Below are 121,896 nucleotides of genomic sequence, written 5' to 3'. Positions count from 1 at the left end.
TTTGTTTGAGAAAGCGCTTGTGTACACTATGGTTACCACTGCTGCTAAGCCTGACTCCTTTGGAGAGTTTTAATTTGCCTCTGAAAACATATTTCACTCGAAGCCTAGGAAAGAGAAGTATTGGGGGGAAAAAAGCTTTTCTTAAATGTGGAATCTGAGAACTTGCAAAAAGTCTATTGTTTCGGGAGATTCTGTGGTTTCTGAAAACACATTGGGGTTTAGATAACTGAATCACTGCAGAATAATGAAGCAGCAACCTTTGAGAGGCAGACTGGGGCAATGGACTCATTTTCAGCACAGCTGCCATGGCACAGCCCTTTGCAAGTAGGTGGGAGTGGGAAGCTGGACCCTCAGATCCACTGACCAGGTGGAATAACTCTGAAAGGATCTTTGATTTCGCTCAAACTGACCTTAGTGCTGCTGACATGAATTATTTCCTTTAGTTTTACGTAAAGTTTTTTTTCACAGACAGCAGCTCGGGAGGAAAAAAAAAGCACAGAAGAGACAAAGAAAAGGTGATTGTGAAGCCACAAAAGATAGCTGAAGAGAACCTATGCCAGACAAATTAGATTTTCCTTGAGAGACTGTGTTTCAGACCCACAATATTCTTTCAAGTGATGGGAAGAGCTTTTTTTCCACAGATGTTCAGTTTGATATTTGCACATTGACTGTAGCCATGGTCTAATTAATTTCAGATATTTGAAAACAATGGTTTCTCATAAAGAACCATTTAGGGCCAGTGTTTCACATTTAAAATGATAATCACTGTTGAGTCAGTAACATAAAACCTGTGCTTAAGAAGTGTGTAATGAAAATAGTATTTTTCTTCATCTCTGGACTACGATATAGCTGGGAGGATTATTTTTTTTTTCTCGAGTGATATTGCTTTAGGATGGAGACAAAGCCTAAACATTTTCCCTTTTGTTGGGTTTTCTCACACAAATCCGAACATCTGAAAACAATGATTTGTCATGGGAGACTTTGGCAGCCTGAGCAAAGGTTTACTGTTTCTACTTTGCCTAAAATATTTACAAAGAAAAGTATCTGACATTCGCAGTAAATCAGACAACATTTCAGGCCCCTGACATAACCCATGGAGGCAGTTTGCGTGGTCTCCGGGAGGAGGAAAGGAGATCCCCTTTCTGGACAGTTTTTTGGTTCAGTGCAGAGAGCTTGGCTCCCAGGGAAGGTGGGGAGGGTTAAATAAAATGAGATGAAAACACCGAGGGGCTGCTGCGGTCTGTTTTTCCAGCTTGATCCGCTCTTCACTTTCCCCAGTCATCCCGAAAAGCCCCGAGGGTCTCCGGTGTAACACACCCTCCTTCCTCCGGGGTTTTCTCTCCCTGGCGGGCTGGGGATGCCCAGGAGGAGTTCCTCATCCCTCCCTTCCCATCCCCACAGGAGCCCTGCGACCACCTCCGCCCGTGCCTTTGTCTGGCCAGCCCCAAAGCTTCCCCCGTGCCCAGAAGCCTTCATCCCACCGCGGGAAGGGCAGGGGGGAGCGCGGAGGCCCCCGCCCGCCTCCCTCTCCCTGTGGCCCCGCCGCCGGGAGGGTGAGGAAGGGGAGGCTCCGCTCCTCCAGCCCCGGGGCCCCGAGGCTCCGCGGGGGCTGCGGGAGCTCCGCGCCGGGCGGAGAGGAGGAAGAGGAGGAGGAGGAGGAGGAGCAGGAGCAGGAGGAAGGCGGGGAGGGGGCTGGGTAGGACGGGGAAGAGGGTGGGTTTTTCATCCTCCGCTTTCTTCCCAGCTCCGAGACTGAGCGGCTTTAGCCGGCCGGTTCCCATCAGAGCTCCGGCAGCCGGGGGGTGGGAAGGGAAAGGGGAGGGGGGAAAGGGTCTTTTCTCTTTAAAGAAATAATCTATTTTCTTTCCCATGGTGAAAGAGAAAAAAAGAGGTGCTGCTGAGCGAGCCGACCCGAGGCTGGTTAGCCCCGGGCTATTACTACTGGTTGCTTCTTGCTGGTGCTTGTAGGGCAGAGAGCTGCGCTACCCCCCGGCCCTACTCCCTGTTCAGAATTCTGGTCAGACTCAGGATGTCCCCATCCCCTGGAGGGGTGGCCAGTGCTTCAGCTGGACACCAGCACAGCACAGTGGGAGCAGAAACCTGCAGCTTCCCCTCGTGGAGCTGTGCTGCTGCAGCCACAGCTGCGAGAGGATGCTCCACACCAGAGTAGGGGCAGCAGAGTCACCCTCTTCTCTTCCCACCCTTTGCCCAGAGCAGTTGTTCAGTCTCCAGTGGACAAGGGTCACGGGGTGATGAAGAAGCAAGCTCAGGGCTGCAGAAGTGGCTGCTGCTCTGCTAAATGTCACCTCTCCTGCCTGAAGCCAAGGCAGGGAGCAGAGTAGGAACAGGTGAAGCTGGGGCCACTGAAGGCTACAGGGGCAGCTTGACTGCGGTGCCTGGTCATTTAGAAGTTCCTTGTTTGTCCTAGAGGATGGTCTGGACAAAGGGAGATACCCAGTGCCATGGGAGATGTCCTGCTCTCCTTTCCAGAGGCTGGGCCGGCAGCAGGATGGTCTCCCACCTCTTCACCTGGAAAAAGGAATGGGCCAGAGAGATTCCTGCCTTACACATATGTCTTCAGAGGGTTTGTCTGCAGCCTGGGAAGGCTGAGACTGTGTGGGGAGAGGGAACAGTGCCCTCACCGTGTGTCTCACCCAACCCCCTTACGTCTGGGGGGGCAGAAGAGGCTTGTTTGAACCAGAGTGGGAGAGATTCAACGTCAGTGTCCTCCTTTCATCACAACACTGTGCAGAGGAAGTGTGCACTGCCTCAGCAGTGACACTGGCGAGGCAGGCAAGGCTACCAAAAACAGGAACTGCAAAGCCTCTGTGTGAACTTGCATCAAACACCCCCAAAAAACGTGCCCACAACTGTTTATGGTGCCTGCTTGAAAACAGAGTGTTGTCAGCTCTTCTGACGCACGATTTCAAGGATTCAGAAAGTTTCAAGGACTGAGAAACCTCGTCCCAGCAGAGGCGGTGGGGCAGGTCCGATGTGTTTAGGTGCGGCGGTGCCCAGGAGGCATGTGCGCCACGCAGGGGCTAAACCAGGCACGAGGAACTGGGGGGACTGGTGCTGCTGGGAGGTGGCAGTGATGGCAGAGAAGCCTCTCTTCAACATCCCAACTAAGCAATTGTGTATTTACTCCGTGTAAGGAGGGAAAACAAACAAGCCCTGCAAGCTGAGATAAGGTTTTCAGCCAGCGCTCCAGCTCACCCAGGCCACAGCTCACACAAAGCTGATCTGGCTTAAGCCTCCAGGTCTCCATTTCTCCCTGCTTGGCTGTCATCTCTTCCACCTCCCGCCCCTCCAACTTGGCACCAGTTCTGTCTTTGGAAACAAGGGCTTTGGGCTTGTCTGAAATCCTCTGTCAGTGTAACTCTGGGGACACAGCAGCTGGAACTGTAACAGCGAGAGGAGCTGAGGGAAAACTTCTGCCTCTTCCTAGTGTTCGTACCTGGGGCTGCCAAAAACGTGCCCAGAGCAGTGCAATCAGACACACCTATTTCTCCAGGCTTTTCTTTTCTGGCTCCAGCTTTACACCTTCCTGGAGGAGGGGGACTTCTGGCATCTCCTTCTCTGAGAGGGAGCACGCCAGAGGAGCTGCTCTTGCCAGCATTTTGTGCTTGGTGAGGGTGCCTTAAATGTCTCCCTCATTCTGAGGTAGGTATTTTGGGATGGGGGCTGCCTGGAGAGCACACCCTTTATTAACTGGTGAACATCCCTTGTAAAAGGGTGGTTTAGAGTTGCACTTATGACTTCATCTCTGAGAGGTTTGGACAGCAAATGCAGAGTCTAATCTTAAAAAAAAAAAAAAAAAGAAAAAAAAAAGAAAAAGAAAGTGGCTGGAGATGCATGGGTGGAGAAGCTTGGCTCGGGCGGCTGCCGATGTGAGGCTGCCTGTGAATTGGCATCGGCAGGGGAAGTTTGGAACCAGCACCAATTTATTCTTTCATTGCAACCTCCGCTGAGACTGGGGAGGCAAAGGGGAAAAAGGCATTTCGGTCCCAGTCACTTTCCCCATTTCAACCGGCTTCGGGAGCCAGGGTAGAGGAGGTCTCTCCATTCTCTTCCCGGTTAATTGTCTAATTGGGGAACAATGCGCTTCTCGCACCCGCCTGCCCCTCTCCGGAGAGCTCCGGGCGAGCTCGGAGGGACCCGTCCCGCCGCACCGGGCTGCGGGTCCCCGCTCCGGGTCTGGGGGCCGGAGGGAGCCCCGAGGGGGCGGCCGGGCCGGGGGCGGGGGGGCCCCGCTCGGCGGAGGCAGGCGCTGGGGGCTCTCCTGCGCCCAGCAGCTGCGGGAGCTTTGGAAATTGCAAGGAGGCTCTCGCAGAGCTTGTGAACCCTCCTCTCCCCGAGCCAGCGCCCCTCCTCTGCAGCGCTGACGGTACAACGATATAATAATGATGGGTGGCTGAGGCTCGCATTTGAACTTGCAGGCTCGCTCCCGTTGCCCACAGCTCGGTCCCGGCTCCGCCGCTCGGAGTCAGGTGCTCGCCGGCGGGAAGCGAGCGAAGGAGGGGAGAGCGAGCTCCGGCACAAGGGGAGAGCCCGGAACCACCAGCTCCTTGCAGCACTAACGAGGGGATTTACTCTTTCATGCGGCCACTGGGATCTCTGGACTAGCCCAGCCACCACGTTGTGATTTTTTGCTATCTCTGCAATACGCTACCTTTTAAGGTAACTATAACTCTTTATTGCGGGTTGGTTTTTAGTGGTTTTTTTTTTCCTTCCCCCTCTTTTTTCTATAATATGACTGCCACCAAACACCTAGTGTAAGATTTAAAACAATTGTTTTAACTGCTTGCACCAACAAAGAGTTTGAGCTGCAAATCTTAAGCGGGAGGGAATAGCGATGATTGGTGAATTTAAACAACCTGGGGTAAGTTCAACGACACGCGGGTGAAGAGGAGAAGGAGGGATGCTCGGGAGCCCACCAAAAAAAAAAAAAAAAAAAAAGAAAAAAAAAGAAAAAACCGGTGCAAAGAGGAGAACAAAGAAAACTAGGGAATAGGAGACTTTGGGGTGGGAGCCCTGACAAGAGTGTTCGGTGCTGGTGGCTTGGATGGCTGGGAAGGTTGAGCCGCACCTTGGAGTGCGACGGGGCTCCGGAGGGAGACGGGAGGAAGCTGTTCCTTACGGGTGTTAAGTACACAAAGCGCCCGTGTGGCAGGAGCGACGAGAACGGACCTTTCCCCCCGGCCACCAGTTTTGTGGTGCTGGGAAAAGCGTGCGCTCTGTGTCCTCCACTCCTGTGTGCTCCCCACATCCTTTTTTTTTTTTTTTTTCCCCCCTCCAATCCCTTCCCCTGATGTTCCTGGAAAGCTCCTCGCAGGGCAGAGCGACTCAGAGGTGCTCAGCATCTCTCCAGAGGAGCCGGGGAGAGTAGCGTGCCCCGAACCACATTTTTCTCGGCGGAAAGGGGGGCAGTGGGTGAGGAGGAGGAGGAGGATCGCAAGGTCAGTGGAGCAAAACGCCCCCTCTTACACCCACGGCCACTTTCTGGGACACGGGCTTTGCCTTCCCCCTCCGCTGCCAGGGATTTCGCCTTTGTGTTACAAAGGAAAAGTGAGAGCACGGCGGAGGGCAAGGAGGGAGTTCCGACGGCGGGAAGGAGCGGGTGTGTGCGTGTGGGTGTGTGAGGGGACGGCAGCGGGACCGCGGGCAGCCTCGGCCGGCCCCGGCCCCGTCCCCACACAAAGGGGCGGCGGGCAGCGGGCGGGGGCCGGCCCTCATTGTCCCCCTGGTCACGTCCTCCCGGCCACCCCCTCTTCCTCCCTCCCTGCACCGGCTCTCGGGATTAAGCCCCCATGGTTTTTCTTTTTTCTATCTCTCTCTCTCTCTCTCTCTCTTTTTTTTTTTTTTTTCTTTTTCTTTTTCTCTTTTCCCTTCTTATCACCCGCTTCCCTCGGGGTTTTTCTCCCTTTCTCCCATTCTCTTCCTTCCTCCTTTTTCTTCCTCCTTTTCTCCTTCTTTCCCTTCCTCCCCTTTTCCCCCTCCTTCCTTTCCTTTCCCTCCTTTTCTTCTTTCTTTACCCCCACTTCCTCTTTTCTCTTCTTTTTATTTCCTCCCCTCTCCTCTTCCTTTTCCCTACCCGTTTTTGCCTCCCTATCCCCCTTCTTGCCCCGTCTCTCCCCTTTTCCTCCCTTCCCCTTTTTTCCCTTTCCCTCCCTTTCCTTCCCCTTTCCCTTCTTTTTCTCCTCCTCCCTTCACCTTCCCCTCCCCTTTTCTTTCCTTTTTTTTTGTTAATTGAGGCGTGAGCGTCGAAAAGCGCTGCAAAAAAAAAAAAAAAACCCAAAAAAAAAAAAAAAAACAAAACAAAAAAAAACAACCCAAAACCCCACAAAAAAACCAAAAAATAGAAACCAAACCAAAAACCCATCCCGGGATGGGAGAGCGTAAACGTTGGGTGGGTTCAGGGATTGCCTTTATTTCCGTGCCTTTTTTATATAATCCTTTTCTCCCTTTTTTTGGCCTTTCGGTCTGAGGGAAAGGGGAAGTTTCCTCCCCCACAAGCAGCGAGCGAGGCCCGGCGGGGCGAGCCCGGGACGGGGCGGGCGCGGTCCCGCGCTGCCGGGGACGGGGGAGGCTATGGCAGGGCTGGGCTTTCGGGGGGCTCTCCGTGTCCCGTGTCCGCCGGGGGTCACGGGTTGAGTGCCGGTTTTGGGGTTACGGGCTCGGTACCGTGTTGGGCCCGCGGGTTCGGTCCCGGTTTGGGGTCGTGGGCCCGGAGCCGGCCCGGGGGCGCGGCCGCTGTCGAGGAACGGGGCGGGCGCGGCGGCCCCGCGGCGCCCCCGGGCGGCGAGCCGGGGCATGGCAGCTCCCGCGGCCGCCAGTTTCCCGCCAGAGGGCTCCGGGCCCGTCACCGTGAGGGGAAAAAAAAGGCCAAACCCCCACAAATCACCGCCGTGAGAAAATAATTTAAAATACACAACGCCCCCTCGATAAAAGCCGCTGTCTCCGCGGTTCCTCGTCCTTCCCATCAACCCTGGGAGGTTTATGCACAAGATGTGGGTACAGAGGAGGCTCCGGGATGGGCGCAGGGATGGAGCAGCTCTGCTGGCAGCAAAGGCTGGCACAGCTGGCATTGCTCACCTGGGCAGCAGAAGCTTTGGGCTGAGCTCAGCGTGGCCTTGCGGGGCCTGGAGGGGCTGCGGGAAAGATGGACGCAGACAATTGCCAAGGGCTGCAGGGACAGCAGCCAGGGGATGGCTGCCAGTGCCAGAGGGCAGGGCTGGATGGCATCTTGGCAATGGGGAATTGTTCCCTGGCAGGGTGGGCAGGCCCTGGCACAGGGTGCCCAGAGCAGCTGGGGCTGCCCCTGGATCCCGGGCAGTGCCCAAGGCCAGGCTGGACACTGGGGCAGTGGAAGGTGTCCCTGCCATGGCAGGGGTGGCACTGGGTGGGATTCAAGGCCCCTTCCAGCCCAAACCATTCTGCGAGTCTGTGATTCTGTGGCACAGGAGCAGGCAGTGCCCGAAGGGCAGTGCTGGACAGCGGGGTGGGACTGGCACGTTTCCAACTCTGGGCAGCCTCTCAGTGCCTGGGCTCGAGGTGAGAGGTGGCACCGGGGCTGTGGGGATGGCAGAGCGAGCTGAGGGCACCCACAGCCACCCTTGTGCCTAGGAGCAGCACTGGATGAGTCCCAAGAGGGCTGCGGAATCCCTGCTGGAGCCCACACAGGATATCCTGGATATCCACCCAGGATAGCCTGGTGCCTAACCTCACAATGGCAGTGCAGGGTGCCATGAGTGATGCCTTCACATTGTTTCCACCTCTCGCTCCCTTCAGCAGTGTGGGTGCTGGAGAGGGGTGGCCCTCAGCGATCCTGGAACCAAGCCTGACAGAGGTCAGTGTGTCTGGGTGATGCTCTCAGGCATGGGGTAGGATTGTCAGAGTGTCCTGTGCAAGGCTAGGAGCTGGACTTGCTGATGCCTGTGTGTCCAGCTTGGGATATTGAATGTTTCTGGAAGGCAGGAGCGACAAGGTGGAGCTGGGGTGATGCAGAAGGAGCAGGGTGTGTTCATTGCTCCTCCACGCGCTGCCTCTGGCAGTTTTCCACTGTGTCTCTGCGTGGCTGTCCCAGAGCCTGGAGCTGCTCCTGGCATACAAGCACGGGGCTGTGAGGGATGTCCCGAGGCAGCAGCTGCTGCAGCCAGAACATGCTGTGCTCTGGTCACTGCTCCTGTCTGTGCTCCAGCCTGCAGGCAGCACCACAAGGACTCAGCCTGGAGGAGTTTCCCCCCACAGCTGCTGGAGGTGATGACGAAGAGGTGATGCAGACAGCCCAAAGACATTCTCCAAGGCCTTGGGAGGGCATTTCCAGGGGATAAAGGGACAAGCAAGGTCTTGGTAAAGTGGATGCGGGCTGATGTGCCATGTGTTGGCAGCACAGTGGGCTAATTAATCACGTGGCAGAGAGGTGGTGGGGCTGGCAAAGTTAATTAGGCAGCGCTGATGGTGAGGTGGATACGTGGCAGCAATTAACAGTACCAGGATCAAAGGACTGCAGAAGTAAAGGAAAGTGCAGAATGTGTGCCTTTGAGGAAGGATGGTACCTGCGAAGCTTTCAGAGCTTGGAAGGTAGCAGGGGATGTGCAATGACTGGGATTGGTCATTTCTACCTTTTTGGGGTTCCACTGGAAACTGTAATTTCCTGTTTCACGCATTAGAATGAGCAGCCTTCCTTCTCCAGTGCTGGGTTCCCTTGGGTCCCACCCGCTTTTTATTTTTTTTTTATTTAATCTTTTTATGTCATTCTGACTTTCACTATGAAGGTCAGATGGGCAGAGGCTGCTTTTTTACGTGTTTGAGGAACTTATCCAGATTTCACAATGCAGCTGTAGAGCATGTGCAGAACCAATCTCAGTGCGACCTGAGAAGTTGCAAGTTTCAGAGACATTGTTACCTCTATGAAAATGACTAATACGGCAAATTCCTCATTGTCTCGGCTTCAGAGAAACCAGGAGTACTTTTGGATTGTAAGCTTTAGTCTCTTCCACACCCGGACAATATGCTTTCTGAACCTGAAGTTTTAAACAGAAAGGGAGACATGGTGTTCTCTCATCTGGTTAAATTAAAATAGCATTGGTGTGAGATCAAGCTTACACTGCAAACTAAACACAAGCTGGAATTTGGTCAGAACTTACTGCTCCTATGAGTTTTTTGCTGTAGTAAGGGAAGGTAGCAGCGCCTGCAAAAATAGGAGATTTCTCTCTTTCCCCACAGAGAGAACCCCTACTGCAAATTTTCAAAGATGTGAGGTTTGTCTAGGAGTTTTGCATCTATTGGTTTAAAGATGCTGCACTTAGGGCTGCGTCCCATTTAGAAGTGTAACACAATTCCTACTGTAGATCCATCTGCCTGTAGTAGGTCCTAATAAAGTGGATCAGCCCTGAAGCTGGAAACCAGCCAGCAGGCAACCCAAGTTTGGTCACGTCAAGTGAGGTGCTTTTTTAGCAGAAGGTGGAAATTAAACACTTACTCAAGTCTTGCAGCTTGAGTTGGCAAGATTTGCTCACTGTGTTATGGATTTCTTTTACTATGGGTGTAGTGACACCAAGGGGGGGGAGGGAAAGAAAATCTTGTGGAAAAAGGTATAGTTAGATGGATTTTGGCTAATTGCAGTGGACTTAGGGGCAGTACAGCAGCCAGACAGCAGACTTGTGTGAGCTGTAGGGTGCCGGAATGGGAAACACAAACCTGTCTTAGAACAAGGATTTAGCTCTGGGGACTACAAGAGAGCACAGTCCTCTGCAGCCTCTGCCAGCAGAAGGGCAGGAGGCTGGAGCAATCACATCCAAAAGCCTGGAAATGTAGGTGGGAATTGGGGTGAGGTGTAAGCAGCAACCTCTGCCTCACCTGTGGGTCCTGAGGAGGATTTTTGGCACCAGGTCTGCAGAGCTCTGTCTCCTCCTGAGCCAGGCTGCCCTGTGGGGCTGAGCAAGGTGCTGAGCAAGGTGCTGCTGTTGTTTGGAGAGGGTGGCAGGGGTAATTGCATGTTTAGTTTTGGCAGCTGGAGTGGAGCAGCACTGGGCAAACCAGGAGTGTTTATGTGAACCCACCAAGGCCTGAGGCATGAAAACAAACCCTCAGGTGCGGAGGGATGTGTGGGAGTGACACTCCTGACCCTTAGGGCTGAAAATCAGACCATTCTCCCAGGGTTTTCATTGCTTGAGTGAGCTTTTCAGGATAAAGAAGATTTGTAAAAAGTCAGGAGGTGGTTTTCCAAGAGTCAGGTAGGGATTTTTGGCAAGAGTCTCGTATTAAGCTTTGTGCTCAAACAATGTAATTTTTTTGAGCTATCCAAGCCCTTGGTGCAGCAGGTGTAATTCCTGCCCTACTCAGTAAAAGGCTAGGAGACATCACATCCAGGAATGTCCTCTTCTGTTCCCATGGATACCTTGAAAATTGCCCTTCCACAGTTGCCTTTCTGTTTTCATCTGTCCCTTTGTGTGTGTGTGTGTGTGTTGTGTTTGGTGACTGGAAGCGTAGCAGCGGGGTTTGTGTTCTTACCAAACATGGAAGCCGTTGTGTTATGACAGCAATTGCAAAGAACTTCCAAGGGCAACAGGCTTCCACTGACACGTGCCAGGCACCCAGGTACGCCAAGTCAGAGCCAGGGAAGTGGGCCAGGTGCAAAATGCAACCAGCTCTGTTTAGGTGCAACACTCCCATTGTTGGGGAAAAGAAAAGACTTTGTTCTTTTTCTTGTCAGGTTTCTTTGATTCCCTTGGTTCTGGTCCCAAAAGGCAAAATTGCCTTCAGGGGAAGGAGGGAGATGAAACTTATGGGTAAACATGGAGAGCTGAACTTGTAAACATTCTGTTCTGGACATTGGCTTCGCTGTGGATGCAGCCAGTGTGTGACGCATGGGAGCACATGTGGGCAGAACATCTCAGAAGGTCTGGAGCCACTCCGCTCTCACAGGGGCCAGAACTTTGTCTGGCAGGCAGGTCCTTCACTCAGCACCTTGGAAGGTGGGGAATTCTTCCAGTCAGTTTTCTTTTCTTGCTCTCATCAGAGCTCTTGTGTTACCAAAGGAACTTCACTGCAATGGTTTTGGTGCTTGAGGCTTCCAGCAACCTTGGAATACAAGGATTGCTTGAAGGTCCTTCTGCACATCTGTAGGCTCAAACTGACATCGCTTTTTCTTTTAATTGTTGTGTAATAATGAGGATCATTTAAGTGTTTGTCTAAGCAAGCATGTGACTCTATTTCAGAGCTAATCCACTGCATTCAGAAGACTTGGATGTCTGCAGTTCTGATCTTGTGCAACCTCCTCCCTCATAGCAGCCTTCTGCAGGGAGTTTGCACCAGGGCACAGTATAGAATTTTAAAGTTAGCTAATAAATGGTCACTTTTGTTTTCTTCACACGCAGCTTGGCTTGTGTAAATGTAGGAAGAGATAAAAGCCTGGCTGAGTGGTTTTGGGGGTAGGTGTTAGGGTCTTCATAAGAACTTTTATGGCATGTAGGGCTTAAACTGAATAAAGTCCCGGTTCTAGTTTGGGACTCAGTTGTGGAAAGTGCAAATTCCATGAAGTTCACGTTGCAAAATAAGTGATATCACACTCTACACTCAGCTGTCCTGAATGGTTGCAGCAGAGATGGGGCGTCCTTGGCAGTGCGCAGCCCGCTCTGTGGAAAGCAGCTGCATTTCTCCCTCCACGCCCAGGGAATAGGTTGTAGCACATGTTTCCCTGTGCAACCAGCTGGCTCTGACCATCCTTGCGCACAGAATGAAAGGCTCTGGGGTTTTCAGCCCTGTTGGGTGGGAATTTTTAACTTGCCTCGCTGGAAAGGCTTGGTTGGAGATGTTTTGCGTCTTTCCCGTGCTGCTCAGACGTTACAGGATGCGTGCCAGTTCACACAGACTCCTGTGGAGTTTGGGCTGCAGCTGTGCGCTTTGGAGAGAGCTGTCCTGAGGTTGAACACGTCACCAGGAGTTTTCTGAAGCTGCCTCCCCGCGTGTCTTTGCTGTCGTGTTCAGTGCAGCCTGTGGAGTTTTTAAAAGTGGAAGTTTCAAAGTGTTCGTGTGTGCACGTTCCATGGTTATAACACAGACAGGTACATATCTATTAAATCCCTCCCTCACTGGTCCTTCAGGCAGTTCAACTGCAAGCTCTCTTGAACAGGAAAAAACTGTCAGCTTGGTTACTCGTCCTAGTGAAGAGCTCAGGTGGCAGATTTTACAGCAATATCAGGAAAATCAAGGTCGTGATAAAAATTTGTCAGTGTATTGACAGACTGCTGCTGAAAGTAATTTATTATGTTGGGATGTTCATAGCACATCCATGTAACTGTATGGATGAGGGACTATTTACAAACCCTCTGTAGTCATTGGTGTTTGTGTGTCTTGCAATGCTTTTGTAGCTTTGGGGATATTTACAGGTTCAACATGTGTAACTGTGAACGGAAATGAAAACTGAGAAATAATGCTGTGAACATGCAATTTATTATTGTGTTCATATGATACATGTGAAGAGCTTTCCAGCTGTTGGAAGGTGGAGCCTATAAAGGAAAGTGAGAGGCAAGCCCAAAGGGAACTGACACGTCCGAGCATCACTCAGGACTCAACAACCTGAACACCCATTATAAATCTGTGTTCCGTGGAGACACGGGGTCATTGTAACAAATCTCCACCATAAATTGCTAAGTGAAGATGCCCTGAAAGTGGGAAGGACTGCTTCTGATAACAGAGACAAATACTGATGTGCTGAGGTAGAACATTTGCTGAGGACACAGTGCAATACTAACCCTTACTCCTTTGTTCTTCATTTCTAGGTCAAGATGTTGTTAAGTATAAAAAGTATCTTATGGATGTACTCTACGTTAGTTATAACATATACACTACCTAAAGGTAAGTCTTCTGTACACAGAACATTCCATTAAAGTTAATTTAGTTGCCTAATTGGTAGGGCATTTCACAGGACTGAGGAAACAGCCCAAACTCAGGAAATTGTCTTTCTTTGCCCCTGCCATGCTGCACCATGTCACTAATTTTGTTTCTGTGTCCTCCTCAAGGCGTTAATGAATTATTTCTGTTGTGCTTGGGCTGCCATGAGCTAAGCTGGGGCAGGTCCCTTGGCTGCTGGGTCTTTAGCAAGGAGGTGTTAGAGCAGCTGCAGGTTTGGGTGGAAAGGAAGTAGCCCTTACTGCCTCTCTTGGTGATTACATGCCAAGACTGAAGTATGTATCCATGTGTGGTTGCCCTGGTTATTTGAAAGTTTAGGTCAGGCCTTCAGTATGGAAAATATCTCAACAGCTGCTAAAGACTCACAAAACTGGGAAAGCAGCTTTCCCAAGTCTCAAAGCAAGATTTTTCTTTATTTTCTTTCCCCTTTCTTTCCAGGTACTCTTCAAACTGATTTTAACCTATGTGAAAATCAAATTTACTACTTTTTTTTTCCAGCTAGCTGGAACACTGTTGCCAGTAACACATTTAGGTAGTGCTGAATGATAAAAAAAAGGACTGGTTCATTAGTGGAACCAATTAAAAAAAAGGATAATAGATTTAGATTGGCTATAAGGAGGAAAGGTCAGGATCAGATCACAGATCTAACTCGCTGCTTTGCACAAATTCAGGGATACAGGGATTGAAAGGGCAGCACTCCAAAGTGGGGAGGAGTGCATGGATCCTTGGAGTTGAAGAATGTGGGATGGCATCTTTACATGTCCTCTTACTTACTCCAGCTTCTATTACACCATAAATGTAATTTATCTCCAGACTGGAATTTTTGGTACTGAGGGGTTTTTTATGAACGCCCCATTTTTGGAATGTAGATCAGGTTGTGACCCATCCTTATTTGTCCAAATTTTTTCAAAGACATTCAGAAGGACCCTGATGTCCCTAGAACACCCTGTGAACTTTGTGAGGTTTACTTTTTAAGTCAGGGGCCATTCTTTTGGCCTACAGAGTCTTAACCATTTTCAAACTATGGCCATGGTGAGGAGGACAAGGATGAAAAAATTTTCCTTTTTCATGAATTGATCTAATTGATGATCCCAAAGACTCTGTGGGATCAACTCATATCCTGATCTTTTGTAGAAAAGCCAGTTGGTGCACTAATATTTTTGAGAATGAATGTTAGAAGATTGCACACAATCTTTATGAGTACAGCTTTTGTTTTAAAATACTCTAAAAATAAAATGTATCTCAGGATTCTGAAAGACAGACACCCTACATTTCAATCTTTTATTTTTGGGTCCTTAGTTTGGATTTAAAATTGAAGCCTTTAAATCTTTCGTGAAACACCAATTCCCAGCTTATCACGATTGTGGTTTACAAGCTGGACTTTGTGGTTGTAATCAACACTGGAGTTTTTCCTACCTGTTTTGGGTGTTGAGTTCTGCAGCTGAGATTTACATTTGCCTGGCTCCTTGTGAGTGTCTTTTAGACTATGAAATTAATTCTTCATCACTCTGTATGTCCTTCTCTTATTCTGCTGCTCAGACCACAAACCGCCTAGTAAAGGACTCAGGGTATTGTTGGGTCTCGGTCCGTTACCTTTCAGTGTTTTCTACAAGTTTCACTCATTTTAATTCATTATTATCTTCACTAAAAGACTGGTGGTTAATGAAAAATCTTCTCTTAGCCTCAGTGCTAGTAGCTGGATTGACAAAACACACAATTTTAGTGATCCTTTCCATTTTTGCTGCTAGACAGGGCAACATACCATATGTTCCAGCAGGTTGTTGATGAACTGAAAAATGAGATGCAACTTTTTTTTTTTTTTTCTCTCATGAATTCAGCTAAAAATAAGTAGAATATTTTATTCTTTAAGCATGTGGGATTTGTCTGCATAGTCAGTAGCAACATTCTGTTCAGCTAAACTCAATTATGTGGCAAATTCACTCCTCTAAGCAGTGTCACACCATGCAGGGCACTCTTTTCTTCAGAATTCTGTCCTTTTTAAAAATTATCTAGACTTCTGCTGTAAGAATTTTGTAACATTTACCGCAGAACAAGTGTACACATTTTGGAGAAAGAGACTTTGTTCTCAAGCAAGAATTCCTTTCTTCCCACCTCAATAGGAGGACATCCAGCTATGTGTCATTGGTCTATCACACCCCATTGATAGAGGCTGACATGGAATATAAGCTTAGCAAAAATGCTAAAGGGGGTGAAAGAAAGGGTTATATGGATTAATATGAGGTACTGATGGCCTCTGCATTGGTCAATAAATTCTGCTTGACTAATTTGGAGTGCTGCAAGAAATCAAGCTTTTTGGAACTGTGCAGGAACATAATTTAATCTTTTATTTGAGATATTATGTCAGCCAAATATTTTCTTATTCTGTAGGGAAAAACTTCCTCCTCTTACTTCTTTCTCCTTCTCCTCTTCCTCTTTTTCCTCTTCCTCCTTCTCCTCCTTCTTCTTGTCTTCTCCTCCTTCTTCCCTCTCCTCGCCACAACAAATAGTTTTGTATAAAGTGTTGTATAAAGCTTTCTAAAGTTGGGTGGAACTGCAGCTCCACAGAATCTTCTGCTCTGGGAAGTGGCACAGTTTAGGCTGGATATAGTTTTCATATCAGGATGATGTGTGTTGTTTGCCAGGTCTTCCAGCTGGCTGATGTGAAGACACCAATTTTAAAGGGAGGAAATTTCCTCAGGGTTCAGAGCTGATATTCCAGATCACTCTTAATCGTAAACAGTGTTCTTACAAAGTTTATTAAAGTTCTGTCAGTCAGCATAATTATAATTTAGCCATTCTTCAATTAAGAAGAAAGTTCCTGTAAGGTGTATAGATGACAAGAGATCATAATAAATTCTAAATATTTTGAGACTGATTTTAATCTCCCACCTGTGCAATTTGGCAGTAATTCCATCACAACTGATTGAACTGAGAATTCATTCTATTTCTTTATCTCTTACCACTGTTGCTCTGTGAAGTTTCAACAAAATAAAGGTGATATAAAAGATCTCTGGTTTCATCAGGTTTGATACCATCATCTTGACTCTATCTGAATTGTGTGTCCAAGGAATTCTTGTTTGGTAGGCATGGATGAAAAGGACCCGAGAACTTAATTCAAGAATTCTGTGTCTTCCCTGTGAGCCCATTTTTCTCTTTTTATGGCTAATACTTTATTATTAAAATGCTTGGGCGCTAGGCTGATGACTCTTGTATTGAAACTGTTTAGATAATACCATTAAAATTTTGTCCTGTGGAAAATCATCTGTCTCTGTTAAGAACAACCAGGTTAATCAGCAACTTTTCTTTTTTCTTCCATTTTCCTTTTTTCTCCCGTTTCTTTTTTCTGTTTTTTTTTCTTCCTTTTTTTCTTTTTTTTTTTTTTCTTTTTCACCCTCTTCTTCTTTTTTCTCCTCCCTTTTTGCTCTTCTTCTTTAATTCTCTTCCTCTGCCCACCCTTCTATCCCACCCTCCAACCTTCTACTCTTTATGGAGAGATTATACTTTTTATCATAGATAAACAGATAATTTTCATGTGCTGGTGTCTCCTGTTTCATGTATCACTCTGTTGATGGCTATTATTAAATTATTATATTTCTAAACTTTATAAATCCCAGCTCCCTTCAAAACAATGATGACCATGTTATACCTTTCAAAAATGTGAGAGAGAAGGACTGTGAAAGAGGTAAAACAGCTACTGTTGAGCATCAGCTTTTAATCTTCATTAAGCCATTATGTGTGATGAAATAACAACGCATAAAAAAAGGCAAATCCATCAGAAACCCTCTCTTCAGTCACAGTGTGCAGCTTGGATGAACAGTAGTCAACTTCCCCCTCAGGATATTGTCAGATGGAAGCATTTCACTGTGAAATGTTTGCAGCTGGAGATGACATAAAAAATGATAAAAGTCTTGATCATGTCAAGTCTGAGCCAAGTAGGGACTTTCTGCGTGCTTTACTTCTTCCTTTGCTTTTACATCCTGAAATATTTCATTTCTGCACTGTGCTCAAGGCCCGGAGGCTACAAGGAAACAGCTTTGAAAGAGTGGCTATTTGGGCGACTCTTCACTGGAAAGGCTTTTGTTTCAGCACGTGTGCAATAAAAAGAATTAACCCCTGAGAGAACAGTGGGGTCAGGGGTGACAGGGGTGCAAAGCCATGGGCCGTGTTTCCTTCTGAGGACAGGAACAGCTGCTGTGAGGCGAGGCAAGGTGAACTCCAGCAGCTCCCCTGCATCCAGGGTTTTGGCCAGTGAGGTAATTCATGATTTTGCATTCAGAGTGGTTTTCCTCTTGTGAATTGAAGAAATAGCTCTTACAGTTCATCTCTCAGTTAAAATTTCAGGCCAGTTCCCAAAGGTTAATTACTTGGTGACCACAACAAATTGAGAACATAAGTCAGAATGAAATTTTCCCAAAGAGAAATTTGTCCCATCATCAGCCTAAGATGTACCAAGATTGATGCAAAGTCTTTTTCAGCTTTTACTCCCCAGTCCTGTTAAAAATCAGCTAAGGTACATGGTTTTCAGGCTTTCACAGAATCACAGAATTTCTAGGTTGGAAGAGACCTTTAAGATCATCGAGTCCAACCCATGTTCTAACACCTCAACTAGATCATGGCACCATGTGCCACATCCAGTCTTTTTTTAAACACATCCAGGGATGGTGACTCCACCACCTCCCTGGGCAGATGATTCCAGTATTTGACCACTGTTTCTGTGAAAAACGTCCTCCTTAACTGGAGTAGTGAATAATTAATTAACAATGAAATATATCTGTTTCTGATTTTGCTGTTACACTAACATGATTTCTCCTTTCTCTCTCCTCGCTCTCTCCCCCTTTTCCAGTTAAAGCAGAAAAAAAAACCCTGGTCAAGGGATCCCTCTCTGGAACTTCAGTCCTGCCATGCTTCTTTTCAACCACACCCACCATATCCTCCAGCTACGCCGCCGAGTACCTCCGGATCAAATGGTCCAAGGTGGAACTGGACAAAAGCGGGAAGGACGCCAAGGAAACCACGGTCCTGGTGGCCCAAAATGGCAACATCAAAATAGGCCAGAGCTACAAGGACAGGGTGTCTGTCCCCAGCCACTCCGAGGAGAGCGGGGACGCCTCGCTGACCTTCTCCAAGCTGCGCGCCAGCGACGCCGGGGTCTATCGCTGCGACGTCATGTACGGAGTGGAGGACACACAGGGCATCGTCTCTCTGGCTGTTGAGGGTAAGGATTTGTCTGTTTCATTTCTAGCCAGCAGTGGTTCCAGCTAGAGCAGCAAAACTTGGTGATTGACACAAAAACTAGAGAGGATTTACAGCAGTGTCTTTAGCCATTCGCCCTTTGAGTCGGGTGAAAAGCAGCTTATGATGGAAAGGATGAAAATTTAGGATGAAAAGAAGCCATGAAGCTGTGGCTGGCCTATCTTGATGTCCCAAACTATGCCACCAAAAGTGGGAGCCACTCTTTCTGGGAAAGGATCATCAAGCATGAACGAAGTGTTTCTTTTTGCCAGTAATAAGTTTTGGATGGGCAGAAGGAAAACTCATCTGTGAGAAGCTGCATGAAAAGAAGTAGGGAGGTGTTTGCTAAATGTGGGGCAGGCAGTGATAACAGTTTGCTTGCCATCTCTATTAGGAAATAGCCTCCAAAATTTTGAGAGGGAGAGGTCTATGTGTTGAGACACAGAAGGGACAAGAGTTTCAGAATGGTTGATCTTGGAGAAGACATCTAAGATTATCAAGTCCAAGCATTAACCCAACACTGCCGTGTTCACTACTAACCCAGGTCCCCAAATGCCACATTAAAGCATTTTTGGAATTCCCTTAGGGCTGATGACATCCCCACTTCCCTGGGAAGTGTATTTCAATGTCTGACCACCCTTTCAGTGAAGTTGATAATTTCTTGATGTCCACCCTGAGCCTGCCCTGGCCCAGCCTGAGGCCATTCCCTCTGCTCCTGTCCCTGTTCCTGGGAGCAGAGCCCGACCCCTCCAGCTGTCCCCTCCTGGCAGGAGCTGTGCAGAGCCACAAGGTCCCCCCTGAGTCTCCTTTGCTCCAGGCTCAGCCCCTTCCCAGCCCCTTCCCCTCCCTGGCCACGCTGCAGCCCCTCCATTCCCTGTGAGAGGGCCTGGAGCTGCCCCTGGGATCTGAGGGCTCCCTCAGCAGTGCCCAGCACAGGAGCAGTCACTGCCCTGTGGCTGGGACAGCCCAGGGGCATCAGCCTGGCCACCTGGGCACCCCTGGGCTGGTGTCCAGCTGCTGTCACAGCACCCCCAGGGCCTGTCCCAGCCCCTCTACTCCAGCCTGGGGTGTTCAACGGGTTTAAGCAAAACTAAAGAGTGAGTGGCCAAAGCAGCATGTGATGTGTGGGGCTTTCTCCCCTCAGAACCCACTCGTGGAGCATGGTACAGAGACTGCTCCAGAGCCCATTGGGCTGGCGCTGAGCCCGGCCTAACAGGCTGTGCTGAAAGGCAGGGCATTAACCCAGGCTCTGTGCCATGCACAGGCACGTTCTGGACCCAAACCAATTCTAAGCACAGGCAGAGTTTCTGCCTGTGCTTAGAACAACACTGAGCTGCGTGGATGGATCTCCTCGTAGGAGCCTTGCCTTGGGCCCTGCCTTGCACACCCCTTGCAGCTCGGTGTTTTTTGGAAGTTCAGTATTTACTCAGGTGAATGAATCCCAAAACAAACATTAATATCTGCTGCTGGGAATCATGGCTTTGGCTAAGGGTTTTTTGGTGAGCTTAAGACTGTATTGCTCTTCCAATCTGCCTGTCCTAATGTGAACAGTCTGTTGGCATTGGTTCAATGAAAGGATTTGAAGGTGTGGCCTTAATTTGGAAATACAATAAGTCAGCGTAGCCATTAATGTCTGCAGAACTTCATAAACTGTTAGGTCCTAATGACAAAAGCAAAAGAAATCCTGGTTTGTGCATTACTTTTCATAACGAGTGTACCTGGCATTCCTTACCCTTTTTCAAGTGTTCCCTTGACTACGTATCTATATCCAGGAGCTGCAGATGTTTATGACAATAAAATATCAGATGATTTATGGTGATACTGTAGCTTTTGTAGTTGCTGCTCCTGCAAAAACACTGCAAAGTGTTGAACTGATTAGATTTATGATTTTACCTCAATGAAAACTTCACAGACTCCATTTTCATCCTGCAACTGTTCTTTTCCATGACTGCTTTAATGTCAGAATTTCAGGAGAGGAAAAAAGCTAAGTCTTGATCCAAGTGGAAAATTGGTTTGCTAGATTGTCATTTGTGCCATCCATTCTCAGTTTTCTCCATTATGTAAACAAATGGCATTTATTAGACTCATAAGAACTTCATGTGAATGTTGCTGCTCAAATCTTCTGCTCTATTCTTTATGATTTCTTATGATTTCAGCTTTTATTAATAAACAAAAAACCCCAAAAACATTAGTCCCAAACACAAATAATCTCTGCTGTTTCTTTTTGAACCTGCACCCCAGAGTGACACCATTTAAGGAGACTGTTCTCCCCCTTTGTTCATCCTGTCCTGACTGGGGTGCAGGGAGGTATTTCTATGTTAACTGAACTAATTCCAGAGCTGAGGGATAGCCTGGTTCAGCACTGTGCTTTGGTCAGCTCTCCTGGGTGGAGCTGGGGCTGCTGAAGCTCTGGTAAAATTATCACCAGTTTTTTTATTCTGCTCATTCCATGCTCAAATTAAGTAGGCCAAAACTTTTTGGAAGAGTTCTACTGAAGCAGGTGTAATTTCACTTTTATGTGAAATTTTTATGGGGTTTTTTTATGTTCTTTGGGTATTTTTCAACCAATTCAGGGCCTTCTTTCTAGGCATTTTCAGTGTCTCTATTTGTTTTATAGACACTCCCTAATTTTAAACTTTCAAACAAAAAGCATAATGCAGCATCAATGAAGCCAGGAAGATAAGATTAGACAGCTGGTCTACTTGTTTTTTCAAATTAACCTTTGCAGCATAATAGATAGCTGGTAAAGATAACTTGAATAAAATTACTGTAATTGCCATTTCTCTCCTTTAGGTATGATGGGAATACAAAAAACTGCTATTGAACACACTGTGCATCAAATTAATGTATTTTACCAGTGATGGAATATATTGAGAACGAAAAGTGGGATTTCTGAGGAAGGATGATTTTCTCAGTAGCATACAAATTTTCCCAGGTTCAGCTGAATAGTGAATATTAGTCATTGAAAATAGAACTTCTGATGCATAATTATTTCTTTTGGCTGGGTCTCAAGCCCAACACTGTACAAAAGCTGTAACTGTGAACCTATTTTTTTTTTCTGTTTAGCTATCACAACAGAAAAATTTGGTAACTTGTGTGCAAATATCCAGTTAATTTGCTGTTTTAGACGCCAAATGAACTTCTGAAGTCAGATTCATATGTTATTAGCAACAAACTGTTCAGGCAAAAGATCTGGCTGTCCCAGAGTCCTATTCCAATGAAAACAAAGAGCAAACTTAAACACCTACCCTGTTGCTGTCAGACATGTCACTCATGGAATTACCCACACAGATACTTTTGTTATTCTATCCTGAACAGGTATGGCTTTGGTTTTCCCGTTTGTTCTTTGAATGTCTGTAGATTTTCATTATCCATGGGTGGACTCCTGGCTAAGCCACCACTTGACCACAGCTGGTTATCTTAGTTATCATTCACAGAGAAGACACGTTTCCTCACACACATTGCCTTTGTCTCTGCAGTGCACATTTCTGCAACATCATTTTTTGACAGGTGAAAGTTTTCTAAACAAATGACAGGATCTTGGAAATTGATGTAATTCTCTGGCCTTCCTTTGCCTTGGTTATAGGAATTAACAATGACAGCTACCGGGCTATCAATAGCTTCTTATATTTGGAAATAGATGATCTTTAATGTCCCTTCCATCCCAAACCATTTCATGATTCTGTCTCAGAGACATCATAAAGACACTGTGAGTTCACGTGGGATTTTGTGTCTGCTGAGAAGTGCTTGGCTGTGTGTGCATCAAGCAGAGATCAAATATTTTGATCTGAGTATCTGTTTGAATGTCTCACCTTAAAGCAGAAGACCTGAATTGGCCTGTTTAATTCTAGGGGTGTGAGCAGTTGTGTTCTGGCTGGGGTGGCTCTGTGTGCACGGCCCTGGGGATCTGGGAAAGTCACAGCAAAGTGTAGGAGGAGCATGACACATTGGGTTACTTGATCCCATTTTCCTTTGGCATTGCAAATCTCCACCTTCAGTGCTGAGCCTTGTGCCCAAACGCAGCCGAGAACACCCATCCACAGGGGCCAGGTGCTCTCCACCCTTCACCCCTGAGATCAGGGATACTGTTTCGCATTTTGCACTTGGTGAGGGTGTAAGAGGGAGGAGGGAAACACTGAATTTCAGCCCACCCAGGAAGTTTGGGGCAGCCAGGTGCCTGCCTTACTCATTTTTCAGGCCTGCAGGGCTGTCCTTGGGGCAGGCAGCTCTGCAGGATCACTGGAGGGGCACTTCCCTCACACTGGATACCCCCTCTCCTTTTGTCAATCAAGGAGAATGCTTTCCTGACACCCTGGTTGCTGCTATAATTACACTGACCTCCCAGACAAGGATATTTTTTGTTCAAAATGGATCTGACAGCATGGCAGTGTTAGATGCTTAGAATTTAGAATTTCTCTTTTAGAATCTTAGAATTTCTCTTTTGAGTTGGAAGGGACCCACTAGGATCATCTAGGACCGATCCTGGATATGTAGAACAAGTCATTCATACTCATTTTCACTTCCACGTGTTTTCTTCTGTGCCCTCTGTGCATGTTCCTCCAAAATTCCCTTTGTCTCAGGAGCAACTCTTCCTTTGTAAGTTTCTGTAATTTCCTCTCTCTACAGTGTTTTTTGCTTTTCTTCTAACTTTTCTTGCTGTTACTAAGCCCACAATTCAAACTGCCTCACTCTGGGAGTCCTTGGCCTCTCAGCTTTTGGATATTCCTGGGTGAGGTAAGCTCTCTGCATTAAATATCCCTGGGGGAGATTTATAGAAGACTCTTTTAGACAACCTTTAGGCAAAGCTGCCTTGGGTGAGTTGAATTCCTGGAAGGATTTTATAAAAAGTATTGCTGTACCTCTCTGTGTCCACATTTATTCCTTCTCTCTAGTTGTAATGAAGTCCACTTTTATAAAATACCTTTGAGCTACCTTGTAAAAATCTGACCTAGAAATGAAGTGACACAGTGCTTTTCATTCTGGAACATTTCTGAATATTTAGTGAAATGCTTGTTTTGTGTGGCGCTATGATATTGGGCAATTAAGGAGAACATGTATCACCCAAAGTATTCAATATTAAGAAGTCAGAACAAACCACTCATTTGAGCTGATTTTTTTGTTCTCCTTGGAGATAATTGGATTTAAAGGGATCTAAGTGGCAAACGGGATCCTTCTAGTTTACTTGTTCTTTTGTTATAGCTCCTCAGTGAATATTTCTCTGCCAAAAGTGAGAGCATTTTATTCTTTTCTAACTGATATTTTGGGAATTCACTCTTTTCATGGGCCTCATTTGCTCAGTTTCTATTTGATTCTGCTGCAAATCTGAAAGACTTCTTCCCCCCTCCCCCTTTTTTTTTTTTTTGTGTGTGTGTGTATTTTCATTTTAAAGCCTGGAAAGACAATCCCGGGCTTAAGATACTGATCTTTTTAATGGAAAGAAACAAGAATTAGGGAGGCAGCAGGAGATGGTAATTCACATTTTCATTTTTATGGAAACTTGTCTTTCCTGCAAGCATTATAATGATAATAAATGAAAGTTGTTTCCGATGTGGGAAAGCTGCCACTCAGAGATTGTGTGCTGACAACCTAATTGATCTGCTCTCTCTGCAGCAGAAATCCCCTTCTTTATCTCTTAAGTAGGCATTTGAAGAGGTGCTTTTACCTAATCTTTTGGGCTTACCTGTCTTGAAACCTTACCACCTCTTGATGTTGAACTTCCGTGTAAATTATCATGGGCTGCTGCATTTTTCAGCTCCTTTTTTATTCTCCTGCCTAATGGATCCCGAGGAATCTTCCTGGCAAGGGAAGAGCACAGCTGGGATGGACCATCAAAGGATGGCAGAGGGAAGTTTATTTCTGGCTGGTAAAGACCCGGGGTCTACATGCAAAGCGTGCCAGGAAGAGGGAAGGAAATGTTCTGGCCAAGCTGCTGTGTCCCTCTTGTAGAGTTTGGGAGCATGTCAGCCTCTGGGTGGACAGGCTGGGGTGGTTCTGGATGCAGGAGCTGTGTTGGGAGAGAAATAAAGGGTAAAACCACAGGTGAAGCTCAACACTGATCCCTCCTCTCATTATCTGGAGATGTTCAGGGGAGTCCCTGTGCCCCTCCACCTGTGTGCTGTGAGGATGGGCACAAACATCCTGCACAAGGGAGCACCTGTGGGCTAGTGCCTGTCCCTGGAGAGCCCTGGCAGGGCCGGGAGAGGCACTTTCCCTCCCCACCGTGAGTTCCCTGAGGCGTTTGGCAAGGCCAACCTCTTCTTCTCAGGTTGCCAAAGCCCAAGACAGGCGTCATAAGATGGGTGCAGACCCTAGAGAGACAGAGACACAAACGAATTATTCATGCAGAGAGCTGAAAACGCTGCCCTATTCCTTCCTTTCATACAGCGCTCAGCCCTGTAACCCATGTTTTTGGGGTGTATTTGTAATGTAAATTGCCTTCTGCGTTAAGCCCAGGGAGGATCTGAACTAAGATCTGAGCTGTGTGGTAGCTCTGGCCCTGGGCCGGGGGTTATTTCAGGGGTCCACACCACAGTGTCCGAGGTCTGAAGACAAAAATTAACAGGATAACAAGCGCTGCCATCGCAATCTTTTCCCTTTAGGTGTTTGCTGTGTGAGGCAGCTTCTGAGGTTCAGGGTTTATGCTGCCACATCCAACACTTCATGAGGCAGCAGCGTGAGCTCACTAGTGAAAGTGAACTATAATTTATTAGCCATACCAGGAGCTAATAAACTAGCTTCCCCTGCAGTTCCACGGGGTTTTGACGCATGATACACAATAAAGCAGCGACCCAAAGGGGTGTAACCACAGAACTAGGCTCTTACCCATGGAAACCCTTGTTCGTTAAAAATAAAATGCTTCACATTTTTATTTTCTGGCCTAAGACATGAGATAAACGACGAAAAGACGTTCACCCTTGCTCTGACAGAAGTGAATTTTGGATGCTAGAAATTGCTTTCCTATGAGTGCTCTTTCTTGCTGCTACTCCTTCCTGTAATTACACTGACTTTGTTTGCCAGATGTTCAGTGACAACATTATACCGCTGTAGCAAGTTTTCCAGTTGCTTTATTTGTTCCAAGGACAACTCCTTTCTTGCCTTTTCTTTCGGGGAGGAAATAGACAAAGGAGGGGGGAGAAAAATCCTTTACAAATGTTTTAAAGTGCAAAGACCGGGACAATGGGTTTTCCCCCTCTCTCTGTCTAACTGAAACAATGAAAGTCCTGCACTTTAATCTTCTTAGCCCCAGGGGTCTTCTAATTATTGCAGCTGTTGCACAGGCTTATGCATAGTGAGTCCTCCTTCCCATTCATCTCGGAGGCTCTTTCATGTCCATTAGCTCCTCGCTGGAAATGGAGGAGCCTCCAGCTCTGAGAATAGGTGAAGTTTACCTTGTGGATCAGGGCGAGGAGAACAAAGCATTCCCCGAGTTCCTTTCCAGGATTTACAAATGACCAAAGGCTCTTCTTTGCCTCGGCGAAATCCACTTTAAATTGGCTGGGATTTTAACTCTTTAGTCCTGCCTTGTTCAGGTGTCACACGGCTCTGCCAGGGTAGGAAGGGCAGCGGTGCTTCCAACATGGAAAAAAAAAAAAAAGAAAAAAAAAAAAAGAAAAAAAAAAGAAGGAATGAGAGGTGAAATAGCTGATGGCAACAGGAAGCTTTAAAAAAATAAAAAAATACAGCTTTAGAGAAGCATGTTGCCATCTCCTCTAAAGTAACAAACCTTTTGGTGGCTGTGCTGGGAAGCAGAAACTCTTGTGCCCAGTTTGAAGTCATATACTATCACTTAAGCAATATTGGGAAAAAAATATAAAAAAGAGACAATTAATCCAAATTCACACAAAATACCCTTTAATTAGGACTAAAACAACAAACTGAATTAACAAATTGCTTCATGTAATTGCACATTTGTGACTCAGCATCAAATACGCTTTATTACAGAAACACCAATGTTATAAAAAAGAAAGTTTTAAAATGCTTGTGTATGTTCAAAAATAACAAATAGAGTAGCCAGATGCACAGCTTGTGAATATTATTATGGGTTCACAGTTGTGAAACAGGGTATTTTATCTGCTTCTCTTGGGAGCTCTGTAAAAGTTGACCATTTTTAAATTCTAGATCCAGAACAACAAGCAGGCCACCTGAAATCCTGTTTTTATTTACTACTGTGCTACTAATATAGCAATCCTCACTTATACCAGCAGGTGTTCTGCTCACAGTTTCAACCACTGCTACTAAATTATGAATATATTAAAATCATTATTTTTATGCATACCACATGTGGGGAAAAAAAAAAAGTAAATCACCAGATAATATTTTTTTGTGATTTTAAGGTTTAAATGCTGATGTTGGCTAACTCTGTGTTCTGGGCTGGGAGGCTGTGGGGAGCAGGGTGTCCCCCATCCCCACTGAAGCACTACTTTGGCTCCCAGCATAGGATGAAGATGCCCTTTGGAAGCTGTCCCTGTTCTCTACTTGTTCTTGACATCTGCCCAGAAATTGTTTGGAACGGTGTTGTGGGGCCTGTGCCAAATAATGCAGTGAAATAACCTAACAATTTAACACCCTTAATGACTGAATTTCAGGCACCTGGAAAGTTTTATGTAATGATACAAACACAGCCATAATTTTCCGGGGTGTATTCTTCACTTGTCACTGTTGCCAAACAATGCTTGGATCCATTTGAAGCTGAAATGACACTGTTGCTTGGAAGAAACTCTTTGTGATGGGTTTTGTCAGTTCTGAAAGGCATTTTATAGGGATACTGGTGGTCTGCAAGCTTCCAGTTAGTGGCTGCAGCTGGTGTGTGACTCCCTATTAAATGATGAAATATGGGGATTCCCAGCCTTTCCTCTATTATTTCCTGTTTCTCTGCAAGAGGCTTGGATTAAAAAAATGATGTCTGATGGCTGAGTAGTTTTCAGATAATAGTTTCTGTATTAATTTCTTGGTGAATCATGACAAGAAGAAAAATGTGCATTTTCTACTTCTTGGCCATATGCAGATTTTTAATGGCTGGCAAGACTTTACTGAATTTGTCTGCTTGAGAAAAAGATTTCTAAATAAGTTGGAAATTCTTGCATCAACAATTTGCTACGTGGCCTGTATTTCTATTTGCTTGTGAACTAGCAGACTTTCTTTATCTTTCAACAATGCTGTAATAGCAAAGACTTGTAAAATTAGTTATTGCTACAATATTACTATTTTCCCAAACTATATTACAGTATGCTGTTTCCTCATCATGAAGGACTCCAGTAAAACCATCAGAGAAAAGGAACATTTAATGGTTTAGGGGCTTGTTTTGTTTTGTTTGGTTTTTTTTTTTTTTCTTTTGTTTCCATTCTCTGGATGTTTTATGGCGTTGAAATGCTTCTGAGGATTTTAGAGTGCAATTAGGTACTGCAAGGGACGTGCCTTTGATGCTAAACTGTAAAAGACACTGGTAATAGGGGGAAATGATTTTGTAAGGTGGGATGGCTGTTTTCTGCCACTTCAGTGCCCTTTATGGTTGTTCTAGCTGTTGTCAGATTCAGTGGGAATTGTAAGTGTGTAGAAAACAGAATGTGGCTTCTAGACAGATCCTGCTTTAAACAAAACCATCTTCACACCAGGCCTCCTTCTCCAAAGGTCTGGCATGCTCCAGAAGCTGCTGAAATTGTCAAGGTCCTTTTCAGAACCAGGAAAACCCCAAATAAAATCATGCTTTGTTTTCTTTGTACCATTTGTGGTGTGTGCAAGAAAATATGACTATGGAAAATTGACCAAAATCCGTATAATGATAAATGATATATTTGTAGTGATCTTTGATGTGTAGAAATGGACACCAGGCCCATCACTGATTAGCAAGCCTGCTTCAAAAAAGCACATTTTGGGGGTATTTTGCCATTACTGGTAGCAGCCACTAGAGGGGGAACATAATTTATACTGTAATATCTCACATTTTTGTGCCATTTTTCATTTTGCCCACCTGATTTCAGCATTGTGACAACACCCAGGTGAGGTTACAGAGTGGTGATGGCTGCAGAAACAACTCAAAATGTGCCACTGGTGGGGTTTTTGGGTTACAGAGCAGTGATGGTTGTGGAAACAATCCAAAATGTGCCCTTGATGGGGGTTTCTGGGTTACAGAGTGGTGATGATTGTAGAAACAATCCAAAATGTGCCACTGATGGGTTTTTTTGGGTTACAGGGTTGTGGTGGCTGCAGAAACAACCCAAAATGTGCCACTGATGAGTTTTTTTTTTGCCTTCCAGGTGTTGTGTTTCACTACCGGGCTGCCACGAGCAGGTACACCCTGAATTTCACACAGGCCCACCAGACCTGCCGGGACAACGGTGCCGTCATGGCCAGCCCAGAGCAGCTGAAAGCAGCCTATGAGGATGGGTTTGAGCAGTGTGATGCTGGCTGGGTGTCTGACCAGACTGTCAGGTGAGGCTTTCAAAACATCCCTTTATGATTTTACCCAAATTTTTATGCCTGGCCTGTGCAGACCTAAACTGTTGTTTTGACATAATTGATGCCTTGGAGTGGCTGCCTAGAGCAGAGGCTGGATAAGGTTAAGAGAATAAAGTGGGTATTTATTAAAGGCCTGCAAAAGGCACATCATGGGCTGTCAGAAGCCTCCCAGAGGTTACACCCAAGATGGACAATGGTCATGAGATTTTCAGACAATTATAAGTTTGGTCCATTTGCATTTCAGGGTTTAATCCTCCAATTCCAGCTTCAGGTAATGAAGTCATTTACCCCCAGTTTGCTCCCCCCAGTTCACTTTTGTTTATCCTTTCAGGGCCTGAGGCTGTAGGGTGTCCTTGAGTTTCAGGCCCAGAGGGATTGTGTTGTCTGACCCAAATGTGAAGACAGCAACTAACACTGTAAATGGAGTTCAGAGTTACACCCTAAAGCAGCACAGGATCTGAAAAATATAAAAGGTGAAATCCTGAGGCGTCATAACAATTAATTTTCTGCATTTCCAGGTATCCAATTAGACATCCAAGAGTTGGCTGCTTTGGAGATAAGATGGGAAAGAAAGGAGTCAGGACGTACGGGCGCCGCTTCCCTAACGAGACTTACGATGTTTATTGCTACGTGGAGCACATGGAAGGTGAGACGGGTCTGCAAAGCCTGGAAGTGCACTGCAAGGCTTAAAAAGTGACTGGGGAGCCTAATGTGGAAGGGCAGAGAGGGAGAAAATTCCATTTAAAATAGGTTTTGGCTGCTCTGTATCTGAAGAGAATTGCCAAATGGAGGGAACCTACAGTTTGTGGTCTTGCAGGTCCTAATTAAAGGCCAGTGTGGAGTCTACAAAGAGGCAGTCAAGGTTCAGGCTGCCTATAGTTAGTGCAGTAGAGCTCACAAAGTTGCTGTTGAAGTATCTTATTTTTTGAATGTTATATAAAAGTATTTTCAAAGAAATGCATTTAATGTTTGAGAAACTGTGTATGCTATATATAAGTATATGCAAAGATAGATGTAGTATATGTGCTGACTGTATTACAGTTCATAAAGTATGTAATTAAGTCTTTTTATATGTCCATGGCATAAAGTTAGACAGATATGGAATTGACATCTATGTTTAATACTATCTTTTTAATAATGGGTCATCTCAGATTCAGAAAGAAACAAATGAGAAAAATCTTCGTAGTTTCTGGGCCTAATTTAGTAAAATTATTACAGAGATACTTTGCAACCAAGACTAAAGTACATTTTTCACTTACTACAGTGGCCTGAGTGTGTCACAATGCTGTCTGTTTGACAGGCTTTTATTCCATGGCAGTTCCACAGTTCCTCTCTAAAAAAACCGTGATAATTCCTAACTTAAATCCTCAGGGATGGTCCTTGGCTGTTACACATTTAATTTAGTGCTCTTAAAGTCAGCAGAACAATAAATTAGCCTTGGCTCTGAGCAAGCCTGCCTTTGTAGCTGCACACATATTTTTAAAAAGCAATTGCAAAGTGCAAATGCTCAGTGTTTGTTTGTAATCCGTTTTAGATAAGATATAGATTAGGTCGTGTGAATTTTTCTCCTACTGGTGATTTACAGAGATTTTAGTTACTGAAATCAGTAAGTGTTTTGTTTTTAGTAGCTGAAGATCTGTCCTAGACAACTTGGAGATTTGTGCAATGCAAGCAACACAGGTACTGCAGAGCCTCCAGAAAACATATATGCTTGAGCGTTTGTAACTTGAACTTGAAAATTAAGTGACAGGATTTTGTTAGTGATTTTCATTGTCCTAATTTTAGTTATGTCCTGTTTACATCTGTCAGTGAGCAGCACCTGTGAACATCTACAATTCATGAGATTTGATCCTCCATCAGTACTTGGTGGGATTGGATTCTGAATCTCCTCTAAATCAATGCTTTTAAATTCAGTTTGTGTCTTTCCTAACTTAAAAAAAAGAAGGTTTAGTCAAAAACCTAACCTGTATAATTCCTGAGTGAAGAACAATCTCTTGCTCTTCCCTCTTCAAGAACAGAGAAGTGTAACAAATACAGAGCAGATTGTCCTGGGTGCATGCAAGCCGGCAGTTTCTCAGGGTCAAAATTTATCACTGAACTTTCAAAAATAAAACTTAAGTCTGAACTGAAGCATTTTTCACTGAGGATGATGGTCTCTGCTTGGAACAACCTGGAACCAGACTGGTGTGTGGTTCAAAGAAGCTGCAGTGAATGTGCAGTCCTCATGGATGAAACTGCCCTAGTCTTCAATTGCTCACAGACATTAATTGGTTCTTCTTTGTTATAAAATTTAATTTGCCAAGATTTATGACCTGGTTTCCCTCTCTGGATGCATCTACACTTCTGCCCCACTGTTGTGGCCTGTCAGCTGGACTGTGGTGACATGATCTCCTTGTACATGAAAACATCCAGATTTTAACAAATATATAAGCTAGAGCACGATATTGTAAAGATTTGGTTAATTATATTGCATTCATTACATTGAACAAGTTTAATCTCAGATTGTTATAATAGTTAGCCAAAGACACTCCCCAACTTTTCCCTTTTGTTGTTTTTGGTGTTTTTGGTTTTTTTGGGGATTTTTTTTGGAGTTCCTTTTGTTTGTTTTGTTTGTTTTATTTCAGATTGGGTATTTTTGGTTGGTTGGTTGTCTTGTTTGTTGGATTTTGTGTGTATGTGGGAGAGATTTTATTATTTTCTCATTCTCTCAGAAGTTTTAAAATGATCAGGAGTGTGACAACAACTTCTACGACCTCCAGGAGGAGTTTATGGGTACGGGGCATAGAAACAGTATGGGCAGGTTCTGCTGACATGCAGAGGAGTTAAATTACTCTGTTTGGATGAGGAGAAACAGGCACATGCTGAGGAAAATTCACGGTGCCACACCGTGGTGTAGTGCATGATAAACCATTCCTCAGTGCCTTCAAGGAAACTTGAGCCTGTGAGCCAGACTCCCTTTTCCAGGTGGGGCTGAGGAGCCAAGGTGGCTTTTTCTGTTTACACAGGAGCAGTTTCTGTTAGGACAGAGGTTAATTTGGAGTGAGGAGGAGTTTGGTAGAAGATACACAGCATCTGTGAGTTTATACTTCAGAACAACTCACCCACAGAAGATGGAAATTTAGACAGAATGCCAGTGGAGTTATTGGAAAGTTGAACTAAACTAGATCGCTGTGTTGGTAGGAAACTTAGATCAAGAGCTAAAATTGTGCCAGATTTCTGATGGCCCTGTTCACCAAAGGTAGATCCTGCAAGACCTTTAGCCTAATTCACAGCAAAATGAATCCATGGCACTTAGGGTGGGCTTAAATACAACCTTTTCCATGTGAATTTTAAAGCTCATATCTGTGTACCCTGCCCTGATTCAATGCCACATCTATTCGACTTGCTTGCACTAAAGAGGTCCTTATTTGGAGGGTCTGTGTCAGTGGAATGACTATTCATGGCACAAGCCTGACTAATGATAATCAAAATTTGGGCTATAACGAGGGTGTCACCATGGAAGCCATTGAACACTTATTGGTCTGTTGGCTGCTGTTGGTTTGTTACCCCAGAAGGCCATAAATGGTGGTGGGAATTCTTGCAATACATTTTAAAATAAATGTGCATTGAATTTGCAGTACTAATTTGGGTATTTGCACTGAGGATTTGTAGGAGCAACTCCATCTCGATTTTATTCCTTTCTAGCCATGTGGAATCAGGAAGTTAGCCAGAGACATGGATTTCTCCTTAAATCACAAACTATTAGCTTAAATTGAAACCAGTTATCTAGGCTAACTTTTGCCATTTCCTTGTTCTGAGGAAAGCCAGAGAGATTAAAGACTGCGCAATTCTAATTTAAATAGTATGAGTTTTGCTGTGACAGTCAGAAGAATAACTGTGGGAAGGATTGAAAATTTCTGAGCTCCTGGAGATAAAAATGAGAACCTGGAGTCAAAGTATCATTAAAAAGGTACTAGGCATGGTGTTTTATTATAAACTGTTTTACATACCTCATATTTCATCACATATTTCAGTGTACCAAGCACTAACAGAAACATTTAGGGTACCTTTAATTGCAGGAAGTGATTTATGAGTAAAAATTTTGAAGTGATTGAGCTGCAAAGTTTTGGGTGAGGATCCCTTAACACCACCAGCCAAAGGGGTGTCTCCTGTGGTGTAATCCCTTAGATGGAGATGGGTGGTGGGTGAGGAAGAGTTTGAATTCTTCAGACAAGCAGTGTGTGGTCAATTTGGCAGCGCTGTGGTGTGAGAGATGGAGATAGAACCACCACCAAAGCCCACTGGTGGAGTGAGTTTGTGCTGAGCCAAAGCACAAACCACCCCATCAGGATTGTCTCCTGGCCAGAACCCATCAGAGCCCATGCATGCCTGACAAGCCTCCCTCATGTGCAGATGGGGCCCTCACGCTAACAGAGTTATTTTTGGGGTGTCTGTGGGGAAGATTGTTCAGTCATCCTTCCATGCACAACCTCCCCCCCACAGTGAGCACAGGGAAGAAGGATAGAAACCAAAACCAGATGTCCTTTGAATACTTTCCACCTACTCTCATGCGGTTTTGCTGTTGTCATGGAAATTTCTGTGAGAATGATAGTCATAATTAAAGGAGTCATAGTCTAAAATGTGGCCTCAGGTGAGAAGTTTCTTCTGTGTTTTGGGCAGCTAAAGATCTTCTCTGGGGTCTATTCTGATTCTGGAGCAACAACTAGATTAGGTTTCAAAACTGGGACACAGCAAATCAGTTTTTTTCTCTAGTTCAGGGCCTGTGGTAGAATTATGAGCCTTTCCATTATACTGGACACTTATCCAGCCTTGGATTGTGTGACATCATGCAAGGCTAAGTTCTCAAGAGGATTCCTGTTCAGCCAATGGGTCTGCGCAGAATAGACTCAAGACATTCAGGAAAGTTTAGTTAAATCTTTGCTGCTGTGCATCAAAAGGAATCGACTGACTTGTTCTGACGTGCAAGAGAAAAATACTTCTTCATCTTATCCAGCCTCCTGCTGTAAAGTTGAACCAAGCTGCTTAGATGTTTGTGTTTTTGCAGCCCTGCAGAGTGGTTTTGGTAATTAGTGACTTTGTTAAGGACACCTCTTTATTACCCCGGTGTGTCAGAGAACCAGCCCTGAGCAGCAGAGAAAGAGAGGAGGGGGATGAGGAAGTTGTTGGTCCTGAAGGCACAAGGGTAAATGTTTTAGTCCTCCAAGTGGTCATGGTATTCCTGCTTCTTTGCACACTTGACCATGTCCTAGGAATGAAGCTTTGAACAGATTCCACGTTTTTGAGGAAAAAGAAACTTGTGATGGCAGTGCCTCATGACTGCCTGGGCTTTGACCTGCTGACTGTGTCCAGGTGAGGAGCAGTAACCACAGGTTACAGGTGCAGGTGAGAAAATGCCCTTAGAATGCTCTATAAAACATCAGAAAAGGTGGCATTTTGTCACTCTTAGACAGCTCTTTCTCTACCCTGCTGTAGGCACATAATCCATGAGCTCTAACACTCCCAAAGGACATCTCTGCTTGATGAACTTGCTGGGCTCCAACTCTCAGAAACAAATGAATAAATGAATAGGTCTGCAGTTCACCACAGGCACATTATGCTAAAAAAATGGGGAAAAAAAAAAAAGAGCTCCCAAATTCTTAGTTGGAGATAGTGTTTCTTCTCCTCAAACAAAACTATCACCAAGGAACTAAAATGAAAAGGCACTGAAAAGCTTTGTCTTGGCTTTGTTTTTGTTTTTCTGAGGTTTTTTTTGGAGATTTTTTGGATTTTGTTTTTTGGGGTTTTTTTTTGTTTGTTTTTTAATAGTGAGAGTTAAGCATTTCCTCCTATGGGAATGATTAACCTTTCATATAATTAATAGCCCTCTGCATTTTCTAATGCCTGGCTTTGGATGACTGCGAAGGCTGTAGAGTCTGACCACCTGACCACAAGGTAAAGCTCGTGAGCACCAAATTCCAGATGGGACAGTAATGATCACAGAATCACAGACTCATTAAGGCTGGTTAAGAAGAATTTTGAGATCATTAAGTCCAAACATCAACCCAGCACCACTACCCCAGTCAGCACAGGTTGTGTGTTGACCCGACTTTGGTTCTAGCCTGCCCTTCCTCCCACCTTGCTTTTAAGTTGTGTGATTCATGACATGCACATCTACCAATGTGCCCAGCTCACCAGACATCTCCTGAGGAAAGTGAATCAAAGCAATGAAACTTGCTATGAAATCAGCTGATAAGATTTGTAGAGCTGATTCTTGAAGAACTTAAACTTTTTCCTCAGGGATTGCAGGTGAATCACCTCTGTCTTCAAGAGAAAAATCCGACTTCTTCATCTGGCCCGATATTTTGTAAAGAGATGGAAAAAGTCTGACTTTCCTCAGGTATCTCTTCTGACCAAGCAAAACAAACACATGTAAGAGGAAAATCCTGGGGATTCTTGGAGTGCAGTGACCGCTGAGGCTGCTCCATCAGCCTGAGGCTTGGTTTGGAACAGGAGCCAGCAATAACACACATTACATTATTGTCTGCAGCCTAAACACTGTCACGTTCTCCACCCCACCCCCTGGTACTGCAGAACCAGTTTTTCTTCATCTGCTGGCCTAAGCCCTGGCTTTGCCTGCACAGTATTGCTGAGTTACTCAGGGTGTGCTCCAGCTATAAAAACAATGCACGTGGCTGTTTAACAAACACAGAATTGAATTTTCTCTGCCTGGTGTTGGTGGCTATGTCATTTGTTTGTCGAGCAGATGAGTTTTCCCTCTTAATCTCCTTATTTTCAGGGTTTTGGCTGGGAAACTGAGGGGCTTCCAGACATCTTAATAAAAACACTGTAAGAATGTGGTGGGATCTGTCCCCCTGTTAAATATGGAAGCTGTTGCGCTTTCAAAAACAGGAGTAAATTGTAGAAACTGCATGGATTAAATACATTTAATTAACTTCAGAATTACTTTTCTTGCCTTTTAGAAGAAGATTCTGTGCAAGGCTTGAGTCCTTTTTGATACCTTGAAGGAGTCAGGATGTTTCAGCCACATGCTAAAAGTGAAGGAGATCAGGAAACTCCAGGAAAACCCCCATATTTTAACTTTTTTTCCTAAGGTTGTTTGAGAAGTTGGCAGAAGCAGAACAAACATTCAAGTGTTTCTGGATTCACATATCAAACAAGGCATTTATTAAACTCTTTCTTTGTTTTTCACATTTCATCCCAACAATTATTAAGCACATTAAGTGCACATTTAATCACAGAGTATTTTAATCTATTTTCAAACTGGAGAAACAAATTGAGGAGTCATAGCTCCTAGAGTAATTTACTGCTATTTGCAAAATGACTTTTGCCCATTACTTGGTTTTTTAAAAGTAAAAATTGTGGAATCATAGAAAAATGCTCTCTAATTAGAGCAATTACAAGATGACATCTTTTAACATCTTTGCCATTTATCTTATCACTAGCATTCCTGAAATAAATGCGCATTTACTTGGTGACATTGCCCTGCTGCCTTTTTGCCTTCTTTGTGAGGTTATTGTCACAAATTTTTGTATATACCAACTAGGTGTCAAATACATTGGATTTCATTTATTGGATTGTTTTGGTTAAGATGTGTTTTTCCTTAAATATGTGTGGGGATTTCTTTTTTTTTCTTTTTTATTTTTTTTACATTGTGTTGGTTTGGTTTGGCTATTTTTGTAAATCAATCCTTGACAAAGATGGTGTTTTTTGACAGCAGCTGATTTTAACAGGTGAACAAAATAAGCCCATGTGGGGTCAGTAGAATATATCCAGTGCAGAGAAAGGCATGACACTCATCTTTTAAGTGTGCAGGATTATCACTATTGCAGACACAGGCACACTCCAAGGCAAACTTGAGGCAGACTTCTGCCTAGAAAGTGCAGCTTGGGTAAGTCAGTTCCCTGCAGAGTGACCTCTCTTAAAGAAGAGCCCTGCATTTTGAAATCTTACACCAAGACTTAACCCCTCACTAAGTTTCTCTGCCTTAACTGAGTGCAGATGACAGCCCAGAGGAATAAATAGCACTAATGTAAATGATAGTGAGCCAGTGATCCAAATCACTTGATGGAAAAATTGCTTTTCTAGTAATCTTGTGCTGTTTACCCATTTTCCTGTGTATTCTGTAGTTTATCACATGAGAAATGTTGTGGGATTGTCTGCAATTATTTTTTTGTTAACAGAAGTCATGGAAATTCGTTGTTCTTCTTCACACTTCTCACTCATCCAACTGCAATGATATCTGCTGTATAATTGCAATTAAATTGCATTTTAACTGCTGATTTTCATACATATCATGGTTGCTATGAGAGGATCAGAACAATCCTCAGAGCAGAGGGGGCTGCTCTGGAGAGGCCTTTCTTTACTCTTTACTTTGTTTCATGTGCTGCTTTTGGGACAGGACTGTGGGATAGCTGCACCCATCACTCTGTGCTGGACATGGCAGCAGGGCTGGCAGGCAGATGCAGAAGGATGTAACAATAAAATGCTCATTTTCTGTGTGGTCTGAAGAGCTGAATGAGCCATTCTGAGGACGAATCTCTCTTTGCTTCCCTTATCTGTCCCTCTGCCTCCAAGCTGGGAGCTGCACACAATGTGCATAAAGCAAGTTACACTATGGGATTGGTGCTACAGCTGTAATAACAAATCAGAGCCTCTACCTAGGAGGAAAAAGAAAGCTGGCACCTTGCCTCCTTTCACACTTGCATTCCTTTCAGGCCCCAAACAAGTATAATATTGATGTGAATGAAATTGCTTGGGGTGATGTAGTTTCTGTCTGCATTTTTCTGTGTTCCCTTCAGACCTGTGCAAGGGTAAGACAGACTGGCTGGTGTGGAAAAGCAGTGTTTTCCACAACAGTGGCTGTTGTGTCCTGGCCTGCTGAGGGAGGGCATTGCTGTCTTGCAACAAATACTTTGATTTTTGTGCTGCTGTTTTGTACACCAGCATCTCATTTTAGGCCTGGCTGGTTTCATCTGAAGTCTAAGCAAAAATGAGAAAAGGGTCAGTTTACTGCTTCATTCCCAGGATATGAACATGAGAGGCTTGACTTTTCTTTAGAGTGTTTGTGTGAATGAGGCAACCAAGACAACTGCAGAATGGTGGTTTACCTTGGAAGCAAAATATTAGATGTGCTGTTTGCTTTGTTTCAGTGTCCAACTGGATGGCTATTGCTTACAAACTGTTATTCCTTGGAAGCTGAGCTATGCTATCAACATTGAAGACTCATTCAGCTTCTCCACACAAAGAGGGCTTTGTGCATGCAACATGTCTTGTGCATTTCCTCACCTTTGTTTCCAAATGGGACAAGCAGAAGACTGATGGAAATCCAACATTAGAAGCTGCTCTAGAGCAGGCAGTGAAGAATATTTCCTGTTTTTTGAGTGTTTGAAGTGAGATTTTAGCAATGCCTAAAAGGGCCAGGTAGGAGGCTTGCAGGAGTAGAAGATTTGCTTTATGGAAAATAGTAAATTCTGGTGGACTGCATTTAATTAACTGAGTTGAGCTGCAAGTTCTACTCTAACAGGGGTCACAGTGGATCCTCAGGGCTGCTGTGACCTCTGCTAGAGACCAAGGAAAGGACTCAGTGTCCAGCCACAGTGTACTTCATGGCATAAAGTTTGCTTATAAATGCTCATGCTTTGTGGCAGTTTAACTTTCAAATTCAGGCCTGGAACATTTGGTTTACAGCTATCTGATTATTTTTCTCTTTAAGGAAAAAAAAAATACTAGTGTTTTGGGAAAAAATCCCCAACCTTGCAGGACTCTGGAATTGATTGATGGTGGAACTTCCTACTCAGCCTTTGTTATTTTGTTTTTGTTTCCTCCTGCAGATGAGGTGGTCCACGTCTCAGCCCCCCAGAAGTTCACCTTCGAGGAAGCTAGGGAGCTGTGTGAGGAGCGAGGAGGTGTCCTGGCTTCCGTGGGGAACCTCTACGTGGCCTGGAGGAACGGCTTTGACCAGTGTGACTACGGGTGGCTGGCGGACGGCAGCGTCCGCTACCCGGCCTCCGTGGCGCGACCCCAGTGCGGCGGGGGTTTACTTGGGGTGAGAACCCTGTATCGCTATGAGAACCAAACAGGCTTCCCTTACCCCGATAGCAAGTTTGATGCCTACTGCTATGAACGTAAGCATTTATTGTTTTTCTTTTTTGGGTGGTGATTTGCAGCATGCTTGCCGCAAGAAGCGTTTCCTTTGTCGCGCGTTTTGTGCCAATTCTTGCTGCACGTGCGGGTTTTTAGGAACTAAACCACTGTTGTCTTAAAGTAACATTGTCAATGTCTTAAAGTAACATTGGCAGGTGAAGACAGGCAGAGTTTTAAGGTAAGATTTCAGCCTGTGCAGTGTTTTGATGAGTCTGTGTGAGGTCCATATTTTGGTGCCTGAGCACACATTGGTATCTTCGCGTCTTGTCAACGGACACAAGACAGACATTCAAAGCTCACTTGGGCATGTCACCTCCTCCAGGTGTCTCTGCCTTGGCAGGAGGCTGGACTAGATGATCTCCAGAGGTCCTTTCCTGCCACATCTATTCTGTGGTTCTGTGATAAACGTCCTTAAGGTGAACAATGGATATTCTGTCTCCCATGATGGCAGCACGGGAAGCTGTTCACAGGCTGTGAACAAGGCTGGCCATTTTCAGGTCTCTCAATGCCAGTAATTTGGGAGCTATCTCTGGATCCCAGGCATGTTGTCCCATCACTTTCTCTCTTCTTTCTTACTCAGTGTTTCATGGGCCAGTGGGTGGTCTAAATTGCCTTTCTTACTGCTGCTTGTTTCCCTCCTGGTATTTTCACAGGCACTTCAAGCACTTGCCACATTCACATGGTAGACTTCACAAATCTAAACCAGATGTCCTCCACACCTGTCAGCTTTCTTTTGGGGTCAAATATTGCCCTGTAAGCTCATCTATCTTCAGTGCCAGCCGCCTGGCTCTGTTATGGTGCAGCCTCTCCTTGAATGGGCTCCTGTTGTCCTAAAAGGTTCACCAGCTTTCCAGCTGAATATCCTGCTTCCCTGAGACTTGCAGCCTCAGCACAGGGGGGTTGGACAGCTCAACTATTTCCCTGCAGGCCTCTCTGTCCAAGGAAGTTCCTTGTTGCAAATAGCATGACTGACATTACGTTGTGTTGAGGTAAAAGTTCAGAACTTGGTCATTAACTATGAATATTTAGGTTTTTTGGACTCAGTCCAGTGACTGTAACTCAGAACTACTTGAAATGTGCAGTTTGTACTGTCCCCATTTTTGTAGATAATGAACTTACTGCAGCTGCAGATCTTTCCAGCTCAGGCACTGAAGCCCCATTTATGAGCAAACCTTACTCTTTGAGAACAAATCCCAACATCTGCTGCAACATTATGGTCTGGCTGTTCTCAGACACTGTTGGTTTGTTGTTTTAATTTTCCTTTATAGTTTGTGGGTATGATGTTCCAAAACTTTGCATGTGGAAATAGTCCTAATGGAACTGGTTACAGGAAAAAGGACTTAAGTCCAGGAGTCTGTGCTCTAATCTGCAGAGTAGCATTTTGTCATATCACTCCTTCTGTTCCTACTCCAGATTGTTTATGACCTGTTTAAAGTGTTGTGGATAAAAAAGACTTTAATGAGGGTGTATTTCATAAGTCCCTCTAAAAGACTGGGGTAAGAACTGAACATTTTGCCTGTAATCTAGTCTTTAGTTAGGACAAATTCCAACCTGCTGTTTGTTTTTGTGAATTTCACTGCTTTCAAGCAAGATGTGCCTTTACAATGTTCTTTCCAGAAGTTTTAGTTAGCACACTTTGTGGTAACATACCATTTGTTCTAAAAGTGACCTCGATAGGTATTGGGTTGTTGTCTTTTATATAAAGACTTTTCCTGAGAAGTCTTTCCCTGGGTATATAAAGAATAAATATTTCATCACTTTGCAACCCAGGAATAGACAGTTCAGGACTATCAAACTTTTTACAAGAGAAAATAAGACTAAACAGAACCAAAACAATTTGGTAGAGACTGAACAGCTCTCCAGCACTTTTAATTACAAACAACAGAATATCAGAACTAATTGAACACTGCTGGCAAGAGGACTCAGGTTTTGCCAGATGCATCTGCCTTTGTGTAGGGAAATGCAGGGGTTTCATGCTGTACCCTCCTTCAGGGTGCCACAAATTTCAGAAGTTACTGAAATCTCTCTCTCCCTCTCAGAAGGTGCTTTGGATCTCACAGGAACCAGCTGTGATTCCTCACTGCTTTTGCTAAAAGATTTATGCAAGTGGTGAGTAATGAGACTCCCTGCCCAGCATCTTGGTCCTCCACATCTCAAGCAGCTGCCTGGTGCAGTGGCTTTAGAGTGAGTCACTCTCTCCCACTGGGGCCTTGGAGCCAGTCCCTTCTTTGGGGAGAAAAAGGGAGAGGATTAAAAAAAAAAAAAAGGCTCTGCATGAGAGCAGAAGGCTTGAATTTAAGCCCTTTGTTTCAAATCATCCTTTGTCTGGAAGTTTCTTCTGAAATTTCCCATTATCTCAGTTTCAGAGTTTCAGTCCACCACAAAATCTGTTGTCCCCCAGCTCTGCCTGCTTTGGGGTTGGCATTAAGCTGTCACAGTGATTCCCACAGTGCCGGACAACAGAACTGTCCTGCCCAGGACCTGGGCTCTCAGTGGAACCCCAGCCCCCTGCTCACAGCTCTCACTGTGTGTCTCACACGTCATGGATGTCTCTCCCTCCTCACCTGGACTTGCAGTCACACCACAGCACCTCTGTGCTTATTCAAGCTGTTTCAGTCTTCACAAAGACAAACTGTGCATTTGAGAAAGGGAATATCTCCTTCATCCTGCTCGGGCTCCTGACTACTGTTTCGTGATTATGAGTCTCTGTGCTGGAAAGTCTCAAAATGTTAATTTTAATTTGTGGTTTTAAGAAACCTCAATCCGTATTTTGAGCATTTTGCTTGGTTTTAAAGAGGAATCATATTTATTGAAATACATGAAAAACACAGGGAGTAAATTCAATTTAAAAATGATATTCACTAGTTTCAGTAGAGCAGCCAACCTGGACAACTTTTAAAGTACAGTTAAGTTCAGGATTTTGACTTCAGCAGTGTTATAGGTACAAAATTACATTGTATGAAGTGTCTTGACTTTATGAAAATAAGAGTGCCCCAGACTAATAATACATGATTTAAAATCTAAAAGCCTTGTTAAAAACCCCTGAAACTTTCTCCCCTTTGATCACAAGTGCTTTTCACTCTTCAAAAACCACATGGGTCTGAGTTTCTGAAACATTATCTGTGTGTTTCATTTCATACCTCCAAGGCTTTCGCCAGACCTTTTCTTTCTTTCTTTTTTTTTTTCCTTTTTTTTTTTTTTCTCTCTGAGAGATACCTAATCATGTATCTGATGGGGCCTGAAATGTTTCAGGTTAGACACATGATTAAGTACTTGCAGCTCCATGGAGGCCATCATCAGAGGGAAAGTTTTTCAAGTGTTAACATATAGGAGTTATATTAACATGTTTAAATTAAAAAAAAAAATAAAAAATGAACAGCTGTTGCTGAGCACTTATGCTAATTTGTAAGAGATGAAAACATTTCATCATTAAGAAAATGATTAATATAATTTAAATCATTTAAAATACATATTTAATAATTAGTTCTTTCAGAGAGCTATAGGGGATTTACTTAATCCTGTACTTCAGCCTCCCAGTCTCTCCAGGTCAAATTCACTGCAGTTTGTAGAAATCTTGTCACAGACTTCAGCTGACTTTGGATGGACCTTTTTATCCCTGTAGAACAAATTGTACTCCAGAAATGCACTAATCAAAATGCATTCAGGTTTTTAACTTACATACCTGCAACAAAGCTGAACTTGATGAGGTCTGTCCACAGAGAAGGTTGGATTTTCTGAAACATAAATCTTCTTTTTTTGCTCAGAAACATTGATTTATTAAAGCTGAATTCTTTCATAGACCTGTATTGGTTTTGGCGAATCTTTCAGCAAAACATTTTTCACTTTGACTCAAAACACGTGTTGACCGTTTCGCTCTGGATTTACCCATTCTCTTTCCCATTTTCCTCTCTCATTTTGACTTTGTTTCGTGCACCTTTATTGCTTCTCTTTTGTTACACCACTTTGGTTTGGCATCGCGGCTTGATTTTAGCTGGAGATTGGAAAATTCCAGTTGTGGGATGGTGTTGCCATGTGTGTTCCTCAGGAATGGAGTCCATGCTGCTTTGATTGTTCCAATACGGCCCTGTTGAGAGCAGATCCAAGTCTGCCACTGTTCAGGGCTGAGGCCCTCTTGCTTTGATGCTTCATCCCTCTAAAGCTCAAAAATTACAGCGCTATTTTGTAGGAGAAATATAGGAAATCATGACCTCCACAGGGCTTTGAGGCATCCTACAGCACGAGCCACCAGGATGGCAAGCTCAGGAAGCGTCCACAGTGCTCCTCTTGTCCTGCAGCAGGAAGGATAAAGACTGCTAGGCACAGCTCAAAAGCTGGCAGGAGAAACGCTGTCTTCCCTTTCTGCTGCATGTGACTTAGCTTGGAAAACCTTGAATAGCCGGGCAGTTCTGTCCTTCTCCACAGCAACCGTCGGTAGCTGCGTGTCCCAGCTATTTCCTGGATGAGGGAATTATTTCCAGGCTGATGTCAGGGGCTGTGTTACGGGAGATCTGCGGGTTTCTGATCAGTTTGGGAACGGACGCAGAATAATGAAGACATCGGGCGTGGCGACGCACGAGGAGCAGAATTGCCAATCTGAAGGGGAAAAAGAAAAAAAAAAACTCAAAAAGACATTTATCTCTGAAGAAGTACAGTTCTGGGCACAATAAACACAGTGTGCTCCAACATTTCAGAGTCCAGTATCAGAATGGGAAAATGCCTTTGGGCAGGAGAGGATCCCAAAGTGAGGACACTGACCACAGCCTGTGCAAGGCTGCTGGCTCTGTTTAGGCTGGCTATCTGTGAAGGGGAAGCTGTGCAAAGAGATTACCCCTGGACAAACATTCTCCAGCCTTTTATTATTTTTCTAGGAAAGTAGATTTAGGTTCTTCTCTCAAATATGCTGTTTATCAAGTCCCCCACTGCTGCAGAGATCCCTGGTGATTTCTTGGCCCAGGGGTGGCTGCAGTAAATCTCTGCCTCTCTCTGCTGGGCCCATGGTGAGCAGCACACTGACAGCTTCTTGCAGCTTCCTCACCCCACTCTTCCTCAGGGGTTTGAGAGCTCAGTTAGACCATGCTGAAAACTGCCAGAAGACCTCAATCCATCCAAACCAGCCCAAGCTGTTCATAGCAGCAGTGTCTCACCCTGAGAAGGAGGGGAAGGATGGAGTGGCTGGGTGCAGCTCAACCTTTTGAATGCTGTGTAAAGTAGGAACAGAGATTTGCCAACCTGACTGATGTATGAGGATCAGCTGTTTGGAGCACCATGAAGTGCTGGGGAGGAGATGCTTCTTTTGCCTGAGCAAGTGAACTTGGATTTGCCTGAGTGATTCAAAGCTGGTTGCTCTAAGAACAACTTTTAAGTGCAAACATTATGGCCAGAGGGCGAGAGGAAAGAGAAGAAGAAATAGCTGGAGGCATTTTCCTTTCATTGCCTCAAGTCACTGGGTAGGTCAGGTAACAGGACAGGATGAGCAACAATGTGAAGAAGTGGAAGGTCCACCCCTTTAAATGTCCAAGTGCAGAAAACATGAATTGATTTTGCTCTTTGTCACTTTTGCTCCACAGCAGCTGTAGGGTCTGGGCATCATCCATGGCACACAGGGGTGATTTCCCTCCTTTCACTCCAGGTGGGGGGGCAGAGCACCAAGAATTCTGCTGTCAGTTCTTACCCAAGTGACAATCTTGGCCCTTTTTGTTCTTCAATTGTTTTTTGTGGTCACAAATCAAAGATTATTGCTTTTATTTGGTGCTGGGTTACAGATTTAATTAGGAAGAGCTGACTAAAGAGGCTTGCTGATTTTTTTTTTGTCCTCTTTGGCAGTTTCATAATAAATAATGTGGAAAGAGAAATGCTTTTTGCTATTGTTCTTTTGTGGATAGATTGGCAGGTTATAATTTGTTCACAGAACTACACTTGCATGTGGGGAAACCAGGAGATAACATATCTTTCCCCCTTCAACCATCTGACTTCAGAAGTTATGAAATAGCAAGTGGTTTTACTTAAGAATGTTTGTGTTCACAGAGCTAAAAGAGCTGCTGCCTCTGCTGTTTTCTTAGCTGGAAGAAAAGACCTGGGCAGTGGTGTGAAGAAGATGCAAAACTTTTCATTATAAGTTTTTCTCGCAAATAAGACAGCCTGATAGCTTTCAAATTTCTGGGTATTTTTAAGAATTCCACTGGTTTTCTCTGATATGGCACATGCTTTGTAAGCAGGAATGGATCCTGCACTTAAATTTTCATATTTTTCTCATTACATTTGCCTTTGATTTTGACGTCAAAACAGAGTGTAGGTGAGTGGGAGTATACACCTGGAGTTACAGAGAAATTCTTACAGCTGCACTGTCAAATTTTGAATTCTGCTACCAAAAGTCTCATTATTTATGAACAAAATCCCACATGCCTTGTGCACCACCGCTTCTGGAAAAGTGGGAATGAGCAGGTGCTGGATCAGTGCCATGATCAGAGGCTTCTTAGGCTTCTTGCTCAGTCTGTAACTCAGAGCACCAATTTTTTTCCTTTCTTTTTTTTTCTTTTCTTTTTTTCTTTTTTTATTTCTTCTTCTTTTTTTTTTTTTTTTTTAATATGTTCTTAATCTTAGACTTGTTCAGCTTGGAAGGCTCTGCCAGTAATCTAAACTCCAGCTGGCAAAACTTTTGGACTCAAGGGAACATTCAAGGCTGTCCACTCTGCCAGGGTTGGTAGCGGGGAAGGAAGAGACACCAAGAAGAAACTTAACAAATTAACATTAAAAATATGTAAAAATTAAGCAAGGCAGGTCTCTGCATTGGCATCGTGCTCAAATTGGGCTCAAAGATTTCAAACATTAATTTTGAGCGTCTCAACATTATTTATATTTTGTAATAATTTATTTTGGCTGTAATTCACAGAAAGAATTCACTATTTCCAGCTTTTGTTCCTACTTAAAGCAAATTTTTGCTGTTTTAGCTGTTAGCAATGACTCAAAACAATCTCTGCCTGTAGGGTCTATGTCCTTCCAGGTTCTTAGGTACATACCTAAATGTAAACAGATAAACAGTATTTCTGAGTGCAGAAAAATTGCTCAAGTGGTTCAAGTTAGTTACATGGGTAGATCTGGTAATGTTGAAAAACCATGTGTACAAATTATAATATATATAATTTTTAAAATAAGCATTTCTCCTCCATAAAGTACACTAATAGCAATCCCAAATAAAACAGCGCAGAACATACCAAAATCCTTATCTGTTAATTGCGAAGTTAAACCATGTCTGAAGTTGTGCAGTGTGATTTCTTTGAAAAAATAGTAAGTTTCAATATTGTTCCGTAATTTTGAATCCTTGTTTAAGTCATGGTGGAAAAGAAGACGAAGAAAATGCTGTACACTAAAAGCATAAAATAAATAAATAGAGAGTAAAGAAGTGTAACATCTCTGCAAAGTCATACAGCCCTTCCAAAATCAACTTCATGCATGTTGTTCAATGTAGAAAGAATTGATTAAAACAAAAAAAAATAATCCAGTAGATAGTCTTTGATATGAGCAGCTGTTGGTGAGATAATTTGCTTTCTTGCTGCTAATATGTTCATGCATTTTATTAGGAAAATCTGTGTCATGTCTTGAACCAGAAGGAGGACAAAGGAGATAGCATATTGCACGCATGATGCAAGGAGGACAGTAATGCAAAACATCTGGGTGGAGTGGAGGACAGCTCAAACTGGTGTTGTCTGTTAAAAAAGCAACCTTCCATTTGTTTATTCTTTTTTTCTTTTCAAACAGAAAAAAAAAAACCTAACCCATGGATATATTTCTCATTGAAGAAGCGCTGTCAGGTTTTTTTTATCTACACAAATAAGTTTGCTTATTCACTCCTGAATGATGTGAGTGAAAAAACTTGCATATGATTGTTTAGACAAAGTGACTTTAGAGTCACTCCAGTTGATTTTAACCAGAGCTAAATTGCACACAATTTCCATGGGAGAAAATCTGGCTGTTTATTGATAAACTTTTAAAAAATATGGGCTCTACTTATAACACTCTATAAAGGTAATATTTATTGATTCAGTTATTCATATAAGCAAACTAAATATGCTTGGTGTTTTTTCAGGTTGGCATAATAAATGTGTACCTATTCTGTCAAGTCATTAGCAGATAATAAGTCATGAATAATAAATATCTGCATCCCAGGCATAAATATGTGACCTCTTGGGACTTCCAAGCATTTCTTGGAAATCTGGAAGCTGCGTAAGTGGTTGTGAGTAAGTGTACACAATTTCCCAGCAGCGATGAAATAAACCTACCTTTTTTTTCCACAGATTTAAAAAAAATTTATCCACATTGCCCTCATTTTTGTTAGAGGGTATTAACGTTTTCATATTTGTTCAGAGGGTGATCCTAATGGTCACTCAAAGTGTGGCAGCTGGAGCCTGAGTGAGTGTTTGTGTTGGCTGCAAAACCAGTTCCATCCACATTAAGGAAACTGATCCTGTGATTAGAAGGCATAGATTGAGACTTTCCTGCCTCCTTTCCATTTTGCCATAAAAAAAAAAAAAAAAAAAAAAAAAAAAAAAAAAAAAAAAAAAAAAGAAAAGTAAAAATAGCTGTTGAGGGAAATTGATGAATTCTTTGGTAGAGATTTAACAGCTACCACTCAGCAGCACACAGCACTTGTGTGCATCCTTCATTTCCCAAGCTGGGAAGCAAAACTTGTGAGGTTTAAACCAGCCCCATGCAGACAGGGGAGGAAAAAATATTTTAACTTTAAATAAAGAAATAAAAATCATTTTTCTATGTGTATGTATATATGTGTATATATATATATACACATACACATATGTATATATATGTGTATATATATAGACATATATATGTGTGTGTATGTATGTGTGTGTATATATATATATATATATATATATATATATATATATATATATATATATATATAGCTAAATCTTCTTTGGAAATCCACAAAAAAAAATTAATTTGTGGTAGTGAAAGGAATCTGCTCCTTTTTTTTTTCTGCTGGCAAAGAACACCACCACTTCTAAACATAGCTATGTCATATTTTCTTGCCGTCACAATTTCCTTTTCACTTTCACTTCTCGTTCAGGAAAGCTGAAATATCAACCCTTTTACCTCATTTTCCTGCTCTGTAATTCTACACGTTCTTCTAGAAATTTTGAGCAGTCATCCTCTGTCCAGTCCCTCCTGCTTCAGAGTGACTCAAACAGGTCTTTTGCAAAGGTGGCATTTTCAAAGCTGAATGTGTGAAACGGAACAAATATTTGTATGACCCTGACTTGCACATGCAGAATTCGTATCTGCAGCTATCAAAGGGGCACCTAATTAGCAATGGATATGTGAAAAAACCTGATTTGTGCATGCATGTTGCTTATGCTTAAGTATAAACTGTAAAATAATGTAACTGTTTTGATTTCTGTGTGCAACAGGAAGAGATTTATTTGAACTGTTACATGCTAAGCAAGATTTTATTTTGCCAGAAGTTCTAGGTGTAGTCATGTCTGTCTGGTAAACAAGGAGTCCTCAAAAGCACAGACTGTTTAATGCATTCTTCGTATGCTTAGTGTGATTTAGAAGCTGTGTTTTGCTCTTTATTTGCATCCTTATAAGGCTTTTGACTCTCAGTCACTTAGCAGTTAACTAACTTAGCATTGGTTTAAGACATTCACATCTTCCACCCATCTGCTCCCATTGCCCTTCTGAAGATTACAGACCTGGAAAAATTGGCAGAAGGGAAGATGGTACCAACCTGGGCTTTTCCTGAGGAAAACCTCTTTTCTGAGCACTCCCTTTTCCCAGGAATTTAAAATCTGCTGACACACCTTGCAGTGCTGGCACACATTTCCTCCTCAGATGACATGCAAATGTGGGCTAAAAGGAGTAGAAAAGCAGCAAGGCCACCAGGTTGTTTAAAACATCACAGTTTTGCTCACTGGAAGGACCTTTCTTTGTGCCTCCTGTTCATCTAGGATAGCAACTCCCTCACCTTTTCCATCATCCAGAGGGTTCAGCACTTTGCCTTTGCATGTTCAGCACTCCCATGGAAGCATTTCTGTGTGTGGAGGAGTTTCAGATGTGCATCTTTGAAGTGTTTTCAAAAGATCAACATCATTTTAGTAGCATTAAGTTTGTGATCTTACAGTTCAACATTCTCACCTTTCCCCACAATAAATTTCTCCCAGCATAATTTAAAGGCAGGGCAGCAGCAGCATTTTCTGGTGGCATGCTTGATCCTGCTGCTTGAGCACACTCTCACTGCAGTGAGGATTCCTTTTTGCAGTTTGTAATTATGTGCCAAAAATAAACTAAAGCATTATTTCACTCCCTTTATACGACTGAGCTGGGTGCTGCTTCAAGCTTTGAAGAAAACCCACAGCTCTCCTCATTTGTGACATCTTGAAATAAACTTTTATGTCCCCAGATCAGTACCTGGCAGGCTGATGGTCACTCGTGTAACACAAGGACTTCTAGGGGTAATTATATAAACCACAAATATGAACAATATTGCTATTTTTTTCACTTCCTCTGACTTTAAGTTAGGTATTCTACAGCTTTACAGTGTTTTATTGCATGTCATTCAATGCGCTAAAGAACTACTTAGAGACTTTGAACCTTACACTTATTTTTCAGCATGGCATTTGTTTTTTGTTGGGGACATTCAAACTAATGAACTAAAGTAGCTTGTGTACTGACTGTACCTTTTCTTGTTTTCCCTTTTTTTTTTTTTAAAGCTAAAAAAGTCACGACAGAGCCTACCACCATTGAGCCTGTGACATCCCTGAGAACTGACAGTGTGATATGGTCGCCTGCTGGAGCTCCTCTCGAACCTCCCATCTCTGAGACTCCACTCACTGAAGTGCCTGCCACCCAAACAGTTTCTTTGGAGGAAACAACCCCAGAGTCTGAAGAAGACGCAGAAATGACTACTGATGTGGCTGAGGAGAAGAGGGAGATGGAGGTGCTCATGGAGAACATTCCGCTAACCACCCTTCTACCTCAGACTGTCACCGACGGCGAAACATTCACTTATGACACACTGGGAAGGACTGAATACGATGTCTCACCCAGGCTAACAGACACCACGGCCCCAGATTTGGAACTGGATCACACTTACTCTGAAGCAGAGTTGCCCGAGGAACAAGGTAGGTCTGAAAGCATTGAGGACGCTTTCTTGACCTCTGTAATTTTTCAGGATAGCACAGCTGTAGCTAAGAGTTCCACTGGTTTTTGGGAAGATGCTGAAACGGGAGATGCACAAAGGCATGATGATGATAATCAGACTGAACAAATAGAAGTGGGTCCTCTGAGGACAGCTACAGATAGCTTCTTACAGACTTCTCGGAGAGAGGCTGCCAGGACAGGGACTTCAGACTCACTAACAAAAGAGGATATGTCTCACGGTGCCCACTTCACAAATGCACCCACAAAAAAATCACTGGAGGCAAAATCTGATGAGAAACTTACAACTGTTGTAATCCCTAAAGCTTTGCTCACCGCTGAGTCTGCAGAGAGGGAGGGCAGTGAGAGCATGCACACTGCTGTGTCTGGCACAGGTTGTGGGGTGGCTACTGGTCATGCCCCAAGATCAGAAGGGCCTGCTGCATCAGAGACACTCCTGGATGAGCAAGCAGTAACCACTGAACAGTTTTCTGCAGTGAAAGAGTCAACGCCCTGGGTTAAATTTAGCTCTGCAACAGCATTTGACAGTGAGGCCTCGGCTCAAGGGAGCAGAGAGGACCTGAGGGATGTGCAGCCCACCGTGGCATCTGGAACACCTGTATCCTTTTCTGTGTCAGCTGCTGATCAAACAGAATCTGAGGTCATCTCAGGAAGCACTGATGCCCTGCCAAGCTTTGGAGAAGGCACCATGTCTCTTATCCCCTCATCTCAGCAGACAGAAGCATCAGCTGTCTTAGAGGAGCAGGAGGAAACAAAACAGCCATCAATGATGACAGCAGATGTGGAGGTCCCTCATTCCACAGCTGCCATTTCTCCATGTGTTGAAGCAGAATCTGAGGGGTGTTCTGCAAGGGAGAAGATCACACAGGCCCCCCCAGGTTCTGGCACGTGGCTGCCAACAGATAAAGAGGAGGGGTATATGACAGAAGAGTCATCTCACACTGGAAGAGTGATTGAGTTTGCTACAGAGGATGGCTTCTCTGGAATGGAGCCCACATCATCTCCAGGGCACATTGTGGAATCCACAGTGCATCCAGGAACTCCAATTTCAGCAGCTACAGATGCAACTGAGACAAGCAGGGAGCCAGCAGAGACCACAAGGGACGAAGAAGTGGTATCAGCTGATTTTGGTCAGAGTAGAAACACTCCGAGTGTATCCCACACGAGCAGCTCCCTGGATTTGGAAATGACCACAGTATCCAAAATACCAGTGGAAGAAAGCAGTGCAACCATAGGGTTTTTTAGCTCCCCAAGTGTAACTGTATGGCCAAGTGCTGTGCCCACAGCTGTGGGGGTAACTGAGCATGAAGGAGATGAGACATCAGGGACAGAGGGAACTATTAAATTTGCAGGTGTAACAAAGGTAGATACTGCAGTTCCACAGAAGGAGTATGATGCTTCCCTAGTTCCAGTTACTGTAGAGAGTGAGGTCACTAGAGATATGCCAATTACTGATCAGACTCCTTTTGATGATGTCTTTCATACAGAAGCAACAGAAACAACTGCAAAAGATAGCAAGGTGTTCCCAGAACTCTCCACACTGGACCAAGGTTTGGAACCAAGAACTGCCACACTGTCTGTGACACCTGCCCACACACACGAACCAGAGATGTCACCAGGATCTGAATGGCCTCAAACAGCAGTTCAGGAGACACTGGATGAGACAGGCTCAGCTTATGATGAGATGTACCCATCCACAGAGGCACCTGTGCCTGCAGTGACGTCCACAGACCATAGAGGAGTTCTGGCACCTGAGGAAACCAGCAGCTGGTTGCACCTCACAGTGACTCCAACAGCTGGAGCTGCTCCTGACCAGGATGAGGTCACTGAGGTGATGCCCATAACTGCTGGAACCGAAGCACAGACACAGGACAGCCCAGGAACCCCCACCAGGGAGGAAGATGATGCAGTGAGCTGGGATTCTGTGTCACCCTCCCATACGATGCCAGCAGGACGTTCCACTGTGGAAAGCATTACTGACTTGACTCTGGGAGCTTCTCCAAGCCAAGCTACAGAAGGCTCAGGAATGACTACAGAACCTGAGAAAACCAGGCCAGCTGTATTTGTAGCTACTGCAACAGATAAGGCAACAACTCTCAGCAGCGTGACAACCCCTTCCCTTGGTGCTGTAGACAAAATTCAGCCCACATCTGCAACCAAGTCTTTTGTCACTCAGAAGTCTCCACGCATCATTCCTGAGGAAGAAGAGGAGGTAACAAGCCATGACATCATCATAATTGACGAATCTGTTTCTCCCAGCAAAGCCACCGCTGAGGATGATCTGCCAGGAAAGATGCTGGAGCCAGAAATCGATAAGGAATATTTCACAGCATCCACTGCCACAGCAGTGGCACGACCTACTGCTCCACCCCAAGTGAAGGAGGCCACAGAGGCCTTGCAACCTCAGGAGGTGTCTCCTTCTACTTCACACCCTGATAATGACATAAGATTGTATGTTATTCAAATCACAGGCAATGACACAGGTAAGATTTTGCCTTTTAGACCCGCAGTCCATCAGAGTGGACAGTTTGTCATGACAAACAGGTGTGCTTTAGAATATGCTGGAGATGTTTCTTGGATCACTGAAGGATGCAAAGTACCACTTTTGTCTAGACAGCAACTTACTGAATATTGGTAGGTCTATTTTTCTGTCCGTTAAAAGCCCCTCAGAAATGTTTTTTATATTTGCTGTGTGGTAAGAATTATTTTTACGTAAAAATGAATATGAAACTGTTTTATTTCTTTTTCAAAGTCATGATGGCTACAGTCCAGTTTTCTTTTTTTAATGTTGTCAAGTCACCGATTTAACTCCAGCTGTCTGTGAAACAAGCATTTTAATTTCACAGCTTCCATTCCATGCATTACTAGTCCTAAACAAAGCACTGGATTATTTTAACATTCCATTGGTCTGTAGCAATTAACAATGCCATGTACAGTGTAGTCAGCTAAAAAATGGTTAAAGCACTCTACTGCCTCCTGTGATTTGGAGGAATGGGTTTTTTTTTCTTTTTTTTTTAATAGCATATCACAGCATTTTAAAAATCCGTCTTAGGGAATATGTGGTGCAAATTGATGCAATATTTAATTCTGCCACATTTTTTAGCTGATGGTTCTGTACATGTGTATGTAGCTTCAATTCCATGGGTATCCAGAACAGAAACTTCTAAAGTAGCAGTGAGCTGTTGGGGTTGATGATGAATATGTTTCCATACTGCAAATGTTGAAGGTGTGCAGTTTTACATCAAAGAATCCTGCCAACTGACTGTTATTTAAGATGTCACAGTAAAACATTACATTTTAAAACAAAAAAAAGTAAAGGAACTGACAAGCAGTACAAAGCACAGAATTTCTGTTAGGTTCAATGTTTTATTGTGTTTAATTGTCTTATGGTTGTATAATAATTATTTTATTTTTTTTGAAGGAACACAGTAAAAATGGAATTTTTTTTTTGGTCACATATACCTTAACTACATGCATGTCTTTTGAATGGTTGTGTCAGAAACTGTTTTCTCTTTGGTTCTTGGCCACAACCTCCGTGCCTCTGAAGAACTCATCCAGCAGAATTCATAATTTATGGGAGTCTTCTGGATGGTTTTGTCAGGTTTGTTCTTGGCAGGGTTCCATTCAAAAATCAAAAGCCAGTAGTGTTTTTTTCCTTGAGATGTGCCATATCCTCTTTGGACATGTAATACCTTGGCTTGCTATCTTTTTATACATTGTGCTTATTACCCTACTTTATGTTTACAGGGTGCAAATCTGCACAAGTCATAGCAATAGTAACTTAGCCTTCTATTTCAGAAAATGATAGCTCTGAAACTTTGGTTTCTGGGGTATATTATCATTATTTTGTCTTTATATGTTACCAGTGCCTTGAGAGTCTCCATTAAATGATACAAGTCCAGTCAGTCAGAGCAGAAGGGTAATTTCTGAAGACAAGATTGAACCCTCATATTAAGTCCTTTTGTACCTGTGGAAATTCACTTAATTTGGCTTAATAATGAGTAGCTAGGTAATGGTGAACTATTTTTTCCTGTTAGGTTTTTGATTTATGCTACAGTTTATTTCCTACAGGATAGTGGATTGTGCTGGGCAGCTGCGTGTTCCAGGTGATGGGAAGAAGTAGGATGGTTTGGAAGGGTGTGGATGTAGGATTTCTCTGCATCTTCATTGAGAAGAGCCTCATTTTACACCTTTTTTTTTTTTCAGAGTAGTGTGGGTTTTGTGTTTCATTAAATTAGGATTTGGTTCAAAGTGGATTATTTGAAGAACAGAGTGTGGAGATGCTCTTCATAGCTGCTCTTACTCTGCCTTGGGTGATCAGGTCTTTAGGACAAACTTTCTTCAGGGTTTGTCTTCTTCATCTCCACAAACTTTCAAAGCTGTGCATGCATTTCCCAGGAATAGATATGCATATGTGTCAGGGTGTTTGTAAGCAGACATGAAGTTATAAATCCTTAAAAATCTGCCTTTGAGAATTATTTAGTCTGTGAGGAGAGGAAAAAAGTTTATTGTCTTGAAATATTATTAAATTTGTCATATGGCACTACCTGTGTTCTCTTTAAACACAGAGAGACTCATTATGTGTCTAGTGCAATTTTAAAAAGGAGTTTTCTTCATTTTTCTGTTTTCAGGCCCTGGCAGTGGGAATTCCTCCAATTAGCTATCCACAGACTAAAGGCATCATCTACCTACTGACCCCAAATTTAGTTAGAACTGCCAAAGATTTATTCTCTCTGAGGGTTTGGATTGATTTCTTTTATTGCTACAGAAATTAAAGACAACATCTGAAAAATCCTGTCAGGCCCAGTTTCCCTTCATTGTTCCTTAGTCCATAAACTTTTCTTTGTGCTGAAGAAAATGCATAGAGGGAGTAATGAAGAGGAATGAATCTGGCAAATATTGCCAACATGTGCCTTTCACTAGGATGCAGTTTAACTTATTATTCTATCACTCTTCATTTGAGAATCGATCCACTATCATAAAGAACTGCATAAACTGTACTTCTGGCTTTTTATTTTAGCTGATCGGAAACTGTAAATGCAGTTTACATCATTACATCTCTGATAAAACAAAGGTTTTTCCTCCTTTGGCATGTTTTCAAGGTAATACAGTTTAGCATTTTTAGATAAAGTTAATCTGTGAGGGTTATAAACAAAGGCCTTCACTGATTTTCAAGTCAAGAGTCCAAAAGTGCCTCCTAAAAAAGGACAGCTTGCTTACCAGAGCCCTTCAAGAAATAACTGTTTCACATAGGAATTATAACAAGAGGTTATATATAGATAGCATTGTCTATAAACGAATATATTTTCCTTTCTGTGTTTGCAGAAGTGCTGGAACTATTTATGAGATTATTCTTTCCCCCTCATTCTTCACCTCCTTGTTATTCAGCTTTTGCCAGAAGCAACAGTTTAACAGTGAGGCAGGGCTCAGCAGAAATTCAGCACCATGTTTTGTTTCCTATCACTCAATTACAATAAAAACCTTGCTATTACACAGCTGAATATTGCTCCCTGCAGCTCCATTTGCCATCCACAGCGTGGGCACAATAATGTTTAAGTGCTCCATGGAGGTGCCATTAGGCTTTGTTAGGCTGGAGCAGTGTTTTACATTCAGCGTGGAAGAGAAGGGGCTGTGCTAAACGTGTGAATTCTTGAGATTCTGAGATATTTTTAGCAGTTTTCATTGAGCAGGAGAGAGAGCCTGTGTTGGCGGGGACAGCCCTGGCTCAGGTGAGCTAAGCACAGGTGGAAGGAGAGGCAGGAAGGATTCCTTGTGCCTTTGTCCTCCTTCTCAAACCCTCACCAGACTGGCACCAACTTCTCCGAAAAGCTTTGAAGTCTTTGGGCTGGAATGTGCTGTTGATATATGGAATGTGTTATGGATGTATGGAATTTCAGGGGATATTATTCTTCATTATTACTGCAGGCTGAAGCTGCACTCAAAAAGTGTGGAGTTAAATTCAGTTAAATAAAGTGACAAGGATATATTTCTGTCTCATACACACATCCCCCTTAATATGAAGTAGTACAGTAACTGGAAGGTGATATTAAATATTATAATTTCTAAGACTTTACATTTATTAGACCAGAAGAAAGTTCTCCTAGAGGACTTCTTTTCTTATCCTAGAGATAAATAGCTTTACTCCTAGCTTCTAAAATGCATGCTTGCAGTCAATGAAAACTCTCACAAAGGAAGTTTACTTTTAGATTAAAGAAAAAAACCAAAACATGGCATGGAAACAGAAGTAATTTGGAGGCCTGGTGGAAGGTCAAGCTCAATTTGAATTCTGGAGGACATGTTCTGGTGCTGATAAGAAAGAACACAGAGCTGAGCCGATAAAGCTGTTAATTTTTGTAGGAATACAGCAGTTTTCATTGAGAAAGTGTTCAAATAATCCACACACTCCCATGTGGGCAAATATGAGGCAGGTGCACAAATTAATCTGGGTAGAAAGACTTGCGTTTTCTGACAGCCCATGGGCAGATCTCAGGGAGTTATTTCAATTACTGAGGAAAATATCCTTGCACACAAGGAAACACCCCTTTTTATGCTACAAAAAGGGCCACACGTGTTTCAGAATGGAAGGGGCCTGGGACCTTCATCCACTGAAGTGGAGCCAGGAACTTTTCCCATGGAATCATGACAGTGAGGAAGCCGAACACCCCTGCAGTGTGAGGTGTTAGCACGTGCACAGCTTCCCACGGCATCAGATGGGACACAGGGTTTTGTCTTTCTCTATGAGGATGCAGAATTTCCCACCTGGTGCCCTGTTGTGTCCTCACAGCTCTGATGTTTCCTAGTGGTGAGGGCTGCTGCTGGAAGGTCATGGATTAGCAGCTGGGAAAGAAAAAAAAAAAAATAAAAAAAAACAACCAAAACCTGAAGGAACTTTTCAGCTCATAAAGCTTTTATGAGCTGAGAAATGCTTGTGGGGGTGTTGTTTAACAGTGGTTGAGGGGATGCTGGAAACATAACTCCTGTCTGAATCAGGAGTAATTTGCACACCTGCGTTTTTTGGAGACATTTAAAAGTCTTTATTTGGTGAATATGTTTCAAAGTGCTTGTTGGACCCTGGAACTCACACCAGCTCTGTCTGGTTTCTTGTCCCTTCCAGCTTTGAAGAGAGTGAAATTGCAGGAACTTGTGCTTTGTGGATACGGAATTTTATGGAAAGAGGTTGTAAACCTTTGTGTTTCAACATGTAATTCTCTGACATGCATATTTCTGTCTTAGCAGTGTGAGAGGGCAAGTGAAATTTGAATGAAATGCAGCATGGTAATGAGTCATAGTCATAAACCTTAACAAAAGAGGCAGAATAGAGTCTTTTCAGATCCATCTTGGGCCTTGCCTTAAAATTCATTTAATCTTCTTGTCTTCACAGCTCCTTCTGGAGGGCTGTCAAAGATCGTCATGGCTCTGTTTAAGCCTGATTCTAATATCTAGCCTGAATTGCTCCTTGGCCAGTTTACACCCGTGTTTATTCTTGCCAGCATTGTCTTTAGCCTGAATAGGTCTTTTTTCTTCCTGACACTTATCCCTTGATACTTTTATTTCTCTGCTCAGTCGCAGAGAATGACCACGTCCCCTTCTTCAGCCCCAGTTTTTGGTAACTCCTGAGGGGGGAGTGTGCGTGGGAGGGTGGGAATGTGCTGGTGCTCTGCAGGGAGGGAAGATGCTGGCTCTGCCCCAGGGGCTGGGGGTGTTGGGGTGACCAGAGCAGAGAAGGCAAGCCTCACACTGCCTCTTCCAGGCATTGCAGGAGACAGCCTGAAAGTTTGCAGCATCCAGGTTTGTGTCTCTTTTCATGTGTACCCACATTGCTCCCCTTTAAGATGTTTTATTTGTGCTCGCTGGCAAATAATCTCTCTGGACACCATTATTTGTGGTATACACACATAAGCTAGGTGCAGTTTTTGGTGCTCCTTTTTGCTAATTACTGTGTTAGAGAGACTTCTGCTGCAGGGGAAGATACTTTGTCTTTTGTGTGCTGAAATCACCATTTGTTTTTTTCCCCAAATGAAGGGTATAAGCTACTGAAAGACATGGTTTCTTTCCATGGTTTCTTTTGAAATAGGACCTATTTCAAGCCAAGGTTTACTGTAAGGAAAGCTGATGTCTTGCAGCTAGGCTGACCTGAGTTAATTGGTAGTGGGATCTTGAAGCAACAGCAAAAGTGGACTCACATGGGCAGGACCAATTTCCTTTTTTTTTTTTTTTTTTTTTTTTTTTTTTGTCCTTAATGGAGGGCTGGGCTTGTCTCCTTATCAATTGTCATCTTCTAAACTTCATTTCCCACGGAAGCAGGTCTGACTGGAGTAATTTTCACATCCTGAATGACCAAACTCTCTGTACTATTAATAAAACCTGCTGTAGAGTTGGCCACGTTCTCCCTGTGCCTGGAGTAACTGAAGTGTTAAACGCTGAGCAATGTGGCCAGATCCTGATTTCATCTTCCCCAGTGTAATTACACCACAGTAATTCCAATGAGGTGATTGAGAGCAGAACTGTGGTGGGGATGTGGGGATAGTAGGTGTCACAATGTCTTCATAGCACTTTGCATATTCTAGGTCATGGTATAATTAGGTGATTACTCTTCTTCAGAGCACATTTGAGTTCAATCCAAACTGGTAGATCTGTTGTTAACTAAACCAGTTGGGGTTTTTCTATGTTAGAATAGTTTTGGGTTTTGTTTAGCTGGTGATATGGAAAGCTTTTTAAAATAGGTTGTCTATCATCCCATATAAATTGTGTTTAAAACAGAACAGCAGTGATGCCTTGTATGAAAGCAAAAATAATAACCAAGTAATTTTAATAAATTCAAGCTTTTTTTGTGCACTTCTCCTTTTCTCAAAACAAAGGAAAAACAAAAACAAACCAACCCCACCAGCCCCATATCCAGCAAAGCTGAAACTTGATACTTAGAAATTTTCACAAGAAGCTAAAACTGAATTAACAAGTGGTCTTTAGGCCACTATTGCTGGCTCTTCCTGAAGAAAGACTTATTATAGAACAATAATTTCTCTTTCCACATTCCTTTCTAGACTTCCATAGATACAAGGAACAGTGCCCTCACATTAAATACTGTTCAGAGGATGCCTACACATTCCCTGCTGTTTTTGCATTGTATCCAAGGAGACGTCTCAGATCTAGACATAGGGATTACACATTTCCAGCTTTCTTATAGCTCTTTGTTTATTCATGAGAGAAATGAAGGAATTTTATTCATAGGTACAATGTAGTTTTTCATACTTCTGTTGTGAAGAACAGGAATCCTTTTAGAGGTTTTGTTTACATGTGGAGAAAACCTTAAAAAGTCCTACTGCAGAAAAGATGAGCTGTCTTTTACATAGTGATGCAATATGGCTTAAATTTTTTTTTTTTTTTAGGAAAGTGTTTTTCTGTACCAAACTTCTCTGAATTTGCCCAGATTGTAACTTTCTTAGTGTGGAATACTTACTCCCTTTTCTTGCAGTTGTTTTTGCACATTTTCAGTTTAATGAGTGGATTAATCCTTGCTAACCCAGCCAATCTTTTAAATCTTCCTCGTTTTTAGAAGTGATTAAGTGATAAATTTGATCAATAATATAAAAAATACCCACTTGTACCTTTCAGAATATTTTCCTGCTGCAAGTGAGGATGTGTGCAGAGTGGCTGGTTAATATTTTGTGTTGTCTTTGCGAACGTGTTGCTGAAGTTATTAATCTTTCTTTATAGAGTAATTTTTTTTTTCCCAAGCTGCTCAGTTAATTAGGACTTTTCTGACAAGCCTTGTATTACTACTTTTCTTAAATGAGGAGAATTCAGTATGAAAACTTTCTACTTCCTGAGGAGGAGAAAAGCAGTTGGCATTTCATTCCTGGTTAGAAGTGTCTTCCAGTAGGCCCTGCCTGCCTGGGTATTACCTCTGCTATAATTCATTACCTTTTTGATACCCATCATTAGCTCAAAGAGTGCACAAGAAATATTAGTTTTTAACTTTAAACCATGCTCTTGGATTTTACACGTAGCACCTCATCAAGCAGGAATCCCATAGTTTCAGTGGGAGGTTTTTTGGCATCAGAAAAGGAATTTCCACATATTTGATGTAATTTTTTTGTTGCTTTTTGCCAAAATAGCAGCAAAGAATGTGCCTATATGTACACAGAGTAGCACTGAGATTTTTGATTGTATTTCATTGTGGGATTTTTTCCTAAACCATTGCTTTTTTTTTTTTCCTTGAAAGTGGTGAGTAAAATGATTCTGGGCTTACTTATATATTCACTACTCTGGCTTGTAGTGAGTTTCCAGTCACATGTCTAGTTAAATAGTGAACACTAGAAGCACAATTCATGAGTCCTTGGGAAATGCTGTGGGCACTTGGTCCAACTGACAGAACCAAGGATTAACCCAAAACATTCTTCAGACAAGTATTTGTTCACACTTTAATTGAATTGTTTGACTTCCTGGCCTATATACAATTTTTTTTTTCCAGTTTATTCTGACCACATACAGAGCCTGCCCGGTGTGAACTAATTCTGCAGCAATATTACCATGTTAGCACAGGATGGGGTTTGTGGCAGTACCTTAAAGTCAAAAATATGTCTCCCTCTGCTGATTTTTAGTGGTGCAGTAACATTACCACAGCAAGGCATCTATTTTTAGCTGTAGTTGGTTTCAAACCTTTTTTCTCAAGTGCTGTCCAACAGAAGTGTCTTTTCCAAAAACCCCCAAGTGTTTCTATAAACAAATTAATATTTTTCTAGAACAAATGTTCCAGTTTTGCCAGGGAAAAACACAAAACAAAGCAGAAAAGAAAACTGAGATGAAAAAAAAGTTACTGAAAGAAAAAATTATGTGATTCTATGGTTAAACAAACACTCATGTTCTGTAGGCACTGTTTGAAATTGTGTCTGGTAGAGACACATTTGTTTCTCCAGCTGCAGCAGAGGGGAGCTTACAGACTTATGCTGATTTAACTGAGAACCTCCGGTTTATCCCTAGGCTGCTTCAGGTGTTTTATAACCAAAACAATTTTATTAGCACCTGTAGATAAATCTATAACATTTTCACCTTTTTTTTTTCAAAAGTAAGGGATGATACTGAGAATAATCCATTATATTTTTGCAGAATCCTCTCTGTATCTCATTAGTAATATTTGCAAAGTACAGGACTCAGATCTATATGCAAAAATCCTTTTGCCACATATATCAATATCTATGTATGCATTCACTCTAATTATGGATTCCAAAACTCACTTGCATTTAAGAAATTATGAAGATAGTGCAGTACCTTGAGCTATCACTGCCACTTCTGTAGCAACTCAATTAATTTTGCACATGCAGAAGGGTCCAGGACAAGACTGATTTGCCCCAAACAAAATATTAGTCATATCAATGAAGAAAAATGAAATATAAAAAATATATTGCCATGGGAAAAAGATTGTGTGTTGCCACATGACTAATAGTTCAAAATAATGCCCCAAAAGAGCAGGGGCTGCAGCTAAAGATGTGATTTTGGTTGCTTGCTGCAGGACCAGTGGGCTTGTGCAGGCTTTCAATTAAAAGCATGCTTATAAGGTACATGACAAAATGCTTGAGAAATAGCAGGGGAGAAAATGCCAGAAAATCATTGTGATAAGTGGAATAAACTTCTCCAGATAAAAAGAGCATTTTGGGATAGAACAAGTGGGCTAATTGTCATCATAGCTTCAGTTCCTAGAAAAAGACATTCTGTATCCCTTCCACCACTTCCTTCTTTCCTTCCTTCCTTCCTTCCTTCCTTCCTTCCTTCCTTCCTTCCTTCCTTCCTTCCTTCCTTCCTTCCTTCCTTCCTTCCTTCCTTCCTTCCTTCCTTCCTTCCTTCCTTCCTTCCTTCCTTCCTTCCTTCCTTCCTTCCTTCCTTCCTTCCTTCCTTCCTTCCTTCCGCCACTTCCGCCACTTCCGCCACTTCCGCCACTTCCGCCACTTCCGCCACTTCCGCCACTTCCGCCACTTCCGCCACTTCCTTCCGCCACTTCCTTCCTTCCGCCACTTCCTTCCGTCACTTCCTTCCGCCACTTCCGCCACTTCCGCCACTTCCTTCATTCCGCCATGTCCCTCACTTCCTTTTCCTTTTCCTTTTCCTTTTCCTTTTCCTTTTCCTTTTCCTTTTCCTTTTCCTTTTCCTTTTCCTTTTCCTTTTCCTTTTCCTTTTCCTTTTCCTTTTCCTTTTCCTTTTCCTTTTCTTGCTGTTTTCCTCTTTTTCTCTCTTTCTCCTCTCCTACGCTCGCATATACAACCCCACTGTCTGTTTTAGAACTTGAACTGTAAAATATTCTCTGGCTTTCTTTTTGCCGCATAAAATTCCTCTCATGAGACAAATCGAGAAAGAAAAATGTAGTACATGCCTTGTACATAAACCAACGTTTATTGCTCCTAAAATAATATGATGTCAATCTATTTTTTTCCCCCAAACTGCCACATTAAGGAGTGTACTGTGAGTTTTTGGTTTTTTCCCCCTAATGCCAAAGGGCTTGGTATTACTGGAAAATGGAAGAGGGGAAAGAATATTCCTTTCAGCCCTGAGCAGCCACAGGTGCAGTCAAAGGCTGGGCATATGCTTTGAGATTCTAAGAGCAGTATTGTGACTTTTACCCAAATTTATACTGTGGTAAGTAAATTTTTGATTCTTCCCGGAGGAGACACTCTCTCCCCACATTGGTAGGGCCAGAACTGGTTCTTTCTTGTGCCAGCTGTGTCACAGCAGAGGCATTTGAGGTTCTCCCAATTAGCAGGATGTAAATGTAACGAAGGGATGGTGGTGAAGTGGGACAGAAAAGCCCAAAATTCATTGATACCTCAGTGTTTCCACCTCAGTTATGGAATATCACGCATGAAATAATGGATGAAGTCATTCTGGTGAGCAGATGCTCTTTCCCAACCAGCTTTTCCTGCAGAGTTGGACTTCCCTCTACACACATCCAGACACACCAGCAAAGTCAGATTCAGTCTGACTCCTTGCTTTGTTTTGGGTTCCATCTGGAGAAAAATGATTTATTGCACGGCAGTTGTTTGGGTTTGGGTTGTTTAGCCCTGCAGAGCTTTAGAATTGTCTTCTCTGTAGGCAGTGAGAGAAATGTTGTCATTGGAAGGATGCTCACGCCCAAGACTGCTCAGGAGGAGGCTCCACGGAGCAAAACACAGGAGGCTCGTGTTTTGTTAATGACATATTGGAGCAGAAAGGAAGTGGGAATGACTGCTCTCACAATGTTGCATGACAAATATCCAGGAATTATCCAGGGAGCTGTACCCTGCCCGTGCTGGGGCTCAGCCTCGCCACGGCAAAGCTGCCATTTTTAACAACTTGACATTTCACTCAGTCTGCTTCTTTTTAACAAATTTATTGTCGGGTGGGGGAGAAGAACAAAGGAAACACCAGGAATTGCCAGAGGGCTCAGTGATATGCTTTCATAATAAAACAGTTCCTTTCTTTCTGACATGGTTTCTGCATCATCCTGTCTGCTGCTTTGGAGTTTGGCAGGGCTGAGGGAGCCCAGAGCCCTGTGCAGAGCAGATGTCCACCTAAGTGACACCCGCTTTGCACAAGTGCCTCTGGCTGTGGCCAGCAGCTCCAGCCTGGGGTCCTGTCTGTAAAAAAGGCTGCAGGGCAGGAGCATGCCAGAAAGTGATACTCATGGATTTTGCATGAAAACCCCCAAATATAGTAAAGCAGACGGACTGGATAAGTGAATTTCAGTAGGCAAGACTGACCACCCACCTTGAATTGCTTTCAACTCCTACCCAGCCAGCTGTGCAAAAGTCACTCCTTACTTTCTCCCAGAAGTTTACCTGAATCATTGAGACTTTTATGCAAGGTAAATTTATATATATGTGTGCAATGTAATAATATTTTTTGACTCTCAGAGAGATAACAAAACGTAAATTTTGATAAAATTTAAAAGGTTAAAAAAACCCCAAAACAATCCAAACCTCAAATTATTTAAACCTGCCCTACCTCCTTGAGGAGTTTTAAAGGGAGCCAAAGTTAACAAAATTTTAGAAATATATATGTCCAGCTGGGAAACATTTTAAAGTGAACTAAATAAAACCTTTTGTTTACTTAGAGAGAACAGTAATCAAGACCTGGATTTTACTAGACCTCATCATGTATACTAGTCATGTTAATGTGAGGTAGAAGGATTAAAAGCATCAAAAAATTAATTATTTCTGGATTTATTTTATTTTTTTAAAATTTTTTGGCTTAGGTGTGTATAATAGTAGCCATGTTTCTTTAATGCCTTAGACCAGCTCCTTGGCAGTGTTCCTACTTTTTCCTGAAGAGGAGAAGGGGTATACCTGGAGCACTGTTGCACTTTGACCATGCTTAGGTGGGATAATGATACTACAAGATAGCACAAGTTTAGAGGAATTGCATATTCCAAAGGCTGACACTTGGAATTTTGGTTCACCAGGAAATATTTGTATTTCAGAATATTTTATTTATTTTTTTAAAAAGTTAAATGAAAAGAACCATATACATTAAAAAACAACAAAACCAAACCTCTTTGGTGAAGCAAAACAGCCCAAAAGATGTTATCAGATTGATTTATTTCTGTAAAATTGAACGGGTTTGTTGCAATTTGAATGTAATATCTTAAGGGGAAAGAACACCCCACTTCATAGAAAGGTGTTTCTTTGTTTGTTTGTTTGTTTTTTGTACTGGACACAGCTTTTCAAATCCCTTTTTTCCTCACCATGCTTTTCAAACAGAATACATTCAATGAAACTGGCACATTCCTGTGGAATTAGTTGAGGTTTTGGATTTTTTTTCTTGCTGTCATGTTTCAGCAAGCCATGGTCATGAAACTGCCTGAATCCATGCAGACTGCAGATCAGGTTCCTGGCAGAGCTGAGGTTCAGGGGAGTCAGAGCATGACATAAAGGTGGTTTAAGTCTTTCCTCATCCTAAATCCTCTCCCAAACCCGGGTGTGAGGCTTCACTGGTTTTTCAGAGGGTTTGAACCATCTCCACTCTCTCCTGCTTTGAGGACTCCTTGTTTTCCAAGTGGAGTTGAGTGTGGATTTTAGCTGTCCATAGGCTCTCTCTGGTGGATATCCTTTGTGATCCCACCATGAGCATCCCAAAAATGTGCAGGGGTTTTGAAACAGCTCACTAAAGCCATTTACAACTACATGTGTGTTCTATCAACGTCTTCATAGAACCATAGAAAATTGAGTGATTTGGGTTGGGATGGAGTTGAATCCCACCCAGTGCCACCCCAGCCATGGCAGGGACACCTCACACTGCCCCAGTGTCCAGCGTGGCCTTGGGCACTGCCAGGGATCCAGAGGCAGCCCCAGCTGCTCTGGGCACCCTGTGCCAGGGCCTGCCCACCCTGCCAGGGAACAATTCCCCATTGCCAAGATGCCATCCAGCCCTGCCCTCTGGCACTGGCAGCCATTCCCTGGCTGCTGTCCCTGCAGCCCTTGGCAATTGTCTGTGTCCATCTTTCCCGCAGCCCCTTCAGGCCCCGCAAGGCCACGCTGAGCTCAGCCCAAAGCTCCTGCTGCCCAGGTGAGCAATGCCAGCTGTGCCAGCCTTTGCTGCCAGCAGAGCTGCTCCATCCCTGCGCCCATCCCGGAGCCTCCTCTGTGCTCCCTCCAACAATAACTAATAACATTTTAATCTTGATATAACTGTATTGAAGCCAATCCCAAAATATTATGATTATCAAGTGCAGGAAATAATTTGACTAATGCAGACTCTTTTGATTTTTCATGCAAACCTGTCTCATGATTATGAATTCTTGATGGTGAACATTAAAGATTTTGTATTAGTGTCACATCATGCAATGAAGCACTTTTAAAACAATGAGTCCAAAATGGTTTTAGGCTTCTAACTAAAATCTCTTATTTTGTTTCCTATTTAGCTGTATTCTTGTCAAAATATAGGGCCTGATTTAAAATCCACAGAACATTTTATGGAAGTCTCATAAGAGGCTTTATCAGACCTCTAGTCCTTCTACAAAAGACTGAACTGTAATACTGCTCACAAAAACTGAGCATGTGGCTCTGAAGAAATAAGTGGACAAATTGCAGATGTGTGAAATTCCATTATCTGCAGGACACCGGATTAGATGCTAAGAGGCCCATTTTGAAAGGAACATCACAAAACCATAAGTCTTCTGAATGAAATATTTTGTGTTTCGAAAGTTTGGAAAACATCATAATATGTTTTCTATTTAATTCCCTATTAATTCTTCTTCAGATGCTTATCTGATGGATTTTGAGAGAGAAAATGCTTTTTTACTCCCTGCCCCCTCAAAGACGGTCTTGGAAAAGCTCTTGGTAGAATATTAAAAGTCTTCTCAAGAAAAGAAATACTGCTGCACGTTGCACATTTTTGGAAGTGTGCAGACATAATCTAGTGTACCACTAACAGAGAGGCAACTTTTCTGTGTGATCCACTGAAAAACTGACATGGGTTTGGAACCAGCCATGATGGATTGGAAGGGTTGTAACGATAATTAATGACACCTCGGTCTGTAGTTATGTGCAGTAGCAGGCTAAAATCACCCTGTAGCCAGAGGGATTTCCATTTCTTACACACAAGAACTGTTCCTGAGATAGATGCCTGCTCCTTGCAGGTCATTTAGAACATCTAGATGTATTAAATGGATAAAGAAACACTCCAGGCTGGATATACCTACCCTTTCCATCTCCATTCCAGTGCATACCTCATCATTTCCCTCCAAGAGAGGCTTTGCTGATAAATCACTCCCAGGACTTGTTTGGGTTGGCACTCTGAGCTGACAACCCTTGGCTTTGTTCCTTTTTAGCTACTTGTTTTCACTTTCCTTCCCTTGAGCCAGAATAACAAAGCACCTCTTTGAAAAAGGGCTCCTTTTGGCTTGTTTTCCATGAGCTACTGATAAGAGTATTTGATAGCCAAACTCCTTCCCTCTAAAGTCCTGGTTTCATCTCTTTTTTAGTAGTCTTTGGTCTGTGTGTGTTTACCTGCAGCAGGAATGGGTGTGAAATAAACAGGAGCCTGCCCTCAGGGTCTAACAGATAAATATTTCTTCTATTTTAATATTTCTTCCATATTAATATTTTATGGTAGGTTTTCATCCCAGTGTCTTATACCCAGTTGACAAGGATGTATGAGCCACATCATTATGTAGATTATTTGCCATCTCAGGAGTTATGGAGCATTTTTCACTGCTCCTAACCCTGAGCAACCTGAATGCTAACATGGAATAGTCAAACCTGTTGGAAAGAAAAGAATTTCTAATTAAAAACAAACAATAAAAATAACCAATCAATTACATTCTTTACTATCTCCTGAAAAGCTTGTTATTTTTTCTTTGGAAAGAGCAAAATATTAAAAAAAAAACCCTCCAAGGATACTTGTTATTTAATGAAAGAGCCTCCTGAGAGTTTATTATCAGAAATATCATACCTTTTCCTAGGGTTCTTTTATGTGGATTGTTCTGGCATGTGAGATCTTGAAAAAGCTAACAAAGTAAAATCAGGGTCTGATAGAGATCTCTGCATGTGTAAGAATTTGTATTTGTCTTCTAGGTGAATTAGGAACAGATGTTCTTCACTAAATTTATTGCCTACAATATATGACTTAGTGTGAGCTACTAATTTGAGGGACTCCCAGGTGTGCACTGCTGCAAAAATTCTGCATTATTGGTCAGAACTTGTTAGTCATGGTGCCCTCCTACAAATTGCAGCCCATCCAGTCCCATCCAGCCTTTATAAATTTTTTTAAATGTACAATTTCTGTGCAAAGCTGCACACTTTGTTTCACAGTCCTAATTGCTGTGTGTGAAATCATAGTTACTCTTAATGGCATAACAGGTTGTTTATGCACATCTCTCCTTCAGCTGTTCTCACAGAACAAGGCATCTTTCCTGGCCATTCAGGAAAATTCACATTTCTGTGTGTGGGTGCAGTTATTTTATAGTGAATCTACCAAAAATCAGAGACTCTCAGAGCTCCCTATCAGCTCTGCCTTGCCATTCCTCTCTCACTGACTGAATTCCCATGGGTTTTTGCATGCACAGATTTGAAAGGAAGGTGTGAAATTCTGTCTCAATTGCAACTTCTGCTTTTATGAAGACATGGTTTCTCAGCGTGTCCTGGGCGGCCTTTTGCTGAAATTCATGGATTCTGAAAGGGTTGTTATTAGACATGCTCCTCAAAGTCATGCCGCCAGTCTTGGAGAGATTACCAAATTCCTGCTTTTCACAAAATTTGAAAGTGAGATCTGGGAGAGCTCAAGTAAATGGCTGCAGAAAATTTTTTCTTCTGTGACATTGGGCAGCCTTTCTAAATATTTCTAATTTACTGGGGAAAAGCATTCATTCTTTACAGGCATTGCATAAAATAACTCCCAACAAGCACATGTGAGGCAGAGAGAAGAAATCTCAGTTCTCTAACCATCTAATAGAGCTGTCTTGGCACATGGTAAACACCAGGCTTCTCTGAGCAATGTACAACAGCCAAGCAGGTGCAAGGTTAAAAACAACCTTTTTTTGGTTTCACTGGGAGCCCTGAGCTTAGTGTTGTACAAACTTGACATTGTAGTTGAAACAAACAATGCTGAAGGTGATTTATTCTCTGTATTCTTCAGCTGGAGCTTTAGCAAAGCTGAGATCCAGTAATACTTCATGAGTTTAGCTGTAAACACAGCGTGAGGTATTAGAACATTAATTCTCAATGGAGTTGCAGTGACCTTTTCAAAAGCAAATTGAAGTCAATTTGCACACACAAGCCAGCCCAGGCCAAAGAATCACAAACCTTTCGTAGTGCTCTGTGTCAGTTTGATTTGATTGAATACATTCTTTTCCAGAATGATCACCTGATGACTCTGTCTCTGAGGACTCAGTAGTCACAGAGGTTAAATGATCTTCATAGGTGGGGGAATTACTTCAAATTGATGAGGTGCTTTACCTCAAGTTCTCATTGTTTTATGACTTGTAGATAGTTTTAGTGAGGAAGATTTGATTTAAGAACTGAGCTGTGTCACATACTGCAGATATTTTTTCAGGGAGCAGTGGCTGCTGACAGTGCTCTAAGGCAGGAGTCCTGTTAATGGGCTCAGATCCTCTCCTGGCAGATGTGGGCAAAGCTCCATTGGCCATTCCAGTTTGTACCAGCAAGAAAGTAATCCCCTCTGGCCAAAATGGTTATAAACATAGATCCAGAAGGACAAAACACTCATGGAATAGGATTTCAGCACAAGGTTTCCAATTTCAAGTCAGTTGGCCAAGCTTGAAATATGGGGCTTGTTTCTGAGTCCGTTGTGTCCTTTTTTTTTTTTTTTTTTTTTTAAATTTCAATTTAATAAAGATAGCTTCCATTGTCTGGAACAGAAGGTTTGAAGCAATGTTTGTGCTGAAAGGGCAAGTTTAAAAAGTGTCTAAGGAATCTGGGATCATAAATCTTGGAGGAATTCATGAGGTTTTCTGCAGCTAAAATCTTGCCTTCTTAATCTTCTTTCTTCCTCTTTGTCTGCCTGGCCACCTAGAAAAAAAATCTGTGAGAGGTTTGCAACCTGTAGGAGTATGTAAATAATTCAAAGTTGGTGGTAAACAGAAGAAAATTACTGGACTTCAGTCATGTTACCCTCTGAGTGGGAGTTGACCTTTGAATCTGTGATATTTTTCTTACTTGCTGTATAATGCTTTAAAATTCCAAGCAGCAACAACTTTGTAAAGCAAGACTTTATTCACTGTCCTAGGTTCCAAGTCTAGTGAAGAATGATTGATGTAGATGTTATGCTGTTCCTAGGAATTTGAATTACTCTATACTAAAAGGAAAAGGGAGATGCAGAGGGATGTATTTTGTGTCATATTTTATTTTAGACTTTGCCTTGCTTAGCTTTGTCTAGGTTCAGTTATTGGTAGAGGTTAGTTAGTGTCTGAATCCCTGGAAGCAGCTGCAGCAGGTTGGTCTGAAAAGTGATTTTCGTCTTGTCCATTCCTCATCTTTGCTGAAAATGTAGGAGCAGGTAACTCAGGCATGGGTTTGGGACCAAGGGCACGTGGCAGTCGAAAGCACTGAGTAACCAATGTGTTCAATATGCAGAGAGGCTCCAACTAGAAAGTCACGCCCCATGGCAGAGTTTAAACACTGAATTTACAAAAAATTGTTGAATTTCAGATTTTTTTTTTTTTTTCCCAATGGATTGCTTGTGCTTCGTGTGCATGCTGTTACTTAGGGATTATGAAAAGCTCTCTTTTTCTTGCAGATCACCCGGTGAATGAATTTTTGGATCTGTTCAATCGCCACATGCTTCCTCATGCAATAGATGAAACCCACATTGATGCAGAGTCAGCTCAGACTGAACCCTGTACTTCAGACTCTGTGCAGGATTCGTCTGAATATATAATATTGGATCCTTTCTTTACAAACTATGTAGAGTTTGAAGAAGATGAAGACTGTGAAAATACTACTGATGTTACAACCCCTCCAGCTTTGCAGTTCATCAATGGGAAGCAACAAGTTACCAGTGCACCTAAGAGCACAAAAGCTGAGGAAGCGAGGAGTGACCAAATCGAAAGCGTTGCACATTCCAAAAACGTAACCTTTTCTCAAATCAACGAGACAAACACGTTTATCATTAATGAATCTGAAGCTTCTGGTACTATGCAACCAAGCAAAGCTGGAGAAGTGATAGGGGCGTTTGAGGTCACACAGCCAACCTCAGGGGCTGCAATGTTAGAACCTGTCTATAGTGGGGAGTCTGAAGTTGTTACAACAGATAAATCAATAGCCACCACTTCTTCACATGAGCAGTCTCTGCAAAACAGTAGAGAGACCATGACCTGGCAGGGAACTGAGGAGAGCTCCACTAAAGATAGCAAAAACCTGCTTTTGATTCCTAGTGAATTCTCAGGAGATGGCTCCACTGAATCTGATCTGTCCACTTCGATCTTGGACGTTGTGACAGGGTCAAGAAAGGAAGATGATGAAAAAAATTCTGGTATAACATCTTCTCCTGATGCATTTACTGTGGAAAGTTCTGCTGTAACTGCTTCTCTGGAGGCAGTTTTTATTCCTGCTACGGAAGACAACGTTGTAACCGACCTTATTTCAGAAAAGGCAACCCCTGCTCCAGGAGACCATTATAAAACAACTCTTAAACTTAATGCAAATTCCCCTGGTGAAAACATTCTGGAAACAAGTCACACAGCAAAGCCTGAGATGAGTGCTGCTTCTTTTATGGTTCTGGAAGGCTCTGGAGATGTGAAAGACAGCATCACTGTAACTTCAGCCGTGACAGAGGAAGTAGCAGTAACAGAAACACTTTCAATGCAAGACATTTCTCTGGGCTCCGGCACAGCGCCGCTGACAGAATTTTCTGTAACTGATTCAGGAATCACCTCTGCTTTGCCCAGAGCTATAAGTACTCCTTATTCTGCTTTTGATCAAAGTCCTCAAGTAACTGTTGCCACCAACTCTGTGTCTGAGCTAATTACGGAAAAAGCATTTGCCAGTTCTCTTGTAACTGAAAAGAGTATTGATGATGAAAAAGAAATACACGCCACTGTTTATGCAGGTCACCAAAATTCAGCTACTGCTGCAGAGGAAAATTTGGATTTGAATGAACTTGGGAGCACTACAAGTGAAGTCAGAACTGTAAGTCAAGAGCCCCTCAGAAAAACAGTACCAGGTACCATAAGCTCTGAAATCAAAAAGGTCACCACCATTCCTCTCTTGAGGGAGAAGAAGCTTTTTGTAAATGAAGGATCAGCAGAAGAGCCTGCAGACATATTTTCAGGGGGTTCCACAGGCAGAGTGGTAAGTATTGGCTCCCCATTTATTGATCCAGGTTCTGGAGACATAGATTATGTCGTTGAGTCTGCTACTTTGACTTCGGTCCCGTTAAGGCCTGTCACTGAAACACAAACAGAAATGTATGAAGGAAAAATTTACAGCACAGATGATGCTTCACCAAAGGATGCAACAACGGAATATGAAAAACATGCAAGAACAGATGAACCTGCAGTAACAGTTTTGAGTACTTGGTCAGAGAGCTTCACAGAGGGGTCTGGAGTAGAAAGTCAGACGTCCCTGGATATGTTTAGTACCAAAAACCCGGGAGAACCAAATGTGGAAACAAAACCAACCTACACAGCTCCTTCTGACATAAAATCTGGTTCCATAAAAGAGATAACATCTCACATTGCACCGGGAATTGAAACTGGAGATTCAGAAATGGGTGAGGCCACATCATCTCCAAATTCAGAAACAGGTGAGGCCACATCATCTCCAGATTCAGAAACAGGTGAGGCCACATCATCTCCAGGATCTGTGGTCAGTAACAACCCTCATGAGGGCTTGGTGACACATGGTACTACACATGGCAGTATAAAAGCTGTAGCTGAATCTACAGAAAGCAAAGATGCAAGAGTTGGTTCTTCAACTGTCTCCTTGGGCAAGATTTTCCTGATTGAGCATGGCTCTGGAGAAGAATTCAAAGATGACAGCAGCACCACAAAACTTATGTCTAATGGACCTACAGAAGAAATACTTGGAGGTCATTTCTCAATTACTGACCAGGGATCTGGAGAACCAGACTCAACCACTGGATCATTTGCGGAAACAGCAGTTGCCCCTTCTGGGAGACCAGAAACATGGGAGAAGGATCACAGACAAGCTGTCAGCACATCACCTCCGGATCCTGCCTTCACTACAGATCCTGATGAGCAGGTCACAAGTTCTGATCATGTGGTAACCTCCATGGGGACTGCAGGGGATGTGAGAATTGAGGAGAAAACTGTTGATGAGCTGACAGTGAGAGCTTTTTCTACAAAGATTCCTTTGATGGAAGAGATACATTCTGGGGAAGAGGCGCCAAGTGAAATTTCACCAAAAGCTATGGAATCTTCTGAAGAAACAACAATGGACCCATTCTATAAAAGTACCCAGACTAGCCTAGAACATCTGGGATTTTTAAATGTTCCAACTCTCAGTCCTTATCTGGAAGAAAAGGAATTAGAAACTGAACCTGTTAAAAAAATACTTTTGCCGTTTAATGATGACAGAGTAACTGAGGCTGTAACAATTGAAAGGAAATACATAAGCTCTCCAGTCACAGTTGTAGAGCAAGAGGAAGAGCTGGTGCAAAACATTTTCCCTACTAAAGATATTCCCAGAACATTCCTGACACCTAAAGAAGAAAACCTGTCAAATAACGAGCTCATTGGTGATCCCCTGTTTTCAGGACAGGGGTCGGGAGACGACCTTGCCGTTCTTCCTTCTGTAGTGCCATTTGTTGTCCAAAAAATCAAGAGTACCTCAAGCCCTGAAACTTCTCACCCTGCAAATATGGGACCTGAACTTTCCACTGACATGACACAAGACTTTGAACAAGGAAGCACTCCAGCAAATGTTGAAGTTAATGAAGAAGTCACAAGTGCTGTAGCTGAGCTGCTGCCAGAAACTGGAGACCCATTCCCCACCTCCACATTCCCCAGTTCCTCAGCTTTAGCAGAAGACAGCTCCAAGAGCTTCATCTCTAAAGAGATTGAAGACACCACACATTATTTTGTTGCAAATGAAGAACCACAGGAAAAGGAAACTGACTATAGGAGAGTAGAAAATGAAACAGATAAGACAACACCCACTTCTAAAGCTATTTCTCAAGACGAAAATTCACATTTTCTGATTAAAGGTGGCACAACTCCTGTATCTGTTATACTGAATGGAACTCCCACTCCTGAAACAGAGGAATCTCTTGTGACATCAGCAACAAAAACCCTGGGCAGAGTATTACCAGACGGCTCTGGGGAAGGATCTGGCTGGGTTGGTGTTTCAGATTCATCTTCCCCTAGTGTGTTTACCCATTTTTCAATTCCCACCGTATCCAAAGTGGAGCTAAATGTTTCATCTAGTGTTCCTGGACATGTTTATTCCAAAGTTATGACCACAGAGGCTCCGAGAGATGGATCACAGACTGCAATCACAGGACTGGTCTCCCTTTTTACAGAAGAAACAGAGGTTTTGGTAAATCCTTCTGCTGCTCATCCAAAGGCAGCTTCATCAGAGGAACTAACAAGTGACACTGGGTTATATGAAAAAATTATTCCCATGATTGATGACAAAAGGAGTGTTATATTGAACGTTTCTGTTTATGGTGATATTACCCTGATTGAAGAACGACTGCAAACCCCACCAGAAGAAACAACTATTATTGACATGGATCACTCTAAATCAATGCCTGAGGATATAATAAGTGTGCAGACAATGCCAAATCCTGTTACACAGTCAACATATGGCTACGATGATAGCATGGCCACTGAAGGGGAGAAATATTATTCCACTCCCAGGTTTTCCATAGCCAAAGAAAAGACACTTGGATCTGGTGATAATCTTCCTCTGACTACTTCCAGTCCACCAAGTAGAGAGTCGGTGACTTTTGGGCACAGACCAACCTCAGGTGACATGGATTTGGGTTCAGGGAATGACATGAATTTTGCAGCAGCAACTCTCACCACCACGGAACTCTCTGAGCTGGGCATTGTCCTTCCTACAGTGCCATCTCTGGCAAGCCCTCAGGTGCCTCATGAGTCCAAACCTGTTGTAACCAGCCCCACAGAAGATATCTATGAGCCGAGTACTTCAGCAAACAGCCAAGTAATAGCAGATCACAGTGAAATAATCTCTGGCTTTTCCGGGATGGGCCAAGAAGAGCTGGCTGATAATCAGCCCGTGGCTCCTTCTCTTGCACCAGTTGTAACTGGTGAGCCAGAAAAGGCTTTGACGACTGGTGAGCTTGAGTTAAGTGTTGTCACCACACAGCCTACATCCCAGCTGACAACTGTGTCATCTACCAAGGGTGCAGGGAATCGTCCCACGGTGTACACAAACACAAAATCAGCATCAGCAGAGTATGAGGAGACAGATCCAGTGAGTTTTTATTCAGTTCCTCAGACTCCTAAATCTTCAGTAACTGTTCACTTAGTAAACAGAGTATCTGAGTACCCTGAGGTAATCTTTACGAGCACATCATCATCATCATCATCATCAAGGGATTCACATCAGTCCAATCAGTCATCAGGAGGAATCTTCAAAGAGGTTAGTTCTGATGTTACAGCAACATATAAACCACCCACTGGTGACCTTCTTGACACAACAGAGTCCTCTCTGCTGGAGCTTTCTCCTGAGCCTGTTTCAGACAGCACAAGCACAGAAAGCACTCCTCAGTTTGGTAGGCTTCTAACAGGTGGGACAGAGGAGACAGAAATGCCTGCAACTGATTTAGCTGGTGAGGAAGAAGCTGCTGTTTCTGGAGATTCTCCATCAATACCTGTCTTGCCTACTGCTTTTCTGAATTTTGGAGAAGGAGCGAGCACAGATATTGCAAAAGTCAGCACAACAAAAGTTGAAGCTTCCTCAGGGAGAGTCAATAATCCCCACCAAGAGGAATACAGGACTACTGAGAGACAGAACCCCTGGCTCGTGTCCACAACTGTTTCAGACTCACCCAACAGCATCGAAAGTGAAGGATTTAAACCTAGCCAGGAAGCAGTTACAATGCTAACCTCGCCTTCCCAGCTTTTGGACGGAGGCACAGAAACACAGGCAGCTTTGTTTGGTCAGGGGGAGATCACAACCATCCCTTCTAACATTGCAACAAACAGCATTGCCCCTGGGAACAGTCCCTACCAAAACGAGCCATCAACACCGAGCTCTGAGGAGCCAAACACTGTGGAAACCATAACTTCATCATTTTCCCTTCCGGAAGTCACGAACGGATCAGATTTCGTGATTGGCACCAGTGTGGGTTCAGTTGAAGGCACAGCAGTGCAAATTCCAGGTAACTTCCCAAATATGATCCCTGTCGTGTTATGTGTGTTGGGGTACTTGTGGAGGTGTTGCCTGGGCTCTGGTGAGAGGTGTGACAATCAGAGCTCCCCGTGAAATGACAACAGGACCTCTTCGGCCACCAGCTGAGAAATCGGCCCGGTTGTGGCCCCCACAAAGAGCAAGAGGATGGGGGGCTGCCAAAAAACCCAAGCCCAGTGATTTTCCATCAGTGTTTGCATCGTGGAGCTCTGGATCAGACTGGAGGTATCCAGCCAGCTCTAAAAGACAGGAAGGTAACATTGGTTGTGGTAGGGAGATCAGCTGGAGTGATTTCATTTGCCAATTTCCAATGGGTGATTTTATCTGATGGCTTTTCTTGTGAGCGTGGTGATAGTTCTTACACAATTGGTTCCTATGAAGGATTGTTTTCAACATCTTGCAGTTGACCTAGAAAGCAACAGTGCACATTTTAGGATCAGAATTTTCTATAAACATGAACTTCTCTTGACCTACAAGGTAGCTTTCCGCACAAGAGAAAACCAAGAACTTATTTTCAGCCTGTTTGTAGCTTTAAGTCGTTGATGCAGTGTCAGTCTCTTAAAAATTACAGAACTTTTTCTTAGACATAATTTGCCACAGTATTTTGTTTTCCGTGATGGTATTGGGAACCATTTAATCAAATATGTGGGTGATGCCAGTGGCATCACTTCAATTCATATTTTGTCCAGATACAGCTGAGGAAAGCACCAGACTGGTCTGATTTTATAGGTTTACTATTATTTTTTCCTCAAATAATCCAGGTTGCTGGCAATTTGAAAATGTTTACTGTGGAAATATCCAGTCTGTAGAAGTTTAAACAGACAGCAAACACACACAAAACACCATTAAGGTGCTAAACAGAGCCCTACATTTGTGACTTTCAGTGAAGCAGTCCTAAAACAAGCACCCTATTGAATGGATGGGATGAGAACCTTTCCAAAACTTCCAAGGTGAAAACCTTAATTACTTAATTACAACCCTAAACTTTTGCACATAGGATTTTCTTCTGGAGGCTTTCAGCTGGACCTTCTGCATTCCCATGCCTAGGCAGGGAACTTGGTACTATAAGAAGACTTTGCACATCTAATTTTCAAGAGTAAAATAGGTCTTATTACTTTTTTTTTTCTTTTTTTTTTGGTCATAAATCCAAATCAGATTGGGAAAACGTGACCGAAAAAAATCTTAATTTTTCTCATGCCTCTGATTTACAGAACTCTCTTATCCATTTTGTAAGTTTTCAAAGCCAGGGCTTTATTTTTGCATATCAGAAGGACTGTCTTCAGGATTTCTCTCTCACTGTGAGACACTAACTCTCAGAAATGGTTTAGTGTGGACTTGTCTGCGTGAGTGAGTGCTCCTAGGTGTGCAGTCAAATGCAAATACCCAGGTATCTAAACTCGGTGGAAATAAACATCACTGGAAGGCATAAAGCTCTTCAAGGAAATGGTATTAAAAAGCTAACTCCCGTAACAACCGAGGATTCCACAGCAGGTAAGTTTTTACCTTAATGTTCAGTCCAGAGTCAAATGTATTCAGAGCCTTTGTTTGTATTCTTTAAATGTATTTTTAAGAAAGGCAGGTGGGAAGCACTCATGTGAGAAAAGAAATAAGACTTTGTGGGGGTATTGAGTATAAGCAGCCAGTCAGTATGTTCTGTGTACCCTGTCATTCTGCATAAACTAACCCTGTTCAAGAAAAAAGCATTTTCCATTCATTTTGCATATGTTTAACTGTTTTCAGCTACAATTAATTGTCATGTCATGCAAACTAAATCCTCAGCAGAGTATCATGACTGCCAAATACAGTACAAATTGCTGTGAAAAAAAAGTAATCCCAATAGTAATTTACAACGTTCATAGTAAATGCCATATTGTTGTTTAAGTTGAAAGTAGTGATGCCTGAAGACCAACTTTACTGTTTTATAAATCTTATTTTGAGTAGCTGAGTATGTTAATAGAATTTCTGTAACTGCAGTAAAGCCTGTGCCACCAATGTAGCAATGAAGAAAGATTTTTTTTCCTCCTGAAAATCAAAAATACACCATGTCCTTGAAACTAGGGAGTCAAATTCCTTTTTCTCCTTGTTTAACAGGCCAAGATCCATGCAAGAGCAGCCCCTGCCTCAACGGTGGTACCTGCTACCCACGTGGTTCCTTCTACATCTGTACCTGTCTGCCAGGTTTCAGCGGGGAGCAGTGTGAATTAGGTAATCTGGTGACATCTGGCTGCTGATTAACTTGAGTTTACAGCTCTTGAACATGAAATCTGGTGTGCTTTAAAGTTGAAGGCTGCATGGAGGTTTGAAAAATTTTACACCGAGGCCTCACTTCAGGACAATTAAATGGAGACTTCCCCATTGTCTCTCCCCTTTCCCCTCTCCTCATAAAGTGCCCAGAGTTGTGCACACACACAGGGGTTAAGGGAACTGTAAATGAACTGCAGGAGCTGGAGTTCACAGCATTGAATTCAAAAACACACCAAATTAAAAAAAAATAGGCATTAGTATTTGGGATAGTTCCCTAAGAGCTTCCCATAGTTATTTGAGAGGCTGGTAAGATAAAATATTCCCAAATGTGAATGGGAAGTTGAGAACTGAACACAAACTTGAAAATTTTTGCAGGAAATTTTAGATATTATCATAATCATATGCATTTTTGGCACAAATTAGTATTTTGGTAACAATTTCAGCCGAGGAACCTCTTCCAGTTGCCTGTGACATCTTTGCACCTCCTGTGACTGTAGATTTCAAGAGGCTTGCCTATGTGGTTTAGATAACCAATTTTCCTTCCAGAAAGCCAGCCAAAGTATGACAAAATGACTGGAACAAGTATGACCTAGCAAAAAATTTAACCAGAGCATATTTTAAAATAGAAATACATATTTTTTAAGCCTTCTGCATGATGCAACAATTATTCCAAGTTTGTTTGTAGATATGTCCAGCTTCTCTCTTACATTTTAATGAGTGAACCACAACCAGCAGTTCATTTCTGGATGGAGATGTTTGCAAAATCTGTCTTGAAGTCTACTCTGTGATTGTTTCAGAGGAACAGCGCTCATTAGGAAACTTCATGTGATCTTCATGAGGAGACACTAGCTTACAACCTGTGCAAAAGCAACCTGTGCTGAAAATAATGATATAAAATGAACTTGTGCTCCAATTTAAAAGGTGAAGACAAGGTATTTGAGCATCTAGAGGAGGCAGGGACAGACATGTTATTTGTTTACTGTGCAAGACCATGAGTGCTATGATGTTTTGTCCTTATCTCGATAAGATTAGACAAGAAAGAAATGAGAAATGCAAACCAATGAGATCCCAGAGCCTGCTGCTCTGCAGACTAAAATTAGCAGCAGCCTGTTTAGTGCTGCATTATAAGATTTCCAATATTTGAGTTTTGTGAAGATATTCGAGGTCCCTGGTGGTTAATGGGGGTTTTTGTTGTGCCAGGGTCACACACACAAGTCAGATTTTCCGCCAGGAGAAGGCTGCATGGCATTCCTCTTTCTCATCCACACAGCCACCACTGGCATCTTTTGCAACACTTCATTCTTCTGCTCTGAAGTGGTCCCAGTCACCATCCTGACTAAGGCTGCAGAGCATTTCCCTCCTGGGAGCTGGGTGGGTGATGAAACCTGTTTTATTTTCTGCTGCAGATATCGACGAGTGCCAGTCCAACCCGTGCCGGAACGGAGCCACGTGCATTGACAGCCTCAACACCTTCACCTGCCTGTGCCTGCCCAGCTATGTTGGGGCTCTCTGTGAGCAAGGTAAGGGCTGCTCCCTCACCTGTGCTGCTGGACACTCATTTCCAGCCCAAAATTCTTCTGGAGTAACAGGGCAAAGCCTTGTAAAAATGAGAAGGTGGAAGAAACCGACAAAAATCTGCAGGAAGTCACCAGTGGTGAGGAGAGCTCCTAATTTTTGTTAGACTTCCCTGACTTGTGGTTCAGGGTGTTTTCCCATCTCTCACTTTGCACAAGCCCTATCCACGTGCTAACTTGAGTGGAAGCTGTGTTGACATATACAAAATATAAACTGATACATGGGGCAATTCCTCTGTCAAAACAACAGATCTCAGGTGTTGCTTTTCAGCAAGTTTTCAGGTGGCTCCAAGCCTGCTTGCTTATGCTGCCTTGCAAACTGCTGGGAAGAGACATAACGAGGGTCTCTCATTACTGTAGTGATGCTTAATGAGTAGGAGCAGAGTTACTTTGTGGCTGAGTTTCTCTCTGAAAAAATTACATGTGGTGTAAAAGATGTATCAGAGCCCATCACCTCCAAAAAGCATCAGTGAGATGTAGGAATAGTTTAGTGAATAAGACAGATTATATATTCATCCACTGGGGACCACAGCTTTGACAACTTCATCCTACAATTTTCTGAATGATCTGTTATGGGATTATTTTTAGCAAAAGTAGGTGCAGGATTATCATTACAAGGAGATTGTAAAAGGCTTTCTAAGCTGGAAAACTGACATAAGATTGAATATCCAAGTGCCTGTAGTTGTTAGAAAATTGCCTGCAAGAAACCCCGCAGCATTTACAGGAAATATTTGCAGTGCAAGATACTTACTCAATATGTGGGAGGAGGAATAGGGTAGCAACATTTGTTCTGTCAATAAAATTAATGGAGGCGTTTCCGTGGGAAAAAGAAATGGTGCTTGCTAAACTTGTGAATATATGTTTTTCCTTTTCCTTCAGCTGAATGATTTTGCTCACAGGTGAATGAACTAAACTTTCGGATTTGTTTAATTAACATTGTGTATTTTCATGTATCTTTCTCAGCTTCAATGAAGAGGGGTTTGCAAATTCTTTCAGCTCAACCTGTAGAGATCTGTTTGTTAAAGATGAAAAATCTCAGAGTTGATCAGCTCCAGCATTTTTTACTGTTTAACCTTTTCAGCAGTCTGGCTAACCTTGTAACTCGAGAAGGCTTTCTGAATCTTGCCTCCCAAATTAAAAATTGACAGTGTTTTCACACCAAAAGAAATAAATGTTCTCACTCCCTTCCTCCTTCCCTTCATTCCAGCAAATCCATAGGAGTGAGTGGCTCTGAGTGCCATGGTAGCTTTAAGCTGCTTTTTATGACCAACCTGAGAGTGCATTTTAGGTGGTTAATGGGAACATTTCCTAGTTTGTCAATCAGAACCAGAGCTGTGCTCTCTCAGCTTTGGAATTTAAATTTCCTCCACTTAAAGTCCTGCAGTGGTTTGGGACTTGGGAAGAGGTTTTAGTGCCAAATTTCCACTCCACCAGACAAAATAAAACTGTGTTGGCGATTCAGACATGGTTGTCTGGCAAGCAGGCTTTATTTCAAGGCATCAGTCCTGACCTCACTAGATTTAAAGACCAGCCAGGACGACAGAATGTGCACCTCGGTGCCACAGGAAAGGTGGAGCTCAGTGCACTGAGATTATATTTCATTACTTTTTCTTCTTTTCTTTCTTTTTTTTTTTTAATTTCAAATATACGATTCATTTTAGAAAGCTTAAAAAAAAAAAAATCAGGCTGAAGGGATTTCTTAGGCACAGTGCTGAGCATTCAAAATGCCGTGGGAGGGAATGGGAGCAGGGAGCATGGACTGCCCTTGGAAATGAAGCTCAGAGTAGGATGTCACCACATCTGCACCCACTACACTGGTGCAGAAGGAAATGCAGAGCTCAGAATTTCACCCAAATGCTCTTGCTCTGGACTAAGGGATCTTTGGCAGGAGTATCATGCTTGTGTCAGCATTTGGAGGGGATGTGACCAGGGGACAGCACAGCTGCACGCTGGGAAGCTCTGTCAGGTGGTGAAGTTAAAGGAACCTTCTGGGTGATCTAATCCAGGCTGAGGCAAATCAGTCCTGAGACTCAGGGAGCTGGAACTGGCTTCCTGACAGCCCTTCCTCTTGCCAGGTGGAAAGAGTTCAGCAATCTGAGCGCGGGAACATCTTCCTGAAGCGAGCTGAATTTGTCAGATGTTAGAAATAGTGCAGCTGAAAGTTCCCTCAAAAGTTTGCCTTTAAACTAGATTGTTAGCTCAGCTAAGACAGCATCACTTCTGGTGCAGGTGAGATTAAAAGGGACAACACCCTCTTCTGCCCACCACCTGTATCTTTTCAAAGGAAAGATGGATATTCTGCTTCTTGTCACTTTTTGACATTTGAACACCACCCCTTAAAATTCATAAATATCCCCCAAACACTTTCCTAAGGAGTGACAGGAGATTACAGTAAGTCTTGGTGTGAGTTTTATTCTGGGAGAGCCATCAGTCTTTCCATTGTCATCCCTCTGTGAAAAGCCCCTGTGACAACTCTCAGGAAATGGTGGAGACTTGCAATTTGATCCTCAATTTTAAGGGTGAGTTCTCTTTATGAGAACTGGACGAACACCTCTGTGGATTTTCCTCTTCCTTCCTTGGCTGGCTAGAGTTTCCTTTTCTTTTTCTCCTTTTTCTTCTCTAGCTGGTGTCTACCTGCTCTCAAGGAATGTTTTAAGCCTAAGGTTTGGCTTGCTTGCAGCTGGACATGTGTGCAAAAACAGCACATGTGTGTTTGTAACAGAATGCGCTTCCTTGGGATAATTCAACCAGCTGCTCTCTTCCATGTTCTGAAAACAAAACAGCTGTGGGTTTTAACCACCCTGTCAGGAATCATGTGTTCTTATAACCCAAGTTCATTGTTTCAATGTCTGTGATTACTCCAGTTTCATTTAATTCACTTTGTTCCCAGGGCTTGGTTGGTTAGGGTTGAAGTAGTTGAGAAGGGCTCAGGGAAAAGGTACTTTCTGAAAACAGATGGTCTCTTACTGATGTTTATCAGCTGAAAAGAGATTGTTTTGGATATTTACTAGAGAAATGGGTTTCTGCTCGAGATGTGTGGGCTAAGTGGCCTTCAGCGTTTCCTCATTAGCTGAAGGCAGAGAGTCACTGATGAAACTCACAGCTGAGTAAAACTCTCATTATGTTCTGGTACCTGTGTCAGTCTTTATTTCCTTTAAGCCTCTTCTGGAATTTCTTTAAAGGCAATGGACCTATTGACAGCAGCATTGAAAAAACAGTCCCTATTTATGTATCAAACCCACCGAGAACTCTTTTTTTAATGCAGTGTTAAGGGATGTGGTTACGCGTGTTCGATTGCAGTTACAGAGAACAGAAGCTGTGAGAGTAACTCCTTGCACACACCACTGAAAATCGTCATAAACTCTAGATGAGCTTTAAAACACCACAAATATGGTGAGCAGTGTTTCAGTCTTTCCATCACATGCTGGAGTATGGTTTCAGAAGTCTGTGGCTGTGTACACAATGAATGTGAAGTATTGCATTCAGTAAGTACTTGCATCTGCTCTGCTCACTGTGGTTGGGTCAAAATTTACCTGCAATTAATGTCTACTGGTTAAGTAAAGGCACTGAAAATTTGTACCCATAAGAAACCTTTTAGCTTTTTGTCACCCTTTCAGCTTTCATCATTGAGTAAGGGTAACAACACTGAGGACAAAACTCTGCAGAGATGAAATTGTCCCCACAGTTTTACTTGCCTGGTTTGCATTTTTCATCCTCTACCATCTCAGATCTTCCTTTCCCTATACATTTTTCCCCTCTTCTTGTCAACCTCTCCTCTAAAAAAAAGCCCAAATCAACCCCCAAAAATGCCAACAACAACAAACACCAAAAGCAAAATCCCTCGAAAAACAAACCCCAGAATCCCCAGCCACTTCCCCAGCCTCAAACAAAAAAAAAAAAATCCTCTTTTCCAGCATCTAAAAACATCATGTATTTTATAGCCATCAGTTCTGGTTTGTTCAGTTTTGGTTTGGTTGGTTTTTTTTTGGTTTTTTTTTGAGATTTGGGACATAGACGTACACATGTGCAGAAAGTTACTTCACTTTTTGTCAGTGTTTGGCATCTTTTGTCTTAAGAAGAGAAATTTTGTGATTTTTTTGTAAGAAGAGAAAATGTGTTATAATTCATGCTCAGGCCATTATATCTAACTTAGTAGACACAATCCTCTCAGTTTCATATTTTCAAGCCCCTTTGCCTCCCCAGTGTGCCTTTCAGCGTATCTTCTCTCAAATCCTTCACTTCTTCCCTAGCAGAGGCCAGGGAAGGTTTGATTAGAGTAGCCTGGAAATCCTCTCTGGCCACGTTTTTCTCAGCTCCTTGTTATTATCTGCCTTGTTTCCTGTGGGACAAAGGAGTCCCTGAACAAGATAAATAATAAAATCTTAAGTGCCTTCACAAAGGACATAGGTCTGTTAGTCAGCCTTGTGTGGTTAAACAAATGTTCTAGAAAGCCCAAGGCAGACTAAACTTTAAAAATTACCTAGATGCCACAGATTAAAGCTGTGTCTGCAGCCTCCACCTCACACAGAATCCAAAGAGGGAAAAGATAAAAAAGCTAACAATTTGGTTATGTAGATTACATTCCTTTTTTCATAGCTGGGATTACTCAAGGCACAAACACTTTTCTACAGTTCAGCTTCCTAGAAATAGAAGGGACATAATCAGTGTAAGTTTGATAATGTCTTTGCATTTGGTATGTTTATGTCAATACTGATGACTTTGGGAAATTATTTTGATATCAGACTCCTGAGACAATGACTACATTATTAGTGTCAGAGAAATTCTGATAAGCCTCTGACGTGGCTTTGCCACATTTTGTTTGCACTTTGGAATCCATTTATGTACATGTAAAATCTAGTTTTTGTCACGGGGACTTAAACCCTTCTTTTTGAAAAATAGACAATTTGGTGTGTCAGGATGGAAATGGCCTCTTCCTGCTGTGAATTAAGAATGTTTTTTAGGTGGGGGTAGCAGCTCAAACCTAAGTAATCCCTTAGTTAAGGCATTTGAAGCCATCAGCCCCTAACATGTACTGCAATACTTGGCTGTTTCTGTATTCAGGCAGAAAGAGCCCTTTTGGCCAAAGCATGTTATTGACCACTGACTGCGTTGACTTTGTGAGAATGAGAAATCCATTTTCCAGCCCAGAACATCTCCGTAACTCTGGAAAGGTTGGAGCAGTTGGCTTCAGACACTGTTTTGCTCAGGGGGCTGATAAAATACACGTCCCAAATTAAGTGGCTGATTCCTGGTGGGTGGGTGGGTGGGGTGGGGGAGGCCAGGCCTTGTGTTTCTGTTCCTCAGCATCCTGAGGCCCCTCAGGGTGAACAATCCTGTGCTGAGATAGCTGTGGCTGTAATCTCGTGCTGAAATGTTCTTTATGATGCCATTGCATCTGTCATGGCTCGAAACTCCCTGCCTTTCCCCTGTGGTTTCTCCCACTCCTCCCTAAAAATCCCTCTTATCACTGGCAGGTCCTTCCCATCCTCCAGAACAGCTCAGACGTCGCACATTTAGACATCACACTTGTTTTGCCCATCTTATTAATGCTGATCTTTTCCTGTGATTCATCCCTGCAGTAGCAAACTTGGAACTGAAACTCTTGGTTTTTTTGCCATCTATTCTGTTTACAGCTGCCTAACCTTGACAGAATAATTAATGTCAAATCCATGTTGTTCCTATTCCAAGGTTTGTACTTATTTCTCTTTAAGCTGAAAGCACATAGTGGCTGGTGTGAATCCTCTCTGTGATGCATTCTTATCAGCAGCATGCCTCATGGAAGCACAGACAACGTGCAATTTCATCACTTTGTATTTCAGCTTTGCAAACCTCCTAACAAATTGATTCCTAAAGTTGACTTCATCAAGGAAGATGAGTTTTGGGGGAGGGTTTGGAGGCGTGAGCTCAGAAAGATAATATTGCAGCTTTGCTTCTGCAGACTAAACAATTACAATAATTTCCCTTCATATAATTTTGAGTTGTCAGTTTCTTCCAAACTTAAGTTAGTGCAGTGACTTGAAGAACCATTTGTCCTTGCAAGTAAAAATTGCCATCTCCATGTACAGGCTCAGAAAACTGATGAAATGAAGGTGCATTGCAGTCCCAACATCCAGGGATTTCATCCATCCAGGGTCACGGATGGAGACATCCTCCTGAAATTGCCCAGATTCAGCTTAATTCAATCAGTGGAAACCCACAAAGTTTCCAATTCCAATTATATGCCGTAGATAAGTAATAGTCTTGCAGATTGTGCTGGAAGTGGGTAAACAGAACTGCCTGAAAGTGAGGTCTCAAGGATGGGTGTACTGAGACTGGGTAAGCAGAACCACCTGAAAATGAGGTTCAAATGATGAGTGTTTGATTTTGCATGCCTTGGCAGATGTTTTTTTCTTGAAGCTTTGTTCCACAGAAAATCCATTGGTGTAGACAAGACCTGCCTGGTTTTGATTGATTGATCAAATGTGCCTGGTTTTGGTCCACTGACTGAATGTGCCTGGTTTTGCTGCATTGAGCAAATGTTACTGGTTTTGATTGATTGATCAAACGTGCCTGGTTTTGATTGATTGATCAAACGTGCCTGGTTTTGGTCCATTGATCAAATGTTCCTGGTTTTGGTGCGTTGACCAAACATGCCTGGTTTTGGTGCATTGATCAAATGTGCCTCATTTTGATGCATTGACCAAACGCTCCTGGTTTTGGTTGATTGACCAAATGTGCCTGGTATTGGTCTGGTGACTGAATGTACTTCATTTTTGGTCCATTGAACAAATGTGCCTGGTTTTGGTGCTCTGACCAAACGTGCCTGATTTTGGTGCACTGACAGGGATGTGCTTTGTCTGTCTGCTGCAGACACGGAGACCTGTGACTACGGCTGGCACAAGTTCCAGGGGCAGTGCTACAAGTACTTCGCGCACCGGCGCACGTGGGACACGGCGGAGCGGGAATGCCGCCTGCAGGGAGCACACCTGACCAGCATCCTGTCCCACGAGGAGCAGATCTTTGTCAACCGTGAGTACCCACGGGGCTCCTCTGCCTCTCATCTCGGGTGCCACCACACCAGGGACATCTGGAGATGTCAGGGAGTGTCCAAAGGGGGGGTGTGGAGATGGGGAAGGGTCTAGACAGGACCTGAGGGCACTTGGGTGGTTCAGATGGGGAAGAGGAGACTGAGGTCAGAACTCAGTGTGGTCTTCAAAATACTCTGAGGGGCATCTCTGATCTCTGCTCCATGTGACAGGGTCAGACCCTCAGGGAATGGCCTAAAGTTGTGTCAGGGAGATTTAGTTTGGACTTTAGAGAAAAGTTCTTATCCCAGAGGGTGCTGGGCACTGCCCAGGCTCCCCAGGATATGGGCATGGCCCCGAGGCTCTAGATTTCTGATTAAAACGAAAGGATTTTCCTTTTATTTTGCCTGTGTAGTGTTGGAAAAATGTCTGATGATTGGTGGATTTGGTTCTGCAAAAGAGCTGTTTAAAAAATTTAAAAAATACAGCGCTTTGTTCAAGTGCATTTGAGGCGAAGCCTTTGCTCCAGGAAGCAAAGACAAAGCCTTTGCTGCCAGAGCTCCAGGAGCATTTGGAAAATTCTCCAGGGATGCATGGGATGGGATTGCTGGGGTGCCTGTGCAGGGACAGGGGCTGGACTGATGACCCCTGTGGGTCCCATCCAGCTCAGAATATTCTGTGACTCTAAGCAAGAGAGTTTGCTGAGGGTGTAGAGATGGTGAGATCTCCTCCTCACCACTCAGCTTTTGCATCTCCGACTTAAAACCTACTTTAAAATGTTAAATAAAAGGCATGCTTTGTGTTATAAATGCTTATTTCTGAAGTTAATACAAGTTCTCTATCACTAATAAGTTTTAATTTGTTAAATATAATATACTTTCTGGGGGTAGGGATGAGAACAAGAACTTTTGTTTTGGCATTGAGACTTTTTGAAACATTTTGTTTTCTGGAGACTCAAGGTACTTTGTGCATATGACACGTTTTTGTGCATATGGTGACATGAAGCCAATGCCACCATAGTAAGGCATTAAGAAACAGCTACTGTGTTGTGCTGTAAAATTTAGACAACAATGGTTACAGCCTAACCAAAAGTTGAAAAATGTGGATTGGAATATGTAATTTTAATTTTATTTTCTTTTCTTCCTGTCATATGTTCTCAGGTAGGAAATTTATTCTCTTTGCCTTGGTAGACATCACTGGGAGTGAAGAGACAGGGTCGTTTAAAACTATTAGATGATAATCTGCATTTTTATACACATCCCAAATTAAATCCAAAAAGCTGAAAAAAGAACCTCTAAACCAGTCTTTAGCACAAAGACCAGAATAATCTTAAGAACAGGATGTCTGATTCATTCTGCACAAAATTATTTTCTTTGGTGAAACCTCTTCCATTTATGGGAAAGCTAATGAAAATACCCTTCTGGTTCCCTAGGTATTGGCCATGACTACCAGTGGATTGGCCTCAATGACAAGATGTTTGAGCGTGACTTCCGCTGGACTGATGGTAGCCCACTGGTAAGATGCCTTCGAGCTGAAATCACTCATTCCTTTTTGTGGTGGCTTATCAAATTCCCACTAGCAATGAGGGAAACTGCATTGGAAAAAACAAAAACCAACAAAAACCCTCAAAAAAGCAGCCAAAAAAAAATCCCCCCTGTCGCTAAATACGGACCCAAGCAAACAGCCAGTAAATTCATTTTGGGATACCTAATATTTTGTGGTTTAGCTCTAAGGTCTTGCTCTTAGTTCCCATTATTGCATGTGTGGGAACTCTAAGGTTTCAAATAGAAATACTCAAAAATCTGAGACAGTGGCAATTTAAGGGTCTCTGCTGGAGCTGATTTGTGATCTTCTTCCCTTGCGCAAGGCCGTGTGTGGCAATTCTGCTCACTCACCAGGATGCATTTTTGGGTGATGATCTGGCATTCAAGCTCTTGCCTTTGCTGGGTCTCTGGGGCGCACAGAGCAGCCTCACAAGTATTTCTGGAGCCTGCTCTGTGGGGCAGCTCTGCAGCTGCCTCAGCCGGTTCAGGAGGTCTGTAACCCATAATTCACCTGTAAAATTTTAAGATCCTGTTGATACCTGCTGACTTAAAACAAAAAGGAAAATCAGCAGAAGGAGAGGGAAAACATCTTCACCCACCATCAACAAACCCAAATGAAAGAGCTGATGGACCTAGGAAATGATCAAACTCTTCCCCATTCAAAATAATCTCTTCTGTAGGAGGAACAGGTAATTTATTTGCTGTTGAGCACCCAGGGAAGAACATTATGTTATGAAAAAGCCCAAACTGGCTATTACTTTCCCTTCCAGTAGTGAACTTTTAAATCAGACAGCATCTGGGCACACCTGTTGTTGCTGCAGACCATGTGGCTGCTGCTGGTGTAGAAAGACACCTGGGGCAAGGCAGCCTTCACTTATTGCCACTTCATGAAAATAACCAGAGCCTTAAAGTGCTCTGAGATGCCTTATAAATGAGACATTTCTTGGGGACATGGCTGTGTGTGGCAGGTGACAGCAAAGAGGGGTGGGAAATGGTGGTGAAGCTTTCTGTTGCCTCACTGGTGGCTCAGGGTGGTACCAAAGCAATCATTGGTGATCCCAGCCACCAGGTATAAAATAAGATAAATATATATAAGATAATATGTAATATTCCAAAACCAGACTTGTTGTGCCACTGATTAACCACCCTGGTCTAGTGGAAGGTGTCCCTGCCCATGGTCCCTCCCAGACCAAATCATTCTATGAGTCTATGAATTTGAGGAAATTAAAATTGGACCTGAGATCCTATTTTTAAATTCAGGCTACTGACTAAATAGGCATTATATTTTTACTGTAATTTTCAATTTTAAGAAATTAAGATATTCTAGGAACAGAGTGGTACCATATGTCCAACAGATTTCTGCTTTGATTGATCTTTTTTTCCACCTTATTTTTCTTTCATTTTTAACAACTTCCCTCTGTCTCTTCCTTTGGAAATAATTTAGGTGTCTCTTGAAATCATTTATGTTCATTACTTCGATAGATTTTCCTCATAACTTATTCCATATGGTTTCTGGGTCCCATGGTTCTGAGCAGCTGCCTCATTTGTTCCTTTTTCTCTGGCTTTTGACTTATTTCTCATACTTTCTAACCACTCTTGTTGTTACAGTGATTTATTACTTCTCTAGTAATTAATAAGAATGACAACATAATTAAATATATGCATCCAATCTATTTCCCTGATGTTCTCCTAAAATAGCAGTGAATTTAAATACTATGCAGGTAGAAAATTTGCCTCTTTTATGGGTGTGCAGGTGAGCAAGATTCACGATGGCTTTAAACGCATTAGCATAATTTGTAATCATAAAAATCAGCATTATTACACCAACACTCAGGTTCTAAATTGAATTTCTGAGTTTAGAGGTGACTCTTGCCTGTAGCCAAAATTTAAATAGCCTTGACGTGTTTTATGTATCAGGGTGCATGTGTATTCAGCTGTTTCTAAATTTGTTTCCCAACTCCATGCACTCTCCAAAAAATACTGTCTATCCATAATTCTATTCAACACTTCTGGCATGAGGGAAAATTTGTCAAGTGTGCTGGGGATCCCCCTGATATCAGTTTTCTTGGAGATACTATCAGAAGAGTGATTGTGCGGCTACAAGTGGTGCACATTCATCTTTTTCTTGATACTTCTTTGAATTTTCTCCAATAACAGCTCGGTCCAATCCAAAAAATCACACTTGCATGACTTTATGAGGTTTTATGGATTAAAAATAAACCCCTAACAGTTCTGATGCTTTATGCACTTGAAAAAAAAAAAAAAAAAAAGCAAATCAACAACAACAACAACAACATCAAGACATGTTGTGGGTGACAAGTTTCTCTTTCACACAAATTTTCTTTCTGAACCAAACAAGCCCCTAGAATTGGTAACTGGGAAGGCTTGAAACACAGGCTGCACAACTGGAGACACAGGAAAATGTGTACATTACTTTGGTACTCATTTCCCTCCAACACAAGGAAACCAACAGAAATATGCAGCACACTGACAGCAACTCTTTTGCCAGATATTTTATTGGCAATTTTGGGAAAAGGGATAAAATACTTTTTTTTTTTTTAATTTGCACCTAAAATGTTTTCCAACCAATGGGTTCAATGGAAGGAAATCATCAATTTTTTGACATTTTCAGCCCCTGACAAGTTGTGTTTTTCCAGATTTTTTTAAACTGAGGCCAAGAGCCAGCCACCATTAAGCATGATATTTGGGCAAAGCATGTAAATGAGAATATAGAATAAAGGACCTTACTGGGAAACTTACACTGAACTTAAAGTAGCCTTGACAGGCTCTCAGCCCCTCTGAAAAAGACTGTTTAGTTACCTAATAGTGGACTAAGTATAGTCAGCCACTTTTAAAACCTTGGAATTCTTCCTTTTTCACTCCTATAGAAAATACTCTCTGTTAGCAATTCATCAAAACCAGCAGCAGCAGTCAGGAAAAAAACCAAACAAACAAACAGAAAAAACAACCCAAACCTCTGTATTCCTGGGCACATTTTTTGTGCTTCAACTGGAATTTATGTTGAACTTGGAAAAATAGTGCCAGTAAGCAAGTTTTGGAAAAGAAGAGTGATCTTGTAAATTCACCCTCTGGGTCTCAGAGTTCCTGGAGGAAAATGCTGGTGTCTTGAATAATGAAGCGAATACAATCAAATTCAGTGAGGAAGCAAGAAACAGTATTTAAATCTTCCTGGCCCACATGACTTTTGTCCATATTTGCATGGAGTCTGCCTGTTTTCCATAAAAAAAAAACAACTCTGAGGACAAGAAAAGTTATCCTAATAAAATAGAAACAGGCCCACTCCTAAATCACACTATTGGAGGGTCTGCTCCTGAATAGAGACCTCAAGGAAGCTTTTTGATCTGCCTCACTGAAATGTCTGATGCATCATTATCTGTGAAATTTCAGAGGGATTTGGCAAGTTTATTTCTTAACTGTAAAGTGGTTTTAATTCCTAACTAGTTAGCAGTTTCCTGCCTTTCAGGCAAAATGGCACAATCTTGTGCAGATTAAACCTGACCATCTGCTGGTGATACACACATTTTCAGTTTGTTGTACCCATTGCAACCCAAACACAGACTGGGCTTGAGAGAAGCAAAATTACTTGAATCAAGTCATTGTGTCCCACCTCTTGTGCCCTAAAGTTTAATTACCAGCTCAGGTGGCACTTTGCATAAAGAAAATTATTTTCAGGTAACTGGTCTATCATTACAGGATTTTTTCTTTGGACAAATAATGAATTTACAGATATTTTTCTTTCTTTTTTAAAAATTTTCTTTAAAAGCAAATCAGGATCTTCTTGGCTAAGGCCAGGACTTATCTTCAAAGTGCTCCTTGGCTAAGTTTAGGGCATATTATCCAATAAGCAGAATAAAATAGGCTTTAATTACAGTAAGCTGTGGGATCCAATGGCTGCTCACATGTATCTGGTTTTTTTCTCTGATTTGCTGTGCTGTATCTGGGTGGCAGGGAGCAGTCTTTTCTCATCTACATCATATCCCTGCCCTCTTTTTTATTTTATTCCTCTAATTTTTTTTTTTTTTTTTTGAAAGAAATAACTTTTCGGTGGTTCTGTTGGTTGGGAGAGGTGGAATTCATGTTCTGGAACTGATGAGACACACAACAAAACAATTTTTTGGGCAAAAACAGCAACAATTTTTTTTTTTTTTTTTTATATGAAGGGGAAGGAGTTGTTGGCAGCTGTGTTAGGGAAGCACAAAAAGTGGGTGTCCTTTCAGGAAACCCAGATCCTCACACATGGGGCAAGTTCAGTGAGACCTGGGGCCACTGACACTGGGCTGGGAGCATCACCTGAGCTTGTGTGGACCAGCAGGAAGCTGCAGACTTTGAAAAATCTGCCTGGTCCCTGATTTCAGGTAATTTGTCCCAAAAGTGAAGGTGGTGAGAGCAGCCCCTGAGGTGTGTTCAGAGAACTTGCAGCACCCCAGCTCTTTTAGAGCTTTGTTAATCACTGCTTCCTGAAAATCAAGCCAATTTCTGCTCAAGATGTTTCAGGTATGATTACATTGATGGATTCAAGAGGCAGGAGAGAATAATACAGTGGTTTTTAGAGCACGTTTTGGTAGCTCTGCTTTTCTTCTTTTCAGGGTAGCTATAGGGCTGTTCTGTTGGCTTTGGTGTGGGAGAACATTATTTTCCCTCTGATGTGCAATGAAAATGGCTATATGTAGTCTTTATTTACATTTAGAAAATTACAGAATCTAAATTGTTCTTGCACTTTACTGTAGACTTTTCTCCCAGCATTTCTGCAGCAGTGAACAACACTTTCAAGTATGTATCAAGGACAATCTTCATACCACAATTATCTGTGAGGCTCTAAGCAGTGAAAACAAACACATTTGGGAAAAAAACCACAGTGTTCCAGGACAAGGAAGCAAATACTCACACAACTATGTGAGCAGAGGAATTTGCCTACTTGGATCTTTTTATACTTTAAATGTGATGCAATACAAACTACAGAACAACAAAACTCACATTATCAGTTGGGGGATTTAATAATTGATCAAAGGGAGAGAGGACACAATGGGAAGCTTGAAAATGCACCAGCGAAATCAAATTTAAATAATTCACTTAGCTCTGTGAATGGTAACTTTTACAGCTGTAAAGCACACCCCTCCAAACAGAAAAAAAAAAAAAAAAAAAAAAAAAAAAAAAAAAAAAAAAGAAAAAGAAAAAATCTGGTGTTGCTTTTGGCAGCTCCCCCTTTGTGTTTGCTAAGGACCCTTGTGAGCAGGCAGAGCAGACAAGGAGCCCTTTGCTTTGGAGCTATTCATGTTATGGATTAAGCACATACAGCAACTTGGGGCTGTGCCCAGGGCCCCCCGCCCCATGAGGGGGGTGTTTCACATCCCCTGGAAAACGCTGCTGATAATTAGAGCTTTGTAGGGCAGTGAGCTCACTGCCATTACATAAGATTAGTGCTGTAATAAGGAGCTGGCCAGCATCTGTGGCCAGATTGTCTGTCACTGGGAGAATGCTGCCAGCCAGGAAAGGGATGGGGAATATTGCCACTTTTAAAGCTGTACAGAGACCCTGCCTTGGTCTTTCCTCCCCTTCAGGACAGGGGTGCTTATGTTTTGTGTTCTGCAAAGCTGGTTCCTCAGGTTGTCAGTGTTAGGTAGGTACATTAAAATAAAATTTTTTTAAAAATTAAGAAAAAGAAGGAAAGCAACCCAGGAACTTAATTCTGGCAAAAAACAAAGTCCTCTCTTTTCCTTCCTTTTTTCGTTGGTGAATCAGAAGGCTTTAACTTGAGCAAATCTGTAACTGCACCCCTCTCACAAAGAGTAACTTCATTGAACACACACACACACACACAAAAACCCCAAAACCTTCAAAAGTCATGGAGTATTGTAGTGAAGGAGCCTGCCTCTGAGGGTTAAGTAAAGCAAACAAACTAAAAAAGTGCTGTAGTCAGCTGCAAACAAAAAGCTCATTGTGCCCATGTCCCACAGGATCCTTGGATAAGGAGATTTTAAACCTACCAAATGTTTTGGTTCTGTGCTGCAGTCAGTCATTACGGCCTCTTTTTAAGATGCTCATTTGACCCACGTTTAAATGGAGGAGAACTATATAATGTTATTAATGACAGGTATATTTTTGGTTCAGGATGTCGTAACGAGGGCCTCTTGGACAAAGTGGGGTTTTGTCTTGTTTTTACCAGGGGGGTCAGCAGTTACTTCAGAGACTTGTTACTGCTGGGCTGAAATTACTCGTTACTCTGGGCTAAAATTCTTGGACAGCTTCAAACCTGCAGTAATTGTTGACAAAGTGCAGGATTTTCCTTCTTTCTTTTTTCTTTTTTTTTTTTTTCCTACTGGTAGCTGTGCACAAAAAGATTAAATCACGCCCCACACAATTTGCATCGTTCTGCTAATATATATTGATGTCAATGTGACTCTAAAACAAACATGAATTACACCAAACCAGCACTTACCACCATATTTTCTTTGCTACTCATTTTTAATGTGATTTCTGAGCTGCTGAGAGCCCATCACACACAGCATACCCTCAAAATTGAACTGTACAGTGCGTGATGAAAGCTATTATTCTGAAAACAGCACATGGTAAAGAGCAGGTAAAAGTCCACGGCTTTATTTAGCTTTGAAAGAGTTAATGAAAGTTGCAATTCTGAATAATTATAGTTTTGGAGCAACTCTGGGCTTTGGAGCGAGCAGCCAGCGTCACCTAGTGGGGTTTCACTGCCCACTCACCGCTTTCTGCTTCTCATGGAAAAATCGTCATTCCGTGCTATTGCTTTAAAAACATCCCAGAGCTAGCCATCTGCTCCACCATACAAACATTTCTTCCCAAAACTATAGGACTGACCGTGCTTTTATGTTTCAATTTGTCAGGCAACCTTTTTCCCCACTGGTTGAATCTCAATTAATTAGATTTCTTTCCCAAATGATTTATTTTTGCAGAGCTCTTCCTGCTTACTCGATCTGCAGAATCTGCAATCGCTTCTTGTGGATAGATGCACATGTATGTGTGTTTTCCAGAGTCTCTTTCTTTTTTTGCAAGCTGCTGCACGGGACTAAAAAAAGGTTTTCCAATACATTCCATCTCTCTGTTACCAAAAAACCCAACCCCTGCAAGTGAAATCTTTTGCAGAAGTATTTAGCAAAGCTCCTCCTGGGAGTTTATCTTGCTCACAGTGTGACTCAGTCATGGGGAGTGTTGGGTTCCTGCCTGGTCCAACCCTGCCAGTTTCCCAAATCCTGTGCAAATAAAACTCAGATTAGGAGCTAAAGGGAAAGCATTCAACCAGAACCTAAAAAAAAAAAAAAAAAAAAATCAGGGTCACGACATGTGATTTTTGTGTGTACTTGTAGATATGTTTAAATATAGGAGCTGTCCTCAAATTGATTTGAGTTTCTCCCAGCAGTGATTTATGCACACACTTGGTGCCTCCTTCAGGCAATTATTGTAGCATCTGTTTGAATCTGCATGTGATCTTCCCTGTGATCATCCCCCTTAAGGCATGACCCATGCCTTTAAATCAAGGCGTGTGCTTAAACTCTCACTGAATGAGGTTTTTAATTTTAAGAACACTTTTGGTAAGTTCTGTCAGTCTGCTTCCTTTCTTAAAGTTAAACAGAAAAATCCTTTGCAGGACTGGAGGGAATTTTCCTGGAACAGAGCCTTCTCTGTAAGATAGCTTTGTGTCTTTCCCACGTAAAAATGCATTTAAATGCTAGGTGATCTTAATGGAAGTATCTCATACATTGCCAAATCTTCACAGAAATCTGGTTGATTTTTTTTCCTATGGAAAAGAAACGCAATCCTGTTTAAACTTCCCAAGCATCTCCTGTAACAGCATCAGTGCTGTTACACAGTCACAAATGAGGGTTTCCTGGACTGATGCATGTGCTCATTGTAACCTCGTGCTGATCTTGTTGAAGTTCAGCCACCGAATTTCCCGAGACTCACTGAAAGTGAGACGTAATTTTTACTTTAGCCTGTCCAATTATAACAACCCCCACAGTGAGGGACTCATTCAGGGCCTTTCCTGATAAAGATTTCTAGGGTTTTGTCTGCTATTGCGTTGAAAAAAAAAAAAAAGATAATTGTATTCCTGTTCTTATCAGAGCTATGGCAGGAGAAGAAAATGGTGATAGTAAGTTTTGCGATGGTGGTTTCAGCTTAGTGATAAATACCAGGCAGGAAATGTTGCTTCACTTTCAGACGAAACGGCACAGAAAGTATCCAATCAGCCAGTCCCTAACTCTTCCATTGTTGATTTTTCTCTAACTTGCCTCATTAGGCTTGCATTAGGGAGGAATCAGATAGGGAAGTAGCCAGAAGGAAAGAAAATAAAAATCACAACAGCAAGCTTCAAAAAGTGCCAAGACAGATTTGTAAAGACAGCTTAGTTAAACATGCTGAAAACATGTTTCCTTTCCCCAGGAGGAAAAGCCTTAACCTGTAAATTTATATAGATGTATTTCAAGTAAATGATTTCCTAGATTCAGTCCTATGCAGAAGATTATTTACCTTTACACAATACCGAGGTCAAGCAGTAAAGTTTTGTTGGCATCTGTGGGTTTTTTATTGTGCTTCATTAAACACAATGCTTGTTGACTATTTTGGAATGCAAAATCCAAGTGATTGATCTCAGGCACTTGATGAGCCTTTTGGAGATGAAAGAAGGGCTGAAATTTCCAAAGGAGAGATACTCAGCTTTGAGAGTATCTCAGATACTGAGATACCAGGATCCACCTGGGCAAGCACCTGAAGGAGCTGAGTGGATTACCCATTAGTGAGGAAATGAGCCCATCCAAAAAGGCTGCTTATCTGGGATTTTAAATAACAAATCTCCCACGAGGTGGGACCTTGTCCATGATGGGAAGATTATGCCCCTTCTGTTTAATTAGCAGCCATCAGAATGAGAATAGGTAGTGACTGGCTAATAAAGTCTTCTGCTTTGCAGCTCTTGCTGTAGTCCTGGCTTTTTTAGCTCATTTTACGTGACAAGTCAGCCTGTCACCCAACAGGACTGTGAGTTTATGCAGTGCCATATAAGGAAATCCTCCCCAAAAATGTGGAACTTAAGAAAACGTCCTCATGGGCTTTTGAAGCCATCATATCCAAACTCCTCCTGTGAGGCAAGAGAATAGATTTTCCCCTGTTTTATGGGCTGTGAATGGCCAGCCAAGTGCATTGTCTAGTGCCACGTAGGAAGCCTGAAGAGCTGAATCCCAACTGGGCTCCAGCTCTAAGTCATGGGCCATCCACACTCTGCAGGAAAGTTTTCAGGGCCTTATAGCAGAGAAAGCCAGAACAAATAAATCCAGTGTGACAGAGAAGGCTTTGATTTCAACAATAAAAACCAAAAAAGTACAAGTAACATCAACTAATTATTACAGTATAATTAAAAGCACAAAGGGTATAAACTCCACTTCTCATCCTGAAATGATGGTCAGGCAGACTCCCCGAGGACCAAATGAAGGTACAGGGTCCAAACCCCTGTCCCTGGGGCTAGGTCCTGCAGTCACCTGGCTGCACAGAAACCTCAGGTTTTTGAGGAAAAGTCCCAGCCACCCTGCCATTGAGGGTGATGAGAGTTTTTAGTGCAGTGTCTGCCCGAGCCTTTGGTCTGTGCTTGATCAAGGATGGGTTGTGGTAAAAAACACAGAGAATAAAAAATTTTAGCTGATTTTGGTACCAGTTGGACTGGGCTTGGAACAACCTGGTGGAAGGTGTCTCTGCCCATGTCAAGGGGTGGGACTGGATGATTTTAAAGGTTCCTTTCAACACAAACCATGCTGAGATTCTGTGATTGCTCTGGACCTCCGTCTCCACAGCCACCTCAGCTGGAGGAGAGGTGTGGCCAGCCAAACCTCCTCTGAAGAATATTTTGTGTCTTGTACATAATTAAGATTATATGACCAGAAATGTACATTCTGGAAGCACTTCACATTTTAATACAGAGAAAAAATTCATGTCTGTTGTGGTAGTGCTGCTTAAAAAGCAGAGTAGTGATGGTTTTTAGGTCACTCTGTGCAATCACCCAGTATCAATATTTCTGATAAAGACAAAAAACCTTACAGCAACTTTTCTTCCATGTATTCACCAAGTATTTGATTCTGCTTAAGTTTTGTCTTATGAATGATACAGCATTGCCAAAGGCTTTTTCCCGTTAATTTTTTGCTGACATGGTTTTACTGGAGATGGTGCAGTCGCCCAGATCTACACCAGTGGAAACCAGATTCATGCCTATGCTCGTGCAAAGATCTATACCAGCAGAGAAATGCAGAATATTAGTTTTATTTCCCAAGCAGCCTATTCCACTCAAACTGTGAGAATCTCCTTGTATCATTGTCCCATTATCAGTGTCTAAATAAGGAACTGGAAAACTACAGAGGGGCTGGGTGGGGACCTAAGAAAGCAATTCAGCAGTCTGGAACTTCCTCTGCTAAGCAATTCTGGCACCAGACCCAGGCAAAATCAGAGCTCCTCAGCCAAAATAAATCTGTGCAATGACGATATCAGATGTGAGGTAACAGCAAGTCATGCTGGAGGATATCAGACATTCTTGAACAAACCACAGGGCCTCGATGTAATACTTTGCCACTACACTGCAGCCCTGCCAGCTAAGCAAACACGAATTTTGGAGTCATTTTGGCAAGGCAAGTAAGAGCATATGGAGTCTGTGTGCTGAGGGTGGGAGCTGGCAGGCTGCTGAGAACCTCCAGCTCACACGCCCCCAAATAGCCGCTAAATATCCTTCATTCCCACACTCTCATCCCTATGGAAGCAAGCAGCTCTGCAGTATTATTTCCACAAGAAACAGCTGCAAGGCTTGTTGAAATCTTTCCTTGGCTCTCGGGCCATTATTGATGAAACTTTCTGCCACTAACCTTACAGTTTTCTTTAATTTTTGTACCTATGCACATGTTCTTGAAAGTGAATGGATCCTAAACTTGAGTTGGTGTGTGCTGTAATTTAGGACTGTTAAACACTGAAAGGTTGAGATGGAGTTAATTTAGTTCCAGCTGAAAAGGGGGATGTTTTATTAGAGGTAATAAATTCAGTGCAGAACAAATTTATTCAGACTGTGCTGGTTAAATTGCCTGGATAATTAAAACCTATGATGGGTAAGATGACACGTGGTAGGAAAAGGTTAAGTATTTAACTCATTTTCCTTTCATAGTTTGATTCATTGTAAGGTAAATACTACTTGTGTGGGGTATGTTAACTTTATTTCTAAAATGTGTTCACCTAGGCAGTGAATAGGGGTTATTTCACAAAGTTAAGAAAATAGAAAACCAAACTTTTATGACATTTCTATGGGCCAGCTCTAGTCAGAAAGATGTAAGCACTGAGAAAAATATAAGCACTGTAGAAACTGTGTCATTTTGCCCATACAAGGGGCTAGCTGCCTGGGTAATGTCTGGCATTTATGTGAATTCCATTTCTTACAGATAGCTATTTTTATCCTTCCTCAAATTCTTCCTGGAGTGACACAACAGAAATCCCAGCAAAAATCAAAAATTGTTAGGAGGGGTTTCCAAATATTCTCTCACTTTTCTTGACATAACATTATGCAAATCTCAGATTCCTGTGCTCTGTTTGGGAGCAAAGTGAGGGATTACCCCACCTCTGCTGGCTGCCAGGACAGGAGGCTGTATGTCCCCTGACAAGAACTGCTGCACAAGTTTCAATCAGTCTGACAAAAGTGTTGCTACTTTTCCTGCTGGTTGATTGTAAAAACAGGCTGAATCCTCCCGAGTTTTCACCCAAAAGTGACGTTGTGCTGCTCTTTCATAGCCATTTGAAGGGTTTTTTTTGTGAGTTTTTGTTTGTTTGTTTTGCACATACCAAAACCCATATTTCTGCTTCTAAATGTAGTGCATTTTGAAGAAGCACTTTCTGCTTTTATTCATATGTTTTCATAGATGTTTGAGGCTGGTTTTTCAGCAGAGGGCAGAATTGGAATCACCATTTCTATAGCTGAGAGGCTGCTGTCTGGGCTCAGACTGCCATCTAGCATTTTTAGTGGAAACACCAATCTCCAGTGGTTTCTGGGGCCACATTCTGACTCTTTCACTCATGTTGCACCTAATTCTGCATGTCATCCCTGTGGAATGACTTCATTAACTGAATGAAATCATCCAGTGTCATAAATAATCCAAGTCTGGAAAGTCAGTCTGTAACTTCTCACTTAGTAGATGTGCTCTAATGAGGGTCAGGGGATATTTACTCTATTTTCCTGCATTATTCCTCATGATATTTATATAGGAAAGAGTGGTTTTGACACACTTAGGATCCAGTTTTGCTTGTTTCTCTTTGTTTTGTTCACCTGACATCAATTTACAGTAAATGAGAAGTTAGACCAGAATATTTTTCCCCTTGAGGTAATTTTTAATATAGTGGGAGGATATTATAAATCTACCTTTGTTTAGCCCACTCTTAGCAGCCTGAATCAAACAGGTGAGATTGCTTTTCGCCACAGGTGATATCATGTATTCTTTTGTTAATGTAAATATTCTCCAGCACTGGGAATGATGGTTTTGCTTCTTATTTCTGCAGCAATACGAGAACTGGAGGCCAAACCAGCCAGACAGCTTCTTTTCTGCTGGAGAAGACTGTGTTGTTATAATCTGGCATGAGAACGGGCAGTGGAATGATGTCCCGTGCAATTATCACCTCACTTACACCTGCAAGAAAGGAACAGGTACAAACTTTGCAGTGACAAAAGCATAATTTGCTAAATTGCCATTGAGTACTTCTGACCATGTTCTCTGGACCTTGATGGATCCATCAGTTTTCAGTTCTTTTGAACATGCCACTGAGGATGACATGGAAAGTCCTGAAGAAAGGACTTTTTCCTTAAATGCTTGTAGCAACTTCACTGGTTTTCAGGTTTCTTTGTGTGAGTATGCCAGCTTTTTGGCTTGAAATTGCATTTAGAATTTATACCAAAATGGCAATACTGACCACAATATCTGCCATTTTCCAATTTCCAACACTATTCGTTTTGGTTTATAAGACTAGAGATCTACAGGGCAGACTGATCCCCCTGTCCTTGTCTGGATGTTCCTTTGGGAGTCCAGCTGAGGTCCCTTGTCACCTTCCCTTAGCCAGGCATCAGAAGCTGGTCCCAGATAAAACTGGGCTCAAAACTGAAGTTTTGGGTGATGCTCTCTCTTTCTTCCAGTGGCTTGTGGCCAGCCACCTGTCGTGGAAAATGCAAAGACCTTTGGGAAGATGAAGCCTCGTTATGAGATCAACTCCCTCATCAGATACCACTGCAAGGATGGCTTTATCCAGCGCCACATCCCGACCATCCGCTGCCAGGGGAATGGACGATGGGACATGCCCAAAATTACTTGCATGAATCGTGAGTTCTCTGAAAGAAAACCACTGGCAAATCAGAAACAGCTGGCCAATTTGAGATTAATAAGTAGTGAAAGTGTGTTTTAAGAGAGGAGTGAGTCTGGGAAGAAAGATTATGGTGAGAAAACACCAAGCATCCAAAACTAATGGAAATTTTCCTCTTCTGTGTCTACCGATGCCTTGGAGTTGCTGCCTAGAACAGGGGCTAGACAAGATTAAGAGAATAAAATGGGGATTTATTAAAGACCTTAAAAAGGTACACCTTGGGCAGTCAAAACCTCCCAGAGGCTACATCCCAAATGGACAATGGTCAGGAGTTTCTCACACAATTATAAGTTTGGTCCATTTGCATTTCATGGGTTAATCCTCCAGTTACAACTTCAGGTAACGAAGTCATTTACCCCCAGTTTGCCCCCCCACAATTCACTTTTGTTTATCCTTTGGGGGCCTCGGGCTGTCCTCAGGCCTAGAGGGATTGTTTTGTCTGACCAAAATGTGAAGACAGTAACTAACACTGTAAATGGAGTTTAGAGTTATAGCCTAGAGCAGTACAGGATTTGAAAAACACAAAGGCTAAAATCTTAAGGCATCACTCCAGAAGGCACTAAGATTATTTTAAAGCCAGAAAATCCAGGAATCAACAGGTTCATAATAATGCTAATGACTCTTTCTGCAGCTGTGTGTATCCCTGTAACACTGCCACAGCTCCAGCTAATAATTTGTTTACCCACTAATTAACAAGGAATAAATACGACTGTGATGTGAAGTGCAGCCAGCCCATTCACAGCTTAATTTCAAACGGATTTCCCTCTTTCTTTTTTCCCTTCTCTCTGCAGCCTCCACATACCAAAGGACTTACTCTAAGAAATACTACTACAAACACTCCTCATCAGGCAAGGGGACGTCGTTAAACTCGTCCAAGCACTACCACCGCTGGATCAGGACGTGGCAGGACTCGAGGCGCTGAGAGCTAAATGGTGAATTGGGGATTTCCACCATTTCAGCCAAAGTCATAAATTTCTGTGCCTTTTTCTATCACTTATAGGAGTATTATCGAATCCTTTTGAAACTACGGACTGCAGTATTCACGGCGTGTTTTGCAAAAAAAAAAAACAAAAAAAAAACCACGGAAAAAAAAAAATTACGGTGTTTATCAGAAAATTTAAGAAATAAATAAAAAAAGAGGAGAAGTGCTTATGGGGATAAAAGGAAACCATTTCCAGCCTATAAAGATTATTAGTTTTCTATATGCCATCGGTGTGGACCATTTTATGATATGTACCAGCCTTCTGCAATATTTAAACAGCTCAATTTTAGCACCAATGAAAATGTAAATAAGATGATTTTAATGTTGTTTGACTGTGTGTTGTTTTTAAAATCCTGTATATAAAATGAAAAGTCACACTAATTTCAGGCATATTTATGGTTAGAACGGCCTCAGAGGTCTTCAGTCATTTATGACGTTGTTTCTGTGTTGTTTACCTAGGCTGGAAATGGTTGAAATAAAGACTTCACTGACTGAAATTTGCAATTATCAGGTGAAGATAAACACACAAGTGACATGACTTTCTTTTTTTTTTTTTTTTTTTTTTTAATGGGAGCTGTGCTAATTCCCACCCAAGGTACAGTTTGTGTCCCATGAGATGAAAAGTTTAGACAGAGCACATAAAAGTGGCACGAAGCACGAACTAGGGACTGCAATATGGAATGTTTTTTTCTGCTCTCCATTCCAGCTACAGCACATGTGAGGAAGGACTGTGTGGAGGAGTTGTGTATGACAAGGAGAGCCTGTAAAATTCCAAGTGCTAATACATTAACTTTATCAACCAGGGCCACTTTTGTTTGTTTGTTTGTTTGTTTTTTGTTTGGTTTTGTTTTTATGAGAAGAGAAAAAAAAGGAAACAAGGAAAAAAATTACTTTCATGATATTAACCACAAGATCTATATTACAGGTCTCTGCATTCTAAAATGGAGGTAGACCTGGTGTTTGGGGGATTTTTTTTTTTGTAGAAAACAAACAAAAATCAAAAAAGTAAATAATTTTGTATATATAACCATTTTTTAATCTTTTTATAAAGTAATGAATGTTTGTGTATGAATGCTGCAGCTGTGAAGCGTACATAAATAAATGAAGTAAGCCATACTGATTTAATTTATTGGATGTTATTTTACCCATACAAAGAAGATTCAAAGAGCTCACCAGTGCAGTATTAGCCCCTGAGCTCCGCTTTTGGAACCATCTTTCAGTTCAGCTTGCTCTTTTTCCCCAGAGAACAAAAATTCCTGCTAAACAGGATAATTTGTTGGCGGCTAGATGGGTGAGAGCTGTGCGTGACCCACAGAAGAATCAGGATCTTGGCTTTCTCTAAAGAAGTGTGTGCACAGTTTGTCTCTAGGTTGTAGTTTGGTGCAGTGTGTACGTAGGAGTTTTCTGTTATGATTTCTTGCCCTGGTCAGTGCCACCACTGACCTGGATGTGTACAGTGAGTGCAGGAGGTGACGTTTGAAACGGCCTCTCCACAGAAAGGACTGTTATTCCTGCAAAGTGCCTTGCACACCTTTGGGCACAGGACAAAAAAAAAAACTTAAAAAAAAAGTTTAAAAAAAATTTTTAAAAAACAGAAAAAAAAAATAGGTTAAAAAAAAAAACCAAACCTGAAAATAAAATAAGTTCCTTAGGATGTACCTTTTAAAGTAACATGAAAAACACACACAGGCGCAAGGTTCACGCCTCTGTGTTGGCATGGGGTTGTGATGGGGACAAAAAAACTGAGAGGGAAAGGAGAAGAATTAAAACACAGCCAACAGGGCAGAGCTGCCCATGGAGTGACCTTACCACAGCTGAAAGCAGAGTTCAGTGAACATCCCCTGACCCTGAGGAATGGCAGAGGCTGCTCCCCACCCTTGTGGCAGGACCTCCTTGCGTTGGCCGGTCTGTTCCCCACCCCTCACCCCCAAACAATGCACATAATACTTTTCTCTATTTATATTATTATCTTGTATAGTGTATAATGTGAATGTCTGGGGTTTGTTTTTTTTCTTTGGTTTTTTTTTTTTTTTTTTGTGAATGAAAGTCTAAAATCTTTGTAACTTTTATATCTGCTTCTGTTTCACCAAAGAAACAAGGTTTTGCTATACTGTGACTTGTCTTGTTATTGCATGTCTTCCTGTTTAAATCTATGCAATGTGATTTTTTTCATATGAATACAACTAGACTGTCAGGTACTTCACAATTACCATGGGCTTGGTCAAGTGCCCACTGGAGTCAAAGAGTCAGCTGGCTGAACTTTAGTAGGTGCTGGATTTGACTTTATATGAGCAGCTTTAGGGGATATTTTAAGATATACATTGTATGTTTTGAAGTCGATTATTGCTTGTAAAAGTCAAGGCTCTGTTCATTAAATATACACTAATCTACACATCACTTCCTTGTACCAGAAACACACAGAACAGAAAATATATTTTAACACTTTGCAAACTTTCTCACCATATGTATAAAAAACCCTGCATAGATTTGTTGTTTTCTTGTCTACTTGTTGGATTTAACAATGTTGTAAGACATTCAGATAACATTGTGATTGTAGTTTTAATTAGGTTAGATGCAGTGCTTATATTGATTTTTTTTCACCTCCTTCTATTACGCATAATAAAAATAGGTCTGACAACATTCCTTATTAAAAGAAAAAAAAAAAAACAAAACAAAAAAAAAATCACTAAAAAAACCTGTCACCCATGCTTGTTTATTTAGACAGGGAATGACAAGTTATTAAGCGCTGGAGAATTTTTCAAATACTGATGTAAACTCCAAAATGTTTCTGTGCCAACATCCTGCAAAATGCACACACCTGTGTCACAGGGGTGGCTCTGCTGTGAGGCCCAGGTGCTACCATGACAAGTGCCATCATTCCTTCACGTGGAGCATCCCTGAACTCCAGTCTGGCCAACAATGCTGGGGTTGGAGTGGAGGCATAGAACACAAAACCAGAGATCTCACAGGGGTCTGGAGTGCCAGGACAAAAGGAGATGGCTTCAAAATGCCAGAGGGCAGGGCTGGATGGCATCTTGGCAATGGGGAATTGTTCCCTGGCAGGGTGGGCAGGCCCTGGCACAGGGTGCCCAGAGCAGCTGGGGCTGCCCCTGGATCCCTGGCAGTGCCCAAGGCCAGGCTGGACACTGGGGCTGGGAGCAGCCTGGGACAGGGGAAGGTGTCCCTGCCATGGCTGGGGTGGGGCTGGGTGGGCTTTAAAGCCCTTTTCAACCCCAACTATTCCATGGTTCTATGACCTGAATGGAGATTTTGCATTTTTCGTGCCCATGACAGTCTCTGCAGAGTACCCAGGCCTGCTTTGAACATCCTCCTGTCCCTTCAGACACTGACAGCATTTGATTTCACAGGGTGCACCCATAGGGCAGAGATCAGCCAGGATAACTCCTCTGGGAGACCTCAAACAGCAAGAGAAGGTGCTGGTTGGGGCACACTTTCCAGTTTTCCAGCTGCACTCTAACAGATGCACAAATTCATGAAATTAGATAGAGACATCTCCGTGATGGCAGAACTTTGGTTTAATGGGATCTCCTGTCTGAGCCAACTCACCAGGCTGGGGATGGAGGAGCCCTGTGGGAGGAAACACGAGTCCTGGAATTGCAGCAGAGGGGCCAGCAGGATGCAGGCAGGCTGGCAGGGGGCTGTCAGTGGAAAAGATCTGCTGCCAAGAGGGCTTTGGCATCAGAAATGGCTTTGCCGGAGCAGTGGCTGGAGGAACACTGAGGTTCACCACGTGGGTATGGTTATGGGCAATGTGATACCCTTTCTAAGAGAAAATTCTTCATTTCTGTAGGTGACATCTCTGCCCTGTGCACAAGCAGAGACCATCCCTGGGCCATGGGAGTTGAAACAGCTGGTGCAAAAAGAAAAATCCATTCTTTTCCAGAGAAAACACACAACTTGTCCTATTGATTTTAAGCAGTGACACGTGCAGGACTCTGTGAGCACATTGTTCTTCCTGATGGATGATGAAAAAGATACAAACAATGCTTGGAGGAAACATGGACAAAAGCTTGAGAGCCACACAAAGCTGCTAGCCTGGCAGAGAAAAGAAGTAAGGACAGAAACATCATCCAGAAAAAGGTGTACAATTTCAGCCCTCCAGCAGCAGACCTGGAAGGAACCTTAAGGGCTTGTACAGTGCAATTTGATGGCAAATATTGTTTTCCATAACAAATAAATATTTCCAGGTAGGGAAGCCATCAGCTGTTAGTGCAGTAGAGGCTCAGCCACTGTGTAAATGCTGATAGAACAGAAAAGCAGAACCTTGAGTTCCACAAGTGAGGAATTTATTGCAGGGGCAGGAACAGATTGGTGACAGTACCAAAATGCCTCCAGATTTCCAGATGCCAAAAGGAGGGACAAATTAAATGAAGCTGAAAATGGCCCAGCAGCCATTTCTTCAGCCAATTTCTGTGGTGGTTGGAGAAGAAAGCAAAAGGAAGACAAACACTGTTGGTGGTCCTGCATGGATGCAGCAGTGTAAGGAGCAAGGCTGCTGGGATTAAGCTCTGGAAGTTAGATCATGCAGTGGTGAGCAGCCCCCTGGCAGTAAAAGTAATTTTTGAGACAGGAGGGCAATCAGTTCAGGGAAGGGAATAAATGGTGTGGCTGTCTCTGGTAGCAGGAGAATGGCAGGAATTCGGGTCCTGTGTTTCTTACAGTCTTCGAGGTGATAATTGCACGTAATGTTCCTACTTGGTAGGGAAAAAAGAGCAAAGCAGAGGTTTGGCACAAAAAAGATCTGTGGCAGACCTGAGTGTTCACTAAAGTCCCTGTTCTTCCACGGGTTTGAAAAAAATAAAAAGAGGAAAAAGAGAAAACTGACTTTTCTAAGCATATGATGGAAGATTTAATTGCAAAAGGCAGCAGGATCCCAGTTTACTCTTTTCAGAGTTAGAACAAACGTTGGGCTCACCCAAGTACCATGACTTTGCCAAAATAAATATTCTTAATAAGCTTGGGAAAGGAGGAAGAAGCACCAGATACTGCTGATGGTGTTGTTTGCTTGCTGGATGAGGGATCCCTTTGGTTCCCCCGAAGGGAACTTCTTCCACCTCTGCTTAAACCAGGGCAGCTTCCAGATGTGCTGAAATCCTTAGCAAGGATCCAAAATCCAGGAATTAAAAGGATCTTGGCTTACCAAAGATCAGAAATTCTTACCAAGGACCAAAAATTCCAAATAGATGGATTTTTTTAGTACATGGCAGGGTAACATCCCCTGTGTCTCCCAAAAGTGCATTTCCACAGGGACGTGTGCTCTGTTAACAACACACGTGGATTCTGGTGAATTTCAAACCGTGCTGCAGCTAGGCTGATATTTGCAGCTTGAAAACAGCTGATGGCAAAAGGCTGAAGTGCCAGACCTTGCCCTTTGTTTTTGGGGGAAATAAAGATATTTTCCTGTCATCAACCTGAACAGGTTGTGCTGGTTTCCTCATCCTTTCAGTTTATAAAGAGAACCCATCGCCCTTGTCCCTCCAAGAGGATCTGGAACAAAGTTCTGTGCCCTTGCACTCTGCCATCACCCACAGATCAGTGGATGAGAATTTAAGGGAAAAGATTTGGAATACTCATTTTCTCCCCCTCATCCTCCCTGTGTCCTCAGCCTGGCTCACTCCCTGTGGAAAATCTTTCCAGGCTGACAGAGTAAGAAAGGTGAAAATCATCAGGAAATAATGTTGTTGGGAAAGGGAATTCTGATGGCAGAGATGAAAATGCAGGCAGGAGGGATGGGAGGAAAAGTTTGTGGGTATTGATTTGAAAATGGAAAATCAATCTGTGCAAGTTTTGTATTAGGCAGGAATGTGAATTTATGCTGATAAATTCAGACCAAGCAGACAGTGACATCCCCAGGAAATGCACATCAGTAGAGCATCTATATATGATAAAAAGCATATGCTATTTTACTTTTTGATAAACTGGCCTAAATGTGCTTTGTTTGAACTCTAAAATGACAGGTGGTTTTTTAAAGAAAAAGCTACTTCAATCCTTCAGGACCTTTTTTTTTTTAAAGACAAGACCTCTTAGCCCATGTTTGCTCAAGTGGGCAACACTTCCTGTCACTCTCTAGTCCTTGAAAATTGTTGGGAACAGCTGTTTGCACTTGTAAATTCAAACATTTGAGTTTAAAATGACAGGCTGTGGGAACACAGGGATTTGTCAAGTTGAAGTGACTTTAACTAACAATTAATAAGGGATATTGCTGGAGTGAAATGTCTTCTAAAGACAAAGGCTTTGGACATCCAGCACCACTTAATGCTGCTCTTGGGAGTGGAGTGGGAGATTCTTCCTGAGGAAGAGACCCCTGATGTGAAAGTTAAGGAGAAACTTGGGGTTTAGACTAGTTTTGAGATTGACACGAATACTGGATACTGGCTAGCTGGATTGGCCCCAAACCAGGGGACAGATACTCACTTGATTTTGGAAGTGAAATGCCCAGTTTCACCCCTCTGAGCTGTTTTATGGCAAGCACAGCTAAGAGTCTGACCTACCCGCACAGCCTGTGGAGTGTTTTGGGGTCACCTTGGGAGCTACTCCTGTGTTCCTTAACCTTGGGGCACAGCAGCACCGAGGTCTAATGCAAACCTCTTCTCCGCCTTTCCCTCAAAGCCACGGCTTTGTCAGGAGGGAAACTCACTTTTTCTGGATTCTTTGCTTCTTTTCTGCCAAGGTTAGGATTAAATCGCGAGATGGTGTTTCATGTTCAGACTCAGATGTTTTTACTTCTTGTCCATATCACCGTCTCACAAGTCATGAGTTCTGCAGAACTTCACTCTAACAAACTAAAAATGGAGCCCCATCTCTCTCTCCCTACAAGGTCTTTTAAGGATAAAGTGTCCAATTAAGAAATGACACCTAAATTATTTTTACTTGTAACCCAATAACCAACCACCCATGGCCCTCAATGGGGACTTTTTTATACAATTACACAAAACCACCCAAACCCAATGAGAAGAAAGAGAAAAAGAAGGTGAAGGAGAAGGTGAAGAGGAAGGACCAGTCTCCACCCTAAAACCTCCATATTGCCTTATCTATATCATTATATTCTAAACCCTTAAACTCTGAGTTTCCCACCCTGTGATATCACACACTTCTATCCAAACTCCTCACCCACAATCCCAGTTCTGTCATTCCATTTTGGAAGCTTCTCCACGGCCTCAGGTCAATGCAGTGTTCTCTTGAGGGTCAGTGCCTGGCAGCACAGAAAGCCCAAAATTCTCAGCAGCCAGGCTTCCAACACCCTACACCACTCACAGAAGGTTTACATGGTTATTAGGAACAATTTCTACCCTGAAAAATTCAAGCACATGGAGGTGTTTTACGCAGACTTTCCTTAAAAATGGGGAAAAGCATCAAATGTAGCAGAAACTTCAGAAACAGAATTTACACATCTCTGAATGTATTACATGTCTGATTCAAGAGTGGGTGAGGATGAGCTGGAGACTAGAGAAATATTATGAAAAGTTCATTTTCTGGGGTGAAGTTGAGGTGGATTTTAGTAAGTGTCCTTTCAAGATCAGCCTCTCCACGCTCAATAATGAGATAAACTGCAGGAAGGATTGAACAACATGGATTTTATTCCCAATTACAACATCTTCAGCTTCACACATGAGGGAAAATCAAACCCATATAGCTGTGCCCAAGGGGAAAACATCTCCAGGTGAAACAGCCAGTGGGGTGGCAGTAGCAGAATGGAAATTTTTGCATTTTAAGGGGCTCTATCTCTCTGTTTTGTGCCCTTCCTGCAGCTGCCTAACATCTGAGATACTCTCACTCAGGGACCTGAGTGTGAAAACCCTTTCTTTCCATCCCTGCATTATTTATTTTAAAAATAACATTAGTTACTGAAAATTCAAAAGTGAGACAACAAACTCAGGAAAAAAAGGAAAACTAATCAGGATTGCTTTTTCCCCAGAATTTCAACATGAGGAAAATGCCTGAACAAAAGAAATATTTTGTGCCTTTACAGAGAATTCACTGCCTTAAATATTGTTCTTGTTGATGGTATTGACTAAGAGAATTTTAGTTCCTGGGAGGTTATCAAGATGAGGTTGAATTTTGAGATGTGTTGCAAACCTGCAGCATGCATTTTTGTTCACTGATAATTAATATTCAGCTGCTGAAAGGAATGCTTTGGCTGCCTGCAATGCCAGTTTTATATCATTACCAGTTTTATGTAATCTGATCGGGCATGGATCAGGGCCAGGAAGGAAAAAATACAATAGATTAAAGAATGACTGTACTAATTGCTAACCAGTGTACAAGCAATGGCAAAAAGCCATATTTTTTTTAAAGCATCATCCTGCAGGTAAATACCTACACCCAAGGATCCTGAGGAAATGCATTAATATGAAGAACTTGGTCTTACAAGATTTTAAACCTCCACACCCCTTGTTCTTCATTTAGACCTGGGCTCGTGCAAACAACTTTCCAACACCAAATGTTTCAGCACGCCTGAGATCTCGGGCTTTGCTCCAGAGCTCCCTGTTGTCACACAGTATGTGATTTTGCAGCGTGATTAACATCAGGCCCAGAGGCAGTATTTACCAATACGAAGTCAAAAACAAGTGATGGGACTCCCACGACTTCCCTCATTGTGTGCTTGGGAGCAAGTTCAGAACTGCAAGGCTGGAGCTCTGAGCACCAACATCAGCAAGATCAAGCACTCAGACAGAAAGCGTGCTGTGAGGAAGCTCCTTGCCACGAGCACAGCCCAGTTTTTAGCTTTTAAAGCTTCCCTGCAAGTCTGTGGAAGTGGCCCTGGGGGCTCCTGTGCCCGTCCTTGTCTTTCAGCCCCCACCAGTGCCAGGAGCATCTTGAAATTCTCCCTCCCCTCATGGCTGCAGGTCAGGCTTTTCCCAATTCTCCTCCCATGCTAGCAACAATCCCTTAAATTTGTCAACACAAAAAAGTGCTGGGATGTAACTGATTTTTAATTAATTTTTTTGTAGGTTTTGCTAGTACATCTTAAAAAAATGGGTTTTAAAAGTTTTTTTAAAGGTTTTTTAATGTTTTTTTTTTTTTTTTTCCTCCTAGGAAGCTACTACACCGAACATTTCTGCTTTTTAACAAAGTCTGCATAGCTCCGTGTTTTGGAAAATCAATACCCCCCCCCCCCCCCCCCCCCAAATCTTACAGGGCCTGTGGTGTAAGAGTTGATTCTGATGCCTACATAGTACAGTGGAAAAACCAGCTTCTCTGGTGGTAGGCAGACACAGGCACATCCAAAAGGCAAATTTGAGGCATAAAGGTTTTCACCAACAACTACAGTGTGAATTTTATGAATATACTTTATCATGATGATGATGATGATTATAATAATAATAATAATAATTTTATCATTATAATAATAAACAATGATAAATAATTTAAATTTATTTTTATTAATAATTTTATCATGGACTGACTTGGGAAACTCCAGTACCTTTAAATACATCTTTTCATTGTGATCCATGTTGCATTTTCTTGAACTGAAAGGAAAAAAAATATAATATTTGCCTGCACTATTTGAGTCTTCACCGTGGCACTGCGTATCCTTTATTAAATCAGAGAACACTGATGAGAGTGTTAAAAAGTGTGTTTTCAGAGAAAATACTGCTTGAGTTTTTACTGTCTTCATACATTTGTTACCTCAAGTGAAAATTGGACTTTCTGACCAGATCAGGACCTGTTTTGATATTTAACCTCAGAGCAGGAGGGTAGAATGTTTGCCTCCTGCTCATCAGCCACATGAAAGCTCCCAGTCTGTCCTCACACAACAACAATCCTGAAATATCAGGTTATTTTTCCTTCCTCTCTGTGTGTTTTGCTGAAGTAACACAAGGCCCATTTGAAGACAAATTGGTCAAGCTCAAGCATGCAGAGAGAACACGCAAAATTACTCCCCTTCAGCATAAAAACGTGGGTGTGGTTAAGGATTTGTGCAGGTGAATTTAGGGAGAAGAAGGAAAACCAAATTTCTGTGACGTGTCAACTGAGAGACATTTACAGGGATTTGTAATTTAACAGCTTCTACCTAAGGATTAGTGCCCACAGACTTTGGGGTTATTATGTTAGATTTTTTTTTTTAATCCTACGCAACCAACTAAGGGCTGTGATAAGGGTTTTGAGTTAAATATCAGTGCTTTATAAGCCAAGACTTTCTAAATTACTTTCCCAGGCATCTGATTCCCTGCTGCTCCTCGGGAGTTTTATTTCCTGCAAGTAGCTGGGTGTGGGCAGGGTTATTTTCATTAGCTCTGTGATTAGTTACGGCCCCCCTGCAATGTGAGGTGTCCCTCTCAGAATCTGATTTGGCTTCTGGCAGGGACGGGCCAAAAAGTCTCATATTCTCCATCTGTTGGTGTTTCCAGCTCGTGAGAAAAAGTGACCTCATGTGGCCTGTGAATTCATATTTTCTGCCTTTTTTCACAAGGGAAATGCGCCGCGTGCTTTGTCCTGCATGGAGCAGGGATATCCTTGGATCTGACAGCAATGATGTGCAGCCACAGGGGACTGCAAGTTGCTCTTTGTGTATGGATGGGACACAAAAAATTCGGTTTTATGCAGATTCATGTCACTGCTCTGCAGTTTGACCTAAATATCTTCTGCATTGAGAGGGAAAAGAAAGCACTGCATTCCCAGAAGCTCTTAGTTTTCTGTTGAAACAGAGAATTGAAAAGGTTTCATTTCCCCCTGCCCTGTAAAAATGTCTTTTTCTAAATCACATCAGTTAAAGGAATGAAAAAATCCTCTCTACCTTCCTATAACCTTTCCCTTTTTTTTTTTGGTATCCCTAGACAGCCTTGGCTAAAATAGCAAATTTAATCTTAAGCCAGAAATACCATTTCAAATGGAAACTAAAAACCACGTGCTTAAAAGCACGTTTCTTCTTCCTATCAGCTGGTCAACGAGAAAAGCTCCTGAGGATTTTGTATTTTTGTAATTTTTTTTTATCATTCTGTGAATTCTGTGAATTTTCCCCTGGCAATAACTGATAAAGGTGGGACTCCAAAGAAGGGGCAGAGCTGAGGGTGGGTTCACAGCAGTACCCAGAGGATGGAGGGACGCAAGAATTGTTTGCTTCCTGTTCAGCTTTTTTTTTTTTTACTTACAACACTGAAAAAAATCTCTCCTCTGCGCTTTATTTACTGGGCCTGTCCACTGAGGAGGGCTGCGATTGCAAATGTCAACGACTCTTGGTGGCAGTGGTCATTTCATTCCTATCCAATTAAGGATCTGAAATACAACTCAGGCATTCCTGGCAATTAGTATGGAAATTAGAGCGCTAAAGCTCGCCCAGTGAAGTTCCTTTCCTTAACTGATTTCTGGTTATGAACTGACCTCGTGTGCACTACCCGGAGAGCACCTGTGAACCCTCCTTTTATTCACGCTTTAAATGAAATAAACTCGCTTAATTCGTTTCAGGTTCATTACTAGTAATGGCCTTGCTAGGCTGGATCAAAGCAATTTCATGCCTGTTATCAATAATTGCATCACAATAATTCACTTTTCCCCCCATCCCATGGGTGGGATGGCCTGGATGAGCCCTGAACTCCTTTTTTTTCCTTCAGGGAGTGTGGCAGGGCCTCAGCACCCAGGGGGTGACACTGATTGGGGATAGCATCACCCCCAAATGTCCCCTCCTGCCTCCTCTTTCCTGCAGAGCAGCACGCTCAGGGCTCTCAGAGCCTTGTCCTTAGAGCAACCCAACGCTAGATGTCACACGCAGGAGGGTTATTGCAAGGGGAAACAGCCTGCCAGGAGAGGTCTTAATTTATTTTTTCTTGTTTTACTTTATTTTCGCTTCTTTCAGCCTCACCTATGGGTTAACTCGTGGTACAGCAGCAGATCCATGGAGGCTGGCTGCTAGAAAAAATAAAAGTTATGCATTCCATGAGTTATCCAAAGGGGGAAATAATCCCTTACTCCCCTCACAGGACCAACAGCTGAGGTCTGGGCTCTTTGTCTCAAGACCTCCAGACTTCAGCATGACTGTGTTCTAACTAAGCCTTGCTTAATTTCTCTTGAAGATGGTACACTGACATTTGAGGGTGAATATAACTTAAAATTGAGGGGTTTTTCCATACTTAAATTTGTATTTTCAGATATTGGAGACTGCTGGTGGGAGTTGCTATAGAAATTACAGCTCTTGCTGCAATTACAATGGCAGTGTGGGAAATCCAGATGAAGCCAAATCTGAGCTAGATGTTTCTGATAAACCACAAATATCCTCTGCACACTTTGTGTAAGTTCATATTTTCATTAATATCCTCAGGTTTTAGTCTTATGCAATGACTAGAGGAGTGAAATATTGGCTTCATACAGAGATTTGTTAAGATTCTTTTTTCCCCTGGTTGTAATGTTCAGTAGTTTTATTAGTTAAAGTCTGAGCTTTAAAGTATGAGCCTCAGATTCACACTAAATTATGCAGAATTCCACAAATCATATTTGCAATCCTTTAATTACCTAATCTTGGAGACTTTGGGGCAGGAGGACAGTTATTTCTTATTATGTATATCAACAGATATACAGATATGTCTTTTATTCCTATTCAAAGCACCACCTTTGCCCAGTGCCCACTGCAGTTTCATTTGCAGTCTGGTTGCTTGTATTGCTGAGTGATCATTTTAAATGATTAATTGATGCCTGTAACACAGAACCTCTAACTTGAATTTTTGCTTTGTTACTTGAGTCATCAACAGAGAGGCACATTTGAGATGTGGAAGAATCTCCTTTAAAAATGTATATTTGCTAGTAAAAGTGTGCTAACTTGGAAATGCAAGGGAAAATATCCTATGGTACAAAATCAAAGTCCTCTCAATTTTCAGGCTTTTAAGATCTCTGTGGTTTCCTCCAGGGAGTTAAAGCATCTTTATTTTGTTTCTCAGACCTCTGCAGCAGCCCATGGGCTTCTTTCCCTGCCACCCTCCCCAGCCCAGATCTGTGGATCAGCACATGAAAAATGCAAGTTTCCTGTGTTTTTGGAAATGCTGAAATAAGGCAGGAATGGAGAAAAAGGCTCCAGGTATTCTGGTTTGGTCACTGTGAGAGGGAATGAGCAACCACCAGTGCTGGAGAAAGGCAAAGAAGAAAGAAAGCATGCTTTCCATTGTCTCTACAATTACCACCGGGGGCTTTTGTTCTTTCTGTGGCTTGTTATGACCAAGGTAAAACTGGGCACCCCTCTGGAAGGGAAATGCTGGGCAGGAGTGTGTGGCACCTGGTGAAGCTGGGATGTCTCAGGGTAGCAGAATGTCAGTTTCCGCATTCATCTCCCAGATAATGTCTTGGGGTCATGAATTATGTAGAAAACGGGGACTGGAATAGCTGAAACCTTAAATGATTGAGACTTTTTTTTACAATTAGTTGGTTTCTGGGGGAAGAAGGAGGTGTTGGCTTACAGGTATTGTGGTTTAATTACTCCAAGAAAAAAAGGTGAGGATAAAAAGCAAACCAGAGGAGTTTGTATGCAAACGTCATGTGACATTATTGCGATGTCCCATTGAAAATATGGTACTGTGACACCTTCATTTAGTTGGAATTACAACATCTGGGGATGGCAGGCACGCTGGAGTCACCCTGTGCAAGCCTCCTTGCTTGAGGAAGGGTCAGCCAGACCAAGCTGACTGGGAGTTTTGATTATTTCCATTTATGGAGACTTTATAACCTCTCTGAACATCGTTTCCCAGTGTTTGACCACCCTCACAATTAATTTTTTTTTTTTTTTTTTTTGTGCTGAGTTTGTGCCCTTTGCTTCCTCTCCTCTTACTGGGGAGCTGGGCTCCGCTTCCTTTACTCCAGAACTCAGTGACCAGGCTTTACAAAGGTCATTCCTAAGTTATGATGTCTTGTGGAAGGGCCAGGCACTAATGCCTTTTGCCTGAACGCCCTGGTGATGTATTTATCTGCCAAGTAATGTCAGCCTTTTAATCAAATAAATAATTCATGGCCGGCGTGTGATGATACCAGCGCCTGGGAATTGTGCACTGGATGGAGTGAAATAAAGCTGTCAGTGTGAAAGGGCAGTGTTGGAGCCCGGGATGGATCAATGGAAGCAGAAGAACATTTCTATTTGTTTCATAAGTAAGTGATCTTTTTTGGAAGGTCTCATTTTACAGAGCTGTATGCCGGTGATCGCCTCCATCATCTGCCAAGATCCGAGGCTTTTTGAGTAACCTGAACGTTTTTATTTTATTTTAAACCTTATTTTTATTTTTATTTTAGTTGAACGACACATTACCATTTTTAGTTAATTCAGTGACATTTTAAATGGATTTGATTCGGGTAGACATACAGCAATGAAACAACTCATATTCAACCAGTGCTCCACAATTGTCGGAAAACACCCTTGGGGCAAACGGCCCATTTGGCTACTCATGACTTTCTGCAGGGTTTGCCAGCTATTCCTCACCCAAATACTGGGTTTAGACCTGGTTGAGACCTGAGTTGCTCCTCCTGAGGCAGCTGGGGATGATCACCTTCCCTTCTGGAGCAAAATGCCCTGCAGAGCCGCTGTTGTATTTGCAGGGCGCCCCGACGAAGGAAGGAACGGTGAATCTGACTCCATGTTCTCAGAAGGCTAATTCATTATTTTGTGATACTGTATTACAGTAAAGAATACAGAACTAAACTATACTAAAGAATACAGCAAGGATACTTGCAGAACACTAAAAAGGCAATAATAAAAACTTGTGACTCTTTCCAGAGCCTCGACGCAGCCTGGCACTGAGTGGCCAATAAGTAAAAACAATTCGTATGTTGGATAAACAATCTCCAACCACATTCCAAAGCAGCAAAACACAGGAGAAGCAAATAAGATGATTGTCGCTTTCGTTTTTCTCTGAGGCTCCTCATCTTCCCAGGAGAAAATCCTGGGCAAAGGGACTTTCCCAGAAAACGTGACAGCAACAATCCGCGGCCAGCGGCACCGCGACGTGGTGGCCCAGGGCAAACGCCAGCCAGGGCAGGGCTGCTTCTTCTTGTGGTCCCAACAGAAAAATCCAAGCAGACTCACAGAATGAGGAGATATTGCTGAGGGAGGAGAGAAACAACCTTTCCATGGGCCGCTGACAGCTGGCCAGAGCTCTGATTAATTTTGGATTAAATTTATGTTTGTGCTCAAGCGGCCGCGTTTGTGTGGGACGACCTGAGATCCACTGCCCCGTGAATCAACTGTCAGTGATAATCACAGCTCGGCTGTGCTTTGTTTTTTTTCCCATTTGTAGTGGTTTTGATCTGTTAATTTGAGATTTTGTGAATGTTGAGATTTTTTTGGTTAATGTATTGATGAATGTGGTGTGCTCAATGTTGGTTAATTGTTAGTGTATTTATTTTTTGTTGTGAGGTAGGATTAGGAGAAAGGTGAAGTAGGTTTAAAATTTTAAAAGGGTATAAAGAAAAATTTATTCATAGCAATTAAAAGAAAGAGTAACAAGAATTAGAACAAAAGTTTTACAACACCTTTCCTCTCCTCACAAACTATTTTTCCCTTATTGATAATGTGAAGAAATAAAACTTAAAATATTAGTTCATTTACTATATTTAGAATAGTCTTTTCTTAGTTTGTTTTGGGAGAGAAGTTTTTTTTTTGTTAATGTTATGGAGAATTTTTTATATGAAAAAATACTTTTTGTGGGTTTTTTTTATGAATAGTAGTTGTTTTATTTCTTCTTAAGCTGAAGAAATAAAATTAATTGTCTTATTTATTTATTTTTGTAAAAACTCTTTGCTTGCATCTAGAATTTACCAAAAAAAAAAAAAAAACCCCAAAAACTGAATGCTCTTGTTTCATGAATTGTCTGGTCACATGATTGAAACCCCATTGCAGCTTGAATGCAACCTACTATTAATGAGTAACAAAAAATTGCCTAACATTAGGAAAAATAGCAACAATTTTCTCTTCTTCTTCTTCTTCTTCTTCTTCTTCTTCTTCTTCTTCTTCTTCTTCTTCTTCTTCTTCTCCTCCTCCTCCTCCTCCTTCTTTTTCTTCTTCTCCACCATTATGTTTCAATTATTTTTCTTTACTTTGATTTATAATTTTTTTTGTTTGTTTTGAAGATGTATTTTTCCTTTCCTGTTCTCCTTGCGCCTTCTTCTTTGCACACCTATCCCCCACCTTTGCTCCAGACTTTGTTAAAACCGTGATATTGACTTTTTTTGTTAGTGTGGCACTGAACCAGCCAAGCTGGACACAAACCCTAATTTTAGAAATATTGCAATGTTTTACCCAAATAAAGTGGCATGCAGGCAGCTTAGAGCAGAAATTATCAGCAATGGCATCTGTACAGTTTCTTCTGTCACTGACACAGACCTCTGCAACTTTCACATGGGCTCTTATTTCTTCTAAAAACAGGTCTCCAAAAAAAAAAAAAATCTCCAAAGGCACGACTTGTGTAGAACAAAAAATTTCTGGGGAAGGTGATACAGTGTTCTTCCCTTAGTAATGGGGCTGCTGTTAAAACTGGCTTTTTGGAGTTTTAACTTGCAAGAGAAATAAAATTGTTTTAACTTGCAAGAGAAATAAAATTGCAAGAGAAATAAAATAGAATCTGTGCTGCATTTCCATGGTGCAGCACCCTCACAATCTCCACTCAAAACTTGTCAAATAGACAAAGAGTGGGAAATGTACAATTATTTGCACATTGCCTGCAAGAGGAATGTCTTTAGTGCAGACCAAGTCAGCTTTGCATTTACTTTTCATTGAGTGAAGGGCTGGAATTGAGCTGAGGGTCTAACCCAACATCTGGGCGTGCCAAACGCATCAGTCTCTCCTGGAGACAAAGGTTACTTTTGCTAGCTAAATTCTCCTCCAGAGTGAAATTTGTTTATCTAAACTTTGTTTACTGTGAAGTGCCTGGAAGCTATTTTCATTAGATGCGTGCCTTTCTTTTTCTTTTTTTTTTTTTTTTTTTTTTTAATGTGTGTGTGTCTGTTGCTGGTTGTTTCTGTTTTCTTTTGCAATTTGATTAATATGATCTCAATTTCTTACTCAGTCACGGAACTGGTGGGTGAAACAGGCAAACTTCAGCAGGGCTCAAATGGCAAAGAGGTGCATTTATGATTACTCAAAATTAATATTACTGTGCAGGTAATGCAAAAGAAAATCAAAGTAATGAGGAATATTGGATATTTCTGACGGAAAACTGGGGGAAGGCAGTGCTGAGGGGTGGGATTCTCTCCCTGAGCAGAGTCCTGAGGCTCATAGACATTTGTTCTCTGTTGGAAACAGCAGCTCTCACCATCAGTTAGGAGAGCTCTGGTCACAACACAGGCTCTCAGACCATTTCCAAGGCCTCTTAGGGAAAAATCCAGCTGCCCTTGAAGCAGACCCAGAGGGGCAGATCTCAGCATCCTGCTGTGCCCACAGCTGCTTCCAGTCCCATCAGGCTGCAAAGCACAATCTGAAATGTTGAAGAAGCACAGAATTTTCTGGAAGACAGCCCTGGACACTGCATGGCAATGGTGTGAGGCAGAGGAGCTGTAGCTGCAGAGGCTTGGCAGCAAAGGGGACCATCAAGCACTGCACAACGTGCTAAATTATGAGACAAAAATTTGGATAAGACGTTTCTGTGACTCCTGTGACCACAACTGTGAACTCCAGCCGAGATGCAGACAAAACTTGCTGATTTCTTGGCAAGAAGCAGTAAGCAGCAGGACTGTCTCTTCAAAAGAGGCCTGGCAGTTTATCTTGAGGTGTCCAGTCAATGAGGCTAAGTCAACATTTAAGATGAAGGGGTTAGTGATCCCTCTTTTCTCCCCTCTGCAGGCCCAAAGTCCTCTCCTGTTTGATTTATGAGTTCCTGCTGGTTTCCAAATGGCCCCTGATCCTCCCTCTGAAATCTGAGATCCAAAGGGCCCTCCAGAATTTCTCCCTCACGCTCAAGTGAAAAATAAGAAAAATCAGTCCCCAAGATTCCTAGGGGATATTTTTGTGACCACCACCCTTCCACCCTCTCCCCATCCATGTCTGATAACAGCCCACATGGGGCAAGGCAAAGTTATCCCCATCTAAAGTGGCACACAGGAAAGTCACAAAAGTGAGTTGTGCACGGCAAAATGCCCGAATCCAGCCTGCACCAATCCTTTCCCTGCATCCTCATTGCAAGAAGGAGGAAGATTTGCTGGTCGAGTGAGAGGCAATCACAAAAAAAAAAAAAAAAAAAAAAAAATCAATCCAAAAACTTAAGTGCTCATTCAGTGGCTTCAAATGAAATTTATTGCTCATCATCTTCCTGACAGGTTCCTTCAGAGTGCTCAGACCTTGAGGGAAATTGGTGCTGTCTGAAATCTGGCAGTGGGAAGTGTGATCTGTTTTGGGGGTATTTGCTGTGTTTTGGTTACACATTGGTCCTTATTATTTCTTCCACTATCTTTGTGCAGATTGGAGCAGGATGCTGTGAGCTAATAAGTGAATATTTGGCAGCTGAGCAATGGAGCCTGATGTTTTTGGCAGGGGGGAAATGGATGCTGTAGCAGAGCTAGAGTGAGTGCTGTGTTGGAGACATCCCTCAGCTTCCTAAAGACGTCTTTTCCCCAGGTTTTAAACGCAGTGTTTCAGTCTTGTTCAGTGTTTTAAATGCATGTACCTTCCCCATGGGTCAGGTGAGGTGTCTGACTAGGGCAGGACCTAGAGTCCTCTAAAATCCACGGCCATAAAATGAAAAAAAAAAAAACCCAAAAATATAAAAACAACCCAGGACTGTGTGGCTTTCAGAAAGTGCTTGGCCAAACGCCATTGAATCTTGGGGATATTTGTAATTAACACAGCAACCTCGCTGGAAACTCTGAGCTGTGACTCCTAAAGAGTTTAAAGGACTTAGGCAAAAAACATCTTGTTTTTGTCCATCAGGACAAACTTAGGGGATGTGTCAGGAGCCCAGTGTCCCTTGTCCCCTGTGCTGCACATCACTGCCTGGACCAGCTGGATGTGTCCATTTTGGTGCTGTTACTGTGGAAAAAGAGCAGGTGACACCTGGAGGTGTGACTGGGTGACACCTGGAGGTGTGACTGGCCGGATTTGTTCAAAACACATGCCCCATTCTACCCCAGAGGTCTTGAATTCAGTTTGCTGAAGTGAATTAATCCAGTGCTAACACAGTATGAAGCAGTAAAGTTTAAAAAACAGACTCCACCCTTGCCTGGTGATTGCTTTACCTCCCAAACCCTTGGCGCTGTGTTGATCAGGAGAACATTGATTCCTTTATTTTGTTCTCCAGTTGCTTGATAGAAGATAAGATATCTGCAGGCTCCAGATTTGATGGTGTGAGTAATAGGAATTTGCTGTCTTTCTAAATTTTCTTCCAGCAATGGGTGGCCCTTGCTATCTCCCTTGGATGGGTGCCCCGTTCCTGAATGCTGCCCCACTTTTGTGGGTGGCACCTCCCCAGCTGTTCCTTC

The 121,896-nt window shown here is 42.6% G+C and overlaps 1 protein-coding gene across 5 annotated transcripts; it reads left to right on the top strand.

The window, feature by feature from the left end:
- Positions 1-3,991: 3,991 nt before the first annotated feature.
- VCAN (versican) lies at positions 3,992-103,058 on the top strand. Of its 5 annotated transcripts, none has more exons than XM_038124979.1 (16): positions 3,992-4,056; positions 4,440-4,680; positions 12,786-12,861; positions 17,759-18,130; positions 28,401-28,575; positions 29,121-29,248; positions 38,433-38,726; positions 49,473-52,403; positions 70,141-75,714; positions 77,835-77,948; positions 79,394-79,507; positions 86,411-86,569; positions 87,998-88,080; positions 100,665-100,809; positions 101,293-101,475; positions 102,308-103,058. In XM_038124979.1, exons 3-16 carry the CDS (start codon positions 12,792-12,794, stop codon positions 102,436-102,438), a joined length of 10,473 nt encoding a protein of 3,490 aa, XP_037980907.1. In that variant the 5' UTR covers positions 3,992-4,056; positions 4,440-4,680; positions 12,786-12,791; the 3' UTR covers positions 102,439-103,058. The 5 variants fall into 5 exon arrangements, with proteins under 5 accessions (XP_037980907.1, XP_037980908.1, XP_037980909.1 ...); XM_038124980.1 differs by lacking the exon at positions 3,992-4,056 and having other exon boundaries at positions 4,378-4,680; positions 49,473-49,883; positions 51,408-52,403; XM_038124981.1 differs by lacking the exon at positions 3,992-4,056 and having other exon boundaries at positions 4,378-4,680; positions 49,473-49,883.
- Positions 103,059-121,896: the final 18,838 nt, after the last annotated feature.

The sequence above is a fragment of the Motacilla alba genome, chromosome Z (assembly GCF_015832195.1).
Source record: "Motacilla alba alba isolate MOTALB_02 chromosome Z, Motacilla_alba_V1.0_pri, whole genome shotgun sequence".
In the NCBI taxonomy this organism is placed as follows: domain Eukaryota; kingdom Metazoa; phylum Chordata; class Aves; order Passeriformes; family Motacillidae; genus Motacilla; species Motacilla alba.
The sequence above is the reverse complement of the archived record's forward strand: the minus strand, read 5'-3'. Positions and strand labels throughout refer to the sequence as shown.

Coding starts and splice junctions, on each gene's coding strand:
- VCAN (XM_038124979.1), top strand. CDS start 12,792: ATGTTGTTAAGTATAAAAAGTATCTTATGGATGTACTCTACGTTAGTT. Junction 18,131..28,400: donor CGTCTCTCTGGCTGTTGAGG/GTAAGGATTTGT, acceptor TTTGCCTTCCAG/GTGTTGTGTTTCACTACCGG. Junction 79,508..86,410: donor TGGGGCTCTCTGTGAGCAAG/GTAAGGGCTGCT, acceptor TGTCTGCTGCAG/ACACGGAGACCTGTGACTAC.